General features: G+C 40.7%; 2 protein-coding genes across 2 annotated transcripts; one reads left to right on the forward strand and one right to left on the reverse strand.

Annotated features, from left to right (window-relative positions):
* Positions 1 to 2989: 2989 nt before the first annotated feature.
* GPR26 (G protein-coupled receptor 26) lies at positions 2990 to 17324 on the forward strand. The gene is made up of 3 exons (XM_075027004.1): positions 2990 to 3657; positions 9213 to 9326; positions 16901 to 17324. Exons 1-3 carry the CDS (start codon positions 2990 to 2992, stop codon positions 17130 to 17132), a joined length of 1014 nt encoding a protein of 337 aa, XP_074883105.1. The 3' UTR covers positions 17133 to 17324.
* A 22300-nt stretch (positions 17325 to 39624) lies between these two features.
* On the reverse strand, positions 39625 to 119412 carry CPXM2 (carboxypeptidase X, M14 family member 2). Its single transcript, XM_075026571.1, has 13 exons — positions 118508 to 119412; positions 93530 to 93639; positions 86457 to 86596; positions 72609 to 72693; positions 71919 to 72069; positions 64064 to 64152; positions 58665 to 58788; positions 57009 to 57205; positions 55934 to 56113; positions 54646 to 54943; positions 50315 to 50454; positions 49689 to 49788; positions 39625 to 44406 (listed from the first exon to the last, which is right to left on the reverse strand). The coding sequence occupies exons 1-13, from the start codon at positions 119064 to 119066 to the stop codon at positions 44153 to 44155; spliced, it is 2427 nt and encodes an 808-aa protein (XP_074882672.1). The 5' UTR covers positions 119067 to 119412; the 3' UTR covers positions 39625 to 44152.
* Between the last annotated feature and the right edge of the window lie 24767 nt (positions 119413 to 144179).

Here is a 144179-nt window from a genome sequence, read left to right on the forward strand (position 1 = left end):
TTGCAGCTCTTGGAGGAAGGAGCTCAGACACCACACAGAGGAGACAGCAGGTCTCCTCTTGACCGTCCTGCAGCCATCCACTCCTGTGTGCTTCTCCACTCCCCAGTAAAGAGATCCAGTAGAGCCAGTCCATAGTCCTGCTGCACTCTCCTGCCCTTCAAGGCGTTTCCACCATTACCCTTTGCCCACTGTTTCCTGCACAACATCAGCTCCACGTTAGCCCCCTTCCCACAGGTCCACTGCAGTGTCTATCCCATGCCACCCCCAAATCTGACCTTTTGTATCCCATCACTGAACAATCTCCTTCTACTTCCCATTATCTCACATCAATCCATCACTTTGGGAGAATCCTCCTTTCCTGACTGTAATCCCAAATCCTTTGTCTCCAGATGCAAATTCCCTCCTGCCCTATCCACCCAGGCTCGACAGCGATGCCAGACCCCCTGCCGCACCAGGGACTTACTCACAAGCAGAACTTTTGAATCCAGGAGGCACCACAGCTCCCTAGAGGGAAAACAGCACACTGCTTCGGGAAACCAACCTGAGAAACCCATGGCCTTATAGGTTGCAAGGCAAGATAAATGACTAAATTGAAGCACCTGTGCTGCTGGCCCTTGAGTGATTTGTGCAGCTGGGGGCCTTCCAGCATTTCTTGGAGCCAGGGAGGAGGCTGAGCGTGGGAAGGAGTCGTCAGGTATCGCCTCGACACCAAGTGAGTATGAAATTCCCCTCTACCACCGTCACAGAGTACCTGCTTCCCTTATGTCCCCAGCTTTTCCCTTCCTTTTCCCCCTGTTCTTCCTAGTCTCACAGCAAGTCTTGCTGCTGTTTTCTTCTCAGTGCTTCCCAACTCATGGGGCTTCTTCCTTAGGGCCCTCTGGCTGTCTTTGCTTGTTGAGCTTTAGGCTGGTGTCGTGCTGGGTACCGTAACGTGGACTCCCTGCTCAGGCTGTTGGTGCTCGGACACCTTTCTCAGCCAGGGCTGTTGCTTCCTACCCCAGAAGGAAACTTGCTGCAGTTCTGGTGCCACACAGCAGCAGCAAGATCTGCATCTTCTCTCTCACCTCCTCAGCCTACTTCTCCTAGGAGGGTAAAGACCCCTCTTATTTAAAGGAGGAGTCACCTTTAGGCTTTTCTCATGTAGCTTTGGATCCCTGCCTCAGGAAAAGACCAGACACCGAAGTCCTGCTCCTCATCCACCCAGGAGGAGGACGAGTACCTGTGGTCTGGAGCCAGGGAGCTCCCAGGAATCACGGACAGACCTGAGCTCTGCACCCTGAGCTGCTCCTCCGCTGCTGCGCGCCCAGCTAAACTATCCCGGAGAATCCCAGCTGTCTTTGATGACCGTCTTCTGTCTCTATTAGCCCTTGAAAGCCTGGTTTAAGGAAACAAAACAAAACAAAATTGGAAGAGGAAGGGCCTTCCCACAGCATGTAAAGCTCTGACACCGTGCAGCGTGACAGCCCCGCTACCGAGCGGATGAGCCCGAGTGTCTGCGATGAATCGCTGCTGTCAACCCAGCATGCACGGCTCCGGCAAGGGCTGCGAGCGGAGGAAAAAATCCGCCTGAGCATCCAGCTCTCGCACACGTGCAGAGGCACTTACTAAGCCACAATAACTGTGCTGCAGGGTATCCTTCGCCTTCTTATTGTGCAGGGATTAAGGCTTGGCTGCCTTGATGAGAAAGCTGTCCGGCTTGCTCGCAAACTCTCAGCATTCCCGGTTAAAACTGTTTTAAAGAGACAGGAAAGGTAATCGGAAAACAGTTCCCGCTCCGCCTTTTAAAACAAACTTAATTTTAACACCTAATTATTTGCAATACAGACTCACTCCTATTTCCTTTCGAAGCCGCTTCTCGGTTTTGATCTCACAGGGTGCTCGCCCTCACGGGGAGGGAGGCTTTGATTAGGAAGAAGCAAAGGCTGTGGAAGGGGACAAAGCCTGACCGAACAGCGAGATCGGCAGCTCGTTGCTGTCTCTGCCGCTCACCTGCTCGATGACCTTAGGCATGTGACATTTGGGGCTTTGGTTTCCCTGCTTTTAAAGGAGGAGGGGAGGTAATAATTTTCCTCCTACGCATCGTGCTTGGAGACACAGGACTGCAAAGTGCTAAAGGAGAGCAGTAAAACCGTGCCGGTAGCCTAATGACAGCTCCAGAGAAGTGGCAGAATACATCCATTTTCCCCCATCTTTCTGAGCGCAGCTAATGAAGAGAAAAGCAAACCCCTGCCCTGGCTGAGAGCAGGCAGGAACTGGGGAAGTGATGCACCGAACTGTAGGAAACACAGTGGAGCGCAGGAATTTGGTTACATGGCTGTTTGCAAATTAATGGCTAAATCAATTAAATGAAAGCATGGGATTTCTCTTGAGGAAAGTCTAGTCACAATCGCAAGGAGAAGGGGAGGGGTTGTGGAGCGGGGATGACATAATCACGTTTGCGAATCACCAGCAGTGTGCATGCTTTAATCCATTAATGGGGTTTTTATCTGTGATCATAAAAAGCAGGTTACATTCAGCCTGGAAGGGAGTGAGGGTTGGAGGAGAGGGGAGGGGAGAGAAAGAGCAAGAGAGAGAGAGACAGAAAGCAAGAGAGAAAGAGAGCACAATTCACTCGGTGAATCGCTTGCAAGCTTTGGGCTGATAATTAGGGATCTCGGGAGAGCAGTTTCTCAGAATCACCTGCTCTCCTCCAAACGGACCGAATGAAGACGGTGGTTCAGTCCTGCTGATATTTTTTAAGCCCTCCTCGCAGTTTGATGGGCATTCCCAGTGCTTTTGTGCACGTCTCGGAAAGCGTTGACGTGGAAAGGAGCAGCGAGGAGGGGGAGGTTGGAGAAAAAAAACCCCGCAGCTCCTCTAAAAACACGGAGGGCATGCAAGAGTGCGAGCAGGCTGGGGAGGAGGGCGAGGTGAGCGCGCCTCGCGCCATGCTGCCCGGGTGCCGGCGCGGCGCAGTTTCGGAGATGTCCCTCCTGTGACTGGACGCACCATGAGCATCTGGGAGGTGATCCTGGCTTTCGTGGTGGTGGTGCTGATGCTCGTGGCCCTGCTGGCCAACGTGCTGGTGCTGATGTGCTTCTTGTACAGCGCCGACATCCGCAAGCAGGTGCCGGGATTGTTCATCCTCAACCTCACCTTCTGCAACCTGTTGATGACTGTTTCGAACATGCCCCTGACCTTGGCTGGGATCATTTACAAGAGTCAACCAGGAGGAGATCAGATCTGCCACGTTGTGGGCTTCCTGGAGACTTTTCTCACCACGAACTCCATGTTGAGCATGGCAGCTTTGAGCATTGACAGGTGGATTGCTGTGGTCTTCCCTCTAAGTTATCACTCCAAAATGAGGTACAGAGATGCTGCTCTCATACTGAGCTACACGTGGTTACACTCGGTGTCGTTCCCGATAGTGGCAGCTTCTCTCTCCTGGGTGGGTTTCCATCACCTCTATGCCTCCTGCACCCTGTACAACAAGAGACCAGAGGATAGGACACAGTTTGTGATTTTCACAGGGGTCTTTCACACCCTCAGCTTCCTCCTCTCCCTTATAGTCCTGTGTTTCACATATCTAAAAGTGCTGAAGGTGGCACGGTTTCACTGTAAGCGGATTGACGTGATCACTATGCAGACCCTGGTGCTGCTTGTGGACATCCATCCCAGGTAAGGTGCCTGTGTGTTCAGCAAGCGCAGAGGAAGCGAGGACGGGGCTCGGTGTTATGTTAAATACAGTCTGAGCTGTATCACAGCAGGGGATGGGGAGGGCGAGAAAACGAGCATCCTTCTTGCCAGTCTCTATTCTGCATGTTTCTTTTTACTCGTGTTTATTTCTCTGCTTGCAGAAGCAACTCTTTTTTTTTTTATTATGCTTAAGGGCTTGTTTTGGCAGGGTGAGCAAAGAAACAGGCAGTTTGGGCTGAGCATGCACTTCCCTTTGAGACAGCGATCAGATCACTGCTCTTTGTCTTCGAAGGTGGCTTTAGTGGTCGATAGATTTGCATTTTTTTTGGCACTGTCAGCCTAAAACGTTGCTGGATCCCTGAGCGGGAGCAGGCTGAGGCTGCACATGTCCCTTCAGTCGGAGTTAGAAGGGAAGCTGGGCGCTGCGTGCTGCTCCTTCGCCCCACGGTTTCCCTGTTGCTTTGCTCTCTGTAACTTTATCTCTCCTGAAGGCAGAATTCTAAGGGAATAACGTTGCAAAACGCATACGCTTGAGTGCCTGTACTTAAATCTAAGTGAGAGAGGCTTCAGCAGCAATGTTAATATGACAAGATGTAGAAAGTTCATTTCGAATTACAGTCTTTAAGCAAGCCCCTTGTGCCTAGACACAGGAGGAGAAAAGTCTCCAGGGGCTGGGAGGGTAAAGGGCTTGAAGGCAAGCACCAGACTGGTTTAAATTGGTGCTGGGATGCTGTGCAAAAGAGTCACGTCAGGGATTATGCACAAACTATAAATCTTGCGTGAATAGGGTATGTCTGGATCTGGAAGGGATGCAGATTTGGCTGGAGGAGGGAGAGTGGGAGAGACAGCTTTCCCTGGGTCAGTGGTAAAGCTGAAGGAGGGGAAGCCTTGCTGGATGAAGCCCAAGGGTGGTGCTGAGCAGGCAGCGATCCTGGTGAGGAGCTGGGGAAGGTGCCCGGTGTACAGGGGATGAGGAAGGCAGCGTGTGCCGCGAGTACGGGATGGCTCTGCCCACGAGAAGCGGAGAGAGGAGGAATGGGAGAGGACCAAACCAGGCACGGCTGGAAGGACACGGGACCAGGCTGGTGAGAAAGGAGCAGCGGGACGAGCCAGAGCGATCTGCTCGGCAAATGGGGATTTGGGAAATGAACCTGCCCAGCTGAGGCAGGGCGGAGTGGGACAGGGTGGCTGATGGATCAAGCATGTCCTGGCTGAGAGGCTCTGATGAGCCGGGGTGGATGGGGCTAAGACCCAGCTATGACTGGGAGGGGGTGGCAAAGTCAACGGGTGAGCTCTGCAGAGGGGAACCGGGGGCACCGGTCACACCGTGGAAAGAAATCAGCCTTGTTTGCTCAGAGGAGCTAGTTTGTCATAGCATGGCTGGAGCAGGTGATTGGAAAGGGAAGGGTCTGATGTCTTTGCCTGGAAAAAAGGGAGAAAATGGTTTGGCTAGGTAGGGCGGCAGAGCAGCTGGGAGGCATGCTTGGGAGACGGTCAGAGACGGGATCTTCAGGTTTAGACTGTCTGTCAGAGACTGAAGGGAAGGGAAACGTCTTTCAGAAAAATGCTGGCAGCTGGCAGCGCAGGGAGCTGTCTGATACGGGGGAAGAAGTCTGCCTGGAAGGGAGGAAAGCGGAGAACAGTGGAAGGGGGCAGCCCCACGCCAGACATCCCACCTGGCCCCCTTGCTGTCATTTGCTCTGCGAGCTGGAGGCAAACACCAGCTCTCTCCTTTTGCAGGCAGCCAGGAGCAGAGCTGCAGGACTGAAAGCACATGTGGCTGTCCTCAAAAAAAGGTCATATTTTGGGGATTCCTAAGCCTAAGGCAAACGAGGCTGAAAGGATCAGGGCAGGACAGCAGATTGTTAAAGGAACAGAAACATTTGCTCAAAATTCTCCAGTTAAGCTGTTTGATCTGCCTCTTGACCAAGAATGCAGAGCAGAACTTCGGGCAAGTCCTGTTACTGTTCTTGGGAAACACATGCATAAATCTTCCCTTATTCACCAAGTCACACAGAGGAAAAAACACCCTTCTGTCCTACGTGCTGTCTGGTTGCTAAACCGTACCTCGACTGGTCTTAGTTCCTGCACGCACTACGAGATGTGGTGGTTACTCCCAGGACAGTGTCATAAACCCACTGGGACTATTTGAAATAGCAATCCTTATGCCTAATGCCTAAAGTATGCCTGGACTGCACAGCAAAGTTTAGGAAAAGGGCAAAAATCTCAATGGTATTTCTCCTCCTCTGCATTTTTTCTGGTCTAGGTTAATTTGAGGGTGCTCGTGCATTTTGCAATCATCTCACTGGAGGGTGGATTCAGCGGGGCTGTGGGAATGATACCTCCTCTCTTCAGAGGAGACACAGTTGTACAGGCACTTTGCTGCGAGCATATTACTCACTGTTATTTCTCTCTCGCATCAGGTTATTCTAATGCCTTTCTCTAAGAAAGGAGAGTTTTAGCTTCTTTTCTAGACTACAGAAACAGTGGCCGGTTTGACCTACGGTGGTGCTGCCTTAACTGGGGACAGCTACCGCCGCTGAAAGGGTCAGACCTCGGACTGCCTTCCCTGCTGTGAGAGCTACACAAAGGCTGCAGGTCTCCTGGAGCAGTCAGCGACATTCATAAAGCTCTGACATACCAAAGGCATCATTTGAATTATATAAGTGGTATATATACAGGCGGTTTCAGTGTTTACCATAGTACCTCGCAGCATAGACATGGATGCTGGGAGAATGCACGTGAGAGAACAAAGTTTGTGATCCCACCTTAGACTACCTTGACTTCTCTGGCTCTTTGCACGGTCTAGTTTCAATGCTGAGAAATGTGTACAGACAATTTTCTGTTTCCTATGACTCAGAATCCACCCACAAGGGGGTCTAGTGACAGGCATTATGACAGATGGCTTTATTACCTGTGACTTGGAAAGACACGAGTGATCTTCTGAAGATCATTCAAGACGAGTACAAAGGAAACCTCTAAATACCACACAAATTCGTGTGAATGTTTAGGGCACATGTCCTTTCAAGTTATCTTAGGCATTTTTACTGGATACTATTCTTTCTTGACTTTGTTCTTAAAACCAAGATATCTTAGGTATTGTGAGAGGTTTGGGCAAGACTTCACTTAAGTGCTTAAGCCATGTATTTTCTTCACTCAAATTATCTATACTATCTTTTCGGTGTATCCAGCTCTACACATCTTAAGGTCCAGTATCTCATAAACTTTGTTTAAAATGTCAGACCTTCAAAGGGTTATATCCAAGATTTTCCAGGATATTAGAATATTTAAATGAAAGCTTAGTCAATAATCCAGTTCTATTACTAGTGTCACTACAAGAACTTGCATATGCATTCTTATCTTAGTGCATGAAAGTGTGTGCAAAAGCAAAATACTCGTCTGTGTACATTGTCTATATGAAGCAGTGAGATAAAATACCTTCCTCTGTGGTGTGGTATTTATTAGCTGCATCTGGAAAGGCTGAACAAAAGAAATTGGTTGAAGTCTATCAGGACTTCCCAAGTCATGTGTGAGCTCCCAGAGTCAAAGACAGCTTTGTATATGCCAGTAAGGAAAAGATGTAACTGGGGAAACTGTTAGAGACAAAAAAAATACCACCCTTTACACCCTAATAACACCCTAACTGAACCTACTTTGGAGATTTTGTTTCCTATATTGCCGTGTGCCTGGAATATTATGAATTTAATAACACAGATCTTAAGTGAAGCTCTCAAACATCTAAGATCATCTGTCTGCACCTAAAAATAATCCAGGTTTTCCAGCTCTTACAGAAATGAAAACACATAGGTTCCCTTGAAAAGGTGGATTTTTTTTTTCCTTCTCAGCTGTCATTTCTAGCTGCAAATAACTCAGACACAGAACATGTAACACTTCTAGATGTGTTTTCATTCTACTTAGGCATATTCTTTAAGAGCAAGATGATTTGTTATTGCAGGGAGAACAAACTTTTCCTCCAGTATTTATTTCATTTTACACATCATAATAGCTGCTCTGGGGACTGGCAATGTAAGACCACATATAAAATGGATCAAAGGAAACACACTTTCTTTAACAAAACCAAAAGGTAGCATAAGAACTCACTGCCATAGAGATCACCAAAGCACACTGAGATCCTCAGGATATAACGTGCATTTAGATGATGATCAAACATTTGCAGGTACAGCAAATAACGTAAGGGTATGGCCATAAACCTCACAGCTATTAACATATGTGAGCGTGGAAGCTGACAGTGAGTCACCAATTACGAATTTACAATAAAAACGGCGAGACCAACGCCAAGCAGTCACAAAATACAGCGCACGGGCCAGACCATTCGGTTTGCCCGAGACGTGATTGCGTTACCACGAGACCTGTGCAATGAATCGACACGTGCGTAGAGGGGGGTTTCAGGACTGCAGTCCCGCTTTGGTTTTGCCCTTTCCCAAAGGGATTGATTCAGGTACAGATAGTCCTGGAGCTCTGGGAGATACAACCAGTGCTGTTCATCCAACCTACCCACCTGGAGAAGACAGTAACTCATCCATTTCCCCCTAAATGCACAGCCAGCACAGGATTCACGCAAGCAGGTAGAGGAGGAGATGGGCTTTCATGTTATCACTCTTTTGGCAAGGAAATGTGCTGATTTCAAAGATTTCCTGCAGTGGAAGCGTGGTCTCAGCACCGTGCTCCCATGACCTTGCTGGCACACCGAGGGTCTCAGCAGCTCTGTGGTGGCCTGGCGAGACCACCAGCGAGAAACTCAAAGGAGAAACTCTTGTCCTAAAATGCCACAGGTAGGATAAAACCCAGGGTGTGACTAATTTGTATCTGTTTAGTTGGGAACAAGGCTGGTTTGAGGCGAGGAGTCAGGGTATCACAGTGCTGTGGATTTATTGTACAATTCTGGGCTTTGCAGAGCGTTCAGCACGGCAGCCGTGCAGAGCTGCACGGGCTGCTGAAAGATTTATGGCCACATGGTTCAAAACTATGGGATATAGTGATTGCTCCAACATCGGGCTGAATGTTCAGAGCATGTTTTTTTCCCGTTATGATTACATTGTGCTTTCTTGCTTATCTTGCTGGGAAGTTTCTCCTGTCTAAGGTAGTGGTGTTGGAATTGCTGTTTCGAGGGAAGTAGCATGCTGCCTACCCCACTCTGGATATTTTACAAAGCTCTGAATATCATGAGGCAAACTCTGGCCTGCAAATACAGCTTACAGTAATTCAAAAAGCAGCTGCAACTGAATTCAAGGCTGAATTCCACCAATTTGACTATATATAAATCGATATAATGTGTGTGTGTGTATATAAATATATAATCACGTATTTCTCAGTAATTGTTTTTGGAGGTTAAGACAATCATACGATGCACTAATACTTGGGTATTGTCCCATATAAATGCAGTGAACCTGGTATTGGCTTATGCAAATACAACAGTTACTGGAAAGATTGATTTCCATCATTCCATATGTAAAGCCATTGAAATCTGCTACCTGATATTATGATTCATGTTCTTGTTTGTGTTGAATGTCACACAGCGTAAGAGAGCGTTGTCTAGAAGAACAAAAGAGACGGAGGCAGCGAGCAACAAAGAAAATAAGTACCTTTATTGGTACTTTTATACTTTGTTTTGCACCTTATGTAATTACAAGGTAAGTGTGAACCTACGTACCGGAAAAGACTACTGAGATGCACTCTTAACTCACAGAAGTAGGGGACTCTTAACCAGAAAATGATTCAAGTCTCCTGTGAAAATTTTGTGCAATGTTTCCACTCCTATACAGAGATTGCATTTACTGAGCTAACAGAACTATGTAAAATGTCATAGCACTTCTCTGATACAATCCTGATGCAGTCTGTGAGCCAAACTCTGTTCAGTCAGCCCAGTCAAGACGCTGGCCACATGGGAATGATTTAGGAAGTCAGTACACAGGATTTTGCAGACTTTTTTCAGGTCAAGCAGTCACCTACTCCTCAGATTGCCTCCCCAGTTCAGGGGCTGATCTGGAGGGGAAGACACTTGTCTGAATAGGTCAGACTGTAATAAAATCTGGTCAACAAGATCCAGCTGAGGTGAGAACATGTCCACAGACTTAAATGATAGTTTTGTCTGACTGGATAGAGTTTATTAGTCATAAACATCAAATATCAAAGCTGTTCTGGCTCATAGCTAAAAAAAACTTCTTGTGATTTATGGTCAGATGTCTATCTATCTACTAGCTTATCTTTGGAAATGGCTCCTTTGGGAAACACAAAATTATTCCTATGAAACAAAAAGTATTTAAAAGTGAGTATATCCAGCAAAGTGTTATCTAGTTGTTGAAGGAAATTTACAACTTGCATTCCTTACTAAAAGACTCTGGAAAAACTGAACTGCTGCTATGCAGAACAGAGAAAGAGGAAAAATATTTTTGAAGTATCTCCTATTCCAATAGTATCAAATAGAAATTATTGGGGGGGACTTCAGTCAAACTCAGCTGTATCATAAAAAAAATCATTGAGAAAGCTGAAATAAGACTCAATATAAGTGGGCACATAGCCAACCCCAACTTTTTCCAATTCAGTATAATATCCTGAATTTCTAATTCTAACAAAACAATTCTCAAGAAGGTCTTGTAGTCTCTTGGTAGACATGGAAACCTGCATGTCACATCGATTTTTTTTTTTTGTTCATGATTAACAGCTAATTGATTCATGCTGTTTATTTGTAACAATGTTGCAAATACATTTGTATCAGTGTTACTAGATTTACCTTCTAGATTTACCTACTAGATTTACTTTCACTTAGTAGTCATGAGAAGACACTCCATGCCACACACTCTAAAAGGGTATGAAAGGATTTATAGTTACAGACACTCAGTCTTACTTCTCAGGCTATAAGATATTAGAGTATTTGTCTTATTACAAATGGTTAAATTTCATTTTATGTTGGGTCTCGGAACTTAATGAAAATCATCGCAGCCACAGAATAGCTCGCGGCTCCGTCCCGAGTGACACCGAGCAGGACTGTCAGAAGTATTTTTGTGCTTGTCAGAAGTATTTTTGTGCTTCTCCATAGGCATCTCAGCCCAGCATTCAGGCACCACCTCCCCACCTCCTCTCAACTCTGTGGCATCCTAATTGGTGTCCCAGTAGCCCTAAGATACAGAAGAGGGGTTACAAAAATCCCGATCCTCCTCCCTTTAGTCCATACAAGGATCACTTAAATGTTCCCCTGAGTTTTCGGTCTGTTGAGGACCAACAGTTTTGCCGCAGGGAGCAATTCCAAGAAGACTCAAGACATGGGGTCTTGAATGCACGAAGAATTCTTGAAAGGTTGGGCACTGCCCAGGCATGCCAGGTGGGGTAAAGGCTGTCACTTCCCTGGCCTTTTCGGTTCTGACACGTCTAGGGGCATCACTGCACATCAAACTATGAGGAATTCCCTCTTCAGCTCCCCGGATCCCCCTCGAGACCTTACTGACCCTACAGCGCGTGGATGGGTATTCCAGGACGTGCGTTGCTGAGCTTCCCGATGCCTCACGCGTACGTCTGAGGGTGTTGAAGTCAAGGGGATTAGGAGGCTTTTGAGCAAGTATTATTTTCTGGATTATGTTCAGAGCTTTGCATTCACAAGGTAGAGGCAATCAATCACGGTTCAAGGCAGCGAACAGAAGACAGCCGATGAAGTGTATTGCTCAGCCTTTCATTTGGACAGCCAGCCCTAATCAGCAATATGCTTAAATTAAACATGCTTTTAAGTATTTCATGAATTGAGGCCTGAAAGCAGCAAATCACAAGGCTTTACTATAACATCTTTCTGCTTCCACACTAAAACCAAATACATGTCTCCAGCAATTCCACGAACCAGTGAAGGAGTTGTGCTTATAACCCCTGCCAGATAAATTCTTCTCTGGGTAAACCAGAGTTTTTCAGATTATATTGAAGTAAAAAAAAACCAGATTAGGCACCTCTTTTATTGAGAAAACACCCTTCTAATTAGTTCAGTGGCTGACCTTAGGTAGTATATCAATAGAATCTGATTCTTCTTGATTCATTTCCACTGTACCAGTGTGACAGATGTAGTACCTGTATTATTTATTTCTAGGCATAGCTTGGTTCTTGGTTTGTAAAAATTCTATTAGTACATATCTCTTCTTTTGCTATATTTATCATTATGTGATTAAATAACATTGTTCAAAACCTATTTTCTCCAAGGAGCTTCTTCATTAGAAAAATTAAAATAAGTCATACCAATTTCTAACATTAATTTCCAACTCCAGGCATTTCATACTGAAATACAGAACTTTGCTCATGTAACTTAATAAGTGCTGTCAATGTGTGAGGAAATTGTCTTTAAATTAAAAATCCTGAAGTAATATCAGAAAGAAGTTCATAGCCCTAAGCCCTCAGGTTACAGAGGAGGATGGTGGAACAGGCAGAAGAATACTAAAATTCCCTTGTAGCAGCTCTGGGGGACAAGGGGTAACCAACCTCTGTTTTTAAAGTGGTTGCCCGCCCTCTGCATGCAAATCCTGCTCAGGTAGACAAGCAAGTTCAGAATTCCTCTGCAAGTTATGTTCTTGCCTGTCTGTGCATATAAATGAATGATTTTTTTCCTATGCAATCTTAGACTGACATACTCGAAGAGAGTGGCCTTCTAGTCTTCGTCAAATGTCTCAGCTGATGTGAGGTAGAGATATTTTCCTCCTGGATAGAAAAACCTTTTGGTACAAGCTGGACAGTGCTGCTTTCTATCATCATATCTCCACGATGCCTGGCTGTCTTCTTATCTCTGGACTGACAGATGGTTCCTGCAGCTCTGGGGAACAGCAAGGGCTAAAAGCAATGGTTTGCAAGATTTGCTACAAGAGATTTGCAAGATTAGCTATAAGAGTCCAGAGGTCTGCTTCTGCACAGAAGCTGGCCAGTTGTAATATATGCACCACTTAAGAGGCAAAACTGGCTAAGGGTAAATCAGCTAACAACCACAGCGATGTCATTTTTGTATCAAGAGGCAATCATTAAAATAGGGCTTTTTTTACTAGCAAGACAGCATACAAAAGATTCAGTCTACCAAGCAATAAAGTGAAAATAAAGTAAAATCATCATCAAGATAAAACTCATGGTCAGCCTATTCATATCATTAGCACAAAAGAAACAACTAAGGTCTAATTCTGATACTATGGGACTTGTGTGGGAAAAAGAAAAATCAGAATTAGACACAAACAGAAATGTTAGGAATGCAAGCTTAAAGAGCTGATCCAAATTCCTGGGGAAAGGACTGAATTTCTTCTTGTGAGAACTTCATCATCTACCAGCTCCACAATGTAGTGCCAGCTTTGTTTCACTCCTGAACGACAAGGTATTTTAGCTTGTTTGAGACTCTGATCTATATAGAATTTTCCCCATAACTCAGTTAAGTTCTCAAGTTTAAGCAATGCACAACAGATATGTTGCCGTCGTAGTAGCCTCCAGCTGGTCATTTACATGTTCAGTAATATATTTTATTAAAGTGATAAACTGCACATGTACGTAAAGGGTTTTCGGTGTGTATTAATTATCTGCATAAAAGATCAAGGTCTTAATCCTCAATGTCACATTCTCATTTGTTTACTGAAAGTAAAATAAAATAATTGGCTAGCCATTTGACATGATACACGCTCTAGAATTATAAGTTTCTAAAATATTAACAAAGTATCACAGCAAAACAGCTTATAGCTTTGAAATAAAGAGGTATTGAAGGCCAGACAGTAGAAGAGTGGGTTATGAAAGCAAGATAGGGAATTATGTAGTTGATATTGTAGAATTTAATTTACAGGTAGCACTGAAATATTAATGCTCCTTCACTGAAAGTGTCGTCTTTTTGGCTGAAACTTTTCATGAAAATTGAAGCTCTGCATATAATTTCCCTCATAAATGAGAAACAAAACCCTCTTTCAAAGGCAATAAAGTATGTGATATGCCTTGAAAGACTGACATTTAATTGTTTGTAGATGAAATGGAATAGCATAGCTTAGGATTTATCTGCATTTCTGTGTTTGATGCTTGATATCTGCAAATGTAATTTCCTATAAAAAATAATACACAAGAATTGCAAAATGTGTAAATATCAAGGACAGTTAGGGAACATAATTAAAGAAAATATTTAAAATTCTGTCAATAAAAGTGTAGGCTTTTCAGTTGATCAGTCAATGAAGGTATAATTAGCAAGTCTAGGCTTGCAACCCTGAAGTATCTATTTGATATGCTTTACATGGAGATTGTTAACATCTCGTAGAACTGATTGACAGAGACTCAGATGTAAATTTGTCATATTTTGGTCATTCAAGGCATCCACTGAATTTAATTAAATTTAATCATATGCACATCCATAAAGCATTCGGTAAAAGTATATCAACCAGATTAAATTCAACATGATGAAATTCAAAATGCAAAGAAGGCATCAAATATATGAAGTGTAGAAAGACAAGAAGAAGGATGGCTCATGGTAGATTACAAAGTAAATATGACTCAGTAGATTATTAATTTCCAAACAGTCAATTCTCATTTTAGAGCATATTAATGTGGCTGTCATAAGCTACATTTTATTAAACAAGAGAGAATACACCAGATGTGACCCCTCAACAGCTTGAGTACATAATTACGTCTGAGTTTGGATCCTACCTTGTAAGAAAGATATCAACCATGAGTTACAAGGAGAGGTTGAAAGAACAGCATGCGTTTAGTTGAGATGAAAGGAGAGAGAAATGGGACAGACGGCGGTTCTTTGGTATCTCGAAGTTACTCAACAGCGATCAGCTGAGCCAAGAGGCACCAGTGGGCCAAGAGGCAAGAGCCGTTCCCAAGTATTTTCCTGTAACCTAGCCTGGTCACCTCAAACATCTCACGCATCTGTGAGCCCAAAGAATATTTTGGCTAATGTCACCACCCCTAAAAACATCATATTGTACAGGTGTGCCTCACTCCTGATGGAAGTGATACACAAAATGATAAAATTACTAGCACAAAGCACACAAAACTAGGACCTCGGTATTAGAATTACCAATTCCATGACAGTGGCTAAAGCCCCAGCACCGGCAGCAGACCCGTGGGTGCGAAGCCCAGCACACATATCCAGGGAGAAACAGTCCTTTGCCATGGAGTTTGCTGTCTGGGCAAACCAGAACGGAGAGAGAAGACAGAAGCTAGTAGTGGTGTAACAAATTAAGGCTCCTTAGTCCCACTTTTGTGCTCAGATGACTGGACCGTGCCATCTGCCAGCACTATTTTAAACAGTATGATGTAGTGAAAGTTTATGGAATGAGAATAAAATGACTGAGGAAAAAAATCATCTCTCAACTGCTTGAAGTACCACCACTATTGTCATTGCTGCTGCAGAGCCCACACTTCAGAATGCTCCTTGGAAATGTTGTTTTTTCTGAAGAAATATCAGCAACCGAAGTATTTTCCAGGCAGGTGTAAGAGCACCTGCAGCTGAAGACAGTTTCAGCAAAGAACTTATTTACCATTGCATAGGGGTACTCTCTAGTAGGACACGCGGCTATTCGTCCTCTAGAAAAATCAATAGTTTCTCAACAGCTATAGAGACATATTGAACAGAACTGTCCTTCAGTGTTGCTCAAAGACACAGAGAAAGGAAACCTTGTGGAGTTATCAATATTTCACTGTCAAAAACACCCTGTCTCAGTATAAAGTGAACTGTCTGTGCTAATGTAGGTATAAGGAGTATATAAAGCTCTTGCCTCCCTCCCTCCCCTAATGAGTTAAAAGGTTTGCCTTGCTAAATTTGTTGCAATTGTATAAGTTTAGCCTTTAACTGACTGGTTTTTAAATTCAAGATATATTATGCCACCTCTCAATGATGAATTCTCCTTCCTTGTGTGCTTCTCCTGTGACCCAGACAAGCTGTTTGAAAGCATCAGAGTCTCTCTCTAGGAGCTGGACTGGCTAAGAAAGCTAGCTGGCACTGGTGACGTGGTTTCTCAGATACTCTAGAGGGGACCTAGAACCACGAGTTCAGACTAGATGCTGGATTTTTGGATAGCTAATATTAAGGCAATATGACTCCTATGAGACCAAGCAATGGCAGTTTGTGTCCCAATCTCAAACTTTAGTGCTCAAAGTATGGTTTTGCATCAATAATTAGAAAACTATGTTAGGCTATGCAGAAATTATTTTTTACAATACTTGCGGTTAAATTTGCTGTGCAGGATGGATTCAATAGTGATAATGAGTGTGAAAGTCATGAGGAAACATACCTGGGGAGATCATACTCCTTTCATTCCCTTTAGAGCTGTATTAAGTCTGTGATGAACTTCAGCTGCCGGAAACATGATCTTATGACACACAGGACTAGAAAAATGCAAAAGCACTAAATGAAAAAAAAAAAGTGAAATGTTACTATCTAACAAGAGATCTTATTAGGACTGAGAACCCTAGAGCCATCAGAGAAAGTAACACACATTGCCCGTATGGATAAGTTTTGGTACAGAGACTAAAAGTGTAATGGTTGAGGACATGTCATGCAGGAAATTATTTTGAGTAGATGCTGCATGATATTTTTCATCAACAGTAAACTTTCCGTGAAGTGTTTCCCTGCTTACCACAGAGTATTTATGATCCCAAACATGGCGTTCACTAGACAGTAAAATTAGGGCTAGGTTACAGTACTTTAGAGAGAGGGGTACCCCTTCTTTATAAAGTATCTTGATGGCTGAGTGAGCCAGATGAGTTGAAAACCCAGCTCTACATCAAAGATTTGGACTCAGTTTTTAGTCTCCAAAAGGTGTATTCTGATAACAAATAAATAGGCTCTTTTGAAGACTGCCTCATATTCTCATGGAGCTTTTCCATTTTGCACTAAACTCTTCAACATTTGTTGAGGCAAATGATCAAGAGAGCCTTTTAGGAGGCAACACATCCAAGGTCCACTTCCAGCCTCAGTGAATGGACAGCTAAATCTACAGAGTCAAAGATGCTTTGAAGTTTGGAGGTCAAGACGCTCTGAGAGGAGCTGTGCCGTCCCATCCTTGGGAAACGGACCTCAAGTTTACATTTGCAGTCTTAGAAATGTGTAAGGGGAAGACTACATTCACATTTCCATGAGTATGGCTTTCTTACTTTGTTTTCTTGCAATTGCCCAGGAATAAATTGCGGTTTTGGGGGGGTCATTGCCTTATAGTTGTACTGTTTCTCCATGTTTTTAATCCGAACATTCACTTTTTCAACCTTCCTTTTTCCACAGACTTGTTGAATTATCCTCTGTGGTCCACATCAATTCCCACTGGGGAATCATTTCCAAGTGCTTAGCTTACAGCAAAGTTGTTTCAGACCCTTTTGTGTACTCTCTGCTACGGCATCAGTACAAGAAGACATGGAAAGACATCATAAACAAGGTCCTCAAACGAAGCTCCATCAATTCCTCAGCCCTCACGAGCGAATCGCACAATCAGAATATATTGCAGCTGAACGAATGAGGAGCCTGGTATGGGACCTACACGACACATAGAAAGATAGATGGGAAACAAAAGTAACTGGCCTATCCCTAGTAGCTCTCCTCAGCTGTCAAGGTTTCGGGAGGCAGTCATGGAGAGGTTGAAGCCCAGCCCGTGTCCCTCCGGTAGCCCACGTAACCCCTAAGGGAAGCAGGCTACTTTGCATCTCCTGCCTCCGACTGAAAAAGCGCTATTGATCGCGGTCCTGCAGGCTTCGCAAATACAAATCTCCCATTGATTTTCATCAGCAGTGACACACACGTATAGGGTAAAAAGCTAGTCCTCAGCAGAAGGACTCACGAAAGTAATGGGAGCGAACTGGCGCCATCGGAAGATTATTCTAAAAAGCTGCACAGGGTTATTTGTGCTGTATTTTTTCACTGGCTGCAGGTAAGGCTCCCTCTGATGGAGCTGCCAACCTGGCTTTACAAAAAGTCTTAATAGGAAAAACTTAATAGAAAAATCTTTACCTAGATACTCATACAGTGCCCAACATAGCTTTCAACCTCTTCTGATACATATATTTTTGAACAATCCTGTAGAATTGAAGGAAGAGAAAAATCAGTTTTGAAGCATGCTATAGGCTGGATTCAGCCATGTCTTCTCTAAGTTTTTTAAGTAACTTCCACAGAATCTCATTAGTTTTCTTCCCATTAAATTTCAGAAAAATAAAAACGGTAGACAGGATGGAAAGGTCAGGATGCCTACCTTCCAGTATATTTAAGCTGTAAAGAGACGGATTTTGCCCAAAGCTGCAGAACTGGGCCCTGTGCCCAGGGGGAAAAAAAAAAAATCTTTTCCTGAGTTGTTATTAATCATGTTTTTTTTTCCTACAGATATGTTACTTAAAGGAAATACGAGCCTAAAGCTGAGTTTAAAAATATAATTTCCAAAGCAAGTGGACCAAAAATAATAGACCCCTTCCCCACCATGAAAGTGCAGCCAATAATCTGAATCCACATCCGAATGTGCAAACCTCAGGAGGTTTCATTATAGATCTTTATAGCTGTAGATTGCACCTATGCATAGTAATGTTATTAACATTTATCATGCGTTCAGTTCAGCCTGCAGCTAACATAGGTCTAAATACCAGTAACATTTGCAAAACCAGAACAATCCTACATGTCACACTTCCTCAGACACCGCCACAGTATCTTAATTTTTGTAAACATTATTTGTAAGTACATTATAAGTACAACTACAGCTGGTAGATGGCTTCACAACTGTCACATAGACACATGACGCTGAAACCACCCTCCAGTGACTCATGAAGAATTACTTTCCTGGGTAATTTTGAGTGAATTCTCTCTCAATTCAGTGAAAACACTATGAAATGAGACAGTTTTTCAAGTGTTTTCTTGTTAATTAAGCTGTAGAATATCAAGAGCAATAATAAATCAGTTGTCATTTCTGCTGTTAAAAGTTTTAGGAATAATCAATTTCTAAAACAACTTGCATGAACAAAGTGTTTTGTCCTCATAATCTCTTTAAAATTAATTTCAGTTAAAGAACAATTGGCTTCAAAAGCTTCACATTTATACTTTGATTGGCAAAAGACTTACTACCAATTCTGACCTTAATTCTGCACACATTTTTCTCCAGAAAGTGACTTAAAGTCCATAAGACAACAGCAAGTTAACATCAGAAATTAAATTAATTTTTGCTGGGTAGGTCAAGAAAGCTTCTGTCCAGTGGCCATAAAGTACACAGTTTCCTTTGTGAGGGTAAATAGCAAATACGTACCCAGATTTTGAATAGTCTTGATTAACTAGGCTTCATGCATGTGATAGCAGCTTAAATAACAGCTGACACAGCTGGCTACATTACCACCTGTCCTTGCTCATATTCTGACTGTCAATACCATATTGAGAAAATAAGGCCCCGAGTACTAAAAATGTGGGATTTTTTTTTAGTTACCACGTCCTGTGTCTCCCCCAAGCAAAGGCCACTGTTTGGTGCCTATAGCTCTGCAGAATCCCCGACAGCAAAGGTTAATGAGCTAAATTAGTATATTGCCTACCCCTTTTGCTAAACGATCAGTGTCAGTCATTTTGCAAATATTAGCATGCTCCATTTTGCAAGCTCTACCATGAACATAAGTCATTGATAGAACAGACATTATGGCAACTACAATTTCCTTCATACCTTGCAAAAGGTGTCCACTGCTGAAGTTTTTGGCCAGTGATTCAAAGCCCAAACAGGTAAATCAGTGGGGGGCTTCACCCCAAAGTCAGTGAACGTGGGTAATACCTCAGTTGTCGGTCTGGAGAGCCTTGCCTTAGCCCTTGCTCTGGCACGGTACTACAGCTGCAAGGAACCATGTTAATCTATAAATTTACATTGTCACCTGCTTTATAAATGCAAGCATTAATATAATGAAGATCGTCAACTGCCACATAAATAAAAATTTTCAGCTTAACTATTAATCTTAGTTACAAAAACCCCCATAATTCCAATAAAATATACACACAAAGATAGTCACAGAGTTTAAGTAAGTTTTTACAACACTGCGTTCGAAATTAGCCCTTAGCCAGATTAAATAGTCTACCTCATCTTAATCATTTTACTTCTTGAGCTTAACATAATTTTCTCAGGTGCAATAGATAAAACCACCCAGTTCAATACCTGTTTCTTAAGAAATTCAAGTCATTTTGATGACTTGATTGTATCAGAATACAGGATATTAGAAAGTTGATTATTAGTGAGTTTGAAAAGATAAAAAGCTCTATATCAGATTGTTATATGTTTTACTAAGACCACTTTTACCTAAATAAATTGCAACAGGATGATTGCTAAAGTCCACAGCTGTTGTCAACTTATACGCGGGGCTGCTGCCAAAGTCAATGGGAGGTTTGTATGTCGAAAAACCTAGCCCCAGAAGGATTTCAAATTTTAAATCAATTATTCAAATAAAGTAAGAAAATTTTCCAGAAAAAAACATTGTACATTTAGGATGGCTAGTAAAAGATGGAGAAGAATACAGCATTGGACTTGTCTCATTATTATTGTGTATCACAGTCAGTCACCGGTTGATTTATGTGTCACCATGAGCAATAAATCTCTCCCCTTGTATGTGTTTAAAAATTTGTCTTTCTTTCATGGTGCCTTTCTTCTAGAATTAATCTTAAAACAGAGAATAAATATAATTTCCCCTTACTTACATCAGCTCTCTGACACATTGTCATATTTCTACCATCTGAAGCAAGCAAGAGTTGTAAATGCTGGTGCTTGACAAACTCAGTATACAAAATAAAAGTAATACCCTAACATTTCCTGATGACATTTTATAAGATACTAGAAATATGATACTGTGGCTCGTTAAGTGCTAGATATTCAGCTGAATTCTTATAGGCAACTGGCAAAATTTTCTAAAATGTATGTCTAGGTGATGAATGTAGATATGAGTAACTATCTGTCTGCTGAGTATTATATGTACTATACAACACTTTGACTTGAGCGAGTTAGAATAATGATGGTAAATGTAATGCACAATACTTTATTATCTCCGATCATGAAGCGGAACTGTTCTCTTGTCAAACACAAATGCGCGTGTGTGCGTTGTGAGGGATATTCCATGTGTTTATTTAAATATTTTTGAAAAAGTTTGTAAAGTATGGCTACAATGTGTGCCCAAAATATGGAACTGCATGTGCAAAAATTGTGCAGCTGCTTAGGCAATATGCAGTTTTCTGCAGTTTGTTGGTATCTGCGATCCATATGCAATATCTATTTCTCACACGCATGTTCAATTAATGTTGTCTTCATATCTTGTAAATTTGGCAGGCAGAACGTTGGCAAACGATTAAGGGAATTTAGCCCACTATGTCATTTTGTGGATTCTGAGCTTTTTCCTCCATTCATTTTACAGTTATTTATGTAATCTCAGAGCCCTAACTGTGAACTAGGATCCTGTTTTATGTTATGGTTTTAAGCCAGTTTGAATGTGAAGATCTGAGTAATTACATTTGGCAAAAACTATGAGAGACTGGTAAGAGTTTATTGAATAAAGAATAAGTACCAGGTCCTCTCCTGACATAAACCAACATAATAGTTGGTTGCTTCACCTGAGGATAGGGTCCCATTAGATAACTATATCCAGGTTTTAGAGATATGTCTTCTAAATATGTAGGGACCCATTTTCATGGTATTTACAAATGGAAAGATATAAACAGGATTTAGTGAGTTCCTCATGTGCGTATGTGCCTGCTTGCAATGTCAGGCAACCACATTTCTCTAAATAGGTTCTATCCCTGGTTTTACCCTTTGAGTAAAAGACCCCAACAACATCTTTTTCAGCAGCCCTCAGACTTTTTACAACCTCCCTTACCTCTGAAAAAAATCAAATCTAGACATTAAAAACGTTCCAGACAAATCCTTATGAAGCCTGACGACCGTTGCAGCAGTAGCCACGCGTATCGTGGCATCACAGACCAGCTGAGGTTGGAAGGGACCTCTGGAGGTCGTCTTGCCCAAGCCCCAAGAGGCACATCACTGCCTTTTGCTGTAGTTTACCGTCTCAATTTTGCCAATGCATCTGTTTGCTTTGCAATAGTGCTGGGAAATGATCTTAGTCCGCTTCAGGTCAACAATAAAATCTTCCTGGAAAGAATTTTTTTTTTTTTAAATAATTTTGGGAAGACATCTTAGACTTAACTTCAAAACCAGCTGCATCAGAACAGCTTTAGAGGTTACAAAACTGGGGCAGAAACAGATGTGAACGGGAAGCCGAGGGTCAGGAAGGTTGGGAACGGTTTTGCCGCCGTTGCAATGATTTGTGTTGTCCTGGCTGCAGCGGGCTTTTCCTAGTGACCTATTTTGATGCTGAGAGCTTTCTAGGACTCTCAGCTGTCCACTTACCCCAAAGAGAAATGTAAAATTCCCATCAAAGACCAGTAGCTGCCATAGAGTCGGGCTGAGGCTGCAAGAGCAGCACAGGCTCCATAGGAGGATCCTTGTTGGGTTGGGAAGACTCTAACGGGTTTCAGATGGGCTCTATGGAAACTACTGACATTGTCTGAATGACCAGAAACCACCTACACCTGGATGAGCATTACTTTGGAGACAGGCTAATTCTTAAAGCCCAGGAGGTTTAGGTAGCTTGCAGAAAGTGGGTTTTTTTCTGGACCTACATGCCTAAGGTTTCATAGTTCCCTTACCCCTCTTAACCCTAAATGAAGAAAGCTCTGAGGGCTCTGAATATTTTGTCCTATACATTTTTACATGTGCAGTGAATACTTTTGAAACAACCCTTTGGAAACTGCTTGCTTTTCACTAGTATTAGAGCTGTCTTCATTAAATGTTGTTGTGATTAAATGAAGCCTAAAAGCAAAGCCAGAGGCTTCACACCTATGTCAGCTCATTGTTACTTGACCCTAAAAATCACTAAATAATTCAGCACATCACATTCAGCACAGAAAGCTCAGTTAGATCCTGATCCTGTGGTCACTATGAGTTTGCTTCAGTGGGTAGCCCGTGATAGTTAGGGCTTAGCATAGGCTTATGTGTTTGCAGAATCAGGGTTTATGTCTTTGTAACCCACCCGAGCCTGAATAAGTGAGAACAATAACATTTTAGCCTTAAATCTAATTTTTTTTAAAAAAATTTGCTTTTTATGCTTTCAGCGTTCATTCAGTATATCAAAAATCTTTGATGGGTAAAGTTTCTTTATGAAAACCATCCTGCTCAAAAAGGCAGCTGTCCCTGTTGGGGGGTATAAAAGTTTACATGGAGAAAAGAGCTGCTGCAGTCTTTGTAAAGTGTCTACTTACCTGTAGTCCTGGTGCGTGCCATGTAAATATGTATGTAGGTTTGTTCGTTTTTAAGCAAATAATGCTGATCTAATGAACTAGAGAGGTTGCTATAGTTTAACATATATGTCTATATTTATAAAAAAGATGATTAGCCCTATAGACTGTAAGTGCACTTCAGAAATGTGTGTATTGAGAAGCAAATGCATCAGGTGTATGACAGCATGCATGTGTGGTAATTGTGTAGTAAAATATGATTTTTTTTGTTGAAGAAATCCTATTGCACATGGTTTCAATGTACCCAAAGGCACGAGTCCACATGGTTGATTAATAACCTACAAAGATATATAAGGAAAAGGATCTCCATTTGGAGTTATTACTGAATACTAGGAAACTGTTTTGTAGTCACTGTAGTTACACAATTAGACCTTTAAAGCAAACCCTTTTTAAAAATCATACAAATAGCAAAAAATTGAAAGCCTCCATTCCCCTTGGATTTGGGTCCAGCAAGAGTTCCTGAGGAAAAAGAAAAGCAGCGCTTTTGAAAGAAATGCCAGTGCATCCTAGTGCAGCATTAGTGGGAATGAAACCTGGCCCAGGGTGCAAAGTTGGCTGTAGCCTTCCTCTTGCTGACCATCACAGGTAGTCCTGTTTAGTCATGTTGCACTGAACGCTGCCTTGAGTTCTTGAACAAAAATTTTAAAAAGCCCTTCTGGAGATCAAAGTATATTACATTAGCTTCTGACCACGAAATCTTCATGCAAAGACAGGTAATTTCCACTCCTCCTGCTTTGCTCATGTGATCAAAGAGCTATAGAGGAAAAAAAAAAAAGAAGAAATCTCATTAATTGAATGACTTTTGTTAGGAAAAAAATGTCAGTAAAGTACTCGGTGTCCTTAGGGTCACACAGCAAACATGTGACAAAGCTGGGGACAAGTTCTCCATGCTCTGCCATACAGCCTAGCCTCATTTAAGTAAAATAAAGCTACCTGCATCAACCAGAGTAAAGAATGGGTCTTTTTATAACAGAAACCATAGGGCTTCCCAGATAAGATGTTTGAAAAATCATTATCACATATTGCCTTGGAAAATAGAAATAGATAACTACAAGGTGCCTTGATTTACCTTTATTTATACACAGGGCATTTTTCTAAACCTTGGATTTTTTCATGGTGTTTTTATTTTCTTAAGATCATTTTAGGATAAAAAAATCCCATATATTTGGCAACCACTAATCATTCCCTTCTGAATTCTTGCAGGAATGTAACTTATCACCGGTCTTTCCAGATATAGTTAGATATAAACATTTTCCCCTAGATTAGATTATTAGATGATTATTTGCTTTAAAAAAAAAATATGTTAGGCCCTGGTTTTACAAATCCAAGGTTGCTTGGATGAGTAAGAACCATTCATATAATGACAGGTATAAAAGATCCGGCCTGTGTATTTAAACTTTTATGTTTTGTTTTGCAAATAATGGAAATAGATGGTTTCCTATTTCTAAAAGCACCTAGCCAGTCTGAAGAAAGGTAGGTCTGAAATAACATTAATAATAGCTGCTGTAGATAGGGCATGTTTTGCTTATATTATTATAAATATACCATTATAATTTATTGCATTTTACTTTTTTGTATTACAATGGGATGTAATTGCAGAGGCTATTTATTTAGGAAAAAATGGCAATATAAATAAAACCTTTCTAAATTGCATGGATAGAGAGATGCACAGACCAATTTGTAATGACAACATGCTCAAGAGTGCCATGGGTTAACATGGACTTTAGGGTCCCAGGTAAGCTAAACTGCAACAGTCTCCCAATAGATATTTCAGAGCTACAAATTCATTCATGTAAAGGCAGATGCATAAAATTCTGCTATATTAGTACCTACAGTTTAAAGGAATATGATAAAATAAATTTCAGTCCTGACTTTAAATTCTTGAATAATGGGGCCTGTGCTGTCTATTCTGTTTACAATGGCTTGTGCTTTGTGAATACATATCAGATGTTGTAATATATTTTTATTACATAGAGTTAATGGTTAATACAAAGTGACATATATAAGTAAATACACACTATATATGTATATTGTGATTTTGTTAAATTTACTGTTAATGAAATGTGATTATGATAAATGACTTGGTGTGAGCTATTTTTTCATATAAAAGTTAACATTTTAAAAAGTCTGTTTCACCTCTTTGTTGCAAAAGTCGAGCCTGTAATGTCATTGCAATGCTATCACCTGATCAGTCCCGCTCATTTTTGGAAAACAACCACAAAGTCAACTGCAACAGAATATTACTTCACTGCACTATGAGCAACACCAGTGAAATAATTGGAGAACCTTAATACATAATGCATATGTCTAGTCTTAACTCATACGTCTAGTCTTAAGACACATGGTCCTACTTAAATTTAGCTGTTCCTTGACATCTTGAGGAGGTTTCACGGTTGCTGTGAAACTGGGGCGGGGGGGGAACTGGTAATGTGGGGCTCCCTATTCCTGCTCCCAGAGCATCCTTGCCCACCTGGAGCTCCCACAGAAAGGTCTCCAGAGGTTTCCGACTCATCCTGAACACCAACCCAGGCGGCACACCCTGCAGAAGGAATAGCTGGTAGTCCTCACAGAGCAGAAGTCTTTTATGGTCTACATAAAGTCCAAAATCTTTGTCCCCAGATGTGTTCTTCTGCTGACTCACAGGGTTTAATCATTAACTGTGCTTTAATAACAACATTGTCACTTCAATACTCAGATGTAGGTAAGCACTCATTGAAATCAACAACAGTATCTCCAGTCTTCTCCCTGTGATCTCTAGACAGAGATTTGAGCTGAAGCTTAAATTCCACTCCAGTGCACAGATTAGGCCTCTTAAGGGCTCTTTTGCTTCCCTTACAGGTGTTAAATCTCCTCCGTAGAAAAGCAGAAGAGACCCCAGAAGAGCTCAAAATTCTGACATCGAATAATTTCTGATTCAACCAACATGATTACTTTGTGCTATGCCTTTGGTTCCCATTCTCCCCTCCTTTATTTTAAACAGCTCAGCAAATAAGTTTCTCTTTTCCATCTTTCCCTGTGCACGCCCTCCCTTCTTCTCACACACGGAGACGGTCTCAGAAAGGCTGGCAGGGCTGGACGAGGGAAATAATTTATTCATGTTCAGCTCACAGCCACTTTCAATTTGCACCGAGGGCAATGCACAAATCAGGCTCCAAACGCAAAGCTTTCGCTGTTGTCTTTGGAAGGAGAAGCTGGAGACGTGCTGGCTCTGCAAACCTCAACGCCACAATAATGTCCTCTCGCAGGGGGAAGACATTTCCCAGCATCAACGGCTCCAGGCTCAAACAAACGCTCAAAGGAAACCTGCTAACACAATGTAAGAGATTCTGGGAGGCTGTTCCCTCTGAATCTGTGGGAGGTTTTATTTTGCTCTGGTCTCCATTACAACTGCTTCTTTTCATCCCTTAGGAAGGACCTAAATATTGCCTTTCACATTACAAAGGCTGATGCGAAGGAATATTAATTCCTGGAAAGTTTTGCTTGGAGATTTAGCAGAGACAGAATAATTATCCTGGAAAATGCATCTCATTTCAAAGGACTTGCCATCCACATGGTTATAAAACATATTTCTTTTGCCAGCATGATGCTAGGACCCAGTTAAAAGCTTCATGCCAAATTCTGCTACCCAGACTTTTGAAGGAAAAAAGCTGTAGTGCCAGCAACACAGTGGACACACATCCAGTGTGGCGAGACACCTCAAACAATAAAACTACTTACTTATTCTTTTGTATTTAGTGGCACATACAATGTAGAAAAGGGGCCCAGCCAGAGCTGTAGGAGTCCTAACACAAAATAAAGGGATGTATGTTGGCTCTTAGAGGTGTAGTCCATCCCTTGAGTCAGTTTGGTCCTCGCACACTGGAGCAGTACATGAAAAGGTAAATCTCAGCACAACATCAGGTAGCCAAGAGGTCTCTGAAGGGGAAAGGCAGTGAGCTACTTGGTGGTTTATGGTCCATTAGATAACAACAAGCTGACCTAAACTGATACGATATCCCTGTGTGTGACTGTAAGGCCCGTTTTCCAATGGGTGTGTGCGGATAAGCCATGCAAACGATGCAGGAATACCCCTATCAGTGCCATTTACTCCAATTATTTGTGTTAGCATCCCTCCCAGAGCATTCCCAAAGTATTGGACAGAAAGACTCTAATGAAAGATAAAATTAAAGCAAGCAAACCAAACACAGTTCTCTGGCAGTAAATAAGCAGCTGTTCACGTTTAGCGTTGTGTCAACAGAAAGAAAAAGCATTCCAGAGGAAGAGAAGATTAAACGACCACTCTTCAACATAAGAAAAGTGCTTTTGGAGGGAGATACAGCTCAGCAGAAGCTTTTCCAGTTAAGCAAGAGAAAAGAGCAAGCAGCAGCTCCAGCCATTCCTGCCCTGCGTGTACTCCAGCCGGCAAAAGTACAGCCCTGGAGCCCCTCTCTGTGAGCTCTCCTTGACACCGAAATAAGAAAGCACTTGGGGTTTTTTTGTTTGTTTGGGTTTTTTTTGTTTAATTAAACTCTATAAATTCAGATCATTGCAGCACAGCATTTTCCAGGTAATTTCTTTATTACTCTTTTAGCCCCACATTTGAATATGCATGTATCAAACCATTCTATTTAATAATTAGGATCAATTAACTTTGATGGTAATTTTGAACATGCAGAGGCTTCAGCTGAAGGAAACACTAGGAGGAAACACTGCATATCATTCTAAATTTAAGCAGTCTAAATGATTCAGCTTTCCAGTTGAGGTTGGACATAGCTAATGCCATTTGCCTTTGGGTTTTGGTAAGGAGTTTTATCACTTTAAATTGCCAATATTTCTTTTCAGATTTCTTTTTCTTTTCCGCACTTCCTGAAAGTGCTTTAGAGAACCTATTTCCAAGATGACAAGTGATGTTCTGACATCTTTCCTAATGGTTTCATCATTACATCCGACTTAGTAATTTAAAAATTAATACTGCACCTTTGCTGTCCAGTTATCACATTTAATTCCCATTTTACTAACTGCAGCTACATAGCATTTTCCTGTATCTGCCTATATGTGATGTCACTTTTGCTTTCATTAGTTCTGTAAGCTTCTTAAACAGTAAAATCATGATTACATACTTTTTCAACAGAGCAGTAATTCCTGTTGGTATGTATTAAATATCCTGACTTTCATGACATATGGGAAGAATTAATGTTTGCTTGATTTATTCTGTTCTAACTGTTTCTGAAGTTGTGTGCTTGAACCTAATACTGCCAAAATCTTAAATCTACCATCACAAGATTTCACTAACATCTTGGGGTAAACCTCTCATTCTGGTAGTGTTTGAGGAAAAGACCCACTGGGGCAGGATCCAGCCAAAAATGTTTGTATTGTTATCGCTCCTACTTCTTTCTGTTGTAAACCCTCCGCTCCTCACAGGCAAACTGTCAAAATCAAATTGTTTCTTTTAAAAGCAGGTTGCTCTGGAACCCATACAACTTCATAGTGCTCATAAAAATAAATGTGATATGAACAGCCAGCCCAGCAAAGCGAGAGGATCCGAACTCACTCTAGTCTGATTAGTTATCACCTTTTAGACAAACCATACTTCAGTCTTGCATTTTCTCCCTGAAGGGCTGTCAGCCATCCTCGCTGCTCCCGCGTTTGCCCCAGGACCACTCATGTTGTGTCCCAGGGTCTGCGCAGGGCACAGCGCCTATGCAAGGACCCAACATTTGGGATGCCCACGCACCCCTGGGTGCCAGGTCAGGCTTCCCTTGGCTCCTCTGTTTCGCAGGGAAAGTTTCTCCACCTTCTCATCTACGTCACCAAGTCCTTGAGTCACCACTCTGAAGTCATCATCGTTAAGACGGACGTGAGAAAGGACAAAGTGCGTTAAATGCATTTTCATCTTCTCATTCAGTGTAAGAGTTGCGAACAACCATAAACATATCAGATACCTTTAGGATGTCCAGTGCCTTCATAATTTAAGAAGTCAATTTTCCTTCTAACTTTAGGAAATTTAATACTCCTCAATAAATTAATGTAACCTGGTCTACTAAGCATGCACTTGCACGAGACCCTTCACCACTATTTAGAAGAGTCTGTGTCGCAGGCTGGTTTTCAGCAGCGAGCAAACCTGGCAGTACGCTGCTGCTCAGGCTTGATCCGAGTTGAGTCTTTTCTGAACTTGGGCAGAACAGCAAGAGCCAGGGTGGCACTTTGCTTCACTGATTATTTACAAAGGTCTACACTTTCTCAGGATTGCAGATTCTTGTTTTACCACTGTGAGAAAAAAAGTAGTTCATTTAAAGTTTTGAATACATACAAAGTCATGATACGATAGTTTTTACAAGGCTGCTTTTTCCTTCCATGTTTTCTGGTATAAAGATTGCTTTCAGTGCTTTGTCGTCTGTCCTCATTTAATCCATTTCAAAAATATCTGTGCAGCACGAAACATTGCCCTTGATCTCATTAAGTGTCTTCTAATAATTGCAGGTTTTAAGAAAGCTAAAGACAAAAACTGACTGAAATTAAACTTGTAATGAAAAAGAACAAGAAAAAAATGAGTAGGAGTATGGTAATTACATGCTTATGACTGTGACAGCAGGCAAAAGAAAACAGAGCAGCAGATGGTATCCAAATCTAAAGGAAAATGTAAGTGATGCTGAACTCAGACAGTTCTCTAAATAATGGTGTATTTAGCAGCAGGTAGACATTTCACCTAAAGAAGTGCTGCCTGATAATTCAAGGACATACATCCGATGTAGGAGGGACATAGGAGCCTTCTTTATTTGGACGAGAAATCGCTTTATCAATTTCAACACAGCCTGAGTCAGTAGTAGCTGGCCTCTAGTTCAGTGGGGAAAACAAACATGACACTAAAAGACAACAAAAATTACCATCAGCATTTTAGCACATGCTTGCAGGAAGGCTGGTCAACATTCTAATAAAGGTGTCATGTGAATAAGTGTAATGGAAAAATCAGGGCTTCCCAATTTCCCATGTCTGTGCCTGCAAGAGAACATGAAAGGCCAAGAGAAGCTGGGCAGGAGGTCTAGCCAGCAAAGTGCTGACTTACAAAAGAGGTTTTTTAAAGAAGGGCAGAAAGCAGGGCATGTGTGCAGTCCAAATGTTTCATCAGCAAAAACCTGTGTGTCAGGTCTGATAAAACCAGCCAGCTGCCTAAAAGCCTCTTTCCAGCTATGAATTATTGGGTATGTATAAACACAGTTAATAAGTTTCTTGGGCTTTGTTTTGCTCACATTGTTATAATTCTGGAACCAGCAATGTACAAGCACTCTGTAGAGCCAGGCAGTATTTGTCTAAAGATATTTTTACTCATACTTTGTTTCTCCTTTGCAATGCAAAAGAAAGAAGAGGAAGGGAATATATATCTATGCATTTTTCATATTTACATACGTATATATTTATATCGCATATAAATATGTATGTGTTCTACAAATGTATTCTTCCAAAGGAATACTATGAAGGCAATAAAATCTATTATCTGCTAAAAATTAGTCAATTATTTCTGTAAAAAATATTAGTATTTTGAAATTATAATTATTTTCACTTCTCCTATGTCAAGAGGACCCAAAGAATATTGCTGCCTAGCAGCAAACAATCAATATACATAAGCAGTGAGATCGTCGTCTCAGAAGAACTTCTGATTACTTTAGATTATTTTCTCCTCTATTTTTTGGCCAACTTGCACAGTCTTCTTCCAGGAACCGAGGCATATTCTTGTCTATGGTAAAAATAAGTAGATTAGATTGAGTTGATTAGGTGGTGAAGATACAACCTGTGCCTTTCTAATTTTACTTTTTCTTCCTCCGTAACCCAAATTCCATGTACATTCCAAACTCTTCATTGAATTTAAAGAGTTTCCTGAGGGAAGTGAGCATCCAGTGTGGCCCACGTGGATTTCCAGTCTCGTGCTGCTTGCTCGGCTCATCTGCACCACCCATGAGCCCGAACCAGCCACGTCCTTTTATGTTTTGCATTATGCTCAGGACCTTCATTACATCGTCCCAGGCTGCCTGACAATGTATTTTCGCCTTCCCCTTTCCATCTCGGTTCCCACCAGCCCGCACCATGACGTGCAGATAGGCTGACAAGTTACTGCTTGTTATTCTGTATATTTTGCTTCTTTTAATAGATGCAGGTGCACACGCTGCTGAAGTGTTTTCCCCAGGAGCCTGCAGTTCTTAATCATCCTATTAAAGTGACTGTCTATTTGCCATAATTTTCACATTAAAATTATCTGCTTTAACTGCACACAGAGAGCTGTTCAAATTATTTGTTGTGAACAGCTGATTGAATTTAGCTCTGTTTGTTGTTTATAAATTGTCCCCTGCCTGTTCACGGTTTTAGGGAGCTGCTGAGTCACTGAGGTTGTTTAAGATATTATTTCAGCTATTTTGGGATGGGGAGGCACGAGCACTATTGCTTACAGTGAGCTGATCTGAGCATACAGTTTCTGAAATGCCACAGGGCACCTTGCAGATAAACACCTAACCTGGTGGCATTCCCGGTCTTCAGTAGGGCTATCGGAGTTTTTCTCATCATTAATGCATGTCTGCATAGAGTCTTCCTACAGCAGCAGCGTAACAGAAATAGCCTCAGTGTTAACTTGGCAGCAGCAGCCTCTATGGATAGAGCACTGAAGCATTAAGCCATCCAAATAGATATACGTCCAGACTTCTGTTTATGTAGAGCCTGTATATTTTTGTCTTTCCATACTGCGTTTTTCAGTCTTCTGGTCCAACTGGCTGATGTGCATAAAACAAGGGAGCTTCCAGGCAGGCATTTAGTGTCACTTGATGCGGTGTAACTGCTTGCTTTAAATATCTTGCTCGCCTGGACAGGATGGGTATACGAGTGCATCGCTCCTGCCTTGGAGCAAAGGGATGAAGATGACGACCTCAGATATATTCTGGTATTTCTTAAGAAACAGTGATAAGAAAAAGGTATTAGCTACCACACTGACCATGAAGACTTATCCTGCTCTGTTGTTTGTTTTTAAAATTGTTTAACATGTTTTTATATCAGGGTTTCAGAAAATCCGGGGGGTTTGCCTTGCAGAAAGAAATGTGCTGAGCCGGCCGTGTGCCCAGGTGGCCCAGAAGGCCAACAGCATCCTGGCCTGTGTCAGAAACAGCGTGGCCAGCAGGAGCAGGGAGGTGATCGTCCCCTGTACTGGGCACTGGTGAGGCCGCCCCTCGAGTCCTGTGTTCAGTTTTGGGCCCCTCACTACAGGAAAGACATGGAGGGGCTGGAGCGTGTCCAGAGGAGGGCAACCGAGTTGGTGAAGGGTCTGGAGCACAAGTCCTGTGAGGAGCGGCTGAGGGAACTGGGGTTGTTTAGTCTGGAGAAAAGGAGGCTGAGGGGAGACCTGATCGCTCTCTACAACTGCCTGAAAGGAGGTTGTGGTGAGGTGGGGGTCGGTCTCTTCTGTCAAGTAACAAGCGATAGAACGAGAGGAAATGGCCTCAAGTTGCACCAGGTGAGGTTTAGATTGGATATTAGGAAATATTTCTTCACTGAAAGGGTTGTCAGGCATTGGAACAGGCTGCCCAGGGAAGTGGTGGAGTCACCATCCCTGGAGGTATGTAAAAGACACGTAGATGTGGTGCTTAGGGACTTGGTTTAGTGGTGGACTTGGCAGTGTTACATTAAGAGTTGGCCTCAATGATCTTAAAGGTCTTTTCCAACCTAAACGATTCTGTGATTCTATTATTTGAAAGGCTCTATAAATTTAAGAAGACGTCTCCTATTTAGGAATGCTTCCCGTGAACTCAAGAAATACAGTACAGTTCTAGAATTAGTCTCAGCTTTTCCAGCATGCATTTGTTTATAACATGCAGATACGTGCATTGTTAAAGCTAATTTAGCTTGCAGAAGTTGTGCCTTTGCTTTTGAAACAACATATCAGTGAACTGAAAACTACCAAACACTGCTGTGACTACAGCTTCCCCCATCCCCTCCCCTCTCACTTTGCATTCACAAGAAAAAAAAGATTAGAGAAAAGCGCTGGTGATGCTACTCAGTTTATTTGTACATGAAGTACTGTTTGCCTGAACAAAGGAGGAATGAAAAACAAGGAACAGTTTTCCTTGCTCCCAAGTCTCTTCTCTCTTTCTTCCTCTCCCTCTGGGATGTTTTGCATGAACACACTGCCAGTGAGTTTCTTTCAGGTGTTCTCTTGTTATTTTCTTGCCCTTTACACAGTTTCTCTCACAGTCATCTACACTATCACAAACAAGTGATCAGCTTCTGAGACACAGCTAGCTGATGAAGGGAGGCAGTTACGGCTGAATTTCAGGGAGTTTTCTGTACCATCCGTAATAAATGGACAATGCTGGATGTACCAGTTATCCACATCGGTCCCCACGTCTCCCTACTGTGACACCCGACTCTCTTGGGACTGTTGCTGTTCTCCATTTCTCCCTTTTGCCAGCAGAACAACATCACAAAACCTTTTTTTCACCAAAACAGGGTGACTTTCAGCACTGACTTGGACAATGGGTCTGTCTCTGGGAGGCTAATGCTTATTGATTAAGATATTGTGCATTCAACTTAGAGAGGGAAGAAGGGGCAAAGGCGATAGGGTACCGTGCCCACCATGATTAAAGTGATCTCCTAAGTACAGAAAACCTTCTTATAAGTTTAATGTTAAACACAAAATTCCTCTAAGAAAAGCTGTCTTAGGAAACAACAAGTGAAAAACAAAATATCCTCATCATAGTACCAGTTCAATGTCTTAAAAATTTCTAGTCTGGCTCATGCAAAGTCATGAATGCAGCTTAAAAATAATGAAATTAACAGAAAAATATAATTGAGGGCATTGGCATTTGGCCATGGTTTCTCCAGATGCTGGCAAACTTCTGATCTTTGGCTTTCTTCTACAACTCTGAAGGCTTTTAAAAAAAACAAAAGCTGAGATTCTTCCAGCGAGATCTGTAGTATAAATACAAGTGTTGGCAGCATTTTATCAGAGCTCAAATGACATATTTTTATCAGTATTTTGTTTACAGCAGCACCCACAATGTGCTGGGCCTTTTACAAACATTCAAGTGGGGATGGGTCACAAATTTTGATGTAGAAAATCATCATACTTTCACAGTAGGACTCCGATAAAAATTAACTGTTGGCAAGTAATGACAGCTGTCTTTGAGTTACTGATAAGGAAGTCTATCAAATGTAGTGACAAAGTGGCTAGGCAATTTTATCTTGGTGTCAGTAGGTTTGGTATAGCTTCAACACATGAGCATTTGCTCTTGTTTCCTCTCTAAAGCCTCTTTATAACCTTACTCATATAAAAACACAGCCAGGTTCCTAAATATTTCAAGGTAGCATTTTCAGATAGGGAAGTCACGGGAACTTTGGGGTGTCCTTCAGATTTGCCCTGGGTTTGGCTAGGATAGAGTTAATTTTCTTTCTAGTAGGTTGTACAGTGTTATGTTTTGGATTCAGTATGAGAATAATGTTGACAACACACTGATGTTTTCAGTTGTTGCCAAGCAGTGTTTATACCAAGTCCAGGATTTTTCAGCTTCTGATGCCCAGCCAGCAAGAAGGCTGGAGGGGCACAAGGAGTTGGGAGGGGACGCAGCCAGGACAGCTGATCCCAACTGGCCAAAGGGGTATTCCATACCATGTGACGTCATGACCAGTATATAAACTGGGGGAGTTGGCCTGGGGGGAATTGCTGCTTGGGAACTAACTGGGCATCGGTTGGCAAGTGGTGAGCAATTGCATTGTGCATCCTTTGTTTCGTATAGTCCAATTATTTTTTTTAATTATTGTCATTTTGTTATTGTTATCATTATTATTTTCTTCCTTTCTGTCCTATTAAACCGTTCTTATCTCAATGCATGAGTTTTACTTTTTCTCCCAATCCCCTCCCCCATCCCAAGTGAGGGGGGAGTGAGAGAGCAGCTGTGTGGTGCTTTGATGCTGGCTGGGGTTAAACCACAACAAGTATGCTTTGTTGTTTTTTTTTTTTTCTTTTCCCCTCTTTTTTTCTTTTTTGGAGGATAGGAGGGATGATAAAACCATTGTTTTACATCTTGAATTCTTAGGCTGCAGCTTCATCACTGAAATTCAATGAGATATAATCAGGAAAGCTGATAAATACTACAGACTCCTACACTCTGCTCTGATTGTTACTATAATAAGGCTACATTTGTACAGTTTGGTTTTTCTAATGTCAAACAATTGGCAGCTCTGCAGTGTTGATGCCCCCTGAGGGCTGCCTGTCCTCATAATTTCTTCTGTCTACTGACAGTAAACATATGAAGTGTATACAACATGCCCACACAAGGCACAGAAACACACACCCCGGTATTGTTGTGGGTCACAGAGACTCATTTCTACTCTATTATTTTTAGCATCCTTATTTGTTCTTTCCTCACCCTCCAGAGTTTATTTTTTAACTCTAATAACAGACATTTATTTTATTTTTAAATTGGGAATGGATCATTTCAACATCCTCAGCAGTTCATGATACTTCTATATTATCTTTGTAGAAACTCAACACCTCTCTCCAGACTCTCTGTTATGGGAGAGTGATGATTCAGAGCCGTGCCTGTGCCTGGTATGAGCCAAATACTCTGGAAAACAGGAGGCAAACAGAGCCCTGACTTGGCTTCTTTCACATGTGCTCCACTGACCATCCATCTTCCTGCCACGAAAAGGATATCACACCATTTCCTCCTTCACACCAAACATGAAAATCACGTCAAAACATAAACTCGTTGAGGGAATGTTTCTTTGACCATACCATTTCCTACCCTGAGTTTTCTCCAGCTCTCTTCCAGTTCCCCTGGTGTGAAAAATACCCAGTCTGCTCCTTCCTGCCAGATCCCCAAATTCACAGTAATGTTCTGTTATTTGAAAAACTACAGTTATCAACATTTGGGGGAAAATAATAAGCCAGCATCTGCTTCCGAACTCCCTGGCTTGGACTGGAAATCTTCAAATGCCACCACTTAGGCTGTTCTTTGTTGGTCATCTCACTGACTGCTTCAAAAACAAGAACTATTTGAAAATTCAGGAAAAGGCAAGTTTAGGGAAGATTATTCAGGAAAATAGGGGAGTAGAAGATTTCAACTTGAATCCTCTTTTCCGTGCTTCACTTTTTCCTCTGAAAAAGTGGTTATCTTTCTCCCACCCCCAAATCATGCTTTTTCTGTTCTCATTTCCCAAACACTAGACCTAAGAATCTAAGAAGTTCCCAGCAGATTACAAGGATGAGTTCCAGGGAAGCTCTATTGGTTTATATTTTGTGCAGATCTGGTCCATAGTATTTCTTCTCAACCAGCATTAACGATGCATTTTCAAAAGCGGGGAAATTTTGCTCTTCATTATTGTCCCCAGATTTAGTACCAGCAAGGACCAAGCAGGTGACCAGGTGAAACCCCATCATTCTCAAGCACTTACTACATTCGATTTTCAGTCTGCTAACAGCAAATCATCCAGCAGTCAAGGAATTAATAATACATCTAAAAAAAGTGATAATCTGAAAAGTACTCTCTGGAGACTCACACTGCTTTAGGAATGATAGATTGCTTCCGAAGCCAAGATGGAAATTCATCAATTAATTTGTATGAACACTTTCATTAGCAAGAAACTGGTTTTATAATTCCGGACTTTCTCCAAACCACATATGTTCTGCACATCACTTAATGCAGAAGGTGGCATAGTTATTGACAATATAGTACCATCCATACTCAAATTTAGAGTGACTCAAAGGCATTAAACTGATCCTTGATGACCTTCTTAGGGCAAAAGCAGTATAAAGTCTGCAATGAAACGGTGCTGTGAAATTTCAGTAAAACCAGATACCTTCTGTCTCTCAAAGTTCTAACACTCAAACAACATATTTTAGATTTTAAAAATTACCATATAGCAACAAACAATAGAAAAACCATTTAGAATGAAACTGAATAGCTAGATTTAACAGCTTACGCTTTGCTTCAGGTGGAGCTGTTGACTTGATGGTCTTGGTCCTTCAGTGCAACCAGAGGGGGTTGAAACATAACCAGAAACCATTATGTTCATTAATTACAGTGGCTCTAGATGCCATTTATTAGCTAAATATAGAAAAATAAACTTTTGCATTTAGGCAGATACAGGGGAGATCGTAGAAGCAGAATCTGTTTTTCCATTTGCTTTCCACTCCTTCCCAGATTATACTGTAAATCTCCCAGTTCTGCTTGTGAAAGCCTGATCCAACCTTGGAACCACCAGCAGCTGATTAGTGAGCTGGGTCAGAGCTCTGGCATGCCAGTAGGAGCCAACCAAATTAATGATTCCATTCACCTGAGAGTTAGAGGGCTCACAAAACTATAATAAATAGGAATGCGATTTCAACGCCTTTTACATTAAAAAAAATCCTGAAGCCATGTGGTAAGAAATACATCTCAAATTTAAATCCCCCATGTCTATTCAAGTGAGATTATGCTGCCATTGATCCTTATTAACCCAGGTATTGAATTTCTGTCACATCTAAACCTCAAAAAGTAATTCCATTTTTCATATTTTTACTTGCTGACAATAAGGCTGGCTGAAATTTGTTAGATATTTAAATGATGATTTACCCTGAATGCTCTTTTTCGTTGCTCCTGGGATAGCACAGAGTTAATAAGAATGATTGTGTTGTTGACAGAAGTGGTGTATTGAATTCTAGAAAGCGGCTGCTGCAAATTAAGTGAGAGTTAATGACCAGAATAATTAAAATATCAGGTGGTTGATATTACTTCATATAATAATAGGTGGGAAGTGTTACTAACTGCTTTCTCTAAACCACATCAGTATTTCAGAATACACAATAAAGAGTTGGAATGGAAAAGACTTCAACAGAAAAGAGCTTTCTGTCATAATTGTGATTTGGTATTACTTTCATAAATATTATTTCAAACATGCAGAGGAGGGTTTTTTCTTGCTTATTTTGCTTGCAAAAATCAAAGTGTTGTTTTGCATTTTTTTTGTTGTTGGTGGTTGTTTGTTTTGGTTTTTTTTGGTTGTGGTTTTTTTTTCATCTCATTCTCATGGAACAGCCCATTCTGTACACATACTTTTTATCACAAGCCTGGTTGGGGTCCCCCCATATGGGCACTTACCAAGCTACCATGCTTGAAGCTACATTCTGGGTTTCTATATTTCTCTATTTCTCTAGATCTGTATTCCATTTATCTTTTTCTGGCCTTGAAAGCCACTGTGCACATTGTTTCTTTACCCTCTGAGACAGCATCTTTCAGCCCCAGTCTACACTGGACATTGCAATTCCTCAGTATGGAGTGAAAGGCAGGATGATTTATTATTTAAGCTACTGGCTAAAAGTGTTCCTTTTGGTATAGAATTCATAGGTGTTGCCAGACAACTTTAAATACATCTATAACTTCTTCATGAAGTCTTGCAGAAATTCTAAGATCTGATTGCAAAGGATTCTTTATGGAGCCATTATTTCATCTTATTTTTTTTTTCAACATTTGCTCTTCATCAGTCCTTCAGCTTTTTCTTTATCTACGTTCTGATCAGGAAAGTGGAGCTTTCTAAATTACCCATGCCTTCTCTTAGAGTAGTATTAATCTAAAGGAGTAGGCATTTGCAGAGCAGTGCAATGCTCTTTGTAGTATTTTGCTGAAAAAAACCCCACTTTCAAAAGTTCTGGTGTACCTCGAGAACCCAAGTGTTATCTCCAGATGCGATACTGGCACTTCCAGCCATGCTCTGATGATCTTCACAGATGAAGGCTGGACCTTCATCTGGGAGCCTGGCTAAGTGGAAGAGGTAAATGCTGGAAAGGTCCCTGAAAATCGGTTTAATACAGTCAAGCAAAGTAGCTTGAGCAGAAAACTGTGTGCGATATCATTTAATCCAGCCTGTACAAACCACCAGACACAGGGGAGGGAAAGATGGATTTAACCTCTCTGATCCTGGCACTAGAGCAGATGATTAAAGGCACTCGTATAACTGAAAAAGCAGATTAAGTATGTAAACATGCAGCTATAAAGTACCTTTATGTTCACTGCCTAAACTTTTTCCCCGGGCTTTCCAAAATGCCATTCCTGGCATTTTTTACTGATAAATGTATTCAATTCAGGTAGTTATGAGTTGAAATGTTATACCAAAAATTGTCCAGTCAATACAGCCCCTCTGAAATTTATGAAAGGCATAAAAAAGTCCTTTTTCTGCCTAATGAGCAAGGAACAGATAATGAGCATGAGAGCACCATTTAAAATTTTCATGTGAAGCAGTAATCTAAATCTCCATCAAAATAAAATTGGGTAACTTGTCAGGTTAAGAGGACAGAGAAGCTACCAAAATGGAACAAATTGTCTTGCAGATCTGAATGTGGACTTGGTGGGTTTCACCTAAGTCTCACCTAGACTAAAACTGGCTATACATGCTGTAAAATGGTGATCATATCAGTGGAAGATGGCAGAGAATGGTTATTTAGTGACTTACTGTTCCAGGCACAAGATTGCATTCACCCTGATGGCTCCATTGAACATAACTTTTGCGGCTCAAAAATTATATTATAGTGTTACAGTGAAATAAAGAAATGTCATCTCAAGGTAAATGACCTTCAAAAAGAAATTAAAGACTAGTAAGCACATTAGACTAAGTGTATAGATGTGATTTAAACTTGGAAAATTAAGGAAATACCAGAATAAAGACCTAAAAGTTAATCACCTGAAGCCAAAAAGCATTCATAGCCATTTATTAAGGACTGGAAAGGACTGAGAAAACTGCTTGCCACTATGATAGCACAAAAAACCACAGGCAAAAGTGATACTAAAATTATCCATGAAATCAACTGTAAAAATCACAGACCCTCTCTCCATGTATGCACCTGCTCCAGTAAGAAAAGAAAAAGACTTTTAGAAAGTTTTATTCTCTTAGTGAGTATGAACGAGAGCTTCTTTGGGCTCCTGCTGGGTAGTTGGTAAGTGTCCACAGAACTTTGTCCCGCGGTGTTTCCATGCCGGCATAGCAGCGTACTGCAGCAGGAGGTGATGCTACCACAATTTATACGACCCGTATGTGCTTTTACATTTCCCCCCTCAGGCTTATGCCTGCAACCTGACTAAATACACACAGAGACTGCTTACAAAGATAAATGGTAAAGAAGCACTTTTGCCTCCAAACTCGGGCATTTTCAGACCCATGGCAATTATATGCTGATTTTTAAAGGAGTGAAAGTCGTTGGTGTGAAATCACTTGTACTCGATTTCAAGTTAACTCCTCTCTGTTCCAGAGTTTCTCAAAAAGGTCAGCCACCTACCACTGCATGATAAAAGAGACAATGAAATCTGGCTGCATAAGTCCGTCACTGACTGCTGAAATCCATGCTTTGGGAGGATGTCCCAAATCCACTGAAAATAATGAGCTGACGTTAGAGGAAAAAACGCACAACTATACATGGATGAAAGAAGGGAAAGTAGCTTGTGACAGAAGCTGAAAATATGTGATGGGCCTAAAATATCCAATGAAAAAATGCATTTCTTCACCAGCAGTGTCAGTAAGTTTATTTACATTCATTTTTATCAGTGTGTTTTACCCACACAGAGCTCAACCTCCTCATAAAAGAGATACTCAGATACTCCTAACAGCCTTCTGGTGCCAACAGATTAAATTTGGGTTAGAGATTACCAAGATCCACTACATTTATACCAACGTGTGCAAGCAGATATAGTTTTAGTAGATACAGTTTTATTGGCTTCAGCATTCACAAGCTGATTAGCAGATACCGAGATCTGCCTTTGAGAGGTTACCATTCTTGTAGCTACTATGATGGAGGAGAAAAACTGAGATATGGGGTGATAAAAATTATGAGAATTAGATAAAAAATGAATAGCTGGATAGAATGATGTGGATAGTCAAGGAGAAGCCAGCCAGCTCCCACTGTGTTTTATGATTGTCAGGGCTCTGCATGGGAGCAGATGACTGATGGCTGGTGTTACCAAGGAGAGTAGAATATGTCCTGGTTTAACCTTTTATTTGTTTAACCTTTACTGTGTGGGTGAGATTGTGCAGCTGAATTTCTTATTACTTGGAAGGGATTGTATTTTTTTCTTTTATATCAAGGATGATCAAAGTTTTGCAAAGTCCTCGTATAAGTAGCTGTTAAAATGGATCTGTAATTATAAAAGGACCATATCCGTCCTCAAGTTTTATTTCCTGTCATTTCTGTAGGGTTGCCTATTTTCCTAAAACACTGAAAGGAAAAAAGATTAAAAGCACAGAATTTAGAAAAAAAATATCTGTTCTAAAGATGTGGAAAAGATAGATAAATAGAAAACACTGGTATCCAGATTTATTGGTTTGTGGTTTGGGTCTATCCAAAGGTTAAATAGCGGTGCTATGTATTTCAAAGAAAATAAACATTTTAACTCCCAAGTGCATAACTATAGCAGTAAATAGGGCACACATCAGTATTATTATATTCAGGGCAGGCATAAGCATCTTATCTCAGCATGAGATATTCACGCATCTGAAGTTCCTAGTAAAATCCCTTTGAACTTGAGTGTTTTCCAGTGTAAAGGTGCTGGACAATCAAAAAATAATTGCACAGACAAGTACACTTGACAGCTATTAGGCCATTTATTTAGTAATGCCTGGACTAAAATGGAGTAAGGTCACCTGCATTAGTCATAGTTCTGCTGTGCCCAAGTATGCGTAAGCACCAGTCACGGCCAGTAAAGAGCACCAAGGCCACCGTCTTCAGCATCTGATGTTACTGAGGTCTTCAGCAATCAGAGTCCATCTAATTTTTAGCTAATAGGCATTGAAGAATTTCCCATCAAACCCACTTCTTGTTATTAAATAAAAACCCCGTTCTCATTGAGATAACCTCATACCTGAGAACAAAGCATGGGGACCTCTGGGTTTGTAAAGTAAATCTCAAACCAGCCTGAAACATAATTTCACGGTAGAAAGAACTGCCCTGCCAAGACTAAGACAGTGGTTTCCACCTTCAATCTGATTATCAGTGATTTAAATCTGGCTGGTTAGTTCCTCGTTTGCCTGTGCATGCCAACCACCCCCAGCAAGATGACTGGGTAGCCTCCGTGGAACTCCAGAGAGAAGCCACCTAAGAAACTCCATCAGTTCGTCAAAAAAAAAACCCATAAAAAAAATCATGTATGGCCCTGATCTATTGTGGTGGTAACAAAATCTACACATGCCAATGAACAAGCCGAATTAAACTGCTAGCAAAAGTCTGCTGTCATTACTCCATGTTCCAAACTTATTTCACATTGCTACCTGCACAAAGACATCATTAATCCCTTCTCAGCTGCCAAAAAAACCCCCTTCTTGACAATTTGCTGTTAAATTTGCTATACAAAAATATATGGCATATAGAATGTTGTAAGGGTGGTAGAGTGAAATAAGTAAAATATAATTCCAAATGCTAATGTAATGATTGGATTATTTGTTTACCTCTATTACTTAATTTAAATGATGCTGACTGGGAGCTGGAGTTCCATAAATCAAGTTATAGGAAATAACATATGCACTCTTCTATTTTCTTTCAGCCCTTGCTGCCAGATACATTGCTGTTATTTAATGGAATCTGCAGAACAAGCATGGGCTGGAACTGTCTAAGAAATTTAAGAATATGACTATTTATTATGCAAGGTTTCATGATTATATTATTCATTCTGCAATCTTTTGCCTTTTATGTGTTTGCAAGATTCATTAACAAGAAAAAAGATTTAATACAGATGGCACATGGTATTTTTACAGTAAGTTTTCTACTTGCACTTTATTTTTCCTCTGTTTTGAATGAAACTTTGGTGAATGTCTTTTCCAAGAATCATATCAAATAGGCAAAAACTGTAATAGCAATTAAAATGTTTTAAACAGAATTGTATTTGGAAGTGTACGCTGCAGTCTTTCTACCAAGCATATTAAGAGATGTTTATTTAGCCACAGACTTTTGACTGGCTAAAGTCATACAGCTGGCCCTTCATTTGGTATAATTAAGGTCATAACATTGAAGCTAATGGAGCAAAGCTGATTTTCACCAGCTGATACTGTCCAGTGTTTATTTAGTTCATTCTTTCCTAGATCTGATCTGCATCTTTCCTGAACCTCAATCCTGTCCTGCCGTACAATTTTGTTACTTAAAAGCCAATAATAAAGCACAAATCCTGCTCCCATAGAGTCATAAGGCCAGAAAAGCAGCAGCAGCAGCTGCAGTGGCAAGATGAGCAGACCATGCAGAGGAATGCCAAATCCCTTGCATGTCACAGAAGACAGTGGCACAAGGTGTGCATGAGCACAAAAGGCACTTATAGGCAGGCCAAAAATCAAGAAAAAAGGTGGTATCAGTGGATTTGTGAACCATGCACATATCAGTGACCAAGCCTCTCCTCTCATACACGATACGACTGGCTGTATCCACAAGAAAAGCTTTAGTTTCAAGTCTTTCTCCCAGGTTAGAGAAGGGGAGTCATGCCACATGCCGAAGTGGTCCTTATCCCATACCCTTTTCAATAGGTTTAGTTCACGGAGTAAAAAAAAAAAACAGCCTTAAAAAGCCAGAGGAGAAACCTGGCATTAAACTCGAGAATCACAAGACCTCCTTAAATATAAACAACCTAAGCAGGAAAGCTAAGGTGGGTTATTTGCTTCAGGTTTTTTCCCCAAATATTACGGTGCTTGTCAAAAGGTAGACTTTCAGGGAAAGGGGGACTGAAATTTTGACACAAATTTTTATGATATTCAACAGAAGTTCTCCCCTCTCAGCTTTCCTCCCATATGAGAATAAAATGTAGAGTGTCAAAACTTTTTTGAATTGCAAAAATATACCAATTTTATACTTTAGAAACAACATGTTTCAGCTTTTCATTCAAAACAACACTTCTCCTTTACAAGTATCTTTTTTTCCCCTTTTTTTCTATTTTTAAAGAAAACAGATTTACAAAGGATTAAATAACCCAACAAGCAAACAATTTCATTCCAGGTTAACTCAAAACCGACTTTCTACATTCTTCCTGCCTCTCCCCCCAACCTGGGGCTTCTTTTAGTTCGACTCGAATTTTCTTTCCGATTTTTCGCCAAACTGAAAAAAACCCCACTATTCATCCAGCTCCACTAACAGAAAGGCCTCGTGCAGAGAAATACGAATGAAGAGACAGGCTATGTAACTCTCACTACGACTACAGCCGGGCTGATAGAAGCAGAGCTCGGGGACGCCGCGGACTGCCGGGCTGAGATTTATCGCTGCTGCTGCCACTGTCGAGCCCTCTGCCTGAGCCGCCGGAGGGACAGGCTGATCGGCTGCTTCCCAAACTTCTTCATGATCTCCTTGATTCTCGCCAGGTTGGTTTTGGAGATGGTGAAGTCGCACTGGGTGGCTCCCATGTCGTAGCCCACTTCGCAGGTCTTGGTGGCGGTGGTGTAGCCCTCCGCCTTGACGCCCACCACGTATTCCCCGGGGTTGAGGAGACGCCAGTAATCCCCATCGGCTCCTAGGAGGAAAAGAGATGGTTTTCAGGACAGGGACCCTTTCTCCTTGAGGAAGATGTTGTTTATGAGAATACAGAAATGCCTGCACAGGGGTAAGATGATACCACCAGCAGCATCCCAGCATCCTCACACCAGGAAGGTGTCAACGAGGCGGTCCCACCCCTCCTCATCCTGCCAACCCTACGGGAAAACACGCCTCAAACATATTTTCCAAATGATGAAAAAAGGACAACGGGCTTCAATCTGGCTTAAGATTTTTGTCAGCTGAAGTCAGAAGGATCCTGAGGCAAAGGGTCACCTGGTAACGGTTGGTGATTCCTTGGGGGTATAAAAGACCTTCCCCAAACTAATTCTAACTAGTGAACCACGAGGACCCCCAGTGGGGTACCCACATAACACTCATGATCCTGGCCAGACCACCCGGACACGTGTGTTTTGGTGCTATTTAGTATGCAAAGCATGTGAATGCATACTGTCAACTCAGAGATCTAAGTAAACATCCCCCTCCATAAAAATCTTACATTGAGTTTTATTACGCTAATTTTCCCACAAAGTATAATTCATCTCATCAGGGTACTTCACCACTTGCCTACCTGCAAATGCATGAGCGGAGCTCTTGTAATCAACTAAACTACTCATGCACAAAGCAAAATGTACTTTAACACCTCGTTGAATCAGCACTTTCTGTTTTCTTCTTTTTTCCCTGTAAATGACCTCCGATTACCCATACGTACATAAGGACTTCTTTTTAAATATTATTTTAACTAGCAAGTACGCCTAGCTGTGAACTGAAAAAGGTGAAACGCTAATATCTAAAATTAGTTTTGCACTCTCTCCTAGGAAAACCCACTGTGGAATGAAAGTGCATATTCAGATATGCAATTCTATATAGAAATAAAATGCAACATCTCTTGTATGAAGAGGGGTTGGTTTTTTTAGCACTGATGAGAACTGACAGCCTTACTATCACTAGCCTTGGGTCACTGGCAATGCAGCATGTCGCAAAAACTAAAGATGGTTTGCATAAAAATATTATATTTGGGAAAAGATCAGACTAGCTAGCCTCTGTTTAAAGAAATAGGATTTTAATTCAGGGCTTGGTAAGACACAAAACGTTTGCAAACTGCAAGTGTTAGCAAAACAGCAATATCAACTGCACCCTGATATTGCAGTTTCTGAATACAGGTGTGAAGTTGGGTGCAAGAAGCACATCTGACCAGGTTAGTTCTTGCATATCAGCTTGATCAGGTTTTTCTTTCAGCCAGTTTGACCCCGCTTGGGGTGATGATCAAAGTCCAGATTTTCTATTTCTCAGGACTCAGGCATTTTTTGGAAGGGCTCTCTGAGAAGCAATTTATTCAGTTCTCCCCTACTATTGGGTCCGTTGGCACCTTAACCAAAAGGCAAAACATAAAGCTGTCCAAGTTTCTTGAATTTATCCCTAAAGGCTCATTTTTGGCTGTAAATTCTCTGGTGATACTACAGGGCTGACAAAAGGCTATGGATCACCCTGTGCATGGCTGTGAATGCATCCCTGCTCCGAGGCTGGCTTTAGCCCCTCGAGTTCAAAACTGACCCACATTTTTCTGACACATTTAACAGGCAGTTCATCACAACCCCACGCAAGGCCAGAAAAAAATCTACACATTCACACACCACTGGGAAATTATTACAAAGCTGGATATTAAGCTGTTAGCAGGATGCACTTTACCTCCTTTCCATTTACAAGTAAGTAGACATTAGTATTTCTGTCAGCTGTCATTGCCCAGAATTTAATACCAGGCTAAAAGGGGTTTTTTTGAAAATCAGATTAAATGCAGTAGGTAAAAAATGCAGCAGAGCAGATGGCAAGAGAAACACAATTAAAAATACAGATAAATTTAGTAAATAATAGGATTGCTAAAAGAATAGGCTCCAGAGGGAGCAGGCTAGAGGCAGACTACATCTATCTCCATCTATCAGGTCTGCTTAGATAAAATAACAATGCATAAAAATACAAAGATAGTGTTATTATCAATTAAATGTGTCAGATGACTCCATAAACACTTCAATTAAGAGCAACACTCTTTGAGCCTGAGAGGACAGAACTTTGTTACAATTGTCATATTTACACTTAAATATAGCAAATTTTACTAATTTAAATACATTCTAAAAATTTATCCTAATGCTTTGTTACCTACAAAAGACTCTCCAGGAAAGCTAGCCATAGCGCTGCACACCCAATGCATGTAACAACTAAAACTTAACTTTTCTCTACTGAGCAGACAGCCAGGAACGAGACTGGAGAGTTATAATACCAGAATTATGCTTAGCTTAGACTAATGTTATTAAATATTACTAAATGCCACTTCAAAATCTTTGGGTTTGGTTACACAATGTATTCTGAAATCATATGAAACTTATGAAAATATTCAGAAAAATTTCTCTGAACATTGTGTGAAATTAAATTAATTATGGTTTATTGCAAAAATCACACAGAAACACGTATCTGTCTTTGAACTCTGGCTGTAAGAAACTGTACGTTTCTTCATCGAGATTTGCTTTGAGGTTTCCAAAGTGCGCGATTACAGGAAGCAACCCACAAAACTGCCTTTGCACCATGGGGAAAAAAGGTTTCCAGGTGCATTTGGTCATCCAGTTGATGAACTCTTTTCCAAAGGTTACCTCATAGAGCACAGTCCACATCTAACTGTAACAGCATGCAATCACTCAGACTTAATCAATAGTTACATCTGCATCAAGAGAAAATGGAATAATTTTCCACAAAGCTTTTACTCTCAGAATCAATGACTTCAATTAGCCTATTAATATTGTTAGCCTAGTGTCAGCAACCCTCTCTTCCCATAAGATATATTGTACATCCAAGGAAAAAAAAAAAAAAAAGGAAAAAAAAAAGCTTTCTATGCACTTTTTTTTGTCCACAGGAAGAAGCACAGAAATTTTCTCAAACAAGTAAATGTTATCAGAGGGCCTTTACAACTTTTGTCTGGCTCTACAGGGTAGGTGACCACATTTATGTATCAAAGAAACACTAGATACCTTACAGCTTAGCTCACTTCAAACAAAACTTATATAAATAGAGATAGCGGCCATAATTCTTCTCCTGCTTGGCCTATTTTTATATCAAGGCAACTCACAGGTTTAAATGGATACATATTTCATTTTAAAAGGTATAAAAGAAAGAAGACTGTTCACAATTTGCTTGCTTTCTCTGGAGTTTTACATGTCATTTTAGCTCTTTGGCTCCAACATAAATTCTCAAAGACTAACGAGACATACTTTGTTATCTGTATAATATAAAACAACATAGAACTTTTATGTTCCCATCTACAAAGTGAATCCCAAAGAGTGTCAGCTTAAATGTCTCATTAAAAAGAAGAATTAAAAAGAATAAAATAAGTACTTTTATTTGTACTAACAACTGCAGATGGCCTTGAAGCCATAGAAGCTCAGCTCTAAGTCTAGATGTTAATATCTGCAAGATTCCCCGAGCATTACAAGGTGGATTCTGGGATCTTGCAGATTTATTACACATGCCACTGGGACTCCCTTCTATATGCACGTTTGCTGTCTTTAAACTGTTCATTTTTCTTTCATGTGGCAATCCAGTGTACGGAGAGCTGGAGATTAATCACCCATTGCATTTACTTGGCCTCAACCAGAGCAATACATTAATTCTGTTAACAGAGTAATACAGCCTACAGTTTATGGCAGTCTTTCCAGACTTCCAAGACAAGGAAAAACAACTGATTACTTTAATTCCCACTATCATTTCCCAGTAGTCCTATTTTGAAATATTTAAGGCAGAATCATTATTGCCTAATTAAATATCTGTCATTCAATGTTTTCTTTTACAACAGGGACACAGTAGCACTGAAATAAATTTAATCAAAAACTAAGTTAGATAGTCCAAGATTTATTATTGGCTCAGATAATCTACTGTAGCAAACATTAGAGATTTGGAAGTCTCTTACCTAAAGCTCTAAGATACTCCATAGCCTGAAATTAGTTTACCTGTCAAAGCATGCCATACTGTACCTCAGTGGCAAAGCACGTGAAAGTGGCAGCAAATGAAAAACCCAGAATCCCAGTCAGGACATGAAAACTATGTAAAATTAGTGTTCCTCTTTCTAATAATGAACCAAAACTAGACTACGCGACAATATGGTTTGTCTGACTATTCACCATGATGCTACTTTTCCATAAAACTCCAACAGAAACCTTGTTAACCTCTTGCAACCAGCACTTTAAGTGCAATCACTAAAGACTCCTGATGACAACTTGCTTTGCTATTTCTTTCTGTGTGCTCATCTCCTTGCTATATCCCCTCTGTTGTTTCTCCATTTAAGATTACTGTGTGTCTTAAATCATGGTACAGTACCTACACAAACACAATGGCCATTGGACACTATCCCACCTGCTGCCTGTCAAAGCAATTATCAGGTATTACTATTAATCTTGTAATTAGCTAGTGTCTATTTAAAGCAGTTCTTTATTTAGTACCATAACTACTTTCCAGGCCATTGAATAGGCTTAGAATTTACTCTGAGTATACATACCTGTGTCTGGGTATAGATCAAGACTGTGCTAACAAGGCAAATAGCCATTTGTGCCTTTTTTTTTTTTTAACTATACATATTGAAAAGTAATTCTCTGGGCTGCAATTCACCTGTGCAAAGCAATGTTTCTGCTGAGCCCCATTAAACGATCTTTTACAAAGCTGTAATGTTTTGCAGGAGAATCTTCAGGTTGTGAAAATCCTCTTTCCCTGCAACAGCTGTTTCTCCTCTGGACACAGCTCTAAATCACATCTCCAACACATTCACAGTCCTGTAACTGCTAGCAGCCAGAGGAACATTCTTCACCCAACAAGGCATTACCTACACCCTTGTTTTTCAGTGCTATAATTATTCTGGGTTAGATCTGCACTACCTTTACATTAGAAAATGAGCAATAAGAGTTCTTTATACACAGCCTTGTGTAGGCTATTGATTTGGGGCCGATAAAAGGCTATTTGCTCAATACTTTAAAAGAGGTGGAAAGAAGAAGAGGGGTAGAGAGGAAAGGCAAAATCCTGTTCTTGTCCATCCAGCTGCACCATGGAAAGAGGTGACTCCCTCTTCACGTGCCACTCCTTCTGCAACACTCTCCTTAGACTCTCTACTATCTGCTGGCTTTTTGCAGAAAAGAGTTCAAAGATGCAACGAGGTTCTGTATTTTGTTTTTAAACCATAAATCTGTTCATTTGCACTGATGCTTTGGGGTTTGGTTTTGGTTTTTTTACCTGTGCGAATGTCATGGTTAACACCTTCTACTGAAATAACAGCATTTGGGATTCCCTTTCCGTGCACATCTTTTACTATGCCTTTGATGCCCCGATGGACCTATTGAGAGAATAAACAAACAAATAAATATTGCACAGCAATGAACAGTACCATCATTAGGAAGATATCATAAATCATTAATTCCATATGTGAATTACAGGTATTATATTCCTACTTTATGGTTCACACAGTTTTGAAATATCATTATTAACCCAGTACCAGCCTCCCAGGCATTAGCTCCTTGTGAATCAGCTTTACAAATTCTGTTAGGATTCCTGAGGCATCAAATTCAAAAGATAGATAAAACGAGCAGATAACGCAGCAGACGTAAGGTCTTTTTCTGGCAGTCCTTTCTAGCAAGCTCTGCACTCATGCCAAATTTTTTACAGGCTTCATTATTTTATTCTCCTAAGTCAAAACAGCCCAGCTGAAGTGATATGCCAGTATTGCTCGTAGGTAAGGTTTCTATCACAAATACCAATAGTCATGTAATTAGCCATGCAAGAAAAATATCAGAAACCTTAAACTCCCTTCCAATCCGAAAGGAGTCATCAAGTTATTCAGAAGTTACTCTTCTGTTGAATACCTGTTCCATAAAAACAATCAGGGACTCGCGGTTGTTTTCCCATTCTTCGGGCAACTCGCTCTCGTGGGGATACTTGTCACAGCCAACGTAGATGGATAGCTCAAAGCAGTTAGTGTGCAGATAACTGAAGTCATTTATGCCTGTCAATAGGGGGTGAAAAAGAAACAATTTTATATCCTCTTTTAATCTATTGATCAGATCTGATTATTTTATGCAAAGTAATATAGAACTTATTTAAACACGAACTGGGTATTTATTTAGCTGGCTTGGTCAGCAGACCTAGCAGGGCAAAAGATTTTTAGAAATGCCACATCTCCCATAGCAAAGCGCCAGAGTAACACCAGAGCTATACATTTAGCAAAACAAGACTTTCTAAAGACAGCGTCCCATCAACACGTTCAAAACAGAGGACACAAGATCGCACTGTGACAGCACGGGCCACTGTGTCAGCCCAGCACCGCATCCCCAGTCCCTTTGCTGCAAAGAGCAGCATCCTTCTGCCATCACAAAACTTAAAGGAAATACAGATTTAGCAGAAAACAAACAAACAAAAAGTCATTCCAGATAACGTTTCTATTATATTGGTGGAGAAGATGGGGACACAACCACAAGATGTTAGGAAAGGTTTCTCTTTACAGCAAAAAAACTTGTGCTTTGCTTTTAAGAAAGCACGAAACTTCACTAATGCTGGACACTTTCCCATGGAGCCGCTCTCACTTACGATTGTTCTGGGCAGAAATGGGATGAGTCTACGTTAGCTTGCGTGGATGTGCAGCCTTTAACCGAATTTATACAACCCTAAATGCCAGGACACAGAGCAACGTGCACACAGTCATTGTTATGTAAAAGTGATTTATCAGAGCAGTTGATGAGATAGTTTCTCAGTGTAAATGTTTTCCCACATCAGCAATCTAAACGATAGGAAAGCCAGAAAAATCAAGGTAGTAATAATTCTTTTAAGTTATATATGGCATCTGCTAGCTTGTAAGGAATGAAAGGATCTGTTCTGTTTTCTCCCTATTACGGCTTTGCAGAGGACTGGAATCTGCACTGAGGCTCTGCAATAGCAATTTCCATCAGAAATATGTCCTAATCAAAACCCAGGAACCTCAGGGCCTCTGACCTCTGAGGAGCTGCGGTTTAAGTCCATGTTACAGAGAGCACTGTGACCTTTGCAAAGGTCCTGAGCACTAAGGAAGACTGCATTTAGATACAGATCTCAAACATTGCCGTTCTGCAGGTTTCCCTCCCGTTTCTCACAATTATTTTTCCTTTGGGAAATCCCACTTGTTAGTTCTCCTGAATCACACAGATAACATGATACAGTACATGAACATTACAGAAAGAAATGATGTGAACTTCATTTCTCATTCCACCTGCAGTTCTAATAAAAAAATATTTTAAAAACCATTTATTAATGATCAGTAATTGTTATATTTGTTATATTTTAAAATTGTTATAAATTAAAATTGTTATATTTTAAAGATTAGCAAGAATTGCCTTCACTGAGTGCTTGTGATTGAAAAGAGTTAAAAAAAACCCAAGTCCTGTCCAATTACCATAGAGCAGTAGTCAAGTATTTAACGAGCCCTCAGTGCCTTCTGGATGCAGAGCAGGAGGATTATATAATACAGATGTTAAGCTTTACACTTTTGTTGATGAGGAAAGCCTAAATATCAGACGGTGGCATATGCTACTCTGCATAAACGTGCTTCCCCTCCGTTTGAGAAACAGCCACAATTATTTTCCCCTCACATACTCTATCGCATCCTGATTAATCTGTTGTGAAATGTTTTGCAATACACAGTAATTGCTCAGTTTTAATACATGTATTTAAGAAAATGGCTTAACGTTGCCAAGAGCAATTCTTCGCGTAGAGCCTGAACATGCAAATCCAGCCTTGAAAACACTGGAAATGAAATGAAATTCATCTGTTCTTTGCCTTTGTGCAGTTCAACCAGTGCAGAAGTGTTATATATAAAATTGCTGAAGAACTTGCACTCATTGCAGTCCAAAATACGTGCAGGAAATAGTATGGTTGGGTTTCAAAGGCACATGGAGATGTTTGATATCTATGCAAGATATCTGTGGTGCGCATAATTCTCTAGGGACTCTCTGGTGCTGAAAAAGAATTAGAAAAATCCCTTATAAATTTTCCCATGGCACGAGCAGTGAAAAGTTTATATGTATGATCACTGCAAGGCCAGGCAGCAGGTGGATGAGGGGAGAGAGGACGGACAGCTTCAAGTTGTGGTACAGCAAGGAGATGGCACCCGCACCAAAGGACAGGCGGGGAGCTTTCTGCAAGGGATCTAGTGGTGGGTCACCTTCAGCTCAGTCGTTCAGTAAGCAGGGGTTTAGTTTAGGAGAAGAAAAAGTGTTACACGTCGATCTAAAAGGTAAAGAAATAGAAGAAGTGGAGTGAGCTATACAGCTACATCTGTACAGTCATGGAATTACAGAGTGAAAAAATATAGGAGAAATTTGTCTTCAAATCTGGAACTGTATTTGGACAACCCTTTACAAGGTGCCATTGGTTAACTACCAGCTGCAATACATATATACGTACGCATGTATATATATCTGCAATACAAATCACTCTCTCCCATTTGTCTAAGTAGAGAAGAAGCCTAAAACCCTCCTGCAGGTTGGAGGCTGAGCTCAAATGGAAACCACATCTTTTGAGGTTTAGTCTGGAGTCCAAGGTGTAAAGAATTGAAAGCAAAAGCAGTATCCGAGCATTTTTCTCAAAGACAATCTTGGAAGTCTTACTATAATGTAAGAGCAGGATGTAAAGTATAATAAGTAACATTATAAAGCAATAAAACAAATCAGATGAACCAAATCCAATGTGCAATTGTTACTAAGAAATCAAGATACAATTCAGCGTCTATATTGTACATCATTACTTAATGTAACTTAGTGTGACAGCTGTTAGTGACATGGCCAATGTCATCTTTTCTGGATCGATTTATAATCATGTTTCTTATAGCACTTAGGAAAATTAAACTCATAAATTAGGTAATTAAGCAGTCAAGTTAGCATTCAGATTTTTTTTTAGAATTTGCAGAAATGCATAGAAATGTATTGTCAGGCATTGGCCTTGTGATCTGAGTTCAATCTTTCCCCCCTGATTTCAGCCAGCACTTTTTAACCTCCTGAAAAAATATTTGAAAATTTAATTCTTGGCTCTAGCCTTTTAAAGGCTGGCCAGCATTAACTTTACACAGGCCAACGTAAAAGCCATAAAAGCCACGTCCAACATTTAGAAATGTTTATGCAGTGAAACTACCTGCAAGTTACAAACACAAGCCAGCGCCAGTAAAAAGTGGTCTGCACAGACACTTGCTTGCATCTGTTTGCCATTACTGCTGCAGTTGTTCCTATTATTATTCAAGTGATGGCAGATGCACAGCTTATTTCTTAATTTCATAGAATATGTTGTCTAACTGATGTACTTATAAAAAACCAAAAATTTTGAGCAGAATTCTGATGAATCAGCAGAGTGCCTGATTCTGAGCCCGCTCAAAGTGTACACCCATAGAGATAACCATGCCTATTGCTGTTAAAAATGTGCTTCTAATGGGACTTTCCTGAAAATTGATGCTTTGTCCGCACTACAGGACACGGCTTCCCCTTCGTGCTCCTTAGCGGGGTGACAGGCTTGGGCATATGGTGAATGGTGCAGTCTGTAATTTATTCTGGGAGCAGAAATGCCTATGGAGCCCATGAAAAATTTCAGTATAAGGATGTCCAGGTCTTTTAAAAACAGGACGGTAGCAGGCAAGCAGCAGCTTTTTATGGCATGTTTTTACAACTCAAAGTGAATGCAAGTGGGGGCTGATCTGCGACCAAGTTCAATGAGAATGAGGCTGAAATTGTGATTTTCCTATCTAAGGGCCACTGGAATCTCTCCCTGGAGTTGCTGCTTCAGCTCTGACACTGGTTACCTTTGATGTTCAGCAGCAGTTTTCTGTTGGCACCCTGTGAGATGGCAAAGGCTGACAGGTTCCCCCCTGCTAGCGGATTTGGACTGGGTTGCTTTTCTCCTAGCAAATCATCTCGAAGGTACAGAATCCATAAAACTAATGTATTGCACGTGCACTTTTGGAAACCTCCATAGTAAATGAAATGGTCACCAGGTCTTAGTGACACAATTTCTTTCAGTCCTCTGATACTTGATGAAGTGCAGCAAACAGACTTTCACATGGGGAAATATTCCTCCTAGGGCAAAAGTTTTACCACCACCGCCTCTGCAAGGTACACCAGGCAGTGATGGCATTATTATATTTAGCAAGATAATGCTAATTGCAGTTTCTACAGACACTTACTTCCTGCCACGGTATGCCAGGAGGCTCCATTAACAGTGCCATCCTCCTTTTGGAAATCCTCTGTGTGACACGCTCTCCTTCTCGCATCTGTCATCAGCCGGTGCGTGGAGGCATAGGAATAGGCGAGCCAGCGAAAGACGTGGTCGTCCGGGGTAGGGGTGTAATCCTGGGTTTTCCACATCGATCGCACCATATCGTAGGGGTACGCCACCACCAGCTCTCCTCCCTGCAAATTGCCGCCCAGCACAAAAGGAATTTTTTCCATCCACGCTATTATTGCCCGTGTCTCAACTGCCACCTGGGAGAAAAAAAGAAACAGCAGCTTTGACTCAACCTGTGAAATCTGATAATCTTGTTTCAAAGGTAGACCAGACGCAGGAGTCCTGCTGTGAGTTTCTTAGCGTGGAGTGAGTAGCCAGCACAAGAGATGTGGCCAAGGAGCAGGGCTTCTTTACATTACGGTGCCCGCCAGCTGTGCATAAAAAAACCCTAACAAAACCTTAATGTTAGTAATTTATGCAGCAGGAACATCTACGTAGAGTGAGGCCAAGAGCAGCAACCGACAGAGATGTCAGACCGTGACATTGCTCCCTCTGCCATTGGCTGAAATGAGTTTTCGAAATAAGGGGTTTTAAACACAGAACTATTTCTAAAGGCCACAGAACTGCCACAGTTAAGTGCCTTCCCCTCAAGCTGGGGGAATCTCAGCCACTAGAAATAGTTGCATCATATTTAAAAGGCCACGTAAAAAAAAAAAGTTAAATTTTTGGCACTGCGATCCAATAAATGACTTTAGCATAAGCCACTGCATTGGTTTTGCATATGCCTCAGCATTTGCAGTGTTATTTCAGATAAGAATATATTTCAAGTAAGAACAAATAAGAAAACCCCAGGAGATATCTGTATGGCAACTGAGTTTGCAAAGAGCTCATCTATGTCGCAAAACTAGGGAGAAGCCCGATTCACGGGACTGAGCCCTGAGGTGGGATTCTCTTTGTCTACCTGTTGCTACCCAAAAGTTGGGTATCGAGTCCTCCCGGTTCTCATAATTGCCAAGGGAAAAGAGAACCCTCCAGGCAGCAGTTCCCTTCCCAAGGGCTGCCTCTAAAATATGGGGGTGAATGGTACTTTTGTGGCACATTTTTATTTCCTGGCAAGGAAGCCTAGACAAGTAGCTTAAGTCAGGTATGTAACTTCACCCACAAGTTACTAATTTCTTGAGAAGTGCAAAGCTCACTCTTCCAACGTGCCCCTGCCTTTGTGTTCCCTGCTCTCTGGTCTTACTCACAGTGGCATTTTCAGACAGGTACCAGTCAGGGATTGGGATGTGATGGTTTGGAACTTTCCTTTTACTCTTCTTCTGATCTTCTGACTCCCAGAGCAAAGAGTTTAAATCAGGGAAATTATTGTTGATGTCAATGCCGTCCTGAGTCCATCGTCCTAAAGACCAGCCCCCTAATTCTGAACCCTTAGGTTTAAAGAAAAAGGGAGAAAAAATATAATTCAGAAAAAATATAATTCAGAATACAACAACCTGTGAGCCCTCAGCAAAGTATTTGGGGATGTGTCAGAGAGAATTCTATAGAGAAAAATGAAAGGATGAATTATTTAATTAACTGAAGTGAATAATTGGCTTTTTTTTCATTTTGTACGAAACCTTGAATGAGGTGGAGCAAAGCCCATGAAAAATTACTTGGGGTTAGCCAAAATATTCTGGTTTGTTTTCAAGGTTTCTATGTAAGACTGGTTTTCCTGTGGGTTGCAATGGAGATAGCATATATTCCCTTCCACGGCTGTGAGTGCAAATTTTGTATTCCAGTCTTGTACAGACTGCCCTGGAAGATTTTCCAGTGTATTTGACCAGCCCCTGCAATTTTTCCTCCTGGTGTCTGTCTTCTTCCAGACTGAATTCTTACAATGCCCAACACATTGTGCTCTCCTTAAAGATGCACTATTAAATTTCAGCTGCGGAGGAATGCAAATTTTCATGTGCTTAGCTTGGTTTCTCATGAGAAACAGAGTGCATGAATTTTCCATTTTCCATAATGGTGTTCCCATTGATCTATACACCTCGGTATGGTTTGTTCTGGCAGTCTTCATGACCCTCCTTTCTATACACATCTTCCTGTTAGCCAATGTCACATAGAATACTGTTTCTTTCAGCTTTTTTTTCCCGAGTAAGATGTTTCAGTGGTTTGTATTTGCTTTGATGTGTTTGGTTGGGTTTTTTTTTTTTTTTTTTTTTTTTATTTTGATCACTTGTAAAATATGATCTTTGAAAAAAAAAAAAAAGACAACAGGAGCACGTTTCGTTCATCTAATAGACGTAAAATAACTCATTGATATGTCCATAATCATATTACCGCTTTATATGCCTTGTCATATCCATCTGGGTTGACTGAGGGCAGGAGGTGGATTCTGGTATCCTCAATGAGATGTACAATGCGTGGGTTCCCAGCCAGGTATTCCTGGCACATAAACTGCATTAGCAAAAGGATTAGCTCGCGTCCAAGCACTTCATTCCCATGAGCTCCTGCAATGTACCGAAATTCTGGTTCACCTGTTGAAAACATATGGAGCAGAAGTGGTGTCAGAGCAGCAAATCAAATATCTAACCAAATTTCATTGATGTCAATCAGCAACATTTTGCTTAAGGAGAGTTGGAAAAGTGTTTTAACTGAACAAATGATAGATGAAAATGTAACTGTACAGAAACAAATAACTACTTTCTATTGCTATTTTAGAAGAACAGGCTTATGTATCAGTGATATCTTAAGCTACCGTGTAAAATGCCCAAACCCCATTTTCCATGAAACGCATTTTTAATTATACTCACAATTTCAGCATGTTACGGGCAGATTTTAAAAGCTCTGTTAGTCTAAAAATAACATGAAAAATACATTGCTAGTAGTTCTTTGCGACAGATGTTAAGGCTCTTAAAAGGTAACAGCCAGTAACTACATAATTGATCTCTGACTTCACACGCTCCTTTTCCTTCACTTATCAAAAAACAGGTTCACATATATTTTTCAAGGTTATAGTGAATGGCACAATACTTGGACTCAATTACAAAATACTTCAGAGATTATTAGGAATAGTGCCAGCTATTAAAAAAATCCCTGTAATTTTGTTGTCCTTTGTATGAATAACACTTGCAAACATTAACAGGACAGACCCGAACTGGCCAAGCTACGGCTTGTGGCTGGATCCACCCTCCCAATTTGTCCGGCCCGTGACACACTCCTTGCATTTTCTGCAGGACTCTCAAAAATAGGTAAGTGGACAGAGCAGATCAGATGAATTATCCTGGTGTTAACATCTGACATTCTGAGACTGTAGTCTAAGGTCAACACCAAGTCTACGGAGAGATTAAATCTACTGTGCTCCAACCCTTATGGCAAAGGAGAGAGATGTCTTAGGAGCATGTTGCAGCACTCTTCCTTGCATAGGATGAACACATATTGGGGTATTTATGGACACGGCAAAGCACAAGACACCTTTATTCTCACAGCTGCCTCAGGCACTATCACCGTGAGATCTTCATTTTTCTCCACAGAAGGGCCAAAGACTGAATGAGTTTCTATTCTGAAGAACTATATCACGGTAGGAAGTTGTACCCCAATACTCACCAGTGAAAGACGATTTGTGAGATTTGACCTATCCTTGCTTGCAATGCATCCACCCATATAAAAAAAGGTAAATTTCTATCCAAAGCTACTTAAATCCTGAAAACTAAAATCCATTCCCCAGTACTAAAAATCACTTTTAGTTATTGTAAAGAATAAAACTCATTATCATTAAAGAATTTGATCCCACATTCAAAATGCCTTCTATTTGTGCTCACCCTCCTCTTCCCAATTTAGAAATACAGTGCTGAAGTTCCTCCCACATACATTTGAAATCTTTGCTGCCACGAATATAATTCCATCAGTGATAATTACTGCAGATACAGAGAATGAGGATAAAAAAAAGCCACAGCCCAGCACCCGTCAACAGATTTAGTTAGACTAAATCCTAACCAACTTCGTGTTCTCCCGGGTTGTCAGAAATCTCAACAGCATACAGCTTTAGTCCTTGGTTACTTTTCCCAATATTGTAAATTCTTGTGATATTCGGGCACATTTTGTTCACAGTTTTCATCAACTGCCAACAAAAAAAAAGACACTTAGTTAGACAATGCAGCATCAAAATAGATCCACGATTAATTACTTCATTCCAAATTGGTTGTGGCAAAATCTCTTCATTTTCTTTTCTGATTATTTCTTAGTTGTAAAAGCTTTATGTTTAGTTCATGAATTTATGTTGTGTGGTAATTCACACAAATAATGTTTATTCTGCTGGAACAAGCTGAATAGTCTGCTGAAACACTACAGCATAGGTGAGGTTCAAGATCTTTCTTACATGAGATGCATTTGTAATATTATCACACAATTAAGGACTTGAGGGGGAAGTCCAATGGGAATAAAACCAACAGAACCACTGCTACTATACAACCAAACACATTTTGAAAACTTTATGTGATGGAGGATAATTAGCCACCTTAACACTTCCTTCTACATACTCTGTCATTTACTATAGCTGAGTGAGTTGAGATGCCCCAGGGTGTTAGCATGGCAATGCACGTACGTTACAGGTTGCCACAGACACATTCCGCCCAGTAAAGGAGATTTCTCTCTCCTTTGTCCTATGTGGCAGCAATTCAATTCAAAACAAACTAAGAGAGAATGATATCACCCACTTAAACATGATTTTTCCCAGGGAACTCTGATTACACCTGCCTCTGCTGAGGTAGAAACCAAGCCCACCCTTCTTGTACTACAATGTGAAATCTTACATGGCAAAATAGTTAAGGCAGTGTTGCTGTGGCCAAAATAGTGAGATAGATATAAATCTGAATTACTCCATAAACTCAACAGGATATACTCCTTCAGTAAATAAGATTCCTCAGACTTTGCTTACCAAGTTTCAGCAAAAAATAGAATTAATAATGGAAATGCAAACAGATGGTCTGAAGACATTCCTACCATCAAAATCTATGCTATTCATTGTTTCTGCAGATACTGCATGACATAGTTAAAATATAAATCAAATAGCCTGAGTGCTTACTAAAGTGCAGAGGGAAGATCATGGTTAAGGGTGTAGGTCTCTTTAAACTGAAGTTACACAGATGTGATCCAGGCTTAAGTATATCTGAAGTCTAAATTGTCCCACAAACAAACACTTTACTGTGGCATTTCAGGTGAATGTTAAAATTTACAAACAAGACTGAAAATTTTTGTGTTAATAATAAGACGTTATTGCAAATAGCTCTAAATGACAAGAATTTATCCGTCTCGATTTTTTTTTCCATTGGAAAGCATTAAAGAAAGAAATAAGAACTTTACAGTAAATTGGAACCCTAGGGACTATTAATTAGACAATCTTTTCATAAACAAGGGTGCATACATTATTGAAGAAATACTGTAGCACAACAAAACTCTTTACTCACATAGTGTTAATTTAGAAACAATATTGGATGATAAGGCTGATGATTTAAAAAATGCAATAATTAGATGTGTCTGATTCCCATGCCACCATTTAGCAAATCTAAGTGGAAACACAATTCACTTTGGGAAGAACATCATTAAAATTCCTCTCATAAAAGGCATCACTTCTATTTATAATCATGTCGCAAAGAGACCAAAAAGATGTTATATTTGTACGTTTGTTCATCTCACATGTTGGTTTTAATATAGATCTGAGAAACTATTACTTTTGCAAATCTAAACTCAGCACTTGTCTGAAAAATACAGTCAGTTATCCTTTTTTAGTGTATTGTCTAGTTTCATATCTACTTTTTTTCACCACAGTCATCATCATCAGTGTGCTGGTATTACAGGTACCCAGCTATTTCCAGGGAACTCTTTAACATTCTGGGCATACGTAAGTGGAGATGTCATCATTTGTTGTTCCAGCTGAAACACATAGGTGAAGCCAGAAAACGCTGTTTTACATTTTATAGTATTTGATTTAAACAAGTCAATTACTGACTTTTTGAGACAGACTGCCTTAAATCATCATGGTCAATCTGCTCATAATGAACCAAAAATACTTTCAGTGGATATGGAGCTAGAGCCTCACAGACCAAACCTTATCCACGGTCTACTGCGGGGGGATTATTAATGTCCTCCTGACGAGAGGATGAAATGGATTTTTATTGGATCAGATACCACATTTTTCTCCAATAGAGATAAATATTCGTTTTTTCACTCTGCCAATGAGTACAGATACCGCATTAAAAGGTCTAATTTAGCAGGCTAAACCCGGCTTTCTGTAATGTATCAAGAATGTTATTGTCTCGGTCCTGTGTTTACTAATTCCTCTCCTTACACTCTCTTCAAACTGCAGGAAAATCCCTCCTGCCTGATGTATCGCTGCATCCAGGCAGCTTCCCAAGATGCGGAATAGGGGAGATGAGCCTGTCCTCTCAGAGCCGTCTCCAAAATCAAGCTGCAGAGCAGAAGCTTTGCGAACGTGCCTGGCACTTCAGTGTGCGCAGGGTACCAAGAACATCAGTTTAGGAAAGCAGTTAAAAGGATGTTAAATGTTCATTACTAGTGAGAAAAATGCCTAGAACCAAGTTCAAAGTATATTACAATCAGTGGAAATATTTGTATTGGCCTCAGTAAACTCTCCATCATCTCTTTAATTGCAAGCATGTGATTACTTTCCGAGTCAAACAAAGAACCTTTCCTGAATTAGGGCCTCTGGACTAGACTTCACTGTGGCTCTTTTGATAACAGTATGGATATAGTAATGTAGTTAAATGTTTATATGTAAATACAATACTGAAAATGAACATATTTCATATTTGCTTTTCTCATACTCATTTCGTACAAATGGCACAATAGGTCACCTGAAATGTCACAGTGTTTTCTTTGGGCTTTGTACAAACTGTCAAAGACAATTGATGATAACAGTCAGTCAGGGCTTTATTAACAACGAGCAGGACTGTAAAACACTTCCACAATTACATTCACTAACAGTTCGTATTTGACAGTTCCTATTTGTTTGTCACTACCAATTATTTACCCTATTAGCGCCCTGGAAAAAGACTGCGTGCAGTCTTTGAAGAAGCCCTGCAAAACTGGCCTCTGAAGGTCCAATTCCTCCATTTTGCAGGAAAGGTGGGTTAAATGTGGGTCTCGGTGCCATCTACGCTTAGAGGAGGCAAAAGGATTGTCAGTCAATGCCGTTCAGGTTAGGGCTATTCTTCATCCTCTGTGGAGATCATAGAATTATAGGATCGTTTAAGGTGGAAAAGACCCTTAGGATCATGGCATCCAACTGTTAAGCTAACTCTACCAAGATCTCTGTATTTCTTGTTCTGCTGTGAGCCAAAACAGAAACGACCTCCTCCTTGAGCGTGGAGACTATCAGATAGAGGCTGTCAACCTGGCATCACATGCAACCTTGGATGTTTGCTGGGTATCGCTCTAGCCCTCTACATTTGGTTGTTTAACCCTCAAATAAACCTGTTCAATTGGTAACGTATATTGTGCTCTTCAATATTCTGTATTATTGTTACATCAAGTCCATAAACACAGCTGACTGTGAAGAGCCACACAAGCTTTCAGGGGTGCTTGGAGTCTGGCCTGTCCAAAGGTATGAGTCACATCCAGTTAAATGGATTTCAAAATTAACAATCCTATTTCCTAAGAAAGATATGACCTGGGTTTGTTGTTTCAAAGACAAGGTTGTACTCAAATGTCCATCTCAAACTATTTCTGGGGATATCTATCCTACCATTTTAACAGCTTCCTATACAGCATGAATACATCATGTAAATATTTTGGACTATAAGACAATCCTGACTTCTGCATACAAGGTACAGCAAGCATTGCCATCAACTGAAAGAAGAACCTTGAATGCTCTTTTAAGAGAAAAAAATGGTACTGTAAATTTTATCTTCCTAAAAAGAGAGTTCTATTAAAATAATCTGACATTGAGAAAATCCCTCTCTTTCGCAAATACTTGACATATTGCAATGTAATGTAATGCTTCCAAAACATGGCGCAGGGAACACCCTCTCCTCCCCCTTCTTCAGCGTTTATAATAAATAACAAAGAACAGAGTTTTTCTAAGATGGTTGGCAGTGAAGCAGCTAACAAAACTGACAATAATGCATGGTTTGGTTTTGGGTTTTGTTTTTTTTTTTTTAAGTTTGACTCTGGAAATTGACAGTTATTGTTCCATTTTACACTCAGCAAAGAGATTATGAAGTTCTGAGATTAGTTTTGGGGATATAATACTTATTGGAACCCAACCCACAATCTTCTGCTTACTAGCAGCAGAACCCAATTAGAATCCAATGATCTCTAAACAAATTAACTGCTTTGACACAGAGAAAACCCGAACTTGGGAAAGCACAAAGACAGCTCACAACTGACCGGCTCTTAGCCACAGTTGCAATTTTTCTACTTGTATGAAAAGTGGGAAAATATTCTGGTTTAAAGCTGTGGTTTTTTTCCCCAGAGATATTTCTAACCTGACCAACCTGTCTTTCTGCAATGAGAATCTAAAATACACTTTATTTTATTGTTCTTGACAGTAATTATGCCAATTGAGTTTCTACTTGTCTAATCTTTATGCTAAGAAATATAGGCCACGAAATCTCTACCGAAATAAATGTGTGACTCAGTACACAATTGCTCAATAAAAATGAATGGTGATTCATGCAGTATAAATACATTGAAAATTCAGCACACAGCAAATGATTCACACACTTCAAGTCCAAACATATTATCTTTATAGTTGAAGAGAAAGCAGGCAGAAATATTACTTTAGGACAACCCTCACCTGTGCCTGTGGTGATATGAAGCAAGATTAAAAAATAATAACAAAAAGAACAGCAAGGTTGCCTAATTGAAGTTAAAGGAACAAGATAATAAGGCTAGTAGATTTACAATTATGCTACCAGCATTTTTTTTTCCTAGATTTTTTTTGGTGAGTTTTTGGTGGTTTTCACAGCTATGAATACAGAACTGGACTTTGTATAGTTTATTCTAATTATCCAAACCCACTGAAATATAAGAGAATCCTGGTGGCTAAGTCAGGGTCAAATCTGAAAGGAGAAACCACTGTAACATTCACCACTCAAATATATGTGTAAGAAAAACGATGGCACATTATGTGTAAAACCTCCCTCTGTCACGTAGTGTCACCTGTTTAAGGTTAGATGATGTACAAATTAAGACTTTGGGATTTTAATAGATTGTTGCTTTTAATAGATTAAAACAGAAAAAAAAAGATTTTTTTAAAATAAATTGCACCATTTAATAGTATTTTTAACAGGTAGAATTCAGATTCCATAAAAGCTCAAAAGCCTGCACCCATCCACCCTCCATCAAGGAGGTCTCACACCAGCTTCTTTTCCTACCTGCCTCATTTCCTTGTAGTTGTGATGCTTAAAGTCCAGATTATCTGTGGTTGTCATTTCATTTCTTCTGTGGTAATAATTATTTGGGTCTGAGAAAAGAAATAAAAGAATTTTCATGTGCTTATGAATTTCAAATATAAAGATGCTTAGCCATAATGCATGCAAGGAACATGGAAATCTGAATTCCACTGTCCTATATGGATTTAAAACAGGTTTTCAAAAGAAAAGCTCAAAGAAACAGCAAATTTGAAATATTTCTAATTACTGCACAAATCAGCTTATATAGATCCAAACGAAAACAAGGAGGCAGCAGGCATCAGCTTGCCAGACAGCTACTCTGCACGAACAACTAAACTTCAACAGAAGAGCAGAAGGGCATCCTTAGGCTACAGAGGAGGGCAAAAGACACTGGAAAATGATGAGTCATATGCAAGATAAAAGAGTGGGGAGAAAAAAATCACATCAGAGGAAAAAGCCCCAGTAAATGTTTTGTGTCTACTTGATTAATTTAGTATTACAAGGAACTATCTTTTAGTTTTCTTGATGAGTATTTTCAGAGTCTATGCACTGCTTGCAAAATACAGAAAGGATCTACTGTGCATATTAAAAATTCCTGATTATTTTCCTAAGCACCGTTTATGAAAGTCAGAGGCCTTTGTTACTTTAAAATCAGCATATTCATTTCTATACAGATATAATTTATAGTTTGATATTTCAAAACACACAAAGGAGAACATGTGGATAGAACAAAAACCTTTGTGTCCTTCACTGTCCAGGCCATTCACCTGGGCAAAAAAAAGGCTAAGACTGTTAGGGCTCAGCTTTATATTTCCTGATATGTGTGCTCCTAGCCTAATCTACTATGACCTATTTTTAGAGATAAACAAGTCTATTTGGAAAACATCAGACACATTCTTCAATTTGGTGTATCTGGGATGTCTGGAATTTTGAGTAATTGTTTGTCAAACCAGTGGTTGTCAGGCTGTTATGAAAAATTGTTCCCCTTTGCACAAAATCATCTTCATTTGGTTTAAAATTATTGGGAAAAAGCCAAATATGAAAGCCTAAATGTTATCCTGTCTCATTGCAACACAGCCAAAAGACACTGTCTCAAGAGAAGAAAAATGATTTTTTTTTAAACAGTGTCACAACTGATAGGTGATTTTTTGGGGGGAAAACAAGCATAATTATTAGTAGGAAGAATACATAGATACTATTCTGCAACAACATTTAATGAAATTACAGAAAACTCATAACACTTAAAAATACCTTATAACTTGACATTTTTAAGCTTCATATTTCTGACATTGTAACCTCTAAATTCTCTAACTTATTCTTCCCATGAAATTCTAAAAGTATTTAGGGTTTTTTATGTGGAAGGAAAGCAAAATTTGAACTATTTAAGTTATTTATGAAATGAAACATGGAAGTTCCATTAAGCTTTGCTGTAACATTACTCATGTTCTCTACCACTTATTTACTCTTCATTCATATGCTTGTCTTCACTTCCATTCCCTAAATCTATAGCAGAAATACTGGAAGGTCAGTTGAATGCTGTTCTACAAATACAACTGAAAAATGTCAAAAAACCATCTTGCTCAACAAAATCTGGTTATTCAATGCAGTCTGTCCTTTAAGAACTTATTCTAGCACAAAACCACCTGGAAATGGATTTGAATTAGAGCCTAATCAGGTGAGGAAACAAGATTTGCTTATTTAAAAAAAAAAAAGTTTTGAAGAATCAAGAGGGTTAGGTTTCACATAAAATTCACCTGCATTTTTAGGTCTTCTTTCTAACTTAACTGCAGGCTAAATTGATGCAAGTCCACCGACAGCAACGATGCTGCACTAACCCTGCAGATGACTCTAGAATGTCAAACCCTTAAAGGTCAACCCATGTTAATGCATGGAAATTACTCTTTAATATATTGATGACTGAGAAATAGAAATCATAAAAACCCCACTTCTTCTAGAAGAGACAATGTGTTTAATGCCACACAGAATATGTTCACCATTGTAAAAATATCCCTCTGTTGTAAAAATACAAAAATAAACATCATAAAACTGCCAAGATGTTGAAGGTTTTCTCTATTACCACGAGCCAAAACATACAGCAACTGATACTTTTTTCCTAATACTTTAATCCCATTCCTTTCAAAGTCTGGCACTTTTTCCATACATCAAACATTAATATCATGGGAATGACTGTGAATGCTGTAGAGTTGGTGGAAACTTAAAAAAGCTGTACAATGAGAATGATTGGATCTCTGGTCCTTCCTCAAAACCTGCACAATTTGACAGCCCCCTAGAGAATTAACACTCGTATTTTGCCAAGCTCTACTGCGAGTCTGCTTCGATCACTGTATTTCTACTGCAGCAGGAATACAGACTAGAAAATTAAAAGCTAAAATGTAGAAAGGCGTACCAGTCTTGCACACAGCTAGTTAGGTCCACTTTGGCAAAAATTATTTTCTTTTATAAAACATAGAATAAGAGACTAAGAGACTCAAACCACAGAATTAGAATTGAAATACACTCATCTATTCATGGCACTACCTCAGACAGCCTTTCTTCCATGGAGAAAGGATCCTGCCAAACTGTGGCACTCCCATTTATACAGAGGAATATATTAGGTTTTTCTACCACTAACCTATCTTTATGTTACCAGTAGAGTTAATTAAGTTTGCAGATAGAGGTAGCTTGTTACCTCCATACTTCTGTTCTTTGTAATGGAAAGATATGAAGTGAGCTTTGCAATAACTTGAAGATGAAATCAACGCTCACAAAACAATATTATCAAAATGTTCTCCTTTAGTAAGTAAAACTTGCATCCATTCCCAACACGATTTGTTCACATGCTTCATTCTCACAGAAGTCCTGCCGTGAGCTGTATGGTATCATCCTGATGGAGCTCGCAAGCTCAGAAGTGGTGCTCATATGGTGCTCCAAGTGGACAAGATAATGAAGTCAATCCAAGTGATTTAGATAAGTTTTTAATAGAAATAATATTCTAGTCTAAATCCTTTAGACTGCCTTAAAAATGTGCCATTTTGCAAATGACTGATTTTTTCATTTCCATGTAATATAAGTGAATTTGACTTGTCTTCACAAAATTGAACATGTCACAGGCATCACACATGTAATCTTGAAAAAATCTGCTGGCAGACATATCAGGTGATTGTAAGTTTTCTTCCACATGATCTATTTCGTGTCAGTCACGAGCATTAACATTTCACTTTAAATCAGCAATGAAATAATATTCTTCAACTATGGATGGATTCTTTTCTATATATGTTGATGTATAGTCCAATACCAAACAACTAATTCCAGTTAAGCATAATGAATGACAATATGGCTAAAAGAAAACCCAAAGTCTCAACCCGCAGTAGTTGCTTCTTAAAGGTTTTCTACCAACATTTGATCTTTCTAATGAATTCTTACAGTTTGATTCTGATAATAATGATAATTCTGAGGATTGGTAATACTTCAGAACAGTATACACCTGATTTTACAAATAAAATACGAAAGAAAACCTTTTAATGACACCCACTGTATTGCTGGGGGATGTTACACATCTCTCTTGATGAGTATGGAGAAATATAATACATTGGCCTTTCCCAGGAGAATTATTTAATTTGGTCTCATTTTTATTCAGTCTTTGCTCAGGCAAACTCCCCAAAAAGCTTTAAATTGCCCAAGATTAAGTTTTAGTTTTTGCAATGATAAAAGCAGAACACAAGGAGAGACTGTCACTCTAAGCAAAAATTTACTCTCACAAGTAGTTCGCTGAATTTAGTACTGCTGTATACACGATCACTTATCATGAAAGATACTTGTAGAAAGTCAGTTTTATACAAAATAAGCACACTTCTAGACTTAACCGGGTAGCCTGGCAAATAAGAGACAAGCAATGAAAATAGCACTGAATGGTGCATCCACTGCAAAACACAGTACTCCATTACAGAGTAGTTAAAGTTCATTTTTTATCTTGGGTTGAAAGTGATGGCATAATCATGATACCAATGATAGTTTCCTATGTAACAATTATTAAAAATTAAATTCCATCACAAATTTATTGCATTAAAATAATTGCCTATTGCCTTGAATACTCTACAGTATAAATAAATGCATGAAGAGCTCAGCTAATTTTCTCTCTCCTATCTCTGGGTACTTTTGATCATCTGCAGTTTCTTTTTGATTTTCCTTAGGTTTGAGAAAGAACAGGCAAGGAAAGTACATCCATCCCTCTGAGGCAACTGCAAAAGATTGTGAGTGTCAGTCTACATCTATGTAAATACCAGCATTTCTGGAAACTGGAGAGGGAATTAAATGCTGGTGCTTTTGTCCTCTTTTTCCCCAGCAAGAAATGGCAGCACTGATCCTCTCCTATAGGTAGGATTTTCTGGCATCTTTCCTCCACAGCTCAATGTTTTTCCTTTGGTGAAACAGCAAATCACTTCTGTTGCCTGAAAGACAGTTCTGACACAGTTGGATAACACAGTTTTCTTTGCTGGGCTACTGTAATAGTCTAGAAAAGGTTGTTTGTCAAAACTAGCCTACAATACACCGAAAATGTATGTTATGAGTAATATATAAGCATTTCACTGATAAAAATTACAATCACCCTATGTAATACCAATTAGATAATCTGTAATTTCTCTGTTCCAATTATCTAAATAGCGTTTTCTCATGATTTGTCCAACTTTTAGCGCACCTAGCATATTCAGAAGGTTTTATTAACAGAGCCCTACCCACAGGAATGGGTCCTAACTGTCTTTAACCATTTCCATCACATACTACCAGTGCTAACAAGCTTTCCCAGAATATTAATATCTTATTCAGGTTTCTTCTTTATCTGGTATTCCTTTCTTACCCTCCCTTGTGAGCCTACATGATGGAGAGTTGATACAGAGCACAGACTGAATGCAAATTGCTTAATTTATTCAGGGATTAATAAAGACATAAACCCTAACATTACAAGTTTAAAAGATAGGAAAAGAAATTCAGTGTCATGCAAAGTGACTGACTTTCCTTCAGCCCCACTTTTTTCCTTGGGGTACTTCCCTACACCCCATCTGCCCATGCATGGTCATTGCCTCAGGAGGTCACGGCACGTGGGAGCTCTAAAACACGACCAAACTGTTCCTCCTGACAACTTGATTTCTTGTACGTTCACATGCATGGTGTAAATATAATCAAAACCACACCAGGTATTCAAAGAAACTGAGCATCCCATGACTTTTTTCAGGGGTTTTGGGGCTTTGGAAAGAATAGAAGTGTGTGAACTGACAGAGCTCCACCTCCTGATTTTGATGAATTTGGGAGACTTGCTTAGTTTTATGGAGGAAACCTCTGTCAGAAAAGAACCCTTGGCAGTGGTATCAAAGAGGCTGGACCCATGGCCAAACCAGTCGGTTATTCAACTTGAAACAAGTAAGATGACACCAATAAAGGGTGAAGAAGTCCAGTTACAGGGAACTGGAAAAAAACGTCATGTCCTACAGGAGGAAAACGTGCATGCAAAGGCCTCTGCAACCTGGGGAACAGCTTTGTTTTGAGAGCCTTGCGTGCGATGAATAAAATGAGCTAGAAGAAAGAAATGTCAGTTCTTTCTGGGCTAAAAAGACGGGTCAGCAGCTTATCAAAACCTATTAGTTCTTTCAGTCCAATTACATTTTGAATAAACACACCCATTCTCATTGTGTTTCTCAATGAATGATTCTGGTATTTTCTTTCAGGAATAAACTGAATCAGCCACTGCAGGCAATTAACTCAATAAATGACTACCAAGAAGAAGCACTGATGCTGTTTCCATGCTAACCCAAGACCTGCAACGAGCCGTAACAGCACTCATTGCACCAGTGGTGGAAGTGCAGATATGTTCTTACCTCAGTAGCACCTTCATCCACCGATCCAGTCCCATGAAGCTGAAGGGTGACAAATACTAACACTTCAAAGCAGAATTTGGCCCTATATAGGTGTATACCCAATAAGAAACTAGTGTAAATCAGTGCTGCGCTTAATAAAAATCACCTTTCCAAATATCGACGTTTTTGCTCTTTCCTCTTCAAGTACAGTTTTATGGAATAGAAAAGGATTTTGAGAATTTCCCTACAAATTGCTCTTCAAAACTGTTTGAGTGTCATCTTTTTTATTCCCTGGAGACATCTGTGCCTGTCCTGCATGCCAGGAAAGTCACCATGCTGAAGAAAGCTACTCTTTTCCTTCAGCCTCACACCCTGTGTTATAGAGAATGGATCCTCTGCAAACCCCCTCAGGAATTTGGGATAGGCCTCAGCTCTCTAACAGCCCACCAGTCCTTTCAAGAGCTGAGGGGAAATACTGGCTCTGCAATTGCCCCTCCAGGATAAAAGTTACAATGGGAAACAAGCAACCCCCAGAGCTGGATTTTTCTAAACCCACAGTTGAAATAAATCAGAATCCTACTGAAAACATGAATATTCGCATACACAGGACACCCCTGGTCACTGCCATTCAAGTTCAGGATGTGTTTGTTAGCCCCAGAAAAGCAGTTGTCTAAGTGTTGCTAACCTTTGCTGCTTCATGGTTAATACACCTACAGACTAAGTTTTATGACAATACTTGCCCCATATTCTCTTTGACAGAGAATTATCCCTTCTGTGCCCCAGATTATTGGTGGTTGGGTTTTTTCCATGAGTATTTAAATGTCTAAAGGACAAAAATCAGGCTACCTCTGCTTGGCATGTGAAGACCCTACATCAACAGTGGAATTGGAGGCAGCAAGTCTCTGAACAGCAGCAGGAACAGTTAAAGCAGTAATGATAGGCTCTGGAAAGGCAGTTCTCTTTCTGGCTCTAGTATTTCTGAAAATACTATTCATTGCCCCCTGCAAAAAAAAGAGAGAGCTATCCCCAAGGTGCCAGAATTTAGGATCAAAGGGAAAGAAAGCAGATGCGAGATGTGGAATGAGTAGTGGGCAGCTTAGAAAAGGTTTGAAGAAACAGTTTTTCAAATATTTATATATGTACATACACATGTAGACACAAATCCACCATAAGACTATTTACAATGTGCTTAATAGAAACATGTCTTTGCCATAATTTGCAGTATTAAATGCCCTTTTGGTTTTTTTTAAGTGGCCTTGTATAAAGTTTCACTTTGTATACGCTATTTAGCAAAACCCTAACTTTATTTTGCACTCATATAAGAGAAACAGCTAACGCCTGAAGCTTGTGCTAAACATCAGGTTGTGTCTTTTCCACAGTCTTTAACAAGGATAGAGCCATTTACCTTCACCTGAGACTTACCAGGGATCATGCTGGATTCAGTAACATTTGAAATTTGCTAGAAATTCTTTACATCCCCAACTGCCTTCCCTCCCCCTACAAGATAAGCACTAGTTCAGTCACAGTATTTGCCTTCAAATTAATTCAGGGAAATTCCATGGCCTGTACAATGAAATAATAATTTATTAAAAAAAAAAATCAAACTACATAATTACAATGGTTCTTTCTTGCCTTAGAAGCTTAAGACTTCTGCAAGTGACTGTAATGTAATTCTATTGCCTCTAGTACATGTGCACTCAGTAAGATTAATTGCATTGCACTTCAGCCCACACAACAGAGGAATCTTGTTAGATCATCCATGCAATTTTGTTTTATTAATAAAGCCACTTATAGATACTATGCGGTTACATTTGAAGAGTTATCCTGATACTGTCTGTGTAGACAGACAGATCTCGTTTCTTTCTGCATAATTCTACTCACTAAAGACAGGCATTATATCAAAAAAAAGCTCACATATCCAAAGGAAATAAAATTTCTGAGTCTTGGCACAGGCAGCCACGTCAACATCAACTGAGAAAGACTCTTACCTGGCAAAGGACACCCTAAGATTTCCAGTCTCATACAGATGCTCCCTTCTTCGAACCAGGACCGGGGGTTTATACGGATATAGCGTGCAACCAGTGGCACCGGCAACATATTGAGAACTGGGATCTCTTTCTCACTGTTTCCTTCAAAAATCTATGCAGGCCAAACATATGGAAATAGCAAGATCAGTTCTTCAAAAGTCTTTCAGCGCTTTTGGTAACAGAAACAAATAAAGTCACCTGGTACGGCCCCGGGGTGATGGTGGCTCAGGCCAAAACTGCTCTTCAAAGAACACAATCCCCCCATGCCCCTCAGAGAGGGGCAAAGGGGCCAGAGCTCCACACCCTCCCTCCAACAAAAGGCACCTCACGGGCACAAGATGTCCCCAGGGACCAGCAGACTGACGCAAACCCTTCCATGGGCCATGCGACAAGAAACACGCCTCATCGCAGGCAAGGCCACTGCCAGGGTGGCATTCACATCCATCGGCAGACACATGCAGATTTGTCATATAGGATATTCTGGGTCCCTCTCCATAGTATGTGATTTGCTCTTAAAAGCAGCGGGATCACTGAGAGATGTTGCTTTGTAGTCTTGCACTGACTAATCTGGCAAATCAAAACTCCACATGGACAGTCCCCACTTTCCCACCTGTGCTTTTCTTCATAAAATATCTGTTTCGTTATACTCACCACGTCTCCAGATTCATTTCTGACAGCAGTCCATGCATGACTGTCATTGCTCACCAATACTCTGTAAGAGGTCACCCAGTTACTCCTTGAAAAAGACAAAGAGTATCTAAGTTATTTTTTCATAAATTAGAACGACTGCAAATTGTGTTTAATGTAATAAAGCTTGTAAGACTGCTAGCAATGGAAATCCCAGTTGGCAAAGTCATGTCAACGCTTGGATGAAAAAGTGCCATGAAAATCTAGATTCAACAGATAATTACAAAAGCCTAGCACATAGAAGCAAAAAACAAAGATAATAATCTGGAATTCCAGGAGGGGAGGGATTACTGCTCTCCTTTCCTTTTATATGCAGGTTTTAGGATAAATAGCTTATCTAGAACAGATGCATCCAGTGTTCCAAAATCTTACCTTTTCAGCTACAGAACATTTCTTATTTCTGCTGTTATTATCAGAGAGAATGGAAAAAACCTCATAAATCCTCTAGGATGAAAAGCCATGCATTTCAACCAGTAAAATTTCCATTTCTTCCAATACAAGAATGACTGGAGCCTACAGTCATTCTTGTATTTATTAGCAATAGATAGGAACAAAGAGACAATTCTGTCTCTGCACAGCAGAGTCCAATTGGTCACAGTACTAGTGCACTGCTACTATATCTAGATCAATCTTCAGTAGGCTGATCTTTCTAGTGGCCTGTTGTCTGACTTACTGTAAAATCCCCTTTAATCTAAAAAAGCAAAATATTCATTCGTACTTAAATTGTGCCTTGTCTGTATTCAGCTAAAGAAGAGTATGAGGAGAAATAAAATGCTGCTTCCTATATTCTGAGAGCAGTTAGAGCTATGTAGCTTTTAAACTGTCTAGGTATTCCCCATAGTAATGGGTATACAGCTATGGAGAAGGTAATGCCCTGACTCTCCTCTCATATTTGTTGGTCTGAAAGGGCAGCAGTAATTTATATTTTCCCCCCCCAACACCTTCCTGGTTTCAACAGGCAGTGACTTAGAGGAGAGTTGTGGCTTGGAGGTATCTTTGTACTGTACAGTCAGTCCAGGATGATTAAATTCTATATTCATGTATATAAACTGATAGTACGTAACCAGCAGTCCTCTAGAGAAGTCATTCTTGCAGACGGGTTCTTAGCTAAGCTACACAGTCAGATTGCTGGGAGTGAAACCAGGGTAAGAAAAGCTCATGGGACTACAAAGAAGAACAGGGGCAATCTGGGCAGTTACGGGAGAAGTAGCAGAGCATATAGACGGGGAATAACAGAGTACCTGGAAGGACACACGCACCTAAGAAAAGCTTCCCCTTGTACTGCACCCATACAAATGTAACTTCGTTTGCTTTTCTTTCTTTTAAAATCAACAAAAAATATTAGCAAACTACCTATGAACACACATATTGACTTCACTGTGCTCACGTTTAAAGGGACAAACTAGCTTTTATATGTTCACTAAAAGAGAGTCAGGTTTCTAGTAAAGACCAAAAAAGAGGCAGGGATGGAACAAGAGCAAATTCATCTGCCACAAGATCAGTACAAGTTCACCCAGCTTTGTCTTGTACAAAATAGTGACCTTCAAATAATGCCTAAGTCAACACATGGCAGCAGAAAACTTATAACTTGATTTCCACCTGCTATCCCATTTTCTGGGTAACAGTGGTCCCGCTTACACAAAAGACTCAACCTGATGTCCAGACTTAAAGACACCTAAACCCAAAGATTAGGTAAGTGCTTAGTAGGATTTAGAAAAGCACTTCTGTATGTAGTTTACAGATACCCGAAAGTCAAAGATGAGATCGTGTGATTTTGAAAAAATGACTGAACAAACCCAGCTCTTACACACTAAACCAGTCTTTTGCAAATCTTTCACCAGCCTTCTTCAATGAATAGATTTTGCCATTCATGTTGTTTTAAATGGAAAAATCTTGACAATTGCCAAGCAGACCAAACTTTTCATTATTGTATTGAAAAGATGAATTCATCTGCCACCTGTAACGCACACACTACTTCAACATTTGTTAAACAACTTTAACAAGTTAGCAGCCTTCCGAAAACACTAATTGTCTGCCTGTCAATGGAAGATCTCGCGGGGCAGGGGATTTGCCAGAGATCTGTGAAATGCCATGCTGGCATCTCAAGTCTTCGTGGCTACAAAATGATATACAACAAAAAAGACACTGACTTCAGCATGCTATATAAGTTTCTACTAACTCTTGTAAAGAACTTTACTTTCTTCCCTCAACTTCTGCAATAACCTGGCAGGTGCACCAGATTTCACTGTCATCATAAATTGAAGGCAGGCAGATTTACACCTAGCACAGATAGAAATTAGGAATTTTGGAAATGGCCAATATCAGAACTCCAGGAAGAGGAAAAAAATTTTTTCTGATTGAAAAAGAAACCGAGGTTGAGAGCAAAACTCATGGGTTTGAGTGGGGGTGGTGATGTACATATTCAGTGCACATAAAAAGGTGGTGTGGGGGTTTGGGGTTGGTTTTTGGGGGGGGTTAGGGGTTTTTTTTTGTTTGGTTTGTTGTTTTGGGTTGTTTTGTGTTTGGTTTTTTTTTTTTAATATTCTTGGCCATTTCTCAAAATCAGGGTAAATGACCAAAAGAGGCAATGTTACCAAACCAAAAAGACATTGTTGCTTCTGAAGCATTACAGAACATTTTTTACTTCAACTGCACAACTAAGATTAGGAGGACAAACACAATACAACCATATTCATTACTCTACACACGAAAAAAGGTTTTCAAACAGAATAGCACAACCACATGAAAACAAGATAACAGTGGACATTCTGTATAATTGAGAATTTTGTGAGAAAATCATGGCATATATAGACAGTTTTCAAAAGAATTAGCTCACTTTATTGGCATAAGAAAATGTTACTCTTACATCAGTACTTCCAATCTAGGACTTTTATTTACCATATTTTAATTTTCTCATTCCCTACAGTTACAAAGGTTCAAACTTCTCCCAAAAGAAAATGTATACTAATCAGTTGTACACATATTCCATCTTGAGTGACAAGTAATGTGCTTCTCAGAGGCAGTCTGCCAATTAAAATACAAATGGGACTATATCCAGTCTTGTAACATTTGCAGTATAGGACTAGAGAGGGTCATGGGATGAGATAAATCAGTGTAACATATTTGGTCACATACCACATCCTATTAACTGTGCTTGCCTGTATGGAATAAGCATCCGCTTTGCATTTGTTGAGATGCAGAATAAAACCATCACAGTTGACCAGAACCTTCTCCCACTGGCCTGAAATGCAAAACCGCCTCTAGGGCCTTAAATCCTTCCCCCTTTTTTTCCAATGTCATAAGAAGAACAACTTCTGCCAATATTAAGAAGGCTGCTGTAAATTCAGATTCCCCTCAGAAATGGCATTTTCTGCCTTGAAATCACATTCCCCACGGTGGGGATGGGGAACACTGCACGCACTCCTGTGTTTGGAATTTCTGGAAAACTAGTAGAAGCTAATGCAGGGGGCTTCTGACCGCCGCTAAGTATCTTTAAATCCCACCTATTTCTATAGATGCAGACCAGCAGAAGAGCATTCCCGTACTAAGCTGCAGATTTTCTACACATGTGCAGCACAGGAGGACTGATGCATGCGTTGCACATGCTCAAATCAACAGCCCGGCTGTTTACAGTAAGCACAGCACTTCCCAGAATGGAAGAGTTTAATACTTACGGGGTGCTCCGTTTATTCACGTGGACACAGAAATCTAAAGCTTTCAGGGAAATCCGTCACAGAAGCACGGCAGCTAAAGCAAAGCCTTGTGCTAGAAGAAGCATTGGGAAATGTCATCTGTTTGTGCTGTTACCTGATGACAGGGAGATCCATCTCATTGGGTTTGGGATTTGCAGACGTTAATTTCTGCAGCACGTCACATCGAATCTTTTCGGGGCCCATCGGCACTGAACAATAAAACTGTCTAAGGAAAGCTAAAAGGAGGCTATAAAACTTTACAGTACTTAGGACGTCCCTACCGTTGTTTTAGAGAAACTCTTCTGAATTCCCTCTCTAAAATCTCCCTGGACCTAGTATTATATTCCTCACATATTTGTTGGTTTTATAGAGTCGAGGAGATGTAATTCAGAAAAGAGTGCGTCGATTGTCAAGCTCTTTCTTGGCAGGAAGCTAGGCAATAAAGAAGCCATTGCGTGACAGTATCTTCCAAAGTATCCAAGGTTACCTCCAGTTCACCATGCTCTAGCACAAAGTGCTACTTGCACGACTGCCTCATGAATTTCATCAACACTAGGAAAGGATCACGAGATACAGATTTGACAGGAATCATTTGGATTCAGGTCCTTCCCATTAATAATCCTTTTTAAAATTTATGCCAGCCTTATCTCTTCAGGAGAAAGCTATCTGAAAAAATCTCTGTATGTATTGCCAACATTAATCAATTCATTTCACAGAAAGTAAATGCAAAAATAAAAATACGATTCAATTCACTTAATGTGGTGGATTTTTTTATTATTATTAATTAGTTGGTTTTTATCTGTAATGCATTAGGTTTAGACAAGGCCTATTTGAAGATCTTTGATTTTAAATTCAGTTTCTTGTGATGCATGGAAATGTCCAGCTTGTCCATTTCCATCCAAAAAAAGACAAGCTGAGGGATTAAGTGACTTGCCCAGGGACAGAGAGGAAACCTGAATCAAAGCAGAGAATTAAAAGCAGATCTCCTACAGCCTTGGCAGGTTCCCGTCCAAAGGATCAGCTTTTCTTTATCTAACCACATCATCAGGCTACTGAGCACAGGGAAAGACATCCTGACAGCACCAGAACAACAAAACAGCTTTCTGCCTTGCATTCCCCAATATAACTTGCTTACTTTTCTTTACATGCGTTAGACACGTAGATGAAACCCAACTCAGCACAACACGCAGCGAGTGCTAAATGAGAAGCAGTGGAGAGATGCCAGGTTTTTGGCTGCCCAGCCTCCGGCGGGCGAGTACATCAGCCGAGACTTCTGACTATTTGGATAGGGTTTTATTTTGTTGGAACAGCATCTGCCGCATGTAATGTTTTGAGGCCAAGCTTCTCAATTATGGAAAGCTGAATAAGCAACAAGTGAAATAAATCTGATACTCTTATTCTAGTCTCTAAGGATGCTTTTCCACATCACTAAAACCCCACAGGACTTGAGATAAGCAAGGAAGGTTGGCAGGTGTTGGTCAGCAGAAGCTCAAGCCCACGGCGGCAGAGATGCCGGGGACGAGACTAGCAAACATTGGCAGAGTTCACTTCAGCATCATCTACAACGGACCTGGCTCCAGCCAACACTATTATTCTTCTGCCATCATGATAATCGGATCTATCTGCATTACAAAACCCTAAAATTAATAGAAAATAGAACCAGACAGGCACACAGATGTGTATCCTCCAATAATATATAAATTGACAAGCCAAAATACTTGAAACAGCAGAATCTCTATACCAAAAATATGCTAGGCAAACCTTAGATTAAACGGTACTCATGCAACAGAATCAGCATGCTGGCAATTAAATGGCTTTCTGCTTGAAAATGTAATTTGTAGTCTCATGCAATTAAATGTAAAACCATTAATATTAATATTCTATCATAATATTTATGCTGATAAAATATTAAATCACCCACTGCCAAACAGTTTCAAAAACAAGCCAAGCCAAAAAACACTCGCACTAACCACAGGTAGCCCAGCAAGTTTCACAAACTAATTAAAATAAATATGATTTAAGAGATGGAGCTTGACTAGCAAGCAAGGGTATTTTTTTTAATAATTGAAATCTTTGAATGTTTAATTTTTAAAATTGCTTCTAGCTGACTTAAATGAATATACTGCTGTGAAATCCAGCTCTTCGGAGGCCCTACGAAGAAAAGCTTAGGGCCAGAATTTCACTTGCTCAGAATGAATTAAGCACAGATTTTTTTTCCAAAGCTCCCTTCTCAGTGAGGAGGAGGTGGGGTTGCAAATGCATTTCCCACCCAAGGGCTGCCACTTACAGCCAGGTTTTGACAAGATTTTAACCTGTGACTGTCTGACCCTTCTAGAAAATCTGGTGCCAGCTCTGGGTGTTTCCTTTTGCCGTTATATGTTCAGATAATAACACCTGAAGGTGCCAGGGCTCCTGCGTGGGGTCAAAGACACCCTCTGCCCCGAAGATTTTGTGGTCTTAACGCCTGTCATGTCGGGCCACTCTTTGCAAAGAGATCTGCATGTGTTTGAAATTCTTCCTACACCAGACTTTTCCCTTTCCTATCTTCTATATCTGCTAAATGCAACCAAGCTGCGATTCCTTATCTTCTAAACCTCCTTTTGTGACATTTTTAATTTCCCAATCTTGTTTGCGCCTATCACACCTTTGCAGATCAGTCACCTGTTTGAGGAGAAAAATCTGAACCACATAAGCACTGCCTCTATACATCTTTTTGCCTCCTTCCCGTGAATATTAAAGTAACAGAAAATGAAAATCTCTGACAGTAAGCAGCAAATACTGCCACTTGTGTGCACAGCTGTGAGCATATTTAAAGTAACGCCGAAGGGGCTCACATCTACCAAGCGCACCCAAAGATGCGGCCAAGCGCTGCTGGCTGGTGCACACAGAAGGGTCGCTGACTTCAGAAGGTTGCGCAGGGCACGGGTGGAGGGGACGGGAGCCTGACATCCCCGAGGTCACTCCCCACGCGACCGTTCTCCTCGCAACAAGTCATAACGCACGTGCAAAATAGACAAATCAAGGCTGCGATTAATCAAGCGCCAGTAATCTGTGGCAGCAGGCGCCTGTATTCATCTGATGGAGCGTTTTCCTAAAGGTTTCAGGACGTTTTGTTTCAAACTGCCCATCGTAGTCCCTTCCACGGAGGTTAAAAAGCTCTTCTAAATACCCCCAGCAACCTGCTCCCTCCCACCACTGCACGGCGAGTCTTTGGCAAAAGCCTCGTAACTGGAGTGCGAGCACCGTGACTAATCATGCCCACGAGAGAACATCATCGGTTTTGACATTTTTGTCAAACTTGTGACAGTATAAATACGTTTCTGGGGGTGCTGTCAGAACTCCACCGATGCAGGATTATCTGAGCTGGTCACAAACCCAGGTCCCCAACACCAGGAGCGGATGGCGAGCGTTCATCGGCAGTGATGAACACCGTACCAAAATCCTGCATAGGACACGAGAATCGAGGTGGAAGATTAGCAAGGCACAGGGATGGAAGTTAAGCAACTAGACGGAGAGCACTCAAGGCTGAAGCTGCCAAAGGCAGACTCTCAGTGCTGAAGAACTAAAAGCCCGTGAGATGGCTCCACCAAGCCAGAGTTAGCAGAAAAATATAACTTATTGAGAAAACCCCATCATAAACACTAGTATAATATGTAACTAGTGACATTAATATATCAAGGGAGCTTTTCCTACATTGAATTCAGGTTGTTTTGTAACTCACATCAATATACTTGATATGATTTCAGTGGATCTGGAACAATTCAGTCTATGAGAGTCTGACTTTGGGGAAGCTGTAATAATCTCTGCAGGCCTGTCACCCAGTCAGGGCAAATAACAGCTTGCACTGATTTAATGCACTGTAACAATTCAAGTCAGTACACAACAGCTGCTTATTTTATTACATGATTTGGATAAGACAGCAAGACGTTTTCACGGAATTTGCTGAAGTTTCATCAGGGTGTGTTTTCACAGCCTCTGTGTGGGGATAGGAGGCACTTTGAAAGCCAATGCCAAGTATGCCTATTGTCCTGGTGAGCTGGACAAGATTTAGAGTTTATTCTACTCTGCTTTCAAAAGCAGCATTGCACTGTTGTTGTATTTTGCCCCTTCTTAGTGTGTACAGTGCAAAATTCTGTTTTCTTAGGTGGCTGGAGAAACAACTCAAATACCTATGAGTAACCACTACACTGTCCCAAATGCTAATGCAGTTACACTGAAAGGATTATCACTGATTTTTATACTCTTATTATTGGAATACTGAAGATTATATATGTATCATGATTATCTCTTCATGAAGCCAGTCTTACTACTGAGACCATGGTCTTAATACCATGAATGACTGATAAACTGGGGAGGAAGCAAGGATTTTTTTACCCTCCTGCAAGCAAGCAAGTTTACCACCTTGTAATCCTCACATACAGACTGTCCGTAAAAGCAAGTCTCAGCTCCTGAGGAGCTGCCACTGAGTATGGCAATAAATTAAAATTTGGGGCAACACATTCATTTTGTCACTAAAGAATGAGCAGAATGCTGTACCACCAAAATTAGAAGCAAGTAAATGGCACTGACCTAAATTTATCCTCAGCTATATCTCTGGAAGGTACCCAGCTTGCTACAGAGCTACAATTCCCTAAGGACAGTTTGTCAAAAGGGATGCTGGGGGATCATGAAGGGCTACACTGCACACAGAAAAGGCTGAGGGTGTACCATAAAAAAATTGCAGAATTATTGCCCTATTCAATTCTAAATATCTTGTCTTTAGCAAAAGCTCGATCAGACACAAAATCAAATCTGCTGGATATTTATTATTTGCTATCCCTGGAGAGCAGCACAAGGAAATCAAACAAGTGACACAGTAGGGAGCATGTAATGGTGTCTACACTAGCTTCTAGTTTTAATGTAGCTTCAACAGTGATGAACAAAGCTGACCAGTTTAAAAGTGTGTCAGTTTAGAAGCAAGCAATACGTGTAAGTCATTGTAATTGTTTCTTCCAGCCAGCAACGCCATTGATTTGTTGTCTCCTCCAACCAACTAACCTTCTAAGTGCTGTTGCAGGTTTGCAAGGCATGCGGAATAACATCTACCCAAATCAGACTTGAAAATTGCCATCCCCCCATTTTGTTTTTCTTAAAGACAAATATGTTGCATAAAACTAAAAACCTTCAATATTTTCATGAGGCTGAAAGGTCTTAACAACAACATACTTTGAAATAAGTCTCTTTTTTTCTCTAAAAATTCAGACTTTTGCTTTGGAATTTGAGCATTCTACACAGATTATTTCATCTATGCTCTTATTGTTGTAATTTTGTTGTTTCGTGACATGCAGCGATAGTGCATAGTTTAACATGGTTGAAAGGTTAATTTTAAGAAAATGCATCAAGTCACAAATATATCTTACTTGCTGAAACATTGCATCCTCTTCTAAAAATCAAAACATCCTCTGCATTGAAACAGTCTGAAGCTTTATATTAGTCAGGACACACTGCCTATTTAGACATCTGGGTTTCCTCTTGATACAAAAAATGGTGCTGAATTATCAAAAGATAGTTGTGGGAAACACGTTTCCCATGTTTTTTAGATTCTTGCCAAACTGCTAAGAGTGATTAATATTTTCTTTCCCTCTGTCAAGAGGGTGCATATTTTAAACTATCACATCACTGCTTTAAATATATGGCACAATTCCACAGTGATGCTTCCAGTGTCCCACTCAGTCTTGAATAGTTGTTTAAAGATACTTGGTTCATAAAACTGAAAGATGTATTGGCAGCAACATGAAGAATTACATACTGTATTTCTCCCCCAACTATTCAGCCACGAACCCTCTTGCAGCCCAGCTATGGCACCATCCATCTCTCAGAGGAGCAAATCACATGCCTTTCTAAAAGGTCACATCACTCGCACCACTTTCTCTAGCCTGAGAAGGCAAACAAAACAGCTCTGCAGCGATATAACACTGATGTCTATCAACTACTGGATATTCATAGTGAAACAGTGTGGTAACTGCCCAGAGACACGGATCTCCATATGTTCTCAGTTCCTACAAAGGAACTGATGCTCTGCCCACTCTCAAGGTGTTCGCTTTTATTCATATCAACCAACACTTGTGGCATTTCCGAGTTTTGGATATCTTCAGTGAAAAAAAAATAATCAAAAAGAAGTCCTGGTGCTTGCAGCTGGGCCCCACTTTATCTGTGAAATTCAACATCTGCAGATCTTCTGGATAAGCTAAGCAGAGTTTGCCATTTATGATGGTAAAAGAGCGCTTTGCCATGATTTGAGGTTTCCCAAGAATGACTGAACACCAACAGCCCTCGAGTCCACATGCTTGCTTTGACTGATAAAAGGAAGGACTCCTCAAATTCAGGAGTTTTTGTTCAAAGCCTGTTTTTTGCTTTTTACAGGAGGAAAAAAGGAAAAGCTGAAAGATTTGACTATTGTAGAATTCACAGCCAGGCGGTTTGAGCACAGAGTTCGACTCAGAAGTGTTTTTTCCTTAAAAAGGAAATGATTAAATAATTTAAGTATTCATTACTAACCAAGCATGGTTTCCTCCTTTCTCTAATCAGGTCATCTGTGTTTTCAAGATGATGTTTCTGCACCCTGGCCTCCTCTTCCTCAAGGCTCTCGTGTCTCAAGCACGAGAGCCCTGGACAGGCAAGCAGAGCCACAGCCCACAGGAGAAGACAGACAAGAAATAGCAACTCCCCAAGTGAGAATGGGAGAAGAATAACTGAGGTGAAGCGGTTCCTGCCAGCATACAGAAAGTGACAGCCCCATGCATTTTTGTGGTCTTTGCATTGTGTCAGGAGTAACCTTCAATTCATCCATTGCCTATAAAGTTCCAAAAAAACCCAGTAAGCCAGGCTGATGTGAATAGACTGTCTCTGGGCAGAGTGGGCCATCAGCAATACCAGACTACAGTTGCCAGTGCTGCTATAAAGGAGTAAAGGGTTGCTTCCACCACCAGTATACTAGCTCTGGCTACGGCATCAGATATGCCAGGAGAATCAAATGCCAGACTGATAACAACTCAAACATTGCAGCCCTGCAGCGAGGGGCAAAGCTATTTGATGCAGGATTCAGCAGGGTGTCCTTGCCTGCCCTCCCTTGTCATTTTATATGTCCTCATTAAGTCAGCAGCAGGAAGCGAAAGGGACCAGAACAGGTACAATTCTCATCTAGGCAGAAGCTCAGAGAGGACTTTCAGTTAAGTAAATTTTTCCACTTTGTATTGAACAAGAAACTTTAACAAAGAGGAAAAAAAAAAAGGCTGCCTTTCTGATTCTTTATCACTATCACATAATAGCATTGGTGAACTTAGCATATATCCTAGTGTCTTGATTTTTTTTTTTCCCCCTTTTAACATAATGCTGGGAAAATCTCCAAGGCTTAAATAAAAATCTTACCTTGGCTCTCAAGCTTGGCAGGCTTTTTGCTTCTAATACAACACAGATCAGAGGGGTGTTTTTTGGCTCTCCTACCTGAAATAAGCTTATTCTCCAACATATGTTTCTATTAGTTACGAAAGCACTATATTTTTGTAGCATAACTTCATGAAGTTGGGAAGGTGCCTCAGGTAACAGAATGGCATCTTTTCGTACAAACTTTCATATCACAAATAGTCTTTTTTGATACCATCACAGTCAGTAGCCAAGTATAAGAGAAAAAAAGCTAACGAGTCTCTTTTGCTCCTAGTGCTCATTAGAGAACACAGTCACAAAAGAACCTGCCCACATCAGTAAAAGTCCTACTAGCCTGTTTCTCCTGGTCTGGCTTACAAAAGGCAATTCACTGCACACAAGCAATATGTCTACAGTCAGGTCATTATCTCCTGAGACTGCCACACGTACCGAAGCTTCCCCCAGTGCCTCCGAATCCTACCCTAAGGCAACTCCTGCTCCAAGCTCAGGGTCTCTACTGTTGTCTGGATTCAATTTCCCTTTGCGTAGCTCTTCTCCACACCAGGATTTCATTTTTCTTTTCTTCTCACTTTCTTGACTGCTGAAGGAATTGGGGTAGAAAGTCATACTGAGAAGATCGTCTTTCAGATGCAACAACGTGATTAATTCAGAAAACAGCATCTGCCACCTTCCTGGGTATGACATTCCCAAGCATTGAGACTCTGGAAACCCAAAAACACCACTCCTGGCTCAGATGAGGGCTGCACACGTCAGCCTAAACTCTTTTGAAAACACAAACATCTACATTGGTACCTCAGGGAGTACCAAGTTGTTTTTAAAACCGAAGGGCTTACGCGTGTAGGAGCAGAGCACAGAAACATCAGCTACACTAATTTTATCTGTTCGATCTGATGAGGGGAGAGTGAAGATGAGGTGGGCTCCAGGGAGGGCAGCCCCCAGCCAAGGCTGTATCAAGAGACGCCAAGCGAGATGGAGACCATCACGCTTTTACAAGAACAGCCACCTCCACAGCACTCGTTGGTGCACGAGCTGGAGGTCGGTAAGGAGGTCTACTCTTTCCTGGGACAATTTCTCCCTACTGCCCTGGCCCCTCCATGGGGCAGAACTTGATCTTACAGGCCACGTTTTCCAGGAGACATTAGCCTGCCCCACAGTGCAGGTGGTCCAGTTGAAACCATCTTTGCTCCTACGAAGCAGAAACGTGCCTGTTTCTCCACAAATCTGAGTAACAATCCAGGAGGAACCTGGACCCGCTCTCCCAGAACTGACCCTGCTCTTCCTGCAGACCCTCAGAGTTCTGCTCACCAGTTCTTTGGTGGGAGGGAAGAGGGCAAAAGCAAGATTCAGTAATTTAAAAACCAAACCAAAAAAAAAAAAAAAAAAGAGACAACTGTGAATACCAACTATAAATAGAGCATCAAGTCCTGCTGTAAACTTGCAATAGAGCCAAACTAAAAATAGCAATACAAGACGAAGCAGCACAGCACTGGTGTTGATAGGAACAGCAATGTCAAGAGTATGAATATGGAAAAGAATAAGACTTTGCTACAGTAATTATCTACCTAACACAGAACAATGTGGAATAAATATAGAAACCTTATTGCCAAAAAGGCTCCTACTCCCACATCAATGTTAGGAGAAATGAAAAAAACCCCAGAAAATTAAGTTATAGAAGGATTTTCTTAGATATAGTGGTATTTTTCTGGTTTGCCTTTTATTATATGGCACATTCATTTTCTTAAGTGAGAGATCTGACCAGAATCTAAGGCTGTACATCTGCATACTTGGTCAAAAGGTCTAGCAGCACAAGTGGGATTACTTGTTCACATAACAGAGTGAGACTCAACAAGAAATTAAGAGACTGAACAAACACTGTAAAGATCAGGAAAAAAACAAACATCACCTCCAGTTCCTGTTTATGTCACCTGATTGCTGTAGTCCTCTCGTACAATTCTCACCTCAACCACACTGGCTGTATTATAGAGCAATCTGGGCACCTACACTCAGAAGCAGGTCAAAGAAATGAATGCATGCAAATCTGTGCAAGACAGTTATTTCCCAGTATAGGGAAATAACTGCCTCCCAAGCAGGCTCAAACTGCATGGAGTCTTCCTAGCATCCATAAATTGAGCACAACGTGCCTGCTACCAAACACTACGGTACCGGTCAACACAAACTCTGCAGTTTTTGGTTATATTATAAATTCCTCTTTAGAACAAAAAAAGTATAGCTACAAAATTTGTTTTAACTGCTTATTTAAAAACCACGTTGTTTTGGAATTTTACTAATTATTTGGTGATTGCCTATGTATTAGGATATCTCAAAGATGAATGGTTATTCTAAACTAATACCTAAAAACCCTAGTATCAAAACTAATCAGGTTAAATATTGGAAAAGAATGAGGAAGTTTAACAGAAACAAATTTGGCAAGGTGAGTATAAAGGCATATAATCTAGGGGAGTCATGTTGATTTCTTTGCCAGATGTAGATAATGACTGTAGAAGTTTGCTACCCTTAAACTTGTATTTTATGCCATATATAATCACTTTGCCTTTTACTGTTACTCTGTTCAATTACCTGATGTGACACAGCATTTCCATTCTTTCTTTTTTTCCTTGAAGAAACTAAACACAATACAACATGATTTCCTTGGTCTGAAAGCTCAGAATCTCATGGAGAAAAGTAAGCATGTACTTACGACCAGAGAGAGTTTCTTCCTTGTGTGATGACTCCAGTGAATTTTGTTAGCCTTCGAGCATCTACTTCAATCCACTGATAGGGGTCATTTCTTCCTGCACACCAAGCACCATCATAGAAATCATTTTCGTTAACACCTGCCTGAAAAGAAGGCAAAATCATCTTCATAAATCAGAACCAAGAAACTGAAGGTCTTTCATGGGAAAAAGAAAAGAACACATGAAGTCATCATCCATTCCACTTACTCCTTTGGCACCAGTTTAAGACCCCTGAGACTGCCATTCTCAACAGCTATACGGAGTGACCAAAATGTTTTCTTACTCAAAGCGGGGAGGGAAATTCTGCAGAGTCCCTTTAAAACCTAAGAACCATTACATATAAATTTAAGTTAGAGTTAGAAAGCATAAACAGAGCTTCGGCTCAGTCCACCTGTCTGTGCCTGTGGCCTGATAGAGCCTTTATCCAGAACAGATTGTCCACATGGTCTTCACAGTTATGAAAGCCCTAAAAACCAGCTCCAACCTATATAAATAATGGTCAGTGCTGGAGCAATCTCCTTTCCCCTGGAAGCAGCAAAGGAGAGTGTAGGGCATATGGGAACAGTAATACTATTCCCCACCAATCTTCACTCCCAGAATTATTTATTTTCATCACTAGGGTGTCAAAGGTTAAAAATTCAGGAATGCCCAGCAGTACCCAAGTTGCGTACCAATCTATATCCCAATTTATGCTGGCAAAACCACCACAAACAGCCTTCTCAACTTTTCAAAGAAATAGCTGCAAGGTATTTTGAGTAAGCTGTATTCCAAATAGATCTGAAATCGCACTTAAAGAAACATAGCATCTGAGGTCTTCAGGTATTTATCTCATTACTGAAGCCCAGGAAACATTTGGCACCGAGCTGGCTACTGCCAGAAGCTTTTCATATGGTCTTCTGAGGCTACGTATATTTTTACGATATTCCATCAGTGCTTAATGTGGATTCACCATTGCCATCCATGCAATTCCAAGAATGGATATCCTTAAATATTTCCCAAATATACATGAAGAGTCTGGAACACTTTGTAAGGCAGATCTGAAAGCTCTGGTATACAGCTACTCTCTGTTCAGTGCTATAGTTTCAGTTGGTGCCTGTGTATATGTAAAACATAAATGAAGTACCCGAGAACACAACTGTCAGTAAGGTTTCCTGAATTATCCCTCAGCTTCCCACTGAGCAGTATTAGCAGATATTACAGTCATAGCTGGGTTACAACGGCAGAGATTGACAGGTCTGTCTAACTCCATGTTTACAGACTATTTCTACCAAAATGGGCATTGGGTGGGTCTAACTCAAAGAGAGGATGCAGTTGTCAATCCCTTTTCCCAATGTGAGTCTGGTGGCATCTGAGGGGAGTGCTGCAATACATAGACATACATTCACTTCCTAAAACTTCTCGTTTTCTCAAGTATTCAAATCTAAGATAGGGCAGCTTAAAAATTACTTGTTTTCCTGCACCTACCAAAATTACATTAAGCTACCTACTTCTATGTATTAATTCTGATATTGTAAAGTGAAGTTTGTATAAAAGTTGATGTACAAGATAGAGAGAAAAACTTATTAACAACGAAAGATAAATTCTTCAAGGAGACCTGAACAATGGGAAAACACGAGAATATAAATATGATCACTGACCTGAGTTATAACCTTTTTCAAGAAAAGGTCTCCATGCATTTTAAAATAAGACTGAATTTGAAGTAGCCTTAGGGTTTAAAACCAATGCTTGCCAGGAAGCATTAAGATCTGCAGAGCACCTTGAACCAGCATCATGTTAATCCCTTTCACACTGCTGAAATTCCACCAGTTTCTGCACATCAAGTAGCCTTATCTCTCAGTGCTTCAGCTGGGATCCTCGGTCCTCATTCAGATTGAGGATATTTCCTATGAGTGTGATGCTCATCAGTGTGTAAACTTCTCCTCCACATTACAGTGAGGAGAGGGAAGCAGAAAAAGAGAAAGAAGAGCTTATTTGCAAAAAAACCCCAGCCCAACCCTAATTACATACTCAAGTCTCCATGGTTTCAACCAGAATTAAATAAAGTTAAGCATATGTTTAAGTCGTATATCAAATATGGAGAGTCTAAAGGGCACACTTATAGTTACACACAGCTTAAAATACTATGGCCTTAAACAGGGGCAAAGAGAGCAGAAAAAAAAAAGAAACCATGCTGCTACTTTTTCCTGCTCTCTTATTTCCTGACATCAGCTTCTCTGAAGCTAAAAGAATATTTTTACTAGGTAAGAAGAAGCAGGTGTCTGTGTATGACTAGCACAGAGCACTACTTGAGAAAGAGGAGTTTAATCAATGAAAAGTTCTTACTGGAAATATTTCTGAAGGAAAAAAGAACCAATAAATTTATGTTAAAATTTCTCTTTTCTAGCTTCAAGTCTGTATTTTTTTCTTAAGGCACTTGAAGTTTTGAATTTGCCCTATGGGCACTTCAAAATATTGTTTTTATTAAAAAACCCTTATAAAGTCAATCAAATACTTAGCAGTTAAATTGCTATTAAATTTCTTTGGAAAAATTTTCATTCCTGAAAGATAAGAACAATTATATTACATATTCAGTCAGAGAATATAGCTCAAGATACCTTTTCTCAGCAAGATGTTTACTTGAATTTAAAGATTGTACATTGAATTAACAGAGATAATGGATTTGAGTTATGACATGCATAAGTTTAAGCTATACAGTTTAAACACCTGCATTATCTTCATAAGTAGGAGTCTGAAGGAGCTAATGACAACTGGAAGTAAGGACTAGGTCTTAAGCAAACCCTTTTTTCCTTCACTGAGTTTCCAAGAATAACTCAAAGTCTAACTCAGCTTATATTCACTTGTTGCCAAATGCAAAAACATTTCTCAATGTGCAGTGACTTATGAAAAAATACCTTTTTGACCTAGGAAAAGGGACTTTTTTTTCCTGTCACTCCTAAGTTATCTATAAATGTGAATGTTGAAAATTGCAATTCAAATAAAACAAGTCAACCGCTTATAACGATTTCCCTTCTTAGCTTCTGGGTACAAGAGGTTATGATTCCTTTACAAATAATATGACTTCCAATTTTAATTCATGTTTCTCTTCCGAGTTAGACATGTGCAAGACAGAATAAACACTTGCTCACATTACCACTGTTCCAAAAGCCTTATTCTATAATGAGGAGAAAGATATTACTGCCTAAATGTATTCAAATGAAGAAAGAAATTTTAGTCTTCTGCCACGAGTCAGCTGGAGCAGCAGTAAAAATATACCTAATATCAAACCATTTCTGCTTAAATTCTTTTCCGTTCCCAGCAGGATGATCACAAACATTATTTTACCATAGAAACTTTGGGAGGGAAAAAAAGCGCGTTACTCATCACAGGTATTTATAGCAACCACTGCTAGAAGAGAAGAATTAAAACACACAGGCTGAAAGTAGAACTTCCAATAATTTTGTCTTTTGCTTGTGTTTTAATGGAGCTTTTCAAAAGGAACTAGTGAAACAAAGAACTGAAAAACCAAAAAGCAATACATCCCGCTTGTTTGCATACACATGCTTGCATTACTTGGTTAATCTTCATGTTTGGATTTCTCCAACCAGGAAAATGAGGAAGGGGAAGAAACATAATTTGACTAATTATTTCAGGTTTTAACCACTGCTAATTATTGTACAAGTGACAAATACTAATGACTTTCATCCCTGAAGGCAGAACGCCTCAATGAATATTATTTTAGGCTATGATTTTTCCTGATGATGTTAAATTACTACTGGTTGTGCCGCTACTGCAGTTGCGGGCTAGGTCTCCAATATACGGGGCATCGCTCCTGCGCTCAAGAGGTCCCGGCTTAATCACCACGTTCAGACAGGACTGGGAGCAAAATCAGGTTCCACAGTGCAAGGTCACAAGAGAAAGAGATCCTAGAAGGGTTTATCCAGTCCTGCTAAGCCTGTCTGTCTCTGGAATAAAGCATACACTGACTGATAATTTCATACACTTCAAATAATCTAAAGAGAAAAAGCCATAACCCTCAGAAGCCTTTGAAAAACTTCATTATTCTGCAAATTCCCTGTGAATTGAGGTAGTGCCAGTTACCTGGGGAGAACCCTATGCTTCTCAGCTGACTTCGCATCAGATGATGAGGTTGAGCAGAGAGTGGGGTTTGTCTTATTTCGGGGAGGAACGCACTGGTCACATGAAAATTGTGTGACGGCACCGCGGTGATACGCGGACCATGCCGCAAGGGCAGCAGCCCATAAAATTGCTCATTGCTGTACATTTCGCATAGTGCTCCGGTAAAACTTCGGTGGCACAGAGGCCTCTCGGAGCCTCTCTGACTTGGGCCGAGGGTTTTTCTTCATGTGCAGTCAGCATGAAAACACAGCTACTTAAATACCAGCGCCTTTTGCCTTTCCCCAGCATGCTGCAACCCACCCTTTTGAGCAGCAAGCAGAAATCACCAGGGACCTCATTACCCATCTGACACATCAGTCCCCTGTAGTACCTATTCTCGGTTATAAGCATAAATCTTCTAAATACTACCAAAATTCAGAAGTCTTAATGCAAAGTAAAATTAAGTGTTGGAACTCAAGTGACAGGGAAGACATCTACAAATTCTAAGTGGCTTTGAAACATTTTAAAGCGCTATTAATTTTAAGCTAATCCCAAAGGAAACAGTATCTAAAGAAAAATAAAAGCAAGCCATACATTTAACACTGCCAGTCACAGTGGTAACTCTACATAGTCAAGGGGTTGAGGGCATTACTCTATTGTATAAACTTTCAGTAAGGGTAAAAGCTTTTGATTTGAGGATAACTAGAAATCTTTATTAGAGATAAAGGTGTAGCAGAAAGCCAGGTGTTGTCGGGTTATTTGTGTAGGAGCCTCCCACGGTCCTGGGATCAGCTAAGTCCCTGCACAAGAAAAGAGCAAAAGTAGCTTTTGGGTGATAAGGAGAATCAATCCATGCAGAATTCGTACAGCTCAGGAAAACAACAAGGTGAAAATCTGAATCAAGCAGAAGCGTGGCATTGTGAAGCCTTTGTTCACAGGAAGAAAAGCCCCATCTTCTGAATGGGAAAGAGCAAAAACCCCATTTACCCCGGACAGAAGGTCCTTTCACCCGAGGCTCTGCGCAGCGCTCCAGGGAGGGCTTATTCCCACAAAAAAAAGCAAAAGAAACCACTGCCACAGAACGGGCAAGAAGCCGTACAGCCATAACCAGCAGGGCCCAGGCGTGGTTGGTACCCAGCAGGGGAAGGTGATGGGAGAAGCACCAGCTCCAAGGTCCTAGTTGATGGGACACCAAAAGAAACACACTTGGTCCAATCCAAGCCCAGGAGCTTTTGGGAAGGAAGAGCTGAGTGGTACCTCGCTTCTGCATGCTTCCCAGCAACAAAACTGTTCCCTTGGCTTCTGCTGGAGGGTCTGGATGACATTTAGGGGAAACATCATCCATAGGTAAGACTCTCGCACTTCTCTGTTTGTTTTAATGCAGTGTTACGGTGCTGACATGACACCGAACCAGATGGACTCCTAGTCTAAACCAGTATGGTTGTTCTTGTGTTTAAACAAATTGGACTTTAACACCAGCCTGAAAAATGAGGATCCACCACCAACAGAGAATTCAGAGGTTTGCCTCACAGTCTTTGGTCTTATGCCACTATATAAACAAAACTGTAATAAAATAATTAAACATTCCTATAGAACCCATCTGAATACCATCTGCACACCATTTTTGTATTCATGAGAGCTTTTTTTTTTCCTGACAAAGAATATGAAACAAAGAAGCAAAATCACTCCAATCTCAAAAGAAATTAATTATGAAGACTGCAGATGAGACCTCGCATTGCGCCCAACCTGCTGTACCTGCACACTGGCTTGGAAAGAAGGAGCCCGTTCCTGCCTCTGTGCTGGTCTCCGGCCACTCACCTCCAGCCAGCTCTGCTGTTCATGGGGTTGCATAGCAAAGTCATTTACTGAGCTTTCTGACCAACATCAATCCATTAAAAAATAAAAAAACAAACAAAAAACCCAAACAACAAAATAACTGGGAGGGGAACTGCCTCCCCCCCCCCCCCGAAACTCACAGAGCTTTTTGTAGAGAGGCACCAGAAGAAGCTGCAGCAAAGAGGGATGCTTCCACAGTGGGATTTTAACCAGGAGCGGTCCCTCCTCCCAGCAGCTGCCCACTATTACACTGCAGTGGGCACCATGTGAAATTGCACTGCTAATTAGACCTCATCCTTCCTAGTCCCAGTCTGTTCATTAACTAGCAAACCTCTTCAGCTGGAGAAAAAAAAATCTAATGGAGGGTCTAATAATAAAAGGTAACTAATAAATTAAATAATCTGTAGAGATTTTTCACTGTTGACTTGGTGCTAGTATCCTGTTTATGACTTTCAGTTGTAAGTGTTGCACTTTATTATACAAAAGTAACATTTTTACACTGGAAAAGACTGTAATTCAGAAAACAGCACTAAGGGGAAAACAGAAACACCAGAAATGGGAAAACAGAATTTGGTCCTGCAAAGCACCTAAGCACACCTTTAATATTAATTAAAGAAGCTAAACCAGATTGTATGCTAGTGACTTCTGAATTGAAGCATTTTTTGGTAGTCTAATCACTGCCTCTGAAAAGCTGCCTAAGGGCAAGAGCTTCACTTGAAACCACACTTCCAATTAACCATTGTCATTAACTACAGGCAAACAATAAAAAAAGCAACTTGCTGTGTGAGCTTCCTTCCAGGCTGATGATTAAGGGAGCTGGGACGATTTCCTGCAGTTCTGGGCTGCCTCCACCTTTGCTTGCTCATAGAGGTCTGGTTGGATTTGCACCCTCAGCACACTAAGTTTGGAGTTTTTTTCTAACTCCACCCCATGAATCTAAAGGTTATCCATCAACCTTAGTCACTTTTCTAATTCCAGTGTTTCCCCTTCATTTGAATTACATGAGCTGACAAAGTAGTCAGAACCGATAACCATCCATTGGTTCTCTTGATACAACAGTACAACCTTAAGCCATTCTCCCACTTAGGAGAAAAATTGATGTTACCTGAATATTAAGCCTTCCTCTGTGGGCCCCAAGGCCATACCGCTTTGCTGTAGAGGCATGGAGCTGGAAATCAGTAATTTTTAATGTCTCTAGACCAAGTGGAGGACAATCTACAAAACAAAAGGTTGATTAAAATTTAATTAAATACCCCAAAATAACAACACAAAACAAACAAGTATTCAAAGTTTCTGGATTTCAGTTGTGCCAAACTGGCTGGGGTCCTCAGCTGGTGTAAATGAGCACAGCACCGCTGAAGTCAATGAGAAATGGCAGCTCTCATAAAATCAATGAAGCAGTGCTGATTTACACCAGCTGAGGATCTGGCTTTTTGAGGGTCTCAGCTAGTTATTAGTGCTTGCTATATGCTTCAGTTTTTCATGGATATGCACAGTATTTCCTGTCAAGTGCTTTTCAGTACAAAATGCCAGTAAAATGGCCTTTTATTTTTCTCTCTTTTTGGCATTTTCTTTTTCATTTCTTGTTTTGATTTCCCCCGCCCTGTGCTCATTCCAAGCTACTGTATGAAGTTATGTTTCTAATTAAAATCTGTTCTGGAAACTTCAATCACAGTCCCTCACGTTGCACAATAGCATCTGTTACAGAGGGCTGGGAGGGCGGACGGCAGAGCTCTGCAGAGGTAATGACTAAACACAAAGAGGGCAATTTTGAAACAAGGGGCCGTGTCTCTAAGCTCCAAATTGTGCCTTGAAGAAAGAAAAGCAGATGCCATTACTTTAGCAGCTAGCCAGCAATGCAGCAAACTACAGCCTGGAGCTCTGGCTTTGGAAGATAAGATGTTGGAAAGAGTCTACTTCATGATTATCAGAAAAATATTCTGCTCTAAAATGATCCCAGCCACCACAGTATTTAAGTGCCTCACGATGCTTAGCGTATTTGTCCTCAAAATATCATGGTGGGGTGGGGAAGACCCACTCTCAGTTTCACAGGAGGTGAACAAAAGCACAGGGGAACAGTTTGGGAGCACCCAAATTGTACAACAGAGCACACTTTAGGGACCCTGAAGTCAGCGCCAGCTGGAATTGGAAGGTCTGTGTGAGGCAGAGGTGGAAAGAAGTGTCATCCTTATTATTTCGATCAGGTACTTGTAAGGTTAGACTCGGTTTTGCACTGCCGTGGCCATATTGCTTCTGGGTTTGGGTAGAGGACAGATATTTGCTGCAGTCGAGCATGGGATGTTTGCTGTGACTTGCACAAGGAGCTGGGACAGAGGCAGGAGCTGAGCACCGGTCATGGAGCCCAGACCCCATTCCCAATCCCCAGGCCACCCCTCCCGTCCCCAGAGCATCCCTCCTCCCGCCTCCCGACACCTGGGATGGCATCTCGCTTGTGCCACAGCTGCTGGAGATCCGTCAAAGAAAGAGCTCACTCTCATGCTCTATACCTGTCTCCCACTTACATATATATCTTTAATCACTCACCAAAATGTCACGAGGGGACGTACCCGAGTATCTCATCCTGGCCGTCTCTAACTTTCAGGCGTAGTTTTGCATTACTATGCACAAAATGGCAAAATGTTTGAGATTTCCTATGCTTCTCCTTAGCTCATAACAACCTGAAATCCCTCAGGAAAAATGTTACGTGCTGTCAATTCACGCTCATATTTCTTTGTTCATCCTTAGGAAAGTTCTCTCACAAATCCAGGGCCAAATGTCTCCATCAGAGGCAGTAAGGACAAATGCTAAATATTAAAATATTTTCTAAAGCACCAACAGTGATCTTAGTCTTACACAAGAGACAAAATGTAGACAGTTCCTCATTTCAAAGAGCTTTCAATCTAATTATCCTAAACAGAGAAGAGTCAGGATGTATATGGAAAGCGAGAGGAAGGAATAGCTCAGAGGATTTTTGTTTCATTGGCTGATTGTTTTAATTGCATTTCCTTATAGAGCGTTTCATCTTTCATCATACTCGGAATGGAAGAAGTCTCAGGCTCTGACAGATCTCTGCTGGGAGTAAATTATATAGCTGGGAACTGCCTGCCTTTCTTCAACAAGTTCAGTCCTCAAGACAGGTTTGGAAATCAATCTCACAGTGTAATCCTGCAAACTCTTTTGCACTTCGGTATATTTTGCTGTGTGAACAGTCTCGTCGTTCCCAGGCACTCCAAAGCTTCCCAGAAGTAGCCGTGCCAGGCCTGAGCTGAAAATAAAAGCAAGCTGCTTTTATATCCTCAGATGAGGCTGGCAGCTGCCTGGTAGACCTGGCTGAAGTTACCTGGAGTGACGTAGACCTGCCAGTGTATGTATGAGAAGTGGGTCTGGTTTTATTCGGACTGAAATGTTACCAATTTACTATAAAACTGCCATATTTTGGGGTTGCCTGTGGATTTCAGGGAGGGTTTCTTAGACGGCAAGATGGGTATTTACAGGCTGAAAAAATCCCCTGCATATATTTGTGTGTATTTCCTCTGTTTCTAGAGAAACTGAAGCCTAATAAGACTCAAAGATGTTCATATGGATCTCAAACATGCCTAACTGCTCTTTGTTTTTCAAGGATGAATTATTTGTATTGTCTGTGAACTCATCAGATTAACAAGCCATTATTACGAAATGCTCAATTTAACAGGAGTTTTCAGTGAAAGCAAGATGAGGCTCTAAGAGCAGGCAGAAGCTATCTGTGATATGCAGTACAGATACCTTTGATGAAAACTGGGCGATGCGTTGTTAGCAGTATGTTGTCCTTTCTCAGTATGCTCAAGCCTTACGGTATTTCAAGTGAAATCATTAGGATCTTTACCATCAATTCAATAGTATGCAGGAATTTATTTTTTACTGTTATTTATATAAATTAGTAGGAGAACAGCTAACTTGCTTTCTCTGGACATGAACTAGACTTTAAGCTGTGACTTCACTAATTTACCAAATCACGTATAGAATTTTTCTTTTAACTTGGTAAGAAAAATCAAGTCTTTTGCTCCAATACTTGACTGAAAATTAGTGAAAAGCGTTCCTTTCACAGTTGGTCCCTCTTTCTCCAGTGACCATCCCAAACCGGGAACAGAGCAGCAGGATTCTCCATAAAAGACCATTGACCTTTAGATGTTTCCATCTGTGCAGCTCTGCACGGTGGTGATATTCTTGGAGTCATCAAGCCTATTGTTTGCAGTAGCTTTGATGTATGGAATTTGTGCTGTTTTCCACAAGAGAAGACCTTTGATTTTGCTTTTAAATGAAATTATGTCTTCTATTTATAGCCATAATATTTGACTACTAACACTTTAGGAATATTAATTTTTTCCACATGCACATGAATTCCAGTGTCAATAAAGGGATGAAGAGAGGAGCATATTAGACCAAAACATCAGTCTGTAATGTACAGAGATGGTCGGGGCAAATTTTTCAGTATGGCCTCATCTGATTAACTCCAAGTTACTCATTATAATGCAATACAATCCACCTAAAGTTGCCAATTCACTACTGGAAAAAAAAAAAAATCCTGAGTCAGATCAGTGAATTTAATTTTAGCTAAATTATTTTGTTGGTGTATGTCCCCCCTGCTTCTTAAAGCTACTAGAGATAACCAGGACAACCTGTTTTTGAAGAACATACAGGAAAAGAAACTGATATATGGCATTCATAAAGACTGTACTTTTAAAGTATTTATTTAACTTTAAGAAATCTTCCATATAACAATGAAAATTGCTACACAATCAATATGACTGTCTTAATGATTTTGTATTCTCCATGCTAGTTTGAAAAACATTTGCAGAAGCTACAGAAATTGGGTAGCATGAATAATCAGAGCAGTTCATACCTTATAGATTCAACTGGAAATGACCTAGTTATCTGGTCATTCCTTTAACTGGTTGAAAAAGTAATCGTTATAAAATACAGGAAATTCAGCTATAGCTTCGAAAGACATTTAAAACCACCTACTATGTACATAACAACTTACTAACAAAATGCAGCTAGAGTATTTATGTTTTAGAACAACCAAAAAGCAAGCATTAAGCTTGCAGGTGCAGGGAAGAGGCCGAGTTACGGACATTTCCCTCTTCCTGGCCCATATCCAGCCATGATTTCATGTGCGATTTGCAATGTTGAACAGGTATTCACTTTAGAGACAAGCCATTAATAAGATGTCTGGATCAAATTAATTAATTCCAAGACCTAAAAAGAGATGGGGCTCGGATTCAGCCTTAATAACATTTGTATCTTGAACGGTGTTCTTGTGAGGTTTCCATTTCGAAATAGCTTTCCTATTAGCTATGTTAAATGGCTATATCTCAGTGTCCATTAGTTTCAATTATGCTTCTACTAGCCAGACAGATGATTGCACCCCAGCTAAGGGCAGCAAGGGAGTTCTGATACTCCGACACCGTTAGCAATCACCTGTCCCTTGAAGTCAGGAGGGGGAAACGCTTGAGAATTACTTCAGTCACAACCTCATCTCTTGAGATCTGAATTTACCAGTTATAATTCAGGGCTTGCCTATCCTGAGAGCACTACCTGAAAGAGCTCCTGAGCTCCCTTCTCCAGCCACCACCAACTCAACTTGCAATCTCACCGTGGCTCTGTGCAAGGATATTAGACCAAGTTTGAAAGCGATTTCAGCCTCATGATGGCTGTGCTCTACTGATGCAGCATCTTCCACTGAAAGTCTGGTCAAAAAAACCCACTTCTGCAGAGCCAGCTCGGTTGTCTTTACACCTGCAGTATAATTACAGCTGCTCTGCTGCAACATTAGCTATTCTTTATGATAAAACTGTATTAGCAGGCATTCTTAGAAACATATTAATTCCATGAGGAGAAGATATATGTATGAGCAGGGCAAGGAAAACACTTATGTTCATCTTTATTGTCTAAATTATTCATTTATTTTCTTCTGGTCTAAATAAAGATTGTCAGATAAGCACAGTTTGTCTTTATAGCTCTTGTATCTAATAAGGATGCATTTAGGAAATCATTCTGTACTGTTCTTTTGGAGGCACAGCAGACAAATGATTGTTTTATTTGAAGAATATTTTCCATCAATTTAGAAATATGTTCAGTTTTTCAAATGGAAAGCAAAAAAGAAGCATCGTGTTTCCTCTTCACTTATATTTTTAAGACCCATACCTATAATTCTTTTCAATTCCTGCAAGTCTGTGCTTGTCTAACTCCTCATGCACAGGGCTACTCAGATCTAGAAATGGAGAAATATCAGCCTTGTGCAGTCTGACGGTATCCTTGACATTTGGAGGCAGAATGTACTCTGACTATTTATTTTTTGTGATTCTACAGGTGTTTTCGCTCCAGGAGCTTTGTCATTTTTTAAATAGGTAAGAAACCCCTTGCACTTCGAACATATTGTTTGGGGAGAAAGGATGTTACGCTACAGAGATACAGAAGTTCAGAGAAGACAAGGGTGAGGTCGAGGCAGTGCTGATGGTGAGTTAACACAGAATTTTCTTTATGCAAAGAATGGGCTTAGTGCCAGGATTTTTGTTGCTGTTGGTATCTGTAGCTTTGCATTTGGGGCTTGAGCGTGCAGCACCAAAGCCAACAGAAGAACAACACTGTGATAAATTGGAAGACCTCATCACCCTTCCACTGTAACTGATTTCTTTAAGTCGTGCATTTTCCATCAAAACATACACTGCCAGTGTGATTTTCAGTAATGCAGCACATCCCCAAGTTATCACTGCATTCAGCAGCAGCAATGGATGCTGAAGTATGTTTAAAAATGCTGCTGGTTGGTTTAGAGGGTCAAAACCACGTTGCACATCTTGGCCTTGGTGTGGCCAGAGTTTGCCCAAGTTGGGGAATGACAGTGGCCAGTAGGCACCTACAGCGACAGAGATGATGTGTCACTGTTGGAAGGGAAGCAGGTATGGTGCCAGCACGATGTGCTCTAGGATGCTATTTCTATTTCTAGTAACAACCTATCACTCTAATTAATACCAGTTTCTTCCTTCTGTCTCCCCATTTGCCTATCAGACTTGGCTATAGACTTGTCCCTTCTCTAGACACATTGTTCTCTGGGGTCTCAACACACATCTTGCCAACACAGTATGGTCAGGTATCTCTTGGCAAAATCCCATGTAATAAGACAGACTTAGTTTTAGGTTTTGATTCCCTGTTTCTTTTTCCAGGGTAGATGCAGAATTTAGGCCTTGTTTAAGCGAAACACTTAAACATATAGTTAATCAAGAAGATGCAGATCTGTGAAGCTACTGATATAGGTAAGTTAAACACACAATTAAGCATATATTTTAGGGGATGAAGACTTTAACGCTTATTATACTAATCATACTATTCTTAGATCTTTATGGTCTTGGACAAAAATTCTTAATGAGGTCAATATAATAATTTTTACCCTAAGAGCTAGCTTTAGAGCTTTTCCTATGAAAAGTGTGCTTGATAATTCATCTTCCAACAGCAGAAGCTTTCAATGGAAACTCTGGCAGTCTAATTCCTGTGTCTCAAGTAATACTGAGGTCACAGGTATGCAAAGTATCTTAACACTGCACTGCACCTGAAAGGTGAAATAACAGTAAACCCACAGTTCTGCTGACCTGCTACTTGCTGAAAATATCTTTTGATTGCTTTTCTGCGATGGACAGCCTTTGTAGGGGCTGAATTAAACAGAACAAGGTTCTCCATTTTCTAAATGATTTGTTATATTTACAGTCTTAGGACATTTGTGGGGGGAACATGGTCTAGCTAAATTTTGCTGTTTTGACGATAGGATCGTGGAAGTGTGAAATTTCCGCAGATGTTCATGAGTCACACTCTATACTTGGTATGGCCCAGCTTATCCCTGGAAACACGTCCGTGGCTTGCAGTCTGAGCAGTTTTCTGAATTTGTTCAAGTCCAAAGTGTTGCTAGCAATAAAAACACTAGTTTCTTTTCTGGCCTGAATTCAGGCCACCAGCTCCCATGCACCTCAGATTAATTGAAGCAGTACAGGCAGATGAAGGTTCTTCAAGCACACACAGTCTGCTTTTATTTGCTTTTTCTTATAAACCCATTCCCAGGGCACTAAAAGAACAAAGCAATCAATGTGCACTTACAACAAATCCCCTATATAGAAGTTAAAATACTGAATTATAGTCCCAGATCAAATATCAAATAAAAGATTAAATAGATGCCAAAATTTTCTATCCTAAGACAACATTAATTGTTCTCTAATGTTGCATCAAAGCTGTATATTTTTCTAGGACAAGCAACAAATACTGCATGGGGATTTAGGACATCGGGGAGTTCTCTCAGAAGGAAAGGGCAATATTTCTCACAGCACTGCAACATACACTTATCCTTACGGTTGCTGTTGAAGATAAAAACAACAAAAAAAAGGCACAAAGACTTGAGCCCAGGTCTGTCAGAGCTCTGACCCAAAGCCTCCTTCAATGAGCAGCAGTATTTTCATGGGCTCTAGGTAAAGGCGAAGCCTGAGTGAGGCTCCCACCAATCTTACCCATCTCATATCTCAGAGCGGCTTCTGATGATCAGATACGCCTCTTCTCCGCAACCATCTTCTGCCTCTGTGTTTTGACAACCTCTTAGCCTGGCAGGGAGGAAGGTGCTTTTTAATCCTAGCTTGCTCGCTAGGCACCACTTTGTCTTCCAGGTAAACTCACTCTTTTCCCTGCCAGGAGCCCCAGTAGAAGATTTGCTGCAATGGTCCTTCAGGTGTCCCACACTGCCCATGCTTGAACCAGCTCTTTAGGAAAGGAGGTAGTTCCAGAGAGGTTGCAAATAGCTTCTGCTTGATGGCACAAGGCCAGTCCTGGACAGGGAAGGTGTCCACCGGAGCCAGAGGCAAGAATGAAAGCCCTGAGACAGTCCCAAGTCCCCCAAAGCTGCGTCCTTACTGTATCTGACACTGGTGACACATAGAGCCCTCCTGTGGTGCAAAGACACCGAACATTTCCACGCTTTCTTTACGCCACCTAAACACTCTGCGCCAGCTGGCAGGATTGGACCCACCAGTTACTTGAAAAATTGCAGGGTACAGACTCTATACAAGGGTAAAAGTGTCTCTTCTCCTGCTTCCAAGGTTGAGGGAAGATTCAGCAATTAAAGGCAAATAAAGAATAAATTAAGAATTATCTTGATCCTCTAGGTCAGGTCTGACATGAAACAAAATATTTCTGAGATTCAGAAAGTACACTTTTTTTCCCCCTTTCATTACTTTTCACATTTTTGCTCCCTCACAAACCCAGGTTGTGGCTGGTTCTAGATGCAACAAACCAGCACATTTCGCAGGAAGAGCTTCTGTTATTCCTGGCATAGCTGGAAGCAGGAATTTCCAGAAAGCCTGTTCTCTGGGAGTTTTCTGGCCAAGCTTTCAGACTCAAGAGACCAAACTAAACTCCAGATACCATACACATTGCCCGATCTGCCTACTGCTGCCATCGTACCGCCTGCCTAGGAGATGACGTGATTTATGACGTGGACAACGCAGGAGCCCGATCCCACATGCACAAAGTCGGCACGCTTGGGCACAAGAAGCATTTTCCATTTTTCTTCTCCTGGCTCCGTTCCTTGCTGCCTGTGGTTCTTCTGCTCAGGGGGAAGAAGCAACCGCAGCCATAGGTGCCTGCAGGCAGCAGCCTCCTCCAGGTGGAGAGGCGAGTAGGTATGGAAACCTAGCATGTCTTAAACTGGTTTCATCTCTCTTTGCCCGTGTCTCTTTAGGAGAAGAAAAAGGCAGAGGAAAGGGAGGTGAGGGCAGGCACCCCAGAGTTTCTGCTTCGCTGCCCACGGGAATATCAATTTGCTGACCTGACACAGGAAAGGACGAAGGTGGGAATCATTGCAAACCTGCTCATGGCCATTAACAAAAGAAATGATGTGAGGACAAGCTGTGTTCAGTGCAGACCATCAGAATACGGTGGCATTAAGTATAACTGCAGGCCTAGCCCCAGGAAAGGTTTCCAGATGCTCGTGATACTAGGTACCCTCTCATCCAAACCTGACAAGTCGTCTACTTTCTCTGCAAAAGAATATGTGTATTCAGTCGCTCTGAAAAAGACATGTTATTACCTTTAATGGCCAAAAAAAATACAGCCTGAAAAAATCATATCAATTCTTAACTTTTTATTATGAGCTTTGACTAAGGCTGAATTCTTTGCTATTAATTTTAAAATGTCTCCTCTGATATTTTTCTGAAGCACAGAATGAAGACTTTCTGTAATTCCAGCTAAAGCCACAAACTGAGTACAGCCATCAAAAATGAGAACCATCTTTTTTTTTTCCAGAGCCAAACAAATAGACTTAGCCAAACAATGGAGAAAAGAACTGAGACAGACCGCTCGCACAATAGCTGGGTATAGGACTAAAATTACCATTAAAAATGCATATCTGTCCAATGTCTTGACGCCAGAAGTAGCTTAACATATAAACTCACTGAGGTATACTGCAATGCCAAAGATTCTACAATAAGAACATTAATTGTGGTCATTAAAAATACACACTGAAATTTGGAATACCATTAACAAGTACAAAATCAAGACAGAAAATAGCTACTGTCTTAAGATACAACCCTGGCTTAATAAATGAGACACCTCAAAAGTGCTGAAGTTTAACCACTTTAACAATTACATTTGAGTGTATTTTACCAAAAACAGTACAACTGCATAAAAACAGTTGTACGAGTATAAAATTGGCTTATGGTGTAATTATTTTCCTTCCCCTCTATGAAAGCTGTAGTAGCAACTTTATACAGAATATAACCATAGTCAGGTATAGCACATTCACTATCAGTTGTACACAGTGACAGCATAGTCAGGAAATTCCTTAAACAAAAATAACCTGGAAAATGTCCCTAAATTCAGGCCCTGGAAATACACATCTACCAAGAATTCTGCCAGCGTTAAGGATTTTGCAGCAGAGCCGTGCTTTTGGGGCAAAACAAGGATCTGAGGCAGCACAAGAGAAGTATCCAAGCAGGAGGACGTAGGAAAGTGCTGTATATGCTCCATCATGAGGATCAGAATTGCACACCTGGGGCTATAGTAGATCTAGCAGTGAAATACATGTCAACAGCTTCAGCAGTTCTCTAAAAACACCTAATTTCACTGAAATATGTGGCACTAATATGATATCACCCAGTTTTCACCTTCTCGCTCTCCCTAGCATACACATGAAGCCCACACATATAGAGCAGGAAAAACTTGAGAGATTGTAAAGGAGGTCTCATTAGTAGTGACGAGCCATTAAATTTTATTGCCACTACTACAGTTACCTCCGCTCCTGAGAAAGACTGAAATCAGCCACTTCCCAGTCAGTACTACTTAATATTATTCAACTTTTAAGCAAGTTAAGCTCTAGCATAGACCAAACTATATTTCTTTTACTTTTCTGTAGGCTGGAAAATGTGCTGAAAATGATACTGAAACAGATGCGTTGGCTTCCTTTGATGAAGCAGTCCAAAGCCTAACACAAGTAAATCAGGGATGAAGATACAATCACTTTGCTATTTAGTTTGGGGTTTCATAGTAGGCTGTGTTCTACCAGTTTAACTTTCTGACTTAGCTCTTGATGGGAGCCAGAGAACTTCAGAGCCAGCATGATGAAGCAGTATGAGCTATGCCTTTAGGCAGCAGGCAGTCATTAATCAACTTAGCTGCGAGTTGAAATGTCATCCTTCATTTTTTCATGATTAAAACTAAAAATACGCATTTACCAACAGAATGCAGAATAGAAGTAGTCTGTATCTGCAATGAGACCTAAGTGAATAGTGCAGAATCATCTTTCCAAGAGTCATTCCTCCCCTGCTGGCTTGTGAAAAAACAAGCCTTGTCAATTTTAAATCTTCCCAAAGAATATACTACTAATTAGAAGTGACATTAAAATTTGCCTCCTCTGCATGTAGACAAACACACAGTTGCAAACACACCTCCGTGCACAAGCAAGAAGACCCTCAAAGGTGGGCTGACCACTTCAGCAGAGATTGCCAAGCCAACTGTCATACCCCAGCACCCAGCTCTGCCTATAAACCCTTGAAATTAATATCCCTCCTCCTCTAGCAGCAGTAAATGTGCTGCCCACTACGAGGAAGGATCACTAAGGAGGTGGGAGCGACTGTTTAAGCCTCAGGGTTTATTTCTGAGTCGTTACCCTGCACAGCCTGGTCTCACTTGCTGCCCAGCCCTCCTCCAGGTTGCACATCTGGGCTAAATACTCGACCTATATAGAGAGCCTGTGACAGGAAATACCTAAAATCAATCCAACTTGGTTTTAAAACCTTTTATAAAGTGTAAGTCTCAGTTTTATGGAGACCTGGTGTGTCTGCTCTAGCAGTGAGTTTAGACATTTATACTTTTTTTTTTTTCCCTAACATCACATCTGTTGTTATTATTTCATATGAAATAATAAGAGGAATGAATAAAAACAAACACTTCTCGTAAAGCATAGAAGTCACCGTAGTGCCTGGAGCTATTGCTCAATGGTTTCAGAAGAAATTTGTGTGGTTACAATTAACCTGAACTCAAACTTTGTGCTCCTTTCTAACCCTGAAAAAGGAATCAGTTTGTATTTTCTAGAGCACAGTAGAAGAAAAAAAATAAGTTTAGTTGGTTTGTTTGCTTCTCAATTATTCTTTTTGATGAACATGTTTCTTTAATTGCATGGTTGATTCAAGCACAGCTCTAAAAACAGTACTAAAAAGTCAGAAGTGGCTAATACATTTAAAGTCCCAAACGGTGGAAAACTGTTTCAACGAAGGGATGAAAAATTGGCCAAGTGCGCACAGAAAATAACCAGAGGTTCTTCAGATATACCCAGAAGTTCTGAAAAGCAAAAGATTTAGGAACTCATATAACAGAGCTTTCTTCTTTCCTTTAAAGCACCCTATGTCCAAGCTGTTGCACCCTTGAGAAGCGCCCTGAGAGCAGAGTATTTAAGAGATCAAAGCAACAGGAAGTAAAACTTCAAGAAACAATTAAATCTCAAAGATATGAGAAAATCAAATCCAGGCATGGATTGAAATGTGACTGCCCTCATTTAAAAAAAAAAAAAAAAAAAAAAAAGCATAAAGAGCAGAGGAGTGGAATTGCTGGGGTGCAAGGGGGGGTGCAGGAGGGACAATTCTCCCGGGAACAGGTCTCTGACTGGCATTTGGGCTCACTGTGGGGACACAAACCTCAGGGCAGCACAGGAATCCCGCTGGAAAATGCATCATCGATGAAGAAATCTAAGGACAGAACCCAGCTTGCAAAGGCAATTAATTATTCCCTAAAGTAATTTCTGTAGAAGGCGTGATTTTTATGGAGCTCAGGATACACACATGCACTCTCCCTTTCCCACATTTCACCAGCTGTGCTTCCCATGAGCTTTTGCTCATCTTCCTAAAGGATTGCAGCTTCCAGATGACTTTTTAGCTTTCACATGTCCATTGTGAAGATGGCACTTCGCACATACTGTATTCCCTCCATTTTACTTCCCCTTCTCTGCCTGCCCTCAAACTGTCACAGAAAAGCCAATTTAGGGAACTAAACCACCACCAACAACAACAAAAAAATGCCTCAAGCCCAAGCTAGCACCAGGATTCTGTGGTTTTAAAAGCTCGGTTAATATCTTTTAAATTTTGAGCACTCAGCATTTTCACAAGCCTCTGAGCTTCCTGCCTGCAGAAAGAGAAATGCTAAAAATACCATGAGAAAGACATGGCTGTCGATATTTCTGAGCTGACCGGAGGGAAGAACTGGAGGTTCGGCAGGGAAGCTGTAATGAAGCTCCAGCTCCACGCTTCAGCAAAGGAGCTGAAACAGTTCACGCAAGGTTCAGACAAATATCCCAAAGGGTAGGCACCTCTCCAACTCAAATGACTGAGTGTTCAGAGGTCCTTCTTCCCTCGTCCAGCTTCCTACGATCTTGCAGCTTTATGCAGCCCGCAAAAGATTCCCCAAATCCATTCTGTCTAAACATCCCTTCTGCTTTGTTTAACAATTCAGCCCTGGTCCAGCAAAGGCTCATAATCACAGGTTAAACATTTAGCCCATAGGAGGCTTCCCTGATTCAAAGCTAAGTGTGTCAGAAGCTTCAAATGATATGAAATGTGAGTTATTAGTGAGTTTAAAGTGGCATGCACGCACGTCTACTTGCTCAAGGCTGAAAGCCCAAAGATCTAAACTAAAGGCAATGCATTTACCAGCTTGTGGACCCAGTGAGGACTGCTCAGGAAAGCATTCAGAAAAACCCTAATTTATACCACTTGCCCAGTGAAGTTTGACATCCTATCCCTGCAGAAAAGTGTCATGCTAGCAACAGCCCATGTTGTCACCAAGAGAATCCTCGTCTCCTCTGCAAAACATGAATGTGCTAATGTGAAAAGTGCAGGCTGTGATTTGGGACTTATTAACTCAGCTGCTGCCTTGGAGAGCCCATCCTCCTTCCCACCCACAGGAGCTGGAAGTATTTACTAAGTATAGGTATTCTGCACTTGAAAAGCTGTGGAATAGAGAAAGCATACCCCCCCTCCCCCCGCCCCCATTTTTCAACTTGCTAATTGGGAGGAAAAAATCTGATTCAGGATTAATGAACAGAAATATGGAATGATTTTGCAGAGTAATAGTTCTGTCTTATCTTCTCTCCACTTTTTCAAATAGCTCTGTGGCATTATAGCTCCATAACTCCATACTAGCATATTTTTATCATACTTTGAAATTTCCCACTCTATTCCTTGTGTAAGAGTGTAGGATCTCTACATGTATGGTCACCATTTGACTAGCATTCAAGCATCAAAAAACCCTAGTACATATTTGCTGTTTGCATATTAGCAACATCAAACAATTCAGATGTGTCTGCAATATTTTGTATTCCACATGCTACTGGCCTTCATCATGATTTGGATTATTTAGAAAGTAGACCTACAAGATTTTTCTCCCCCTCTTTTCATTTAATAGCTTAAAATAACACTGAATGCTTTCAGCTGCTGTTGAGAGCTTTGCTCTTTGTTCATTGTGGACTTAAACTATTGCTTGCAAACAGACATCGCTCTTTTTTTTGTGGAAGGGTTTTCAGATCCTAAGCAATAAGCAGTAGTTTTGCAGAAAAATTGGATCAAGAGTGTATTACACCTCATATTTTCTTCTCTTTTTAAATAAAGAATTCAGTCATTCAGGCAGAGAGCAGATGCTATACGTTGTGATTTCAGTGACCAGATACCTCAACGCTCATTCCTCCTGCGCTGCAAGTTTGGCAACTGAGGAATTTATCCATTTTCTTCTCTGAGCCTCACGCATCGCACCCATCTCTGGGCCTCTGCAGTACCTGGGCTCACCTTGTCAGCATTTTCAAAGGTCTTTGGAAGAAGACTCAGCTTTCTGCCTCTATATATGATCCCCCAATCATCTGTTGCACTACAAGATGGAAAAAAGATCCTGGGGGGGGACCCCTTTTTGTCACTTGTATTTATCTAATGAAATACCTGATGCAAAGGAACCGGACCAGATGTGAGACACTCATCTGAGCAGCCTGCAAAAGTTTTGGATAACAGTCCTCTGCTGGGATCCAAAACCATCCAGAGGAGCCTGAGGAAAAAAATATCTGCCAAAAGAGCTGTAAGACATTTTTCTCTTTGTCTTAGCCGGGGTGTGTGCTGGACCTTGGCTATGACCAGCCCTGGCTACTCATCCTCTCCTCTCCTCAGCCCTCTATACACCAGCAGCGTAAGAGCTATTGCCTCACCTTAGGGGAAGTCCCCTGCTCCAGTGACATACACTGAAGACTGGGGCATGTCCCCATGCTGTTGGGCCACCTGTATCCCGGAGAGATCCGAGTCCAGAGTTATCATGGGAAATTCCAGCCTTCCCTCCAGCCATGTGTACAGGCCATATATAACCCAGAGATACTTTTGGCAAAGTTCTCGATGGAATTGTTCCTTGGAATTTGAAGTGCGTAAAGAAAGTGCAGTTTAAATACTCTGTGGGATAAAACTGGGTCTAGCCTTTGGGGTAGGGCACTTGCCATCCAGCTCATGATGGTAAATATAATTCTATTTCCAAAATGTTTTATGTAACTTCTCAGTATATAAGAAATTAAGGGGGAAAAGAGAAAAATCATGTCGTCAAAGGCTGAAGTTTTAAGTTCTACTTTTAGGCAATCACGTATGAAAGGCTGTTTGGCTGAAACTGAAGTTTGTGTTCTAAGTCAGTAAAAAAATCTTTGGGAGGGTTGAAATCTGGTCCTATGTTCGGACATCCTCTGTCATGTGTATGGGGGGGGGGGGGGAAAGAGTGTGTTAAAGCCAAATCTGGCATAAAGGGTGGTTGTAATGGTGGTGGTAGGGAGTGCTTACATCCAGATTTGAGATCAGCTTTTCTAAGATACTTTGAACTTTTCTCTTCATTTGACAGATGTTTTAGGAGGACCCTGAAAGTAGAGAGGAGCCATAAACCTGTCACCATAAAACACTCTATCTCTGAAGAGGCGAACATAAAAATACTCTAATTTCTGGGAAAGAATGAGAAAGATGGTTTTCAGTTGCTCCCATTGCAAACACCATCTCCCAGCACACCGCAATGATTAACGCGCTCGGGCAGTTTACAGTAAATCTTAGATGTGTTAGAGGAAGGAGATACTTGGCCTGGCTCTGTGCCCTCTTGTCAAACATAACTCCCCTTGAAATGGGAAACTGTTTTGCTTTCTGAGGTTCATAGGAGGAAACAGGTAAAAGGCAAAGGTTCCCCTTTAGATCCCAGCCAGGAGGATCAATCCTGTAGAGCCAAAAAGAAGGGAAATGACAAGGAAACTGCTAAATCTGTGATATGTGGGAGTGTGAGGAAGAAATCAGCTACAGGAAGTACTTAAGCACATAATCTAAGCAAGCAAATCAGATCTAGGAAGCTCTGTTGGCCATTGTCTGGATGAGCTATTGATGCCCAAAAGAAAGAAGAACCACCTGAATACAGGACTCTGGTGCTGAAGCCAACAGAGTCCCAATATAGCACAGGTGAACGCTGTACCTATCGTATCTAGTAGTGTCTCTTTCTGGATGGTGAAGACCTGTCTGCCATGTACTAGGATTCAAAACTGAGCATTTGCCTGTCCATGTCTCCTGAATGGAGGTGATTATTATGGTATTTGTATTAGCTCTCAATGAATGAAATAGAGAAATATTGACTACAGTTTCCATCACTACCACCAAAACAATCACTACCTGTGGCTATATATCTAAGGACAGGAGCTTTCTTAGATTGCAATCTGTTGTCAAGCACAACACTCTTTCAAAACTCCTGTATTTTTAGAAGTTTATAACTATAAAAATGCACATAATCCTTTAATATAGACTTCATGAAGTTCTAAGTTGCATTGTTAGTTGAACTTGGTCCTTGGGAATCATGTTGATTATAGAGACCACTATTGCCAGGTACATACCTCACATAATTCACAAGCAGCCCAAGTCATGTAAGAATTCTGTCAGGCAATTCATTAAAAAAAAAAAAAAAAAAAAGATAAAACACAAAATAGATCTATAAGCGATTAATCAAAAAAAAAAAAAAAGAGAGAGTTCCATTAATCAGGTTCACTATTCATTTTGAAAGTAATATTTTCCATGTCAGCAGCTAGAAACTAGAGTAGGTACATTGTGTAGCAGAAAGAAGTAAAAAGAGATCTAAGCTGCCAGTACATGAACTATGTTTAACTTATGTATACAACAACTTTTCTTACGTTCCTTGTTTGGACTGTTCGATGCAGCAGCGCTTTTGCAGATACAGCATCCTGCTAATTCTTGTGTTAAAGCAGGAGCAGAACTGTATCATTAACTATAATTTACAGACCTGTACATTTAGAGGGTTTCCATACTGTAAATAACCACAAGTAAACAGAATATTAATCCTATATCTGGGTGCTTCCACTACTAAATCAGATACTCAACTTCACCCATGAGCCATAGTTACTGGAAGTCACTATGGTCCGCTGAAGCTCGCCAGCTTTTTTGCTATTTTCTATAATATCAAATCCCAGCAGACACACTGTGACGCAGCCCCACGCAGACCATGCAGTGCAGGTTTGGGGCTCACTCGTGTCGGAATAGGAAATCATTCACTTTTCCTAATCCAAGAGTAAAATGTGTTTCTCCAGCTCTGACACAGTATTAGTAGCTCATAATTTTTTACCAGACATTCTTGTAAAATGCACTCTACAGTGTATTGGGCCTGATTCCCGTTTATAAGATAGCTCCTTTAAACACCCCTCCAGAATCAGAAAGTCACTTTTAAGCCTCTTTTTGTTTAGAAAAATGATGCAGATTGCTGTGGAAATAAGGAATGAAAACCTTTATCTTTTCTCGTCTCCGTTTAACCTATAGTAACATACCAGCTTGCCAATGCCAGTATGTTACCCACCACAAGAGGAGTATTTTATGTCCAAAATGGGACTTAGATATCTATCAGCAGACTCACCAGACCACCCTTTGTAATTTAATTCAAACAGGGCTAGAGAGATTAACAGCTAAACCCGAGTACTCTAAAGATGCTTTAAATGATCCCCACATACTTCCTCTGATGTCTTCATAGGCACTCTGACTCTCTGAGTCACCATCTGGCATCTCTTCATTCCCCCTCTTGTTTTTCTCACCTTTTTTTTGTTGCCATTTTTAGCTATGGGTAGAAAAGAGAAACAGTTTTCCTTTTACACTTGTCAAGCTGATTTAGCACTGCCTGGTGACTGCACGAAGAATAAAATGCCTTGCTCCTCTCTGATGGTGCTCCATCCCTTCCAGCTCACAGCAGACACCCCGAGGACCCTGTTCTTCCCCACACCGGGATGATAAAACCACAGGGGAATGGAATCACAAGTGTTCCTTTGGCTGTGCTACAAGGAAATTAGAAACCTGCTTGCATCAGAAGTGGTGAATTAACATTGCCATGTGCTTTACTAACGATTTAATGTAGGTGTTTTTCATTACTTGATCAGAAATGTAAACACCCCACCAAACACCTTTTGAAGTCAATATAGTTGACTTTAATAGTTGACTAATAGTCAGAAATAGCGAGAGAAAGGCTTCCAGAGGAGCAAGGCTGGTCCCTGAAAGAGGTGGATGTGCTCAGTGACCAGCATCACCTGTGGCTCGGGAAAAGATGTCCCCATCAGGAAAATAATCAGACAGCAGCTGTGTTAGAGACCCATCTTGGGGCTGGCCACAGTGTCCTCTAAACATTCTTATTTCCATTTTCCATGCGCTTTATTCTTGTCTGGGGATGGATAGTGTGTTCAGGCAGGTTACTGAGAAGTAACTTCTACACTGGAGATGTAACTGCACAGATACGACGGCCACGACCACCCCTGAATGAAATCCCATGTGAAAATTGAAGGAAACTCGAATGCTCCCTTTGATTCATGGCCTATTGAATTAAATAGGACTAAACTGTCCATTCAGGTAGCTCCCAGGGACAGAAAGATTAAAGGCGATTGTCTGTTTCTAACGTGAGTGATCATTCCCATCACCTCTGTTTTCTCCTGGTGAATGCCTGTTTGAGGTGAGTAAAGGCTATGGAGCGTTTTGCATGTGTAATCACTGGATATTAAAAGGCAAATAATTTTGGCTACATCAGAGCTTTGCTTGTTCCTGTTTTCCTGAAGTACCCCAAAACCTAGTGTTAAAGGCACATATTTATATGTTCATTTCAAAAAGTCTTGCTTTATAAAACAAGCAGTACCACAAGACATAACCTCACCAGAAGCCTGACAAGAAGATGAGACCTAATGCATCCTTTGCATAATAACAATATGAGCACAAGCAACGACTATGTGTGAATATAATAATCAGCTCTGTACACAGACAACAAATCTTTCGGTAGTCTGCTTTTTAGATAGACAGTGAATTGGGCAAGATTCAAAAATCCCAGGAATAAAAAGGCTCAGACATTGAAAATTCAAGAAATTACTTCTTCTGCACCATACCTTCCACTTCCACTACTTCATCTTTTCGACAGATTCTAAGTTCACATAGCTGACAGAAGACTTCATTCCAAACCCAAAAGAAATAAATGAAATTTGATTGTGAACCATCGGATTGACCTGTCTAGCCAGCTCACTGAACAGAGAATAACATTAAAAACCAAGAATGAATTCAAATAATGAGTGACCTGTGATATGCTGGCATTTCAGGAACAAGTCTAGACTCAGGTTCATACTATTAAAATCTCCTCAGTGAAACCATCCCCTTTTTAAAGAGGTATTTTTCTCACCTTAAAAATTAGTTTGAATTCAGAGAAGGCTGCTAGGATAATTATCATAGAAAACGGTTTTCCCTAGCATAATCAAATGTGTTTATTCTTTTTTTTTTTTTCTTCATGTTACATTATTCATTGAAGCCATGGGTAAGGAAAGATGCTAATCAAAAAGGTTTGGCCAGTTTTGAGGGCATTGCTCATTATTCATTCTTAGTCATCCTTTGTCCTCTTTTGTTGTGACATTCTTTAAAGGATGGGCTCTTAAATGGAATGGCTATGTTACATTTCATTATTCTACATATATGTAGAAGTGGTAAGGAGAAAATAGAAGCTGGTAGATGAAAGAAAGCTCATTAAAAGCCACAGGTTTTCATCTTTGCTTGTCACATCTGGCAATTAGGATGTGATACAGGTCATATTAAAATTCATGGGATATGCACCTAGGGCCAATGAGTTCATTCTTAAAAGTTGCTAGTATAAGAAGTTTTAAGCAAAAGCTTTAAAATTACAATCTACAGTCTAGGTCACAGGAGTGCTCCACTTTCTCTGGGCTTCTTAGGAATGGAAGCCAGCTACAAGGTTTAGGAAAGGGGATACCAGTGGGCTAGAAAACAGCAGCACTGGTAATTACCCAGCACAGTGATAATCCTGGGCTTATTTATTCCCAGTTCCTGTACGAGTCATTTATCACTGAATAGCCTCCGCTTAAATACCAGCCTAGGTACGCAGTCATCCCCCAACCTTCGCTTCACCCTCCGATTCGGTTCCCTAAGCCAAAAGCCGGTTTCCCGTCCCCCCCGAATCTCTTCTGTATTCCCAGCTCCCGCCCCAGCTCCCTTCACACCTCTCCCTCTAAGCTCCCCGACGCGCTGCCGAAAGCCACCGCCGGCTCCGCTCCCTGCCAGACCCACGCCGGTCGCCCGCCCCGTCTGGCTTTCGGCCCTTGCGTTCTGCTCAAAGGCACCTTGCCAACGTTTCTAATGACTTTTTCTCCTAGCCAGAGCTCTGAGGCGTTACCCCGTCTTCAACGTGCCAGCAAAGTTCAATATGCTGGACTCAAATGTCTTTAGAAAACTTTTACTTTGGTGACTCTCTTTGCTCCCAGACTTCCTCCTCACTCTAGGTACGCCTTCAGCCTGCCTGTTTTCAGACTTTTCCATCTTTGCTCTAGCTAATCCCATCCAAACCCACAATTTTGGCAAGCAATGCTGATTCACAGGCTACCTTTTCCTTCTTTTTTTCCTTCTGTTCTGGCTGGAAACCTGGTGTATCTTGCTGACCCCTTCTTAAGTGCTTTCAGCTATCAGTCCAATGCCTTACATACCACTCTCTCAGATCTTCTTCCTAGGAACAAATTCACCATTCAAATGCCAGTAACACCATAAACTTGTCATGTTTTTAACTTCACACCCACTTCAGGTCTTTATCGCCATTTTGCACCAAAAACTTTCCAGTTTTTCCTGAATGACATCTCTCTGATTCAGCTTTTCCTCATCATTCACTCACTGATCTTTCTCCAAGCCTTCATTATCTCATATCTTGATAAATGCCTCAATTAATGTACTATCAGCCTATTTTTATACATTCAAATTCCTTCTGCAAGATAATTTTCATGGTTGCTTGCATTGGCCATTTATCCCCTTTTTGCCTTCCCTTGCTGACTCCTCCTCAGACACGTGGTCCAGTGAGATCTTGACCCATCCAAGAGATTCCTATGCACTACATAAAATAAAAAAAACTAACAAACCAAAAACCTTAAGAATTACATTGTTGAACAGGTGGCAACATTACACAAAAATAAACAAATACGGGTCAAGTAAACAGTGATGCAGCTGAAGAGTTTCATCAAGCCTGTCCGGGGAAAGCAACAGATAAGACAAGGCAAAAGAAATCATGATTACTACACACACGCACATGTTGGATTGCGCAGATATCCAACACTGGAAGACCTGTGAAATACAAAATAGATGTGCACTAGGATCCCATTCTGAGCCCTGCCATATAAATAAACCCTACTCCTTTATTTTCTAAAGGCAGTCAGAACTGAGGTATGGCCAGAGCAAGAACTACTATAACAAGTACAAGTTTTGTAAATCAAATCAAAATTGCAGATTTAATTGTGGCGGGTTTGGGTGCAATAGGATTGACGATGGGAACTATTGAGTCATGTTCCAGAGCGATGTGCGACACTGAGCAGTGTTCGTGGGGACCTCAGCCCCATAAACCTCGCCGTGATGAATTTTTGCCTGTATGCAGACAGACCTCCAAACCATCTGTAGGAATCTGCCCCACAGATGGTAGCTGAGACGGCATACATTAAACTCTATTAAAGGCCTCATAAAAGAAAAACATTGACATTAACAAGACTCTTTCCACTGATTTGAATGGGCTTTGGATAGTGGCCTAAACAAACAAGGATGGAATTAGAAAATGGAAACATGTATATACAGAAACTGTCAATCCAACTGTTTACCTTCCAAGGATGACCTAGTACCACTTCATTTATGAGTCATTTAAAGGGCAAGGAGGCAGGCTGATATTTTTAACTGTAATCTGAATCGAGTATTTGCAAATATTGATTCTAATAATACTTAAAAAAACCGCCAACACATTGCAACCCCACGGGCATCAATAGGCTTTCTCTCTACATTAATATTTCACAGATTGAAAATATCTATATTCTCACCACCTTCAGGAATTAGCTTAAATAAATTGAGCCTGTGTCATCTGTTATGTGCCGTGTCCTTCAGACTGCTATATTTGATTGCAACTTTGATTCAAAGCTAGGGCTGATCAGTACCAGCTGCTCAGCCAAAGGGCAGATCACACATTCCCGTTCCTCCGCTTTCTTCATCCCAGCTCCCAGCCAGACTATTGTTTGTTACAACTAATTAATCCCACATGCCCCGGCTGCCAGTGAGCCTCACAAAAAGCAAATTTTTGTATTTACTGCATGTCCAATAAATCAATTCCACTTCCAGATATATGTATAAACACATAAATGTATACATATAGACACAACACATTTATTTACACAGCCAGATTTATAGTTACTATTCATGGATATCTGTTTGGGAACTGCTATTATTATTTCTAGTCATCCTCTTAACAGCCCAACTGTGAGAAATTATAGGTAGGTATTATTATTTAGGCATCACTGTGAGGGGCCAGATTGTCAGATCTTCATTTCAGACCGATCCCTGGTGACACGGTGACATGGCACTGAGCATTGGAGTCACTGCACCGGCAGGACCCGGCCCTTGCCCTCCGTTGGGAGAGGAGAAAGGAGAAATTTCAAATATTATAGCCAGAACTTTTAACATTGTCTGCAGTTAAAATTGCCTGACACTTCCTGCTAAAACCCTCCTGTTTTCACTTACATCTTTAACAAATGGTAACCATTCTCTTTGCTGGGCGTTTGCCTTAGGGCTTATTATGGCTATTTCAGTTAAAATAGTTCAGCTGCTCCCGAGGAAATACACCGCATTTTCCCATATTAAAGTAAGTCTAACAGCCAGTTTGTCGAGTTGGTGTCCAGCCTCCATGCGCTGGAGCAAGGAGCGAAAGCTTGGTGGAGGGCATCGGTTGTTTGTTGTACCTCTGGCTATTTTTTTAAAAGCTCATAGGCGTTATAACCTCTTCTTGCACATGGCTGGTGAAAGCTTTGAGCTTGGTAGCTCAGCTGTGCCAAAAGAACATGTGCCTGCTGCGGCAGCAAGGACTGAGTTATTTCCAGCTGCTTTTGGTGGGACATCACGAGCCTCTCCCGTGCTCCCCTTCATCTTGCGCTTGGCCATGTGGAAGAAGAGGAGGAGGCTGAGGAAGGATCTCACCTGACTGCAGAAATAAAATGACTGCCTGGACTCAGAGAGTCAGGTAGGGTGGAAGGTAAAATGCAGTAAATCAGGAGATGAAACTTGCACAAGTCAACTGGCTGGCGCACAATGGAGTGTTTTCTGCGGAAGGTTTGGGGAGGTCTTTTTATCCTTTTCTAATTCCATCATTCCCTATACAGAAAAATGAATGTGATTCCATTGGTAAAATCAAACATTCTTAGGAAATGACCAAATTCAGACTACCCATAAAACCTCAGTATGCTCCCCTAGTAGGTCAGCAGTGTAATATAGTCTGAATTTTGTACTGCTATCCCTACGGTGCAGGAACCAAACCAGGTTTGGGAGGGACGAGTGTTCCATAATGATGGAGGTAATTATTTGTAGAGCTGCTGCCTTCTCTGCACCTGTAAGGTGCTTGGTGCAGTGGATGGGGAACAAGGAATACGCTTGTCCATAACGAGAAATGAACATTGCCCTCACAGATTGGATGCTATCCTCATCGCTGTCATGGTGCTCTGTGTTTGGTGGAGTATGTCTGAAATGGTGGTGTTGGGGAAATTGGGGAAAAAAACGATGGGGAAGGTGAAAGCAGAGCTGAACTGCAGAACATCCCACTACAGGCTGGAAAACTATTGTCTCCAGCACAATGAAGAAGCCTGGTACTTAATTAGGTAGCTTTAAAACCTCTGCGTCGCCCATGGTTAGATAATAAACCTAATAAGCCAGTCCTTGAGACGGTCCAGGCAGTGCCGTGTGCTTGGGAAGCTGCTGGTCCCCGAGGGAGCCACCGGCACAGATGTCTCGTGTCTCTGCTCCCTGAGACAAGGTGGATTTGCTGTCATCTGTGATTTCAGCCTTGAGTTACACGGGCAATCCAAACTGGCTGCCCCACAAACGGTTTTCCAGATTTCAGAAATGGTATTTTCTTATCACTATTAACTATTATAAACGCTCATATCTTTGCTAATCAAAGGCTAATTAATTTCTGTTAGTGTTAACATTAAATTGAAAATATTTTCTTTATTATCTGCTAGATGTAACAGGGAAAAGTTAATGTCACTCTACAACCCTTGATCCTCTGTTTTGCTGTACTGCAGGTATTAATGGCTCTAAATTGCAAACTTTGTGCCCTATGCTCGAGCAGCTAACATTAAAAGTTTCCTTCTGAAGTAAAGGGGAGTTCAGCTGTAGGGAAGGGGGATTTGGCCCCAAATTTTAAAACTCTAAAGTTCATCACATGGGCCAAACTCACTCCGAAGTGTCCCAAACCAGCAAAGTACCTACTGTACATTCAGAAAACGCAGAAAGAAAATACTCTTCTTTCAAGGTGGTGCAATGGGAAAAGCTGATCAAGATTCTGCAAACTTTAATAGCTGCATATTTTCATCTAATCAAATGCAGAAAATAGAAAATGGAATAAAGGATGGCCTTTTTTATTATAAGGCATTTTTGTTGCTATGTAATTTCTTTATTTTAGAGGTCAATAATCAAATTGAGCTTGTTATGGCTTAGTCTTTTACAGGAAGATCTTTGTTTACGTATCTTCCTCTGGAGTGCTTTAAAGTGACATCTCAAAGAAATTCACAGGTTTATAAGTAAAATTAATTCAGGAACCTCTCAGATTAAAATGACAAGGGATAAAGTAGGGTGTTACCATATACAAGTAGCTTTTACTACGGAATCTGCCTCTCTTCTTTTCCTTAGAGAACAGCAGCTTTAACAGCAAGCCAGTTGTCAAGTGCAATTAAGGAAAAGTCCCTATACTAGCTAGAGTGCAGCATAAATAATCCATTACCACTCTGAAACCTCTTTACTTGATGAGGAAAGGGTTAAAAACCCAGCAAAAGTTCTGTAGGATATTAAAAATAAATGTGTTGTCATCAGCATCACCACGAGCACATTTATTGTTATTATTACCAAGACTGCCATTAACTGGATATTCATTAATGTTAAAAGTCACAGTCAGCATGAGATTCAGCAGACTCCACGCTCTGGAGGAGGAGGTGGAAAGTTACCTGGTGGAGTTTCAAGAATGGTTTTTCCTTTTTTGTTGCTTTTCTTCGGTTTTAACTCTTTCCTGCTCGGTTTGAACCCTGGGTGCTCCTCTGTCGCTGCAGCACGGATAGGTCCTTCCTCTCCAGGTTGCTCCGTGAAAGGAAAAAACTCTTCACCGGGATACGGAAAGGAATAATAATGATCCCTGTTGCTAATCTCCTGCAGGTAATAATCCTGATCGTCCATGGGGACAGCCCGGGACACATCTCCCAGCAATGCCAGCCCAAAGGCGCAGAGAGCGAGGCAGAGTTGAGAAGAACATGAGCCTTTCTTGCTAAGGGCAATCATTATCGTTCGCTTTTGCAGAAATCTCCTCCGCCAGTCCCAGAACTTTATTTGGAAACAGGGAAAACGGAGAGCCTTGGCAGCTGGCGATCCCCCCCCCCCCTCCAGGAGACGCAGAGGGCTGAAGGAGCCTGCCTGCGAAAAATGCCTCCGCTTTGGGCTAGTTTTGCAAAAGTTGCGAGGAGCGCAGCGGGATGGAGGGCTGCGGAGGGAGGGGGCAGGACGGGGATGCATGTGATCGTCGGGCTCACCAGCCAGACAGACGGACAAGCGCTCTGCTCCGCCGGCGTTTGGCAGGTGGGATCTCCAGCACGGTTAGCTTGCTGCTTTTCCTCTCCTGCCTTTCATTATTTTTTTTTGTTGTTGTTGCTGTCGTTGCCTCTTTCTCCCCCCAAAAACAGAGTTACGAGACAGTTTCAGCTAAATCCCCTAACAGTTCCTTTAGTCTTCCCGCACGCAGCTGATCCAAGAGAGCATTTATTCAAAGAAAAGTAAACTTGGCAGCCAGCCTTTGCCTCCCAGCCTGTGTACAAAAGTGTTTCCCTCCCCCAGGAGATGCTGTGCAGACGGGGGTGGGCACACGGAGCCGGGAATGAACCCTGCCTGCGGCTGGCAGGGTTGATCTGCCTGTACTTTGACCCTGGGCATGCATGAAGATACGTGTGATGTGGGTCTGTGGCAAATAATCTTCATTCCATAGACCTTGTGCTATATTCCCTTTCATGTTTTTATTTTTTTTTTTTTTTTTACCTTTTACAAATGTAGGATCCCTCGCCAGCACTGATCTCAGCCCCCTTTGTTTATATTAGTTTATATATATATATCTAAAACTTAAGTATAGTTTATGTATAATTATGCTAATTATTTTTTTTTCATATATAGATATATGTTATATATAACTAATATAACTCAACGCACTGCATGTGCCAATTTATAAGATGCTTCTCCTAGGGTATATGGGAGCTCCCTGGATTCAGCCCAGCTGAAAACCAGGAAGGACATGTTTCATCAGTGGCCCTTTTTCTCACTCTTTTTTGGAACGATCCTGACTTTTGTTCTCTCTGAAACATCTTCGAAACAGATTAGGACGTATTGTGCTAGCAGCTGCACACATGTAACCCAGTGTCGTTAATGGAATCAATTTGTCTGAGAATAAAATCTTATCTTTCATCTTTTTCATACCTCTAAAATAACCATCAGTGCTGAAGGAAATGTGCAGCAGTTGGCTCGCATGAGATATGAATCCTTACTCCCGTGTTGAAAATACCAGCTTATATTTTCACCATGTGTATTGTATTTCTTGCCATTGTCCAGTCAGCTAGGAGAAAGTATCACATCTGTTACCCCACTCTTTATTCTGCCTTTGCAATCACGTTTCGTGTGTGTTTCTCATAACTTTAATACCATAATAAGCATAATTTCGTATCTCAGTATCTATATCTTTTGGTATATTTGGTTTCCAGACCATGGGTCATCCAGTTCCATATATTTAATGATCATCCTTGCTTTCTTAGTCACTATCCCCAAAACAATTTAGTGATTATATTGTGTCCGTTGTCCTTCCTTTTAGACAAATGAAAATATGTTTTCACTAGCAATTCCATTTTCATTCTTCAGTTTTACATTTTTTAAAATCTGGAAACTATGACAATTTCTAGTCTAAATATAGGAATTTTCTTTTTCTAAAATTAGAATAAAATATTCTTTGCTTTTTCACTGCTTTACTGAATGATATATTTTTTAAAATTTCATTTGATGAAAAAGGGCTTCCCATCAAATTTTCAGATAGTTTTATCTGGAATAGGTGGCTTTGTCACCTTTGGCACAGAGTGTGCAGTGACTGGGTGCAGTGTGGGAGCTAAGACCCACTGGATATGGTGTGTGAAACAGACTGCTTGTCCTCTGTATTCAGTGGCAGGCTGAATATCCTGGATATCCCGTCTTAGCGATTTCACAGATGTTCTTACTTTATTTTCCCTTTCCAAAGTATCCATCCAGTCCTCTCCTCCCTTGGTCCTAACTTCTGAGGGCAGAGCACAAGCTACAGAAAATACATATAATTTTGTTACCATTTGCAGCACAGTCACTCTTTTGCAAATATTGTGGACATTCACGTACCTAAAGAAGTAATAGAAAAATAGACTTTTCCATGACATCATTAATGACCTATTTTTTTCAGTAACTAAAGGAGCTTTAGCTGCAAATTATTATTTAACTCATTGCAGTGGTCGAAGGAGGATACAGAGGAACAGAAGAGGATTTACATTTCCAAGCATAAGAATTAGTATTTTCATAAAATGGAGAGTCAAGTGTGCGCTAATTAAAGACCTGAGGAATGCGATTTGGGGGAAGTTTACATTATTTGCTTTTGGCAACTTTACACGTGTACCTTTCAATAACGCATGTATGTAAACATCACGTATTTTCTCTCCTTTTCTATATAGGAGACAACTGTGTGGGCCATGCCCGAGCGTGCCTCTGGGGACACCCGAGCCAGAAGAGAAGCTTGGTGAGCTTCAGCCACGAGAACGTACCCAGCAGGACGCAGCGAGGGACTCGAGGAGCGGCAGGTTTGCTTGCACACCTCCACTTCTGTGGGTAAGGACTTTGCAGAAGTTCAATCAGTGCCATACCCACTCCTTCACCTCCTGCAGATAACTCTCTTTTTGTCCGTGTGTACTTGCCTGAAGGAAGATTTATTCACCCAAACATACCTATCAATATCTACTCCTGGGTCTCGACCTGGGTCACTGACCAGCTCCCCTATATTTCTTTGTCTGGAATTTTAATACTTTCTGTGGGTATGGGTATGGATGCGCTGCTGCTCCTTCCAGACCCGCCTCTGTTCTTGGGGTGTGCATGCACCCAGCCAGCTGGAACCACACAAAAGTCTGTCTCTAGGCAGAATTTTGGTCTTCCTCACCACAAGATGGTTTTACCATTTTTTTCTCTCTGTCAGCATCCTAGCAACATACAACTTACAGGAAGGGAGAAGTTTTTTCTTCTTAGAGTGGCACGGGAGTATTAAGTTCACTGAAGGCTCAGATGCTTTTGGCCTAAGGGCTGTGCCTTGGTTTTGCCTGTGAAGTATCACAATAGCTTTTAATAACTTGCAGTCGATGTGGAAGGAGATAAAGCAAACTAATATTTTTGTAGAACAGCTGTAACTAGCATTATCCTCCCCTCTTGGACCAATGCCAGTCATTCTACACTTTGCTTTAAATCTTTGTCCTGCTGAGGTGAAATACAACATGCTGTTATCTGCAGACGAGCAGGGCTTTCCCCCTCTCTTCCCAAGAAGCATTTATTGGAAAGGTGATGGTTTACCCTCTAAGCTGAGTCAACGCTTCTCAACACTGGAGATGCTCAGGTGCCAGCAGCGGGAGGGCACGCGTCAGTCACCCTTTCCTGCCCTTCTTATGCCTCGAGATGGTGTTTCCCAGCTCTTATTTCACATATACCATTTTGACAATATATGGCTTTAGTGGAACTAGTGGTTTGTGTTTGGGAGAACTGGGCTCTACGTGTCGCACTCTTCCCCTCCCACCTCTGCAGACTTGTTTTTCCCTATCTGGTTGTCAACAACCACAGCTTTATGAAGTTCAGATTCAGGAATGCATTTTTACTGAAGAGAGGTAGAGTTGTATGTTCCCAGTTCAAGGTCTTCGTTTGTATTAATACTACACAACCAATGACCGCACGTTTATGCTTAATTCGCCTTCAAACTGCTTGGTGACTCCTGCAACTTCTATTTTGGAATACGTGCATCATTTCTTAATTGGAGAAAAGCTTTATGGTTGGAAAGAAAAGATGAAGAAATGGGCATCCCTCTTTCATTGCCATTCCACGGTAACTTTCTGAGGTAGCACATAAGGTTTCTATATGCCTTGGCAACAAAACAACACTAAAAATAACTTTCCTTCCGAACACCAGTAAAGTTTCTGTTCCTTTGTACTTCAGATCTGTAGTAAATCATGGAGCACAGAATAGAGCAGGAAAATAGAATTACACTTTTTAAACACTCATTTTCTTTCCCGCATAAAGCATTTACCCCTGCTGTCAACAAGGTCAAACCATCTCAGAGGAAACAGAAACCTAAAACTGACATGAGGAAATACAAAGTAAACTGCATTTAACATTTATGCATCTCTTAGATGCCCATTTCTTACATATGTAACAGAGACAGATACTAGCTAGCTGTCCTTCTGCTTACCTGCGTACACTGCATGCATCCCTGGGGGATCCAGGCATTTAAAAGCCTATTTGCACTTTTTGGTAAGGTAGATCCTTGAAAGAGTGGCTCTTACTGCAAAAATGACTGGAAACAAAAACAAGCTCTCATATGGAGACATTTTACTCATTAAGAGGCATTGGACTTTAAAGGGAATGTCATTATTTTACCAGGTGAGGGATGCCGAAAATATGTGGGATCTTAACATCTGTCTTGACCATATCAAATAATGATACAAAATAGGAGTGAGTCTAAATAGCCAGTTAATGCTCCCCTCCCTCACAAGCGGGCTGCTGTTTCCTTTAGGAAAACGGATTTTGAAATAAACAGATGACATTAATGAAGGCAATTATTTCCTTTAGCAATTGCTTATTTTAACTGGTTAGAAATGCAGCATGCATCCTGACTGGGGAAATTAGCCCAGTGTATTCTCTCTAACTTCTCTCGTAAGAACAACATGACCTTCAGATAATCATTCAGCATATTGCCCTTGTGCTCGTGTCTGAAGAAGGAGCTCAGATTGCCATGGAAACAAAAGTTCCTTGTTCTCTTTTACTTCCTTGTGCTATGAAATCCTTTTCGCTGTAGGAACCCTTTTCTTAACAAGAAATGGAATTGTGGGATTTTGACGCTTTGAGCATCCCAAAGTCATCCTCTTAGGTGATGGCTTAGTTTGTGGCAGAAATGCTTGGAATGTGGAGCAGACACTGCACCCATCATCATTATCTTTTAGTGATATTTAGATCAGATACATCTGCATCAGTCCGTTTCAGCTGGAGAAATGAAAAATCTCACGTACTCTTTTCCAGAGTTTTCTTTTTTTCTTCCATGCTGAACAGAGGAGAAGAAACAGCATTTTAAGAAAGACAACGTTAGCCAGTGACATAAACAAAGCCGAAAAGAATTTCTGGCATCTTTGCGAAGAATGCAATAGGTCGGGGTTTTTTTTTTTATGATGGGAACTACATTTCTTCATGTCCCAGAATGCCTCTAAGATTTTATGTTGACGACACATTGCCCTGGCATTTGGCAGCCGCTGCTGGATCAAAGCCAGCAGGATTATCACTAGGAAAGGGACTGAAGAGGCTGCCTTGTGATTAAAAAATCTGTAATGCTAGCAGTACAAAAAGGAGAACTAATAATACTTTTTCTTCTAATACTATTTATTTTTGGTTGATTTATCAGCATTTGAAAGACTGTAGGTCTGCATTAGTCAATGGTTTTTTGCGTCGTTCAAAAATGGGCAAATTTTATCTGTGTTTTAACTGTAAGACTGAGCCAGCATTAAGACACCAGAGATGACTGCATGACAGTAGTTTTATGGAACAGTTGGAGAAAATGGGACGAAATGCCCCCGCTGTGCACACAGCCAGGCTGCGGGTGATGTGGGGCTGGAACGTCCTTTTCAGTTTACTTGTAGGAAAACAGCCACTTCCAGCAAATTCCCATGGACATCACCTACCTGCCAACATTTGAATTTCAAAAAGGAATGACTCTCACATTTCAGTCTGGTATTTCCTGGACCAAAATTGCTGTACATGTGCCATGCGGAGTGTAAGCAGTATGTTTAACACATCCCAGGCAGCAGCAGGGAAATGCAATGCGAGGTTTGTCTGAAACCTACTTAAAGGCCATTTTTCCTGGGATTTCTTCAATGTCCACAGCCTGTGCGTAGCCTGAGAAGTCCTGGACAAAAGACCGGTGGGAACTAAAGATGATACATAAATGTAGTAGTCTTTGTCGTGCTAAATGCAGTGGAGCTGGCAAATGCAACGTCACGAGAGAGTAGTCCTTAAAATTTCTGTATTTAAGGATTGCATTTTAAAGACAGAACAGTGAGGAATTATTCTTTTCAGATACAAGTAGTATTCATGGCTGTGATTCATTTGGGTGAATAAATACATAATGTGATACTTCCATATGATAACTATGTCTTTTCATAGCTTATGTGCAATTCCAAATAGATTCAATATAATTTAGTGAAGTTTCATTATTTATAGCTAATGTATTTGTTTGAAGGTGGGAAAAGCTGATTTTGTTTATCTTCATAATCACATATTTTTGACAATATGCTGGAAGTACCTTCCATAATGCATTCACTTATGAAAACAGTGAAAATGCAAGAATTTATGGGAAAGAAAAGCTCTGAAATGAGTTTTCACTTGTCATACAGAAGGCATCAAAGATTCATGTCAGACTTACATTACCGGATATGCCAATATAATTTCACAGCTGTGTAATAAACTTGTTTGAACTTGACTTACAGCCATTAAAAAAGGGCTTGTGCCAGCATGTTGGATAAAGCTGTTTGAAAGGTGAAGTGATAGGCTCTAAAGACACAGTGAAACTTTAAGGCTATGCAGATGTTTACTAATATGTGGCATAACATAAATTATAGAGTTCCAGAGAAATTTTTGCCATCTCGTATCACAAATGCCCGACTGTTTGAAATGCACTAATATATTTTTCCACGTCGGTCCTTGGCACTAATTCTGCCAAGGAAGCAGGATGGTGAAAATTGCCTTGCATTTTAAAATCTATCTTAAGTATTTGGTTTCCAAAAATCATAGAATAGCTTAGCTTGAAAGGGACCTTTGGGAGAGCAGCATCTCCCTTTTTAATCCCCTTTGTATGTTTAAACTAGAAGATCTCTAAGACAGAGTTTATTTCTCACAGTGTGGTTGTATATCCCACCCATTAATGGCATCAACACTGTTAGAGATATTATTTACTTCAACAGAGTTAGATCATATAGATTACCATCAACATTTAGGTTACTGAATTTGAGTTTTGGAAGTATTGAAACTTAGCCAAATACACCCCATAGTGCAGTTCAGATTGGTTTTGCTTGCTTCATACTGGTTATGGCAAAAACAGTCCAAGTAAAATACCTCGGCTTCACTTGAGGCCAGATAAGCTTGTCAGCTGAGTAGGAAGTAATTTCCAGAAGCATCCATCAGGACTTAAATGGCTCATCTCAGAAATAATGATAATAACAATAATAATAATAATATTTTTTAAAGGAAATCACTTGTGACTAATAGTAAGAAGAACTGCTGTCTCCTTTGCAACAGTAACCAGACAAGTGGGTTTCTTATTTCTTTTTTACTGCTGTAACTGGATTGATAACAAAACCGGTACAAAGCGATTTCAAAATTCTCCTGGCATTTTTAAGGATGCTGTTATGTGCTGTTATTGCTTATGACCTTCTCTTCCTGCCCACGGTCCCTCCATGTCTGCCTTGGGCTGGACCTCCTCTTCTTTGGCCATGATGTTGTACGGCGTTGACCGCAGCGCATCGGGGGGGAGGATGAGTCCGGAGGGCTGGCAGAGCAAGGACCGTGTTGCTTCTCCAGACGGCAAAGTCATCATAGTCAAGCAGGCTCCCCAATTCTTTGGCGTCACCCTCCCAGATTTTAATACAAATATTGCTACCGAGACCTGCTTTCACACTCGTGGTTCTGCTTCATCGCTCCTTTCTGCTTCTCAGTGGCCGCAGTCTCAGGGCTCCATTTCGTGGGAAATCTCGGAAGGTTGGCAGTGGTTTTGGAATGAGATCAGCAGACCTCCTGCGAGGCTGGCAACCTGGGGAATGGGACGTCTGCAGACCTGAGCCTTGAGTTTGGCCTGATATTTATGTAGGCGTAACACTGCCCCGTAATTATCTTTCCCATCTAGTTTCACAGGTGATTTCAAGCCATATTAAATATGATGCGTTTTCTGAATATAAACAAGCATTTTCAAATGCATTCATCATCCGTATTTTATTAACTTCGGACAAAATCCCAGCAGAAATTCACAAGAGGCTCCAGATCATTTGCAGGGAACATTACCAAAGGCCTCTTTGCCAGCAAATGACGACAAATGAAAAGTTAGCTCCTCTCTCCAGAGAACTCCATCATGCACTTGGGTATTTTGATTATTTAATGCTGAGTGACAGCTTTAGGTTTTAAGGGTACTTTACATGTATTTTAAATGAGATTACAGTCATATGAGGTCATGAAGTTTTATAAATTGTAGAAGTCACTTGCAAACACTCATCTGAAAACTCATTATATCAAAAATGTCACACCCTTCCTATACACCTGGATTATTTCCAACGAATTCAAACTGCCAAGGGTGTTACAGAACCATCATTTTTCCATGCTTACTCCCTCAAACCCTCTGGAAGATAATTTATTTAGTAGGGTCTTTGGAAACGCCTGTCCCATTGTGTTGCACTATCACCAAGTTGTCTGTTCGCTCGTCTTCCCAGCTGTCTGTCCATCTGCAGTGTCCTCATTGCTAGTGATGCTGGAATCCCTGATGGCTTTCATTTGAACTGAATGGAAAAATCAAGATGGCAAATAAATTCCCTTCACACAGTACGAAAATTGGCTGAATAGTGAAAACACGGCCAAATTAGTAACCCCAGAGATGGAAAACTGCACTTTGAGTTTAACGATTTTCTCTTCTGTTTAGCTAGCTGATTTCTCAACACACAGAGAGCTTCAGACCAACCCAAGCACATGAATCCTCTTGCCAAGACGGCAATTTGGGGGTGTGGAAGAGAGCCAAAGGTACTCAATGAGGACAAGGGAGCAGGAGATATGAAGAAAAACTGAACTCACTGTAATGAGCAGCCATAGGCATCAAGTCATTAGAGAAGAGCCATACAGGGGACATAGAATGGAAATCCAGAAGAAATTATGCTCAGCGTCCTTTCTGCCTCACATGCTACCTGTGCCTCAAGTCCCCCCAGGACACTTGCTGCAAGCTTAGGGATTTTTTTTTTCTTATTTCTCCATCAGCCTCCCTTTTCCCAAAGGCTGCAATGGTCTTCCAGTCCCTCTGCCCCTGACCAAAACGTTGTGTCTTAGGTCTCCCTTGGGGGAACATGTGCTGTGTGTAGAGGGGAGGTACTGCTGCTCTTTTCGTGTGAGAGACAACCACGGTCCAAAGCTGCTATTTCTACACCAACATTTCTGGTGGGTGATTTCCACACCCCTCGCAAGGCTAACAGGCAGGGGAGGAGGGCAGGCTGCTGAAAACTCTTCCCGAGGGAGCTTCCAGACATGTAGGCAGCACATCACTAAACGGAAGGGAGTTTTATAGGCACATTTGATTTCGATCATGTATATTCATCTTAAGTGCAGAGGAAAAAGGAAACTTCACTCACAATACCTGTCCTACCAATGAAGTTGCCATATGTGGAATTCAGGTTGCAGCTGAGAATTTCTGGGCTTTTTAACAGCTGTGAGTATGTCGTGATTGGTTTTGTAAACTAATATGAATACAGTTTTTGGCAGCAGATCATCGTCCCTGAATTTTTACAATGAGCTGAGCTGTCGGCCACTTCTTTCTTTAATCCCACAGTTGTTGTTTTGGTTCTTGATTCAGCAGGTGCTTTACTTCGAGACCTCGGTGGGTCCTATTTGAGCAGGGTGGGAAAATCCTTCCCTGTCCTGAGCGGCTTGTCAGTCCGTGAACACAGGCGAAGGGCTCTGAGCCACGAGGAGAAGAACGCTCAGGTAGACACGAGGCTCATCAGCAGTCATCTCCCTTACGTGCCTGTATACCTCCTCACATGTCTCAGCAATTCAGGGGCAGTATTAGTTATTCAAGACACTCAAGAACCTGCTCTAAGGGTTTTCCAGTGTCGTATTTTCCTGTGCGAAATGCTCCGTGTCATAAGCCTTCCCGTAGCCACAAACATCCACCGCTCCAGGGCTGCCCGGTGAACTGTGTCTGAGCAACCCGAGGGCCAGCACAGCGGGGAAGAAGGATGCGATGTGCCTAGAAAGTTTTCTTCTGCTGTAGCAGATGTATCTTCCCCTCGGTAGTGGAATATTAGCTTCAAAAGTTCGGGTCAGCTGCAGGATCGCTTACAGCTACTTTTTACACGGTTCGCTTCTAACTGTGATCCATCATACATACCAGACTAATGGGTTACATTGCCGCAACTTTACCGTCATATTCCTTTATCTTGGAAAATCTAGGTAATGGTATTAAGTGTATTTTTCCATAAATAATTTGTATGAGGAGGCCAACCTTGTTAATGCACTGGAAAATATTTGTTTCTTGTTATTTCGCCCAATCATGTGTGAATTCCTCCTGCCTACTTGTCTAAGACTGTCACGACAGAAAAAAATACTTAAAAGGCAATGTTGAAAATGACCTGGAAAACACCAGAAGCTTAAAACAAAACAGTAGGGTAGAGAAAGGCAAAGCAAGACACAGTAAATTCCAGACAGACAGCCAAATTCCACAGATAATCATTAATCTGGAAAAAAAATCCTTGCAATTTCTAAGATTGTTGGAAGCGGGCGTCGGTTGCTGCTGGTTTAAACTTTCTAATATTTAAATACTTACTCCTGCATAAATAGCATTGCCGTTGCTCGTCTGCTGCAGGGACGGCAGGAGAGGTGAACCACGCGTGAGGGTTCAGATGCAAACCGCAACCTCATCCCGCCTGTGACCTGCCGGGCATCTGAAGTTCGCTGGCTGCAAACCTTGTGCAAACATCACTCCCGGCTCTAATTTACAACAATTTTCTTTTCAAAAAGCCCTAATGAGATGGTGTTTACAGAGCCCTGGTTGTGCACGTCAGCGGTGCCGGGGAGCCCGGTGGCCGGTGGTGCAGCCCTGCCCGGCGGGCAGCCCCACAGCGCCGAGGCGCTCAGCCAGCTCCGGGCTCCCATCAGGCCCCCAAAAACTTTCTTCAGGCCACGTCAATTAACGATCCCGTGAATTTCTCTCTCAATTCCCTTTCAGGCAACCCAGTTATTTTGTAGCTTGGTCCTTAATGCCTGTGCCACCGCTTCGTGTGGCTCCTTACTCCGTTTATTACAGCGTTGGTGTTCTCAGCGCCTCGAGTTTTTCCAATAGCTGTTTTTGTTAAGAAAATAGGATGAAGCCAGAAGGTTTTACTATCAGCCCAGCAGCAATCTATTGAGGTAACACTGCCTTTACAGACAGGCATTTCTGTTTGGTCTGTCGGTCTCTTTCATTTCCTTGTCAGAAAATAAATGTCTGTGCTATAAAGAAAGGTTTAAAATGGGACAGTTGTGATTCTGGTCTCTTTGGAGTGGACTGTAATTGTGCTTCTATAAATAAAATATCAAAAGCTATTAATTCCAGAGAAGCAGAAGTGCTCGTTCATCTTTAAACAGATAAGCAGCAATACTGCGCTCTTTCCAAATCAGATTTAGGACTCAAGAAGGAGGAAAACTTGTTTTTTCTCTAAGTTTCTCCCTTTCCCCCTGGCACAGAAGCGCTCCTCGCATATTTTCCCTTTGTCCAGGTTCTTTGCACTAGCAACAACATGTGGTCCAGCTGCGAGCACAGAAAGCTGAGGAATAGCAGAACTGAGTGTTGCTTTGAACTCTGGCACTGACTTGCTGTGTGAACCTGACCATGTTGCTTAAACTTTCTGTAACTCACTTCCTCTGTTTATCCTCCTGGGAAAAAGTGCATTTTTATGCAGCTGATACAAGCTATTAGCCTTATTCCCTTGTACTTTCACCAGATAATTCTGGTTTTGAAAATTTATATTAGGAACTTTAATTAATAAGTTGACTATGAATGGTGCTCCGCCATCCTAACAAGGAGAAGGCAGGAAAAATCTTGGCATCTGTTCCAGTAGTGTCACCTGGTTGCAGTCCGTTCTCCAAATTATTTCTTGAAGAACCTACAACTTGTAAACTACCAACCAGTTTTACAGACATCCTCTTTATAAAAGGGATTATAAGAGTCTCCCTCCTGTTAATACGACTCCTGAGGTCTCATCTCAGTGCAAATTTCCTGGTGAAAATGGTGATAAAGCATAATCACACTTTTCCTTTGCCAGAAAAGAAAAACAAGAACAGGTAAAATGCCAGCTATATTAATAGTTGATTCATATAAAAGGTACTTTCCAAAGCAAATGAGGCAAACCTGAATGTTTATACTTTTCACTGAAATGATGATATTTCCCTAATGGAGAAATTTGGCATGCAAATTTTTGAGTTATACTCAAAATATAACTTTCTGCGTATAGCAAGTGTATTATGTGCATGCGTTTTTATAGAAAGGTATAGGATTACTTGGTGGCTTTATAAGGTTGCGATAAAGTTGTTGAAGTGTAGCATTCTTCAATGTTTAGTTATATGATGGTGGCTGTATTTTATATATACGTAGATTTGTAATTGTAATGTATATTGTATGCCCTATATACGATAATAATACAGACTATTAGGAAACACATCTCTAATAAATAGTACGGATGAAACTGGGAGCACACGGGTGGACTGTGTTTGCCAGCAAATCACATTATCGAGGTTGCTGTCGAAAGACAACCTCTTTGATAGACCTCAGGAGAGGGAAGGGGTGGGTATATGAAAGAAAAGGAAGAGAAAGGAAAAGTTCGTTTTCCGAAAGCTTTGCTGTTCCTGCATTTAGGGTTACTGTCACAAGGGGACCACACTGGTATAAATTGGACTTCTCGTAGGTAGCTGGCGCTGTCAGCGCTGGTTTCTCGGAGGTACTGGCCAGGAATCGCTGTCAGTTTAGATGTAAGATGGATTGCTAAGCCTCTGCCCAGCATCCCGAAGAGGTGTTACAGCGAGAGCCGCCGGCTGCCTGAGCCTGCTGGAGCGTGTGCGTGCCCTGGGCAGCCCAGCCCTGTCCGCCGGGACGGGCTCCGCGGGCTGGCTGCGGAGCAGGCTGACCTCCTTTACGAGTCCTGCTAATGAGGGTTTAAAAATGAGGTCAGGGATTTGGGGTTGTCCAGAAAAACATGCGGCTGATAATGATGTGTAACTTCTCCTTTCTCCACACTTATCATTAATTCAGGCTAATTCTGAAGAATAGGCTCATGATCTGGATGGTAAAAATTGTTATAATTGGATATTTAACTCCCTTTACAGAAGCTCAGAGGAGCTGAATGCTCTTGGACAAAAGCAGCAGAAACTCTTAAAAATGTCTGTTGACATTCTCGAAGGCTGATGTCATCATGCAGCTTTTTCTTAATAAAAGGGTGATATGTGTGGGTGCCTACAGTATTAATTAACTCTTCTTTCTGTCTGGCTCTGGGTAGTTAATGATTAACACTTCTATCACACGATAGTGGTCAGAACGGATTAGCTCAAATTGCTACTGTTACATCTCTAAATAAATGCAGATCATAATACCAAATAAACAGCAGCAATGGCCAAGGCAACCTTTAAGTATAACATGCAAATGAGCTCAATACAAATAACGATCCTAGGTCATTAGTAAGAGGGTGTGAGTGTCCCTCTCTGCCCTGGTAGATGCTGTTTCAGGGGATTTCTTGCTTCTTGCTTGATTGTATTGGTACTTGTTCTAAAACCAATCCCTCCTGTCCAGACCTGTTTGAGTCCCCGGATCCCCCCAGCATGTATCCTAAGACAAGCCCGGGGCTGATGGATTAATTTAAACTGTAAATGGAATTTTTAGAACATGCCTAGCAAATGCTACCGTGTCCCCAAGACAGGCAGCGAATCAGCCCAGCGAACAGCCCAGAAGCGATCTTCGTGTGAGAATAGCTGCAGGAGTGTGAAACCTTGCCTGCTTTTGATGGCCTCCCCGAAAGTGCTGTCTGTCCATCACGATCCCAAGCTTTCACCGGGACCTCGGTGCGCGCTTTGGGGCAGATGGGCTGCGGAGAGTCACTGCCAGTTATTTCAGACCACTTCGCTATTCCCGGCTCTTTCAAGAGCAATTAATGGTGGCAGCTCAGGGGTTGTGTTGCTAAACACCAGGTTCCCATCGTTTCCTTTGTATTGTTGGAATAGTGAGTTGTGATATAATAATAGTGAGTTGTGATATATTTTTTTCTTCTTTTTTTTCCTTCCTTTTTCTATTACTATGTTAATGTGTACAGCCTTCTGCTCTCTGGGGGCTGACCACATGGACATCGGTGGTTTGGAGTTCCCCAAGCGCATTAGCTTCGCTGATTTTCCCTGAAGTCCACGGGCAACGCTGAGCGGAGCTGCGTGTAGGCAGACACCAAGAAGTAGCTGCGTTCCAAGATCAGGCCAAATATCTGTCTCAAAACCAGAACAGAAACGATGGCGGTTTACATTACATAATGACCCATTACAATAAAAATTACGATTAATAATGCTTTATGGTGACTGAGCTACTTATGATGTATCTCCCAACATAAATTCTCTGTTGTCTGTTAACACGTCAGTTCAAGCTATGGGCTGTTCCTTACACAGAGCATCAATAATCTGTATCTCATAAAAATGAGGGTGTGGGAAAGGAAATCGGTAGTAACTTTAAATCTCTGCAGCCTCCATATTCTCTGTCAAAATCCAATGAGCCAGGCCAACTGGAACAAAAGTTATTAGAGAAAACATTCTCACAGTATGGATATAAAAGCCTAATTAATTAACAAAACAGGCTAATTAGAGAATCAAACTGGGATTTGGTAACAACATCCAGAGCACTAATAAAATTAATCACATGTGCACAATTAACATGCTGTGAAGATTTGGGCCGATAGATCGTAACTTTGGGGTCTCCTTTGAACATCAGGAAGAGGTGAGGAAGGTCCTGTGACTGTGCCATTGTTCAGATCAACTGTTGGGCATCAATTAATGCAGAAGGCACAATAAAGGAAGATCCATGGAGATTTCTGCAGTGCCACCAGTGACAGCGACTGAACCACGGTCAGCTTGCATGGCTTGAGGGAACTTATTTACTTTCAGTTTCTTGAACATTCCCTTGAAATTATCTCAGATGTGATGGATCCATTTAAATGACATTGTACATAACGCCTGTTAATTAATAATGAAAGCAGTTGCAAGGGCCATACATGTTGATTTACGCAGCCTCCAGCATGGCTCATGCTGAGACCCATCAGTGCTGCCCCAGCTACGTACACTGGCCATACTGGTTTGAACTGATCGTACAAGACTGAAGCACACGTAGGTACAAATTGCTGCAAATCCAGTGCAGAGGAAATCAGTATTTCATGCTGGCTGCCTAGGTTTTCTGGAATAGATGACCCAGTCCTGGCTTCCACGAAGTGAATTTACTCTCCAAGCTGTTGGAGGGAAGAAAGACCATCCTTAACGATGTGTCTGAGCCACCTTGCCCTGTCCCCTCCTCCTTTCCCTTCCTTCACGTGCCCCTTAATGCTTGTGGTGGGCAGAGGGATGTAACAGGCTGTGACGGTCCTTGTGCCTGTCAGAAAGGGTCCTTGTTCCATCCTTGCGAGCTTCACCATGGATTGCTCTGCACGATTCAGCCCCTGGAAGCCCCCAGAGCAGGACGGAGCATTCAGCTGGGAGACGCAAGGGAAAGCGCAAAGGGGATCCAGGTCCAGTCATCAGGGTGAGGGGAGCAGCAGCTGGAATAGAAATAACTCTCAGAGCTAACAGTCAAAGAACATAAACCTGGAGTTTCAACCAGCAAATTGCTTTCACTCTGCAGAAGCAGAACCTTTGTTAAAGGTCCGTTTCACACTTTTAATGAGAGCCATATTTTTACAAGAGCCATGAAAATAAATTAGAAAACTTCAGCCCTTGGACTGTTGCTAGCCTTGACGACATTTGCAGGCACTGTCATCTCACATTTTTTAAACTTCATGTCTTTCTTCGACTCGGGGTGAAGTGGTTATGCTATGACATACAGTCCTAAACAATACCAACCACACCACGGAAAGGTGCCTTCCCTGTAAGAGTGAAGAGTGTCACATACACATCTTGCGGCTGCCTGGTTCACGCTAAAGACAGCGTCTCAACCTGAGCCATTTTTCTCAATGTTGTTTTGAAGAATAACTTTTTTCAAGGCGAAATATGAGACTTAAAAAATTGGAGAAAGGGAGGCAGGGGAGAAAGTATTTTTGAATTTCACTGCAATTGAAATGCCAGTGTTTGCAATGCCAACCCACGCAGCTGTTGGCAATTTTAGAAATGTTTCAGAACAGAGCTACAAGAAGGATGCCAGCATAAGAAATACTGCCTTCCAAAAACTAAAAAACCTCTGTTTTTCTGCACTGTGCAACTGAACACTTGACTGTGGGCTAGAAGTCCCCTGCGTGGAAGTAGGTTTCCAACAGCAGAGGGCTCTTTTGGCTCAGCAAATGATGGAATTATCAGCTCTAGTAGCTGAAACCGACTGATAAAACAAATAAAAAGCAGAACAGAAATGAGCTGCAAATTTTTAACGGCAAGGCTAAACTTTATTGGAACAACTTAACTGGTGACAGATGTGATAGAGAAGTGAGAAAGTCTTTAAAAGTTATGAATTTTGGTGTAAAAAAAACCTAATAAAACTCCCTTTCTAGCCTGTATTGTGTAGTAGATCAAAATGGATAACCAATAAAAATCCATCCCAAATTTACAGCTTCTCATTCCTATATGGAAAATGTCATGAGCTGAGGATGGGAAGGTTAACATGATTCAAATTTTTACGTTTTATATATTGGTAATCTAGAAATTTGTTTTGATGGAAATGTCCACAGAATTTTCACATTTAGTTGGGTTTTAGTTACACAAGTTCACCAACCTGATAGATTTGCAAAGTGTTTGGAAATACCATCTGAGGCTTGAATTTAACATTTGGAGAAATCAGCATAAAGTAGTTGAAATCAGCTAACTTAGGGTGCTTGGTCACTGGAAAATGATACTTTTTTTCCCACATGGGCATGAAGCAGACATTATAGATCTGTAATTTAGTAACAACAGAGTTACCTAGTCATGCATCTTTTATTCCTGAGGCCACTTCATAGGCTCAGGATCTTGGAAGATAAGAGCAGAAATGAGTAGATGTGCATGTAGATGCAGAAAGTTTATACTCTTGCAGTGGCTGAGTTCATCATGACCTCAACCAAATAGCTGGCATCGATACGACTTCTCTATTATTAGGCACATTTCATCTTCTCTCAGCAGGGCAAGAATTAGGAAAGTGCTCTGATATATGTTTCATCTAAACAATAAAAAGTAGTTCTACTTAATGGGAGACTCCATACCACTTCTAGATCAAAACTTGTCATTAATATTTGACGCTTAATGTCATGTCAGGAAGTTTCTTACAATAAAGTAAATAGCATGTATTTGGTGCATAATCCTTTTCTATGAATCGGGATAAGTTTTTCTCAGTTCTGAATTTGTTACTGATATTTATTGCAGAAAACATTGCTGTATCTCTATGTGCTGTGTGGAAATTGTGATTAATCTCTGCTTAATCTGAATCTGCCGATTAGAGGTTACTTCAGCTCAGCATCATGCATAAATACATCAAAACAGTTCAATCATGTATACAGTCTATACGTGGGGTCTCTTCATGGGACGTATTTGAACATAAACTAAATACAGGCAGCTCTTTGAAATTCATAAATAAATACCATATGTCAAACCTTTTCACATGCCCTTGTGTAAATTGTTGTTTTGTTTGCACTATGTAACCAGATGTTGTTATATAAAATACCTCCCATGCTGAGAACTGTTACTAGAGGCTGCAAAGAGCACACACCATTAGCAAAAGAAACGGTCTTCTTGCCTTTTTTTTTCTTCTACGTACAGCAGTTTACAATATTTTATCTCTTACTCAAAATAGATTCAGTCTTGATTTACACGCTCCTGAAAGAAGCAGCAGGCTATATTTATGCCATGCCCAGTGCCAGCATTTCCATTAGCCTTGAAGATTGCTCATTCTCCTCTTGCTTCGAGGGAACGTCTCCTTTTAGCTCCCAGCCTTTGGGCTGAGGCACATGCAGAAATCGGTTCCCTTTCAAGAGCGAGAGCAAGTGAACGGCTGTCCTTCCCTCCTGGGCTGCCCTGCCCAGGCAACAGGGTGCAACAGCACGTCTCAAAAAGTGAACAAGTTATTGGCCTTAAATTGGGACCCAAGATTCCCCTTTGTTGCTTATTCTTTCAATAGATGTTCTTGGGCTCATTTTCTCTACTTTCAGACAAAGAAATAATATCAGAAAAATGAACATTTTCCATTCTAGGGTATTTCACTGCAGGTGACTTGGCACCACGCTTTGCACCTTCGCGGTGTATTGCAGAGCTGCTGCCTGTATGCCACGTTCATGTCCGGAGCTGCTGAGCCAGGTGGTGGCTGAAGATCTCTCCTGGTCTTTAACCTTCCCAGGATGAAGGGGTGGCTTTAGGGAATGGAGCTGGAGACTTCGCAGTTGACTTGAAGGATTCTTTGCCTTCTGTTTCCAAGGGCCTCCTTCCTAAGCAATAAAAGGCTGGAAAAAAAGGACATTTGAGAGAGAGGGGGGAGCTCACAGTCTTTGCTGAATGCTCAGAGGGGTGAGAACCCACCTAAGAAGGACCCATTCTCCCTCTGAGAGCAAAAGGCAGATCAAGAGACATTTAAGAGTCTTGTGACAAAGGAAAGACTTTCTTCAGATAATGAATACAGTATCTCACAACAATCTTCTGCTTTGATCTGATCAGCTACCCTTATCGCTGCTTGCTGCAAAAGCTTTGTGCTGTCATTCGCATATGGAGATGTTTTCAGCAATTAGAGGAAAGTGAGACGAGCTGTTCTGCCACTTTATTTTGGAGTTCATTGAAATGGCCCTTGTCGTACAATGTAGCAGACCACCAACTGCTAGGAAATTCAATCAGAATACAGCATTACAGTGAAAAATTAGCCTACTAAGGAGCAAGTTCAGTTCTGTTTGACTGAACAATGTGTTAAGAATATCTCTGAGCATATGGCTCCCCTATGATCCCCATTTAAAAACAATCTGAACTGATTGATGATGGAAATTAAAGGGTACATGTAAGCATTCCCTACAGCTGTTGAAACAGAAAATTATTTATTTATTTTTTTCCCTATAGGAATATAGGACTCAAATTTCTGTAAGGTCCCCAGCTATACCAGCATGTTTTTTGACATGATCAGCAGTAGGGGCATAAGGCCTGGGTAACGCTTATTCCATGAATGCTGCTTTTAACTACTTACTGGCTTCCCACATATCTATGGCCATCAGATAGCAGAGTCTGTCTCTGGAAATGAAATCATAATGTATTTCAAATTAGCAATGTGTTACTATTTTTATTACTGCTGTAGATATCCCTAAGCCCTTAACAAGAATTTCTGGACGTAGGTTTGGATGCAGAAGTGGATCAAATCAAAGTTGCCAGGGGAAGTCCTCATCGTTTTGGATTTGAACAGGTTTGACGCACTATACTAGGGAATCCTCACACCCAATTTTTGCTGCTGATGTCTCCATATTTATGCAGATACCTGGAACGGGGTGATTCCCAGAGACTTCCACCCCACAGACTCTGCAGGGGTCAAGAAGTGCTGGCTCCACGGCCACCACAGATCACCGTCACTGCAGCAGAGCTCGCAAAAGACTTGGATTGTGCTATAGAAAGTGCTTACAGCAAAGGGGACAATGGGCAAAGAAATAACCTGTTAGATCACCTCGGCATGATTTTTCAGGGACCATCTATAGGTATTTGTATCTCTTAGTGTCCTGCCTCATCACGTTCTCCTCAGAAAAGCAGAAAACGGAAGAGATGTGCAGAGGTAGAGACTCCTTGGCTCTATGTCAGTTTATCTACAGGATGATGAAATATCTTTCCATGGAGATATAATTAAGGGAAATGTTTTTGTTCAGCTCCAGATACTGGGATCAAAATTAAGTCTTGAATTAATGATGATAAAGTCTCCAAAATGTTTTCTTGGTTTTTCTTGAGGCTGAAATAATATTTAAGAAAATAACAAAGGACTTATTGCAAAATCAGCTGGTAATATAATATACATAAAAAAATCTTTTACTAAAAGCTCAGGGATGAGCTCTTCATGTGATTCATGATCCATGGTCCAGATGGAATTGTGTAATACATTCCCTCTGGTCTTAGATTCATCTGGGAAGAAAAGGCAACACACGGGCCCAAGTCTAAGGATCTGCTGTGTCTGGAAGGTGAGATAACTGCCATTTCTGAGCTGAGCTCAATTTCAGTATTTTGATATGCAATCTACTGGGGCTGGAGATACAGCCCTGCCTGTCTTGTGCTTCTTAAAACCTATATTCATCATTAGTGCAATAGTAACGGAAGAGTTTCTACGTCTGAAGCTCCCAATAATGCCAAAGGTTTGAATTGTCCTTTTGTGGCCTTTTCTTATCTGTGAGTCAGTACTGAGTCAGTATTTGCTTCTCTGATAATGAACAGTAAAATCGATTCATCTTTATAAATATGGGGAAGCCAAATTAGTCTTTTAGGGAAATTTACTGAACTGCTCCAGAGCAAAAGAATGCAGCTAATTCACATTTCTGATGATGTAAAAGGCTTTTTGCCTCCTACACATCACCACTTACAGTGTTTTAATAAGAAACAAAACTATTGACAGGGCGATGGAACAGAAAACCCATCATAACCTATTGTTAAGCAGTAGCCGTAACAGTATTTGTTATATCTTTTAATAAGCTAAACAGTCATAATTCAATGAATCTCAGACCACATGGCTGAGGTAGCTAGATATTATCAAATGTGAGGTATCAGAAGAGAAAGATGAATCAGGAGGAATGTAACAGTCACTGGTGAAACCTGTAAGCTCCTAAGCCAGCATCTTCAAAAGTAGTTTGATGCCCTAATTTGAACGGGAGTTGGGAGTAAGCTGTGCCATAGCAAAATGTAAGTTCTACAAAGAAAAGGAAAAGAAGCAGAACTTTTAAAAAGTATTACATAATTCAAAGCCTAGAAGAGATGCTTTATAATGAGAAACTTCACGTTTGTTCTGCCGAACAAAGTTAAGATTAAGAGTCTTGTTTGCATTGAAAACATCTTTGCAAGTTACAGAGAAAATCAAGTTATCTCCAATCTATTCTGTTTAGAAAGGGAATAAGTGATCTTACTGGTCTCTTTAGCTGGCAAACCTATGAAAAGACATACAAAGCTTTTTTTCTGAGTTTGGGGGCTCTTAATGACTGTGAGAAATGCACAGCTACATACAAAATCTCCATAGAGTGGAGGTAGCACAAGCATTTCATAACACTTCCAGTAATGTCTTTCATCTTCTTCTTTTTCTATTGCTACCCAAACTGCAATTTCTCCATCAGTGCCTCTCTTCCACGCATCTCATCTCCTTTACCTTTCTCACCTGACTATGTTTCTCTGTCCAAAAGGAACCGAAAGGCAATGCTTCTGTGTAATTCAGAGCCTGGAGGATGCCTAGCTCTATCTTAGCTGACAGATGACCCTACAAAACCTTTTATTCTAGCTCCTTTGGAGCAAACCTCAAAGAGTATATTTGCCTCCTTTGCAAGGTGCACTAGTCAGTGCTGGCTCCTTTGTGCTCTTTTGGCTTTTGTGGCTGAGTAACAGGATCATTTGACTAAGGATGCTGGAGAGGGTTATGGCACTGGACTGCTGTGCAAAAAAGGACAGCGTATCCCCTAAAATGTTTTTTTAAAAGTCAATAGAAGTCAGTGTTCTTAAACTGGAAAAATTGTTGCATTGCTTCTCAGTCCCAGCTTGTCCTAACATTGTCACTGCTGCTATATATTGATCAGAGTTGGTATCCTAATTTCCTGACTAATATCAGGAAATAGATAAATCTTAATACATATTATAGCATGCAGTGTGAACAGCACTGTTTCTATCAAGGTGCCTTTTTTGCTGGCTTGTGCTAATGATAAAACTGCTTACATGTTGTAATTGATTGTAAGTAGAGCTGACTTGAACCATTCATGCTGTCTGAGTGATTAAAATTCTCCAGATGGATCCTCAAAATACAAAGGTCATGTAATTAGTCACCCCTTAAATAAGAAATTCTTTCTTCGGGGTCTATTTGCAAAATAGAGTGGAGTATATAATATACATATCTGTGCATAGTTCGGTTTGGAGTGCCTTTATGCTGTAACACTTCTCAGGTTAGGAGAATGGTCCCAATTTAAAAGATGGACACATCGTACTTAGTACTGCACAGAGTTGGTGTATTTTCCTGTCATGCTTATGAATGTCATATGAGCAGCAAAGACCTTTATTATGAAGTTGTTAAGTAACAAGCTTAACTTTTTAAGCCATGTCCTTAATCTCAATTCATCTGCTCCTCTAAATCCCCCCCTAGATTGCCATGAAGAATTTTGTGGGGGTTTTGATTTATATTAACTACAGATGCATTTGCAACAAGAAAATATGCCTTTAAAAAGATGCCAGATTTTTTTTTCCTAATTGTAAGTAATGGAAATAAATACTTGTCAAATTATTAAAATAATCTAGAAAAACTTAGAAAAGTTATTGGCTCTTCTACTCAAAATGTTCTGTTTTTCCAAAAGTTTTCATTTGGATTAAATCACCAGATGTTGAAAGTAAGCGTAGGTCTAACCCATCAGTTTTATACTGTATTCTCTGGCACATATTGCCTCTGATGTATCTAGAAATGGTTGAAATTTTTCTCATACATAGGACAGATACAAGCCCTCAAAATAGAACTTAAGTGCAACTTCTCTAGTAAAGCAGCAATGGATTTCCACTCAGATCAGAAGACAAATTTTAGTCGATGCTTTCTGAGTTGCAGAAGGGTTGAGAAATATTTAATCTACAAAGCTTCAGGCAGAACTTTGTGATGGCATGTATGGCAATGTAAATACAGGCAAAATGATTATAAATAAAAGCTTCACCTTTTGAGATCTCACAAAATGCATGGAGTGAGGGACTCTTCATTTAGTTATGTACAATCTCAGCATCATCCACCACATATTTCTTTGTCACCACATTATTTTTCACTACTATTTCCTTCACCTTGCACACCAAATCACTGTGTCTTTAAGTTTTCCCCTAAATGTTTTTTAATTTGTTTAAAAATTCTAACTCTACTGGGTTTTAATTCTAATTTTACTTCAATTCTAGATATAGTTATTTTCCTGTGGTTTGGGAGAGATGTCTTTATTTGGATATTGAGGAATGTCAATGGCAGATGTACAGTGCTTGTTGCGCTCTAGTTTTGGACTCCTTCAGGCAATTTTCCCTGTAGGTGCCAGGGCTCTCACTGTGGCCAGACTGGATTTTTTTTTTTTTTTTTCTCCAGGAAGACTCCATTAGAAACTGAAGTCCTTTAAATTATTATCTCTTTCTACAGATCTGCAGTTTTATAACATGACTAATTCAATCTCACTTAAATGGAATAGTAATCTCATTCTAAAAGCCGACAAGATTCTGTTCCTGAAAACTGTCTTATGGTTTTAAAGGACGACATAATTTTTAGCAAGGCTGTTCCGTTAATCATTTATTTCTACAGTTTCTCTCTTTTCTCTCAGAGTTATAGTCATTGTCTTCTATACTTCCATCTTTTGCATCTCTCTTTCCCTTTGAGTTATCTGGTTGAAGGAGGAAAACCTGTGAGGCTATTATTAAACTCCACCTAGAGTTGTCTATCCTGGATAGGTTCAGATATCAAGGTCACCTTTCTAAATTTTGTCCAGTGAGAATTATATAAAGAACAGAGTTTAAGACATCTGAACTTTTAGTTATTGTATTTAACAAAGTGCACATCTTTGTACATTTAAAAATGCATATAATGCTTCTGATGTTTAAAAAGTATCCTAACGATAGATATATTTATTGAAAATACAAATCAAAGAGAAAAACAATGGTCATATTAATCCTTGAGAACTCGACTCCAGTATTTTATCATGGATAAACCTATATGTCATCTAATGGAGAGAAATGAAGCACATCTAGAAAGTTGAAGAGTTTGGGTAGAGCAGGAGCTGAAGATCTTGAAAAGTAAAAAAGGAAGGTTCTAATTTTTAAAGAAAATCTAAAATCTCTCTCTCAACCTTTAAAAATATATTTAAGAATGCATAAGCTTCAATCAGCATTTCAGTTTAGAATTCCTTCCTAAAAAATACATAACATCCATTTTAAAATAGAAATAAGAAGTCTGGGACAGTCAATGAATAGTAAAATACTAAGGGAATTTTTGCAAGCTGAAGGTTTTGCCTTAGCCTAATTTCTTGTCACATTATGTGACAGTTTACATGCAGCTAAAGTAAACAGTGTGAGCCTGCCGAAGAGGATGGCATGAGACTATCCACGATGGACAACTATGGAGGAATGTGTCCTCAGAAAGAGTTCCCTGCCACAGCTGGGCAATCCACAGGGAAACAGGGACATTTCCAGTAAACCTTTGATCCTCACTAGTCATTCTCATAAGCTGTCTTTTCTTCAAGAATGCAAGGAAAGGGATAGGATGCTCTTCAGCCCTCATTAATGAGCACGAAGCTCATCTAGGTGCCGCCAGGGCTGAGCTTTCTTCTCTCCTTCCAGATGCAAAGCTGAAGAGTTGCCCACACTCCAGCTGCCACCGCAGCTACTTCCCCAGTACTGCAGATGGACTTTGGGTTTCCCCCTTCGTACAACGTGGGAACAGCTTTACATGTACGGTTTTGCACATGCACTTCTCTGCTCGGCCCTGGGAAGCAAGCTAAATATTGTTTTCAGCCAGTCATCTGCAGTAAATAAACCCTCTGCTGCCTTTGAAATATGCTCATAAATTTAAATCAATACTGAGCCTGGAGTCTCCACTCCTTGATAAGAGCACATTTTTCATGTTGCAAGCATATCGTTGAGACTCTAGAGGCTGAATCCTTGTCTGCCGGCCAACATCTGGGGTGTTATTTTTTAAGGCAAACATTCTGGGTCATTATAAACAGCACTAATCTCCCTTGTTGAAATTTACATTTCTAAACCAAAGAGGGATCATGATGCATTTGTCCTGTCACATGCTATGGCATTTAACCAGGAGGTTAATTCATTGATTGACTTACCGCCTCTCTTCAGCTTGCTTTGCTACTAATCTTCCATACAAATGGGGTTAAGGAATATAATTTAGATTTACCAGCATAAACAAAGTGTACAGGCACCCTGCTAGGATGCAAAGCTTAGGGAATTCAGGGGATAAGAGCAAAACAGCATAGCTGAAGAAGCAATAAAATTAACAGTAAAATCCACATGCTGAAAATGCTGAAAATCAGAAGGAACAAATTGGGGAAAGGAAAGTTTCTGCTTCCAGCAGCCAGGGCTGGGCACAAAGGCAGAGGGGATGGAGAAGAGAGCGATGTCCCTCCCGCCTTGGAATCTGTGTTCACGAGCCACCCTGGCTGCAGATCACAAGCTCCCGAAGTCCACGGTGGTTTGAAGACCCCCAGA

This window comes from Buteo buteo, chromosome 4 (genome assembly GCF_964188355.1).
Source record: "Buteo buteo chromosome 4, bButBut1.hap1.1, whole genome shotgun sequence".
Classification (NCBI taxonomy): domain Eukaryota; kingdom Metazoa; phylum Chordata; class Aves; order Accipitriformes; family Accipitridae; genus Buteo; species Buteo buteo.

Excerpts from the sequence above, each read along its gene's own strand:
- GPR26 (XM_075027004.1), top strand. The coding sequence starts at position 2,990 with ATGAGCATCTGGGAGGTGATCCTGGCTTTCGTGGTGGTGGTGCTGATG. Across the intron at positions 3,658-9,212 it reads CTTGTGGACATCCATCCCAG|CGTAAGAGAGCGTTGTCTAG; the intron begins GTAAGGTGCCTG and ends AATGTCACACAG. Across the intron at positions 9,327-16,900 it reads GCACCTTATGTAATTACAAG|ACTTGTTGAATTATCCTCTG; the intron begins GTAAGTGTGAAC and ends CTTTTTCCACAG.
- CPXM2 (XM_075026571.1), bottom strand. The coding sequence starts at position 119,066 with ATGCATCCCCGTCCTGCCCCCTCCCTCCGCAGCCCTCCATCCCGCTGC. Across the intron at positions 72,694-86,456 it reads GGAAGAAACTCTCTCTGGTC|GAGTAACTGGGTGACCTCTT; the intron begins GTAAGTACATGC and ends GTCTTTTTCAAG. Across the intron at positions 49,789-50,314 it reads TGATTGTTTTTATGGAACAG|GTCCATCGGGGCATCAAAGG; the intron begins GTATTCAACAGA and ends TTCTCTCAATAG.